General features: G+C 44.5%; 1 protein-coding gene across 1 annotated transcript; it reads left to right on the plus strand.

Annotated features, from left to right (window-relative positions):
- Positions 1-1,671: 1,671 nt before the first annotated feature.
- On the plus strand, positions 1,672-98,913 carry MRL1 (Pentatricopeptide repeat (PPR) superfamily protein). Its single transcript, XM_087402314.1, has 18 exons — positions 1,672-2,671; positions 2,800-3,611; positions 17,038-17,101; positions 17,205-17,349; positions 17,606-17,721; positions 20,304-20,432; positions 20,548-20,721; positions 20,836-21,000; positions 45,015-45,155; positions 45,449-45,548; positions 46,914-47,022; positions 47,176-47,267; positions 47,728-47,821; positions 75,828-76,035; positions 84,743-84,835; positions 97,279-97,327; positions 97,420-97,516; positions 98,012-98,913. The coding sequence occupies exons 1-18, from the start codon at positions 1,955-1,957 to the stop codon at positions 98,469-98,471; spliced, it is 3,765 nt and encodes a 1,254-aa protein (XP_087258440.1). The 5' UTR covers positions 1,672-1,954; the 3' UTR covers positions 98,472-98,913.
- The last annotated feature ends 5,207 nt before the right edge of the window (positions 98,914-104,120 follow it).

The following is a 104,120-nucleotide window of genomic DNA, read 5'->3' on the forward strand; positions in this document are numbered from 1 at the left end:
TTCTATAATCATTATAAGGAGTCTCTAGGTTTTTATAGTATGCTTATTGGCATGTCCAAGTTGTATTGGATTTGCTATGAGCATGGTGGGAATCTGAAGTGGTGAATAAGCTATGCTACACAGAGTAAAACAATTGTTAAGAGGCATTTGATGCTTCGAAAACAACAAATAGCTTCTTGTCAAAAAGAAAAAAGAAAGAAAGAAAACAACAAATAGCTTCAAAAACAAAAAATACAAGTAGGCTTGAAGAGATGAGAGATGAGCACATGAGATGCTTATGATTGCATTCTCGCATGGCGAGGGAGATGCTAGAGGAATTAAGGATTGTAAAATATTAGCACAGTGAGGGAACATTAGATCTTTGAACCCTCTGCGTTGTTATGTCACAGTGGAACTGCTCTATAAGGCTCAATTGAGTTGCAAACAACTTTCAATACCAACAAAAAAATGCGCTCACCCTATAATTGTGGCTAACTTGATTTGGATATGAAGCATAAAGGCAGGAAAGAAATACGAGAATGCCACAATTGAAGCCAAGGGCGCGGGTGTTGTATTTCCCAAGAGTAAGGGGGCTTATACACCAGAGGCTTCCCTGCTTGTCAAGCCAAAACTATAGGGACGAGTTGCCACATGCCAAAAGGTAATTGCTTTACTAATAATCACATTGCTTGGACAAGCATGGGTAGGCAAGGCCAGTTGCCCAAGCATATGGGCAGGCAAGACCTTTACAATGAAAATTAATGGCAATGCGGGAGGTGGGGCTTGAACTTGACGATTTGTGAGTTGACCATTTTTGCAATAACCAGTGTAAACGAACGTTAACAATTGAAATAGAAAAGAAATGAAATAAAAAATGAGAGGAATACTAACCTCTCTAGAACGTATTGTTCCCTGTGCCCATCAACTCAGGTGAACCCTCCCTTGAAGCATCCAAACTATGACGCTCAGCTGTAGCTGACTCTCCAGTACACTCATGCTCAGCCATCACAAAATACAAGAAGATCAACACCACAGATGCCAACACAACTGCAACGTTTGAATGAGATTAGTTTATAACAAAGTAGGCCCAACAGAAGCAGACAAAGCTACATGCAACAGGTCCGTGACACCCATCTCCAACCCACGCTTTGAACAGACTAACAAAAGCACGAACCACTTTGCCCATGGACTAAACAGCCCAAGAAAAGGAGAAACCACTTGCGCGGAAGACGAAATGGAAATTGGAAGCAAGAAGATTGCTCGCACGCACAAGTGGATGCCAAAAATGCTCACACACACACACACGTGGACCAATCAACAAATCCACCTAAAAACAATTCTAATAACCTTCACAAAGGCCTACATAGGGAAAGGCCAAAAAAGGACCCCAATTGTGAGGGAAACCCCTTTTGGACAAGGTGGAGGATTGGGCGACCGGGAGAGCCGGTAGCAATGTGTGGCGGAGGAAGGGGACCCTATCCAGACAACCGGCGAGTGACCGGCGGGGGCGGGTGAGGGTAAGGGGAGGACACGTGGAAGGCAGGCAGTAATTTAAAGATGAAGGGGATTTATTTTTAAAAAAAGTGCATGGGAAAAGGCGTTCAAAAAAAAAAAACGGGTAAATAATAGCGAGAAAACCAAAAAAAAAAATTTGGGGATATAATTTTATCGTCGTCTTCATGATCTATATCTTCTTCATCTTCTTCGTTCTGTGTGAGCTGAGCTTTGAAGCTTTGAAGCTTTTCTGTCCGCCATAGCCAGATTTTGCCCTAGCTCTCCATCTTCTCTTCACAGTTTTGCTTCCCCTTGCCCTTCCTCCTCTTCACAGATTCACGCACCTCAATTTCCTGCTCCCCACGTACCTTTTCGTAGCTCCATGATCGACCCCTTCCCCAATTCGTTCCCCTCCCCCCTCCCTTCTCGCATTCCCTTCCCCTAGAACCCCCCCCCCCCCCCCCCCCTTCCGGTGGCATCCATGGATGCTGCCCGCTTGCAGAGCCCCTCCTTGGCCTCACTCGCACCCGCTTGCTGTAGCTCCTGCTGCTGCAATGCGCCCTCCGCTCACGCGCACTGCCAGATACTTCCCAACGCCCCTTGGCGTCGGAATTCGATTGGACTCGCGGCTCAGCTTCAAAGAGGCGCGTTCCACGGCAAACGTAGAACGATACTGCGCCGAAGAAGCGTCGTCGAGGCTTCCCTTGCGGATGATGTAGCCGTTGTGGCTATGGCGGCTGTTGTAGCTACGGTGCTACCAATGTGCTGGCATTATCTGAGCAAGGCTCGGTCTGAGCAAACAAATGCATCAGCTTCATCTTCGCCAGTATCGAGTAGCGTGACCACTACAGTAGAAGCTGCCGAACGACGCTCGTCTACCATTGTAAGCGATGCAACTCCCACAACATCTTCGAGGCTCCCATTGAGGGATATAGTAAACTGTGTCTCGCCTGTGGCGGAGGTGCAGGCGCACGCTTCTGCCTCAAGAAGCAAGGACGCAGGTATTGAAACAGGGTGCTCGAGCCCGAGTTGTACAGGAATTGCGCTTATTGAAAACGAAACAAGTTGCGCTGGTAGCGGAGGAGACTTGGTAGCTTCATCGTCCAGTCCCCATCAACGCCTGTCGGAATTGGAAGTCGAAGACAAGGAACACAGAACCGTGGATCCAGATTTCGAAATTCCGTTGGGCTATTCAGAAGTTAGTGCTCACTGGCCCTGGAACTTGTACAATCGAAATTTGCCTTGAATCAATTACTAATTATATATTTTTGTCTCTTTGTAGCGAAATTTGCCGTATTTCCCTGAATGCTGCCAGTGTGTCTGTAGCTTGCAGGTGTTGTTCTGGACGTGAGCGTAAATATTCGGAATACAATCGAGTCGCTCAAGGACGAATACAGTCCAACTGTTGCTGCAATTCAGAGGGTGGACAGCGCGAATGGAGTACGGACCACAGATATGGGTACTAGTTGCCACAGGACAATGGAGTCAGATAAGAAAGAAATCGAACTGGACTCTTCGCCCCATGAAAAAGAATCCAGGATCAATGGCGTAAGTGTGATTGGGGAATCTCAACTGGGTAATGTTGCTGTACCAGAGAGAGCGAAGGAAGATTTGCAAACTTCACAACCTTCTAGCAATGGTTCTTTAAGTGCTTCGTTAGATAAGAGATCCTCTTTAGACCTCCGATCCTCACCTCTCGACGTGGAAGATCATGAAGGAAATGGTAGCTTCAGGGACCAAACTGCCCTGCTTGGCCATGCATCACTGCAACGAGATGGAACGGAAACGAGCCTCTCTTCATTGCATGACCTTGACGAGAGAACAAATGGGTCTTCCGTTTTTTCTGCTGACACAGTGGTAGAGCAGGATAGCTCTAAGATTGGAAATGCACTCTCGGCTGAAGGCGTGCATGAAGCGCGTGTTGGACAGAATGGCTCGCTGTTATCTACCACATTATCCACAAGTGCCTCAACTCCAAGTATACGGAAAAGCTTGAAGAGGGGCAGGAGACAAGGAACTGTTTCCCATCTGGCAGATTTGTGGGAAGAGTTCCTCACGGTAAAGGATGGCTCGGTGTCTAAAGTCTGGAATTTCCAAGCCTACGAGACTCTCTATCAACAGCTTTTGCGTGCTGACAGGTATGTAAAACAGCCGTGTTTTGCAGCTTCATTTGCATGATGTATGTGTTGACTTGTCGCAAGTAGCTTGGTGTTGGCAGGTATGTAAAACAGCCGTGTTTTGCAGCTTCATTTGCATGATGTATGTGTTGACTTGTCGCAAGTAGCTTGGTGCTCTTGCATGGTTTGGTACTTGCTCCGGCAATGCCAAAGCTCACAGATCAAATGGATAATTAAAGGTCTGAAGGGTTGCTGAGAACCAGCGCATGGGGGAAATCATAAGAAAACAGTGGGCTGTGGTATGCCCAATATTTGGTTCTTAGAAAGGATAGATGACATGCAGTAAATTGTCTAAATTAATGAGTTTGAACATACCTCATAATGCTCCTCTTTTGACTCGAGCCAAAAATTAGCTGATAATTAGCTGTTCATGAGAGCTCGAGGTCTATCACAGGTCTTAGAAATAAGCAAATCGCTCCTGTATGCACTTCTGTTGGTTGACAGTGATGTGCGAAATCATTTACAGGTAGCTCTGCAAATTTTGTACAGAGGTTCATCGACATGGTCAATGTGCCATTGCTGAAGTTTTAAGTTGGTGTTGTATGGTAATATAGTATTGATTGTAAACAAGTCCACCCTCCAGGGGTCTGGACCACTAATTGCTAAGATGAACTGCTCCAAAGTGTTTTGCTTGGCAAAAGCGATCGCCAAGGAGGGCCAACTGCCCTGCGTGTTGAACTCTAGATTGTTAAAGTCTCCAACAACAATCCAAGAGTCAACATTTCTATAAGTCGCTCCCCCAGAAAGTCAGGTGCTACTATTGACAAGCAGGGGTGTAAACGTTTAGGATCCCCAGCCTGGAGTCTCCCATCTGTAGGCTGATCCAGACCACACGCCCTCCAACTAAACCTCCATGATCAAACACATCCGGGGCCAGCCCCTAGGAACTGAAATCTAAACCCCTCTGCTCCTACCCACTGTAGGGGACCACACCTCAGGGCCTCTCCTTGGGAGGAGACCGTGCCAATGTTTGATGTTTGCTCCTGAAAATCATGTGCTCTTGAATCAAGAGGATATGGATAGATTGTCCCACCATAGCCCTATGCAACTCCTAGTGAAGTATCACCTGTTGTGGCTGCCACTGTGCATGATCAGGAAGTCCGTGCACTTTCCAACTCACCATGATCCAGCTCATGGGGGAGGGGGGTTGGCGAATAAGGCTGTCCAGTGCGTGGAAGCTTGTATAACAACTCTGGACTTTTGAGTTTTCGGATGAGGTTGGATGGTGCGTAGTCCCTGTTTGTGCGGCACATCAAAGGGATGACAGGTTCAATGCCTAGACACCTTTAGTGCCCACTGCATCAAAAAGGAGGTCTACACACCTAGCTGACTGGCGCTTTAGCTCAAAGGCGACTGTGTAACCTACTTGAGCTGCTCCTGCATCCCTAAGTGGAGCACCACGGCTGCAAGGCCCAGGCCTCGCTTGTCAGGAGAGAGAGCCAACTGGAAAGTCCATGTGTGATCAACACCTCCTTCCCCTCCTACCTCAGCCACTCCTCCATGAAGGAGGATCCACTACTACTCCCCTGTGGCACTGAAGCTGAAGCCACGAGACGGACTTCCAACTGCTGCAATCCTTTTTGGGGCTGCAAGATCAGGACTAACACCTCTAGTGGAAGTGGGTAGTTGTCTAGAATGTCTAGATAATTCCAGGACTCTAGCCGCCTAAAACTATGGAAGGGGCCCCAGCTGCCAGAACGCCCATGGAAGGGGCTGTCCTTGACGAGGCTTGTAGTCCGAGGTAAAGGGGAAGGTTCTTCCGCACCTGCTTTGAGGGAGTCACGCCCTGACCCTATGAGGAAGAAGGCTGGGATTGGGACCGTGAAGCTGCACTGTGGCCGGGGGGCTTGAGAAGAGGCGGACGTTAGACATTGAGCGACTAACAATACAGATGAAGAGGGGGGTGGGAGAAGCGGCGGCTCTGCGGGAAGGGATGTGAAGGAAGAGGCTGCGATGACAACAAGAGGGCGGGGGGGGGGGCTTGAAGAAGAAGTGGGGGGGATGGGAGGGAGACAGGTAGTGAGCATGATCTCGGGCCTCACTGCAGTGGCAACGGAGGGGGGGAGGAGGAGGTGGGGACTTAGAGAAGAGCGGGTGGGTGGGGAAGGAGGAGGGGGAGGTAGGGGATAAAGGGGTGAGTGGCACGGATGGGGGGGGGGGTAGGAAGGGCGCCTCCCTTGATCCTATACCAAGAGTGGACTTAAGAACCAGTCGGGAGCCCTATGGAGCGGTTGGGAGAACTGGGTCTACCGGAAAATCGAAGAAGACATCGCCTCAAGTGTCTGAGGTCACCTTGAGGGGGCTCCCTCGGCCTGCTTCTCCTATGGCATGGGGGCTGTGAGGCTCCCACCCCCGCCAGTTGACAGCAACATGCCCGGCATCTACAATTCTTCCTGGCGCTTACCCAGTTTTCGCCGACCCACCATAATCCCAGTCCCATTGCAAGCCTCAGCCTAAGGAGTCTAGGGTCACATGCTGCTGTCTATCGGAGTGCAAAGGTGTGGCTAAATGGCCCTCCTCTTCCTGCCGGGCACACAGGGCAACGGCGCTACTTGTACTACATGCTTTCGCAAGGTGGACCATCTAACGGAGAGAGCCCCCATCCTCCAAGGACTTGAGGAAGATCTCCTCATGTAGAGACTTCAGGCACTCGGCTATCACCTTGAGCCGAGGGACCCCGTCATCTGCCGAAATCAAAGTTTCCATGGGCAGAGACTCTAGCACAATGATAGAAGACAAAATGGAGTGGTACTCCTTTTGAAGGACCGAGAACCTAAGTGTCACTAGAAAGCATGGCACATGGTGTGTCTTTTTTTTTTTTTCAAAGAAAGGAACCTTCTATTAATGCTTGAAAGATTTCATACAAGACAACAGCCCCGAAGGTGCCGAGTATGAAAAAACCGGAAAAGGCTGAAAGAAAAACCGGCCTGTTCCAGAGAAGCCCAGCTCACTGCCTAGGGGATCTCTGGAACTGGGGCTAACAGCCAAGTGGGGGGACTATACAGCCAGCGAATCCCTTGCGGAGTGAAGATGTAGAAAACACCTGCAGGCCAAGCCTTGCAGAAACAAGCACGCCTCTCAATAGTTGCCTTGGAGCGTGGAGTCCCACGCTCCTAGGTGGACTGTAGCGTGTAAATGATATCTTGCCAGATGGCAACCAAGGTAGCCGAGGGTGGAACTGAGTGCTCTCCCATCACAAAACTGCAGCGAGCCACCCAAATGTTCCAAGCTGTGATGCTGGCTACCATTTCCCAAACACTGTCTTCCCTAGAAGGAGGAGGAGCTAGGGTGTCAGGGGGGCTGCCTCATGGAGTGCAATTCTCTGAATGCTCTGACCCTGTATCCGGTAGGCTGGGGAGATCTCATCAATCTGAAACGCGTGTCCTCCCTCTATCAACCAAGACACCATCCCCCATGTGTAGTCTCTGTGAAGACTTTGCGTACGTGTCATGATCCTGAGGGCTCTCATCCAGATCCTCCCTGTGCTACGACAACTCCATAGGCAGTGTGGGATAGTCTCCAGGACACCATCTGAGCAGCAATGGCACTGCCCTCCACTCGCATCTGCTCCAACTACGGGCAAATGGGCAAGCCTTCGTGGGCTGCCAGCCAGAAGAAGTATGAAATCTTCCTCGGCCGCAAGCTGGACCACAACTGCGTCCAAATCCGCGCACGTCTGGAGGGCCCAAAAGTGTGTGTGCTCCACCTTTGCCTCCATCGGCAATCTGATAACTCCTATCGGCTCCTTGTGCGTGAAGCTCAGCTGAAAGTTCACCTTCGCGCCATGGGCATACCAAAGATCTAGTCCCTATGGTCCCACCCACTCGTCCATCATGAGCATAATCTGATTACCCAAAATAGCATCAAACACCTTCGAGGACCACTTCTCCAACCCTGTGGAGGCAAAATATCCAAACGGGGTGTGTCTGAGATCCCACTGCACTCATCAAACTCCCCTTCGGGGCTGAAGGACCATGAGCATGACCTCCAATGGTAGAGGGTATGAGTCCGGGATCTCCAAATAGTTCTAGCTAGGGTCCTAACCTTCATAAGTCCCCCGGTAAGGGATGCCCAGGCTGGAAGTTGGGAGTTGCTGGCCGGGAAGACGAGCTTCGTCCCTCAGGATCCCTCTCTGAGCAGGCTTGCTGCTGCAACGATGAGGAAGCAGAAGGGGGCATCTTCATTCCCTTGTCTGATGGCAAGGGTGTCGAAGCGGAAGAAGCTGCTACTGAAGCAGAGAGCGGGGTGGCGAGAGAGTGAGAGGTAGGGACATGGGGGACGGAGGGCGGGGGGCGGGTGGTGAGAGTGACCATAGAAGGGGGGGGGAGGGGGCGGGGGGAACCCTGGAGGGGGAGGGGGAAGTGAAGAGGAGGAGGGGGAGGGGGAGGGGGGGGGGGCGTCGCAACAGAAGGGGGCATCGTCATTCCCTTGCCTGATGGTAAGGGTGTCGAAGCGGAAGAAGCTGTTACTGAAGCATAGAGGGGGGTGGCGGGAGAGTGAGAGGTAGGGATGCGGGGGACGGAGGGCGGGGGGCGGGTGGTGAGAGTGACCATAGAAGGGGGGGGGGAGGGGGAGGGGGGAACCCTAGAGGGGGAGGGGGAAGTGAAGAGTGTTGGGAAACTGAAAGGAAAGGAAAGAGTGGACACAAACTCAGAATACTTGCATTACTTGCTTGTAGAATGAAGAAGAGTGAGGTCCTTAAGTAGGTACCTCATACATGCTCACTGACATCACTGATGACTTCAGAGCTCCACAATCATCTCCTCAATCTGCTCCTAGATTCTCTCAATCATCCTATGTGGCTTTCCACCACCTAACTGTGCTTGTGGGCACCTAACTGTGCCTCTAGCACTCACACATAGAAACATAAGGTGTGCTTGAGGCATACACCTTGAGATATCCCAACAAACCCCCCCTCAAGGGAATGCCTCAGGCTATGTCAAGGATACATCTAGTCTCATAGTTTCTCACGCCATCTCATGGTGGTCAAGGATAAATCTATGGCTAGGTTCTCATGCTAGCAAGGGTTCCCTTGGGTGTAAGGTAAACAAAAGGGATACAAAAAGACCTTCCAATGGTTATCTCCCCTGCATGTACATGCACACAATGTCTGCAGGAGATACCATGGAGCAAAACATACACATGGCCTACATCATAAGGTGACCAGAGGTGTTTACAAAACACACAAAACACACAAAACACAATAGTTTATTTCATTCATTTTGGAGGACTATCCAGGCTGAGTACCTTGACATAAAAAGAGAGATCTGGAGCATACATAGAGATGTTTTAAAATGCATAATTTTCAAAGGATGCCTCATCTTGTGGAGGCTCATTAACTGAAAGTAGATTTGCATTTTCTGTCTTTGCTTTGGCTCTGCAAAACTTCTCATTATGGTTGTTCTTGCCACAGTGCTTGCATGGATTAATTTTGAAGCAGTCCTTTGAAAGGTGATTTGTCTTTCCACAGTGATTGCAAGGGGTATACTTGCCCTTCTGGACTTTTACAGCATAAACAGTGTCATTGCCTTTCCTGAGCTCCATATGCCTTTCTTCTTCTTGGAGAGCAGAGATAATACCTTCAAGATTAGGATTAGGAAGATTTTCCAAAGTGGTAACTATGTGATCATATTCTTCAGGCATACTCTTAAGTAACACTGCCATAGCATCATCTGGAGTAATAGGAGAATTGATAGAAGCTAATTGAGTCATAAGACTTCGCATATAGTTGACATGAGCTGCTAAAGTAGTACCACTAGCCATCTTCAATTCAAAGAAAGAGATTTTAAGTGATAGTTTAGAGATGTGAGAGCTAGCACCAAAAATCATGTCAAGCTTCTGCCAAGCTTCTGAAGGAGACTCCAAGTCAGAGATATGGTGAATATAATCATCTCCTAAAGCAAGAGCAATGATACCATATGCTTTTTCTTCTCTAGCTGGATCCCTTGCCGGTCGTGTCGGAGTTGAGGATTCTCCAGCATTGGAGGCCGTAGAAGAAGCGGTAGGAGTCGGTTTGACAAGTCCCCATAAGTTCTCCCTCATCAATGCAAATTTCACCTTCATCTGCCATGTGTGGAAGCCCTTTCCATTGAACTTCTCTAGATTCAATAGGGTAGCCATGAGAGGGTCTAACCCAGATATTGGGCAGTGTCTATCTCTCTTACAAGGCAAAAAATAACTGAAAGACTTCCAAAATATGAGCACTTGATGTAGCAAAGACTAGTGACCAATATTCAATCAATGATGCTTCTTCTTACATGCTTCATAGAAGTGGCTAAAATGAATACTTTCCAATCAAAGCCAGGTCTAGCAATTCAAAACAAACTGAAGCCACACTTGTACTAAAGTTATTGAAAGTTAAAAAAAAAACAGAAATGCTAGAGTAGCATTTTATGTAGCATCATCTTCAAAAACTTGTCCAAAACTGTCAAAACCAAAAGGCTGAACTTGGAGGGCTTGTAGCTCACTCTTCAAAGCAAAGGAAAAGGGGGTTTTTAAGGCAAAGGAGAGCTGTTATACCACAGAAGATCCTCTGGGAAGAAGAGGCGCAAAAACGCGTCAGAGCTCCATAGCTTGCCTCTTCGAAGTCGACTGGTTTTTCTCTGTTTTCAGCTTGAATAAGCAACCATTGCTGCTCAGATTTCAGCACAGGATAGCCCAAGGCATGGAGAATCCACCCCTGAAAGGAATTAGAGGAAGATAAGGTGTGCTGAGAGAAAACGCAGAAGGAAGAATCGACGAAAATCGTGTAATGGCGACGAAACGGGCGCGGCTTTCTTCAATTCCTCTCAGCCAGAAGTTCGCCCCTTCAAGGTGGATCTCCAGCAGGAAGGACGTGGGAAATGGCTGAGAACCGGAGGAGAACAAGCTTAAGCAAACTTTGGGAAGAAGAGGGAGAGATGGTGAAGAAGAAGATGAAGAAGAAGATGATGATGTGGCAGAAATGGGCTCAAGGGGGATCAAAGGGCTCTGATACCATGTTGGGAAACTGAAAGGAAAGGAAAGAGTGGACACAAACTCAGAATACTTGCATTACTTGCTTGTAGAATGAAGAAGAGTGAGGTCCTTAAGTAGGCACCTCATACATGCTCACTGACATCACTGATGACTTCAGAGCTCCACAATCATCTCCTCAATCTGCTCCTAGATTCTCTCAATCATCCTATGTGGCTTTCCACCACCTAACTGTGCTTGTGGGCACCTAACTGTGCCTCTAGCACTCACACATAGAAACATAAGGTGTGCCTGAGGCATACACCTTGAGATATCCCAACAAAGAGGAGGAGGGGGAGGGGTCTTTTGGGGGGGGGGGGGGGAGGAGGGAAAAGAGCGACCACAGGCCCCCCCTGCTGATCAGGCTCGCTGGGGCTCTGGATCGACTCCTCCACAGCCCTCGTTGGGCTAGCGTCTGCGGCTTCTGCCATCGCCGCAACTGGAGCTCTTGGGGCTCTCTGCTTCTGCAAGGGTGGGCGCGGAGGCTGAACTTCCGAAGCTGGAGGATCGGTTGGATGGACAGTGGCCTCTATTGCTGGGGGAGGTGGCTCCTGCTGTTACTCTTGCGAGGCCTCTCGGTCAACCCTGTCCCTCTCTCTGTAGTTGGCTCTCTGTCTGCGGCGTTTGCGGGCCTGCTTGCTTGATTTCTTTTTCTTTTTAACCTATGTCTATTTTCCTTCCGAGGGGGTAACCCATGGGGTCTGAGACTCCTACTGCTCCTTCCTGAGAGGGCGCTGAACTCGGGCCTGCTGACTCTGCCTACTCTGTGGAGGAGGGGGGGGAGGCACACGAGGGAGGCCACGGGGGCAATCTCTGGCGAGGTGACTTATTTGTCTGCATCGAAGACATTGGCGTGGTAACCCAGAGATCTCCACCCTTTGGCGAAGTGTGCCCCCTTCCAAGGTCTCGAGAAGGATCAGCTCTGGGAGGGACTCCGGGCTCTCCACCACCAATCTGATCCTGGGGACTCCATCATCTGCTAGAATGGAGGCGGCCGTCTTTGGTGGGGACTCGAGCACTGTGCCAAATGCCCGACCAATGGAAGGGAGGATGGCTCGATACTTCTTGGGGAGCCCTGGGAAGCAGAGTGTAACCGGAAAAAAACCACCTAGGCTTGCAAAAAGCCAGTAGAGGAGGAGATAGAGGGGGATCAAACGCAGCATGGGGCTACCTTAGCAAAGAAGGCCGAAAAGCCTTGCTACCCCCCAGCACTGGGGCTGGCTCAAAGCAGGCCAGCAAAGTAGAAAGGCCTGCAGCAGCTTGAACCACAGGCTGTGTGGCAACCCGTGCCCGCCCCCCCCCCCCCCCCCCAAAAAAAAAAAGGAAGAGCAGAAAACAGCCGAGGTGAGGCAATGTAGAAGAAGGCAGGGCTGATCAGAGAGAGGGTGGGGGAGCAGAATGCGGGGGAGGAAGGGGTAGGTCACATGGGCAGCAGGCACAAAAAAGGGTAGAGAAAAGGGAAGGCAGAGGGGGGTGGATTTCAGAGCGAGTAGAGGGAGGTGGGAGAGGTTAGCAGGGGCGGAGTAGAGGCCTAGGCAAGAATGGACCGGGGGGCGGGGAGCAGCAGAAGCAGCAGTTGACCTATGACTCACCGACTGGACTTCTTGGGATATATGCAATGGTTTAGATGGAAGAGGGGACCGGCCTCCACAATGGCCGTCTAGACAGTCTCCAAAGAGCTGCCCTCGCCCAAGCACCACTTGCATTCAGTACTTCAGTATCTTACAATTTTAAAAACTGAAAATTGCAGCTGTTCGAAGTAAATTGTGATACATTTCATAAACCTTGAAACTGCCTTTGTTACATCTACAATGGATATTGAAAGTATAAGAGTACTGGACGAGGCTTCTCTCTTTTTGGTGTAGAAAAATAGAGGAAGTTGCTTGCTAAAGGCCAACTCCCACGAGAAGAATTACCCACGAGAATGCAAGACACATGTGTGCGACATAACTCAATTCTATGTGCTTTACACAACAGTAATAGAGGACTACTCAGATCTCGAAGAAAACGCAGATGTACAGACAAAACAGAATATATATGAAGGCAGATATCAAGTATAAAAACCGCCAATAAACTGTACCAACGCCTTCAGCAAACGTCGCCAAGGTAAGGCACAAAAAAATGTGGCTCTGTTGCTGCACCCTCTCTCAGGTGTCAACTGTCCCTGTTCTGCCACATGCCTTCATGTAGCCTTCAGTAGCTGCTCAGGGCTCAGCACTCCTGCAAAATCTTCTCATATGCTCTCTGCAGACAACACTCCCTGCGATGCGCCGCCTTATCATAGGTTCCCAGAAATGGTACGGCGTTTTGGATAGGCTTTTTTTCTTCCCCTAATTTTTCCTATGCAGCGCCAGACAGACTGTTTTCCTGTGTCGGCAAATTGCCTCTCTGCTTTGCTTCTCGCCAGACTAGCGCCACGTGGAACTATCCCATGCATGCTTGTATGTCGTGATTCCCATCTTGGCTGAGATTCTTTGAGGCGGTTCATTGCTTGACTTTCCAATGAGAGTCGGAGCCCCAGGCATCCATGAGCAGGCATACATGAGCGGCATCCATGACGTGTGGAAGAGGTAATGCTTGGTTCGAGGCTGCTGGCAATGGTTCTCTACCTCTTTCACGACCCTGTGTGGCTCTCCACGACCTTGAGTACCTCTCCATCAACATCTGTATATTCAGAGTTGTTCTGAGCAGTTTGTGTCGTGTGTGTGAGTGTTGTATACTCGGTGTGTTTGGAGCTTGTGGTGTCATCTTTGTTTCGTTCTTTGTGGCTTGAGTGCTAGAAGTAGGTGCAACAAGCCCCTTTGGGATGTGCCTATGCTAGTTGTGAGGTGAGAGCTAGTGTGTAAGAGCTTTTCTTATTAAAGGTATTCCAACAATATTAGCGGATGAGTTTGGGCATGTTCTTGGACTCATCTAGATATGTGCTTTTGTTGTATTAGCGGACATGCAAATTTCACCTCGTGAAGTTTTTGTCCATGTTGCGGCCTGCTGGTAATGCGATAATTCTTACTATCTTAAGTGGTGTGTTGCCCTATCAGCTAGATTTCATCTGGGAGAGACTAAAATTAAATCGTTTAGTCTTCACAAGCAGTTGTAGCTTGAATGGAGAGATTTTGGACTACCCTTTGATTAGCCTTCGTCATGGCTGAGTCTGCCCTCCACCTCTGGAGTGACGACAGAAACTTAGTACGAAGCTTTGTATAAATGGATGCTCAAGTATGTGTGGGTTTGTAGATTTGTATGTGTAAGAGCATATGTTTATACTATGGTCTAAACCCATTGTTGGGCACTGATGACGCCTCATAGTAGCTAGTCCCTGCTATGCGTGATGGAGTTTATGGTTTTCAGCCTTATGAGTGACTATCATGAGATTCAAAATGCACTATGTCATGTTTTTAGAGGATGAGTGTGGACATGTTCCTGGACTCATTTAGATATATGCCAACAATATATATGTGTGTGTGTGTGTGTGTGTGCTTGCGTGTATGTAGACACACACACACACATACATAGTAAGGAATCGACCTTTTCGTGTTTCCACACACACTCTCAGGTGCTCATTACAGCAGGGATTTGCTATCCATTTCTCCTTGCCTACTTCTCTTCAAGGCTAGTCACCATGCCACCGAAGCATGCCCCTCATGATATATTGCATGATAGTGATGAGGCTGCTTAGTATGAGCAAGTACCTGCCACAGTGGCTGCATCCACTGGTGGTACAAAGGTTCCATCTACTCAGCCTCTCTCTCCTGCATCCCGGGAAGTGCAAGGAACGCAAATAAGGTTTTTGGATGCCCTCTCCTCTATGCTCCAAGGTGCTTTCCGCCAGATAGGGTAGGAGTTCAGCCAGCAGCTTACCACAGCCATGGCTATGCGGGATACCGCTAATGCCCAGATGGGACAGCAAATTGGTCAGCATATCACATCTACCATTGCTATTCAGGGTAAGGGTAAGTAGCCTGCACCCCAGCAAGGGGACCACTCAAACAATGAGGATGTTTTGTTTGCTCCACGCAGGGGTTTTATGGTAGATGCCTGCTGTGCCTATGAGCATCATTCTTTTGGACCGTTGCATGTACCCTAGCATGGATTATCTGGACTTAGATGATGCATTTTCTGTGCCACAGAGCAGCTTCTTGCAGGATGTTAGGCCATCTTTTGGCTCACAGCTTTCTGCATCTATGCAGGCTGAGCCGTCTCTTTTGGGCCGACCTATTGGTGTGCATCCGGTTAGTGCTTCTTTCTCCACACCACCGAGTATGCATGGAGCTGGCTTGGGTTTATATGGCAGCCCTCACCCCCGGGAGAGAGGTCAGTCCTCTTCTCAGCCCTTTGGTATGCCATCATTTCAGAGAGATGCATTTGGTAGAGAGACCTAGCCAGGGGTTCATGCACCTATCGCTCTGCCAGTGAGCACATATAGCCAGACGCAACTAGTGCATTAGATGGCAGCAGCTACTACGCAGCAGGGTGTAAGTGGTGGGCAGCAAGCCACTTTTGATGACATGTTGACAGATTCACCTCCGGAGTGCAGTCTGAAACTAAGTACGAAGCTTTGTATAAATGGATGCTCAAGTATGTGTGGGTGTGTAGATTTATATGTGTGAGAGCATTTGTTTATACTATGGTCTAAACCCACTGTTGGGCACTGATGACGCCTCAAAGTAGCTAGTCCCTGCTATGCGTGATGGAGTTTATGGTTTTCAACCTTATGAGTGACTATCATGAGATTGAAACTGCACTATGTTGTGTTTTTAGAGGATGAGTGTGGGCATGTTTCTGGACTCATTTAGATATATGCCAATAATATATATATATATGTGTGTGTGTGTGTGTGCGCGCGCGCGTGTATGTAGACACACACACACACACATAGTAAGAAAAACACACAAAATTTAATACAAGATGAGTGTGGAGAGTGTGTAAAGTGGCCAATTTCAAAATTCTCAACATGTCTTCAGAAATGTTTCTTTTGATTTCTTGACCTGTCAGTCAGACAATGTAAGCATGTAAAGTTGACGATGAGCAGCCTATGAAGATAAATGAGTACATCAGACCTTGGAAGCATGATGGCTACTGTCAGGAGCAGCACGGAGGCAATCGAACATGAACATGAAGTGGACAGGTCAGAGTACTCCGTAGGACTGTCTATGCATGAAAGGGAGGAGCAGCTGGCTCCTCTTTGAATGTGGGGATCGAGCAGAGTTGTACTTTGCTATATGGGCATAGAGAATAAAGTAAATGCTCTCTTCATACGGGGACAATGCAAGCTGATATGTTGTCTCTATATTTTATGCATTGCATCCCAAGCATTTCAAGCTATGTCATGCCCAAAATGGTAAATATATGGACTCAGAGGTTCCTTGGGCACAATGCACCTCATCTAGGTGCCTGTTGACTTGTGGGGGCAGATGACGGTCTGGTACCCTTTACGCAATATATAGGATTGGTTGATTGATGCATAATCGATAGCTTAAAGCATCCAAGGGCATTCTGACCAGGACATTTATTTGGGTATTCTTGGACGAATTCATGGTGAGGGTGGTGGGGGTTGGGACCATCCACATGCAGCACTACGTCATCTAATCGCCCAAACTCTAAGGTATGATTTTGGAACAAATTGGCATGCTATCTGAGAGTTTAATGTGTTGAAGGGTCGATCCAATGTAATGGTTATGGTAACTTGGATAGTGAATGGCAGCTGCTTCAGATGTGGTAACCCAACAACTGGTAGATGTGAATCGACAAGTTGCTTTTATTCTTGCAAGAGATCCCATTTTTTCTATTAAGAAATACTTCAAAACTTTCTGCACATTTTAGAATGTTTGTTGCTCAACAACATTGTTGGATTTTAAGGATTTTAAGATGGCCAAGGTACAGCCATTTTCTCGATTTTAAAATAAGGTGTGCAAATAGGCTCACTATATGTGTTGTATGGGAAGTGAATGCTTATCCCTCGTGGGCATATGAGGTCTAGACTCTAACGGAGGTCCATTAAATGGAAATATCATGTACAAATGTGGTAGGAATGTACTCTGGGTGGTGCTTGGAATGTGTGGATTTGACCTCGTGATACCTCATAGGTATTGCAGAATTGATTGCCACAACAAACAGATAGGTGAAACCACTGCAGGCACTTTGTCCTTGCTGTATGCAGGGCTTGGAAGTTGGCTTTTGACCCCACACACACTGCTTTCTGGGGCAGTAGCCCGGAATGCAAGCTCGCTGTTGAAATCCTCTTATTTAGATTTTCTGTTTCACACATTCATGGTGCCTCTGTAGTGTTCTTTTCATACTTGATGACCTTTTATCTTTCTCTCTCTCTCGTATTTTTGTCTCTTTGCAACTGTGGACATGCATCAAAGGTTATTAATAGAGTGAATGTAATTCCCAGGATTCAGAATTGTTTGGAGGTTCTGGAAAGTGCAGATAAACTTGGACTTTTAGACATGGACAAGGTGAGCTGACATTGATTAAACTTCTCTCGTCCTCTTGTTTCCTATTGCTTTGAGAATCCAAACTTTTTATTTTGTATAAAGATGCCATATTTGTGGCTGACAGATTTATCATGCCAAGTTCTTCGACGCCTGCAAGAGGCATCAAGCTGTGAAAGACGCCTTCAGATTCACTCAACTGATCAAGAATCCATTGCTCAGTACGTACAATCAGCTTCTTTCTGTGTGTGCAAGGGCGAAGGATGTACAAGGTGAGCCCATTTGCTTACATATTGTTTAGGATGGTGATTTGATGCTATTTATCTTGCATGTGACTTTTGCCTCTTGATCTTTCTTGGACTTCAGTTTACAAATACATATAGAAACTGGATTCAGGAAAAGGTCCATGGTTCTCACTCTTTTTCTTGCCAGTCTGCTTCTTGCACAAGTAACATGATCTGTTTCTACATCCTTCACAGAGATGCTAAAATAATTACTCATCTTGGAATATTTGGTTCATTTGATCAGGGGCTTTTGAAGTGTTTTCTTGCTTGGAAAAGGCAGGGCTAAAGGCTGATTACATTCTTTACACAACGCTGATATCAGTATGTGGCAAAGCTGGAAAAGTGGATCTTGTTTTTCAGGCATGCCAAGTCACACTCTTCTAATAACCATTCCCATGGCTCTCATTTACTTGCAAGGATGCCTTATTTTGTGTACACATTTGTGCCTCCGGAAGAATTCAGTCTGCTTGTGATTGTAATGTACTTGATACATGCAAGGATTTTGTAAAAAATCAGACCTGTTTATCAATGTGGATTTTGATGGAGATAGAGAAGAGTGAGAGAGCAAGAGAGTGCTGAACGTAATTTTGCAATAGATGAAGTGAGGAAAATACAACAAGAGGGAAAGGTTTCGTCTAAGTGACAAAACCTTATCCTTCACTAACCGTAGTTAATGAACTAATTGTGGTTAGGGGAAAAAACCTCTAAATTCAGCAATTGTTCCCTCAAGTCCTGAAGCTTTGTGAGGTGAGAATTCATGGAATCTCCCTCCTCCATATGCGTATGGGAAAGCTCTCGCTTCAGAAAGGAAACCCTGGCATCATTTCTTGCTGCAAACATACTCTCTAGTATCTCCCAAGCTGCCATAGATGTCTTGCATGACCGAATATGAGATATAATGAACCTCTTGACAGAAAGAGAAATTACTGAAAGAGCTTGTGCATCTCTAGAGTCCCATCTTTTCTGCTCTGCTGTGGGAGCTCCTGGAGCGGCTGCTCCAACCACCTGTGCTGCATTTGTACCTCTACCCCTGCCTCCAACTGTAGGAGTGACAGGTGTAGTCGCTGTATCTGGTCTTGCTTCATCTCCATTGACATAATCCCAAAGATGTTTGCCAACCAAGATATTACGAACCATGAAACTCCAAATCTCAAAAAATACAGCAGACTGACCAAGTGAAATCCCTTCCTGGGATATAAAATGCACAATTAAAATCTGCAAAGAAAAATCTGCCCACAGTGACAAATATTGTCACAACTTGTCAAAGGCTCAGAATGCACTTCAATTATCCTACAAATGCTCTCGAAAAGTGCCAAAAAACACTGCAAAATTTGCCAATGTCTGCAATGTCACTCAAAATGAGTCCAAAATTACCTGCAACAGTCCCAAAATGCTTGTACACTGCCAAATTGCATTAGAATGTCAAAAGCCCCAATTTCTTCAGGGAAATTGCATCCAAAAGAGGAAAAATTGCCTAAAAGCCCCAAAGATGCAAGAAATTGCGGTGCAAAACTAAAAGCCCCAAATTTTGAGTTGAAATTGAGCCAAATTTCACCCAAATAGTATCTCCTACAAAAGCCCTAAATTCTTGGACAATCTTTGCAATTTGCTTGCAATGTGTGCCAAAAAGTGGACAAAAGCCCCAAGCTTCAAATTGAAATTGAGCACAACTTGGGGAGTTTGACAAAAGCCCCAAATTTAACAAAATGCCCAATTCACAAAATGTGCTCAAATCTATCCAAAAATCTGCCTAGCCAAACAATGGCTCCTTGCAAGATGTACCTTCAAAGAATCACTTGCAAAAGAACTCAATGCACATGAAGGAACCTGGTACAAACACTTAACAGAGCAGATACAGAACGTACGGCAAAGTAGGTACAGACTGGCGCAGGAGTACCGTACGACGTGTACCAACAGTTGGTTGACCGTACGATGTACGGACACCCACTGTACGGGCAAGTAGCACATGTGGCCTCTGCGCCCCTCTCTCGACGGTACTGTGTCGGCTGCTCATCTCTCATATCGGCTAGCTCCTCTACCTCCACTCCACTGTGTCCGAGGGCTGACTCAAATGTATAGAAGTATGTGACGTGCCGCTATGCCCGATCACCCTCTATGTCCTGTAGTGGTCTGGCCATCCCCTGCTGCACTCTGATCTGTCGTAGAAGCGCCTCCCTATGTCGCCGCATCTCCATCAAATAAAGCCCGATACAGACCTAGTCATGGAAATGGATCAGTCGTGACAAGGACCGAAGCCATGTACCGAACATGATACGGACGTGCAACAGACTTGTATGGATGCGTGCATCACAAGAATTGTACGGAACAACAACTACCCAGTGTGCTTCGGGAGATGGGCGTACGGCAGTACGGACGAAATGCAAGTAGAAGGTACGGACGACCAGCGATGGTACGTGCAGGTACAAAATTCTGTACAGTCCTATGGACTGTATGGTACGTGGGCTTGAGCTTCGGGTTGCGTGACCCCGAATGAGATGGTCCGGGTGTGAGTAGTAGGCAGGGGTAGGAGCTGTTGAGGAGGGACCTAGGCAGAAAGCTAGAAGCAGGGTCTTGTTGCTTTGATACCAAATGATGGAGATAGAGAAGAGTGAGAGAGCAAGAGAGTGCTGAATGTAAGTTTGCAATAGATGAAGTGAGGAAAGTACAACAAGAGGGAAAGGTTTTGTCTAAGTGACAAAACCTTATCCTTCACTAACCGTAGTTAGTGAACTAACTGTGGTTAGGGGGAAAAACCTCTAAAGAGGGAAAAGTGCCCCTAACCTACTTATTACATTACATTGGTCACTGCTAGAATATAATAACAATTCTAACAGATTTTCTGCTTGATTAACAGGTTTAACTCGGGGTTGAGGCTTTTGTCAAGTTCAATGTCTGGATACATATTTCAAAATAAGCTGAACTGTACACGGAGCTTACTGCAGGTATTTCATGAAATGGTGAATGCTGGAGTGGAACCAAGTGTACATACTTATGGTGCTTTGATTGATGCTTGTGCACGAGCTGGTCAAGTGGGAAAGGCCTTTGGTGTTTATGGCATTATGAGGTCCAAGGTCAGCATTTATGTTGTGTATTGTCAGCCTTTAAAGCATTTAATAAACTCATTGTGAAAAATAGCAGATATTGTATGTCTGTTTATTTGTTTTGAATTTGCTTGTATGTGTGTAGAAACTGAAACCAGATCAAGTGATTTTCAATTCTCTGATCACTGCATGTGGACGCTCTGGAGCTATAGAACGAGCTTTTGATGTCTTTTCAGAAATGAGTGCGGAACCTGTCCCTGTAAAACCCAATCATGTGACAATTGGTGCTTTAATCAAAGCTTGTTCACGCGCAGGACAGGTGAAGCTCATTGCAGGTCATTTGAAAGATAGGGTGCCATCCGGCTTTCTAGTCGGTGAATTGGCATTTGTGATTGTTATGTACATATGTAATGTGCATCGAACCTTTTTTTAGGTGAACAGGGCTCTCGAAGTCTATAGAATGATGCAAGATAAAGGCATCCAGGGATCAGCTGAGGCCTACACAGAGGCTGTCCATGCTTGTAGCAGAAGTGGTGATCTCGATACTGCTTATGCCATTTATAATGACATGAAGAGCAAATGTATTCAACCAGATGAGGTATTGTCTGACTTAAATTGCAGAAGGACAGTGTTGCTAAAAGTTTTTCTGTTTAGCAATAGAGTCATACTTGCACAAGGCTTGAACTTAGGGATTTTTTGAAGAGCTAAAGCTCTGAAATTTTGTGTAGAAATGTCACGATCGTTGCAGAAAGGCTTTCTTACTCTCTTTCATTCTAATCAAGAATTGCTTGGTGATGTGATCACATGCAACACATATCAACCCATCAGTAACATCATTGTGGATATAAGATATTATTCTTGCTTCCTCATAACGATGAAGTATATAATGATCTGACTGCCTGTTAAATGCATATGTGAAAATGACTAAATTATATCATGTTTCGATTATTTTTAATTTGCCTCATGGAACTGCCACATCAGCCAAGGTCTGGAAATCCTAAGTTAGAATAAGCCTGGACCTGTGTGTTGTGTGATCTTCTTTTGCACTGTTGTCGGTGTTGCTCGTCTCCTTTTGTGAGAGCTTCCTTTGATAAAAGCTTATTTTTTTCTCTTATGTGGGTCCAAATGCAATCTTACCATGTCATGCATCATCTTCGTGCATGCGTGCATGCATGCAGGGGTCTCTCTCTCTCTCTCTCTCTCTCTCTCTCTCTCTCTCTCTCTCAGAATGAGAAAATATTAGTAAAGAAGAATTTTATTAGCACTGCCCTTCTTTCTAGCGAAAGAACAATCTAGAATTTGATGCAAAAATGCTGTCACTCTAATTTGCTCGATCTCATTATTATGAGTCTGACTATGTGACAGCACAACTCAATAAGGCCTCTCATGTGCTCACATCAACAGCCTTCATATTACTTGGAGGTATGATGTACAACTATAACGCAGAAGTGGACCACGTACGACTCAAAATATTTCCTCCAAGATTCCAAGAGACATTATTATTTAATACACAGACAGCAGGTCTATGGTATGCTCATGGTCTGCCAAAAAGACACGACCACTCTCCTTCAATGGTTGCACTCAAGGCTCCGGTTGCATCTTCTCAGCCTCTTCCCGAATGGATTGAAACAGGACTGTCGACAGATACCGCTCTCCAAAGCTAGGAAAAACCACCTGAGAAACAACAGTGTTATCACCATCTCATCACAGTTGCAGTGGGCATATTTGACGACCGCCAAGCCAGCAGAAGAAGAGCTCTCATCGCCGTCGCCAAGCCACCATCTGTTTGCCTTCTGATCACTCTAACATGGTATCAAAGTTAATGGAGAAAGAAAAGAAAGAAAGAAATTTTATTAGAGTCTTCGGAAGACCGATGGGTCTATGAGACTGAAAGAAAACCTGATACAAATCATAGTAAGGGTGGAGCTACTAAAACGAGCATCATCACCCGTGCTGAATCCTAAGTCTGATCATACATAATCAAATACATCTGGGTATGAGAATGAAAAGAAAAAAGACTGGAGCGGAGCGGAATCCTCCGTATGGCATGTCGCCCTAGCTGGTACATAGCCGGTGATAGGACACTGGCATCCGTCAAGGGGTCCCGTGCATCTCGGTCTCCTGGAGGAGGCTCGACGTAAGACCAGAGCTACCGTGACTCCCGTGGGACGTATCCCGGGTCTAAACAATGATGGGAGGTCCCCCAGAGTGATCTGTGTGTCCCCTTGATGTCTCGTATGTCATGTTGCGATCATCGGGTCTGGGTCTCTGTCACGTTTGCAGCTAGACACTGGACGATCAATGTCACTCGATGGGAAGAACTTTGTGATCCTACTCTGAGAGGTGTCTGATGGTGTGGCCAAGCCCCGTCGCCTGAGTAAGTACTCTCTGTGTCGGACCCCCTCGTGAATGAATGCTGCGAGACATCTCTAATCTGTAGGCGAGGAATGTGAAAAGGAGCCCGGAGCCGTCTCTAAAGAGACAGTGGTAGCGACCTCGGATCTCGTAGTACACTGGGCACCTGAAAATAAATGCTCCTCCGACTCAACCTCCTGACAGTTGCACAATATGCTTATGCGATGCTCCCTGGGGATCCTCTCTGCTCTGCCTATGCGGAGGCGGTGTGATGATACCAGAAACTATCTGATGGAGATCCGTAGTGAGTGAGGCATATGAAGCTCAGTGTACCCTAGTGGTGTGATGAATCCCTCCTCCGAAATACGAAGACAATAATCTCTGTAGAAACTCAGCTTCAGTGGGAGCTCCCCCGGCTCCAACCAGGTCTTGAAGGTGTATAGCTGCAGGAGATCCTCTCGAATGACTTGGTTGGTATGTGGCCCGATTGGGATGGTGGGTGGGAGTACCGGAGGGGCATCTAAACTGTATTGAAAAGGAGGTATCCTATCGATGTGAAACTCTAGTCTCACAAACCATCTGTGAGTCCGTGCATACCAACATCGCTCGTCTTACCATTGTTTGTTGTATCGACTTTGTTCATCTGCTGTCTCTTACCTAAGCAGCAACAACAACTAGGAAAATATTCTTTAAGCGGTATTGTTTGTTAAAGGTATTCAAAAAACTGAAATGCACAGCCGGAGATGCGAAGTGGATGGTTGGAAATTTGCTCAGACCGAGTGGATGAGTGGACAGAGAATCTAGCATAATGTTTACTTGTCCTCATGAATCCTATATAACTGGACTAAGTTGATGAGTGGATAGAGAATGTAGGAGAATGTCATGTTCATGTTTATTCCTCACGAATCATATATGAAGGTCAATCTTGGTAAAATGAATTACAAAATTGTGCCTTGGGGCAAAGGGTTTCAAAAAATTCCAAGAAAGGGTTAAAAGGTGCACGCAAGTTTAGCCTTGACTAATGGACATGTGACATTCCAGGGCCATCTAAGAAAATTGAGGCTTTGCAGGGAAAAGACTCGTGAACCAAAAAAGTATATGATTTTCGATATGCAAGTGCGATTGCAGAGCATAGTTGGGAGGAAGAACAAGTGCAATACTTGGAAAACAATTGTAGTGGAAGTTAAGGAAGAAGTTTCCTGGGCGGATCTCGTAGGATTTGGAATCCGGCTGGCACAACAGGTGTCGCGCCCTATGGCCTATACTTTGACTGGTAGGATTGCATTGTTAGATCATGCCTTAACAACAAATAATGACTCAGCAGTTACAAGCAAATGTAGGGCAATTTGAGTTGAAGAGGTTGGTTCAAAGTTCATCTGCGAGACCATCTAGGGAGGGAAAGGGAAGTCCCTTATTTTACTGAAAGGGAAGTCCATCTGAGAGACCATCTAAGGAGGAGAAAGGGAAATCTCTTATTTTACAGAAACTGGTGTTCATACGGTCAATCTTGTGAAAGCTAAAACACCTAATATTAAAAATTATAGATCGGAAAAGTATTTTGGTCGGATGATAGACCCTAGTTCAGATGTCATTGGCTGGCTGCACAAATAGAACGAAGCATTGGCCATTTGTGAGAGTGGCAATGACATAAAGAAAAACTGTGAGCCAACCTCTATGTTTATAGAGGCAGCGGATAGAGGTGGATCAAACAACAAAAGGATGAAATGGCATTCAATATATGGAAAGGGTTTGAGAAAGAATGTAGATGATTTTATTTATGCGTACGACATCAATAGAGTTGATTGGTGATCCGTTAACTAGCACAAATGCTACCAAAGTTGGAAAAATGGCCAAGTTAGTTGATCAGATCACGGAGTTCTTTGATTGTTTAAGGGATGAGTTGACTCCAGAGCGGAATGCTTAACACAAGATTGAACTAATCTTTGGAGTAGAAAATGTGTAAATAGGCCTCCCTATAGATTAAGCTGTACCGAAGAAGCTGAGGTGCGAAGGCAATTGGAAGAATACTTAAAGTTGGGACAGATTCAGCTCAATTTCGCACCTTTTCTATTGAAAAAGAAAAAAAAAAACCTTTCGTCTCTATATTGATCACAAAGATAATATCATTATTAAGCACTGGTATCTGATGGCTTGGATTGATGATTTGCTAGATGCATTACATGGAGCCATAATTTTCAGCAAGATGATGTGAATAGTTGTTATTATTAAATACAATTTATAATTATTTTCATAAACAAGACTTCTATTAATTATGAATAAAATCTGCAAGAGTAAAGACCAAGGCGGCAATACATCATGCGGTGCATGAGAAAAATCCCCTCAAAAGGAGATAGAATACAACCAAGGTTGAGGTTGAAAATGCCATCTCAACCCTATATTCTCAGAGAAGAAAGGGGCCCTCCCATTCTCAGAAAAATATAGCTCTCCTAGTAGAGGGTGCACGTGAGGACCCCTGCATGGTCGCCTAGATGGCCATCAATGTATTTATAGCGTCTGTTGATATGGTGGCCAAGGTTTAAGAAGGGCAGACTTGGGATCCATCCAAAGCCTCTGTGCATTTGGCTCTCCAAATATGCCACGCTGTAATAAAATATTGATTAGAGTCGAAGATCTGATAAAATGACTTTCAAAAGTAGGCTTGAACATACGAGTAATGCCATTTAGGCTTACCAATGCTTTGGCTACATTCGTCATGCTTATGAATGAATTACTACGCTTGTATATCGAAAAGTTCGTAGTACTCTTTAGCGGCGATGTTCTACTTTACAACAAAAGTATTGTTGAGCATCGTGATCACTTAAGAAAAGTGTCTAATACTTTGAGGAAAGCCAGTCTATTTGGTTAAACTAGAGTATATGGAGTTCACTATTACTCCTGATGGGATTGAAATGGATTCGAAGAAGGTGGTTACAATATTAGGTGTGGACAATTCCTGAGAATATGATCGTGTTGCGATCATTCTTGGAATTTGTCTTGTTTTTATTGAAGGCATATTAAAGAATATTTTGATTTGAGTGAGTTGACTTCAGATAAGTACCTTTCCTGTGGGGATGGGATCAACAAGAGAGTTTTAACGCCATAAAGAAGGAAGTGGTTTCCGGTCTGGTGTTAAAAATTGTTGATCCCCAAAAACCGTTTTTCCTAGCATGGCATTAACGACGGTTCTTCAAGAGTGAAGGTTAGTAGCCTCTGAAAGTAAGAAACTTTCTCCCTCTTAGCGTAGGCCAACTCATGAGCAAGAGTTGTATGCTATTATTCATGCTTTGAAAGCATATAGGTATTACTTGTATGATTCAATGTTTTACGTGAATGTGGACCATGATACTCTGAAATATTTTTCTAAAAAATCTGACTCGTGTGGCTACAAGCTAAGTGGGTAGAGCTCATGCAGGAGTCTAATATGAAAGTTCGGTACCAAAGAGGGAAGGAGAACAAGGTTGCTGATGCATTGTAAGGCATTATGCATGATATGAGTTTCACGATAATTAAAGACTGCTGTAATGACCGAGATTAGGGAAACTCAAAAAGTAAACGAGCTTCTCCAGAGCCTTTGGCCTAAGGCTGATGTGATCAAACCGAGGGAAATATGACTTAGCGTCTAGAAAAGGCCAACTTATGCAAAATATACCATAGCAGATGGTGTGCTAACATGTAATGGCAAGGTAGTTAGAATGATCTCAGGTAGATGGTCATTCGACAGTGCCATGATAGCCCATGTGCGGGACATCTAGGTGTTGAGAAAATGTATGATCTTGTGAAGCAAAAAGCATATTCATGAATATGTGACACTATGTTTCTCATGTCATGTAAGTAAGGTAGAGCGAGTGAAGCCATCTGGCCTTTTATAGCGGTTGGAGGTACCATTAGGCAAATGGGTGAGCATTTCCATGGACTTTATCGTTGATCTACGTTCGACATAATGTCGATCTAATTCTATCCTTCTCGTGGTTAACTCCTTACCAAGATGGCTCACTTTATTCGGACTAGGGAGTCTATTAGTGACCCGCAAGTGACGGATTTGTTAATTAGTCATTATATTTCATCTGCATCAGTTATCCAGTTTCATAGTGTGCGACACAGATAGTAACTTTACTAGTCATTTTTGTTACTACAGTACTAAGGTCTGAATTGGAATCAGTAGTGGGGTGTTCTTGAAATGGATGGTCAGACAAAGAGAGTCAATCAGACCTTAGAAGATATGCTAAGAGCATATGTATCATTAAGGCAATATACATGGATCAAGTGGTTGCCATTGTTGGTTTGAATACAATGATAAAAAACATTCCTCTATAGGAACAAGTCCATTCAAGTTGAACTATGGTTATAGACCAAGAAATCCAACCACGGTTGGGATACCTTAGAAAGTGCTTAGTCGCGAACTATATTGTTTAGATGTGGAGATGCTAGTACTTGCTCTAGCTAACATCCGCCAAGCTATGGATAGAGCTAAGGCTTATGCAGATGAAAATAGATCTTTCAAAGAATTTAAGGAAGAAGAAAAAGTTTTTCTCAGAGTTCCTTCACACTCCAAGTCTTTGATCATAGCACAGTGTCCTAAGTTATCACACCGATATTGTGGGCGGTGGTCAATTCTGAAAATAATTTGCAAGGTAGGCAATAGATTGGAATTAGCTCAGGGTTGTAAGGTGCATGCTGCATGTTTCTCATTTAAAACATTTTTGCCCCTAGGTGACTCACTAATCGAGGATGTTGTTTTGTTTTAAGAGATAGGGGATAATGCAAGACGCAAACCAACAAGAATCCTTTACCGAGAAACAATGCAAGTACGCAATCGAAGATACTCGTGGTGTTGGTTGCATGGCATGGTTTACCTCTATCTGAGGGGATCTGGGAATATGTGCATTAGATATTGAGAGCGTTATCAGACTTCATCATTGAGGATGCTGAGGCTTAAAGAGAGAAGGAATGTTATCCTCAAGCTGAGGAACATGACCACGGAAGGATCAGTTGGCATTCCTCTCTTTAGAGGACCGACGACCGTAAATTATGTGTAATGCGCTTTATGTATATGGTCAAAGGGATTTAATGTCAAGGTTGTGTGTGAGGGTGATTTGCATGACTAGGTGGGTGTAAAGGCCAAAGGCCTAGTGTTTTTAATTATAAAATTGTGTCTAGGGACGAATAAGAATCCCATGAAGGGGCATCTAAGTGGAGCCTTGATAAATGGACACGTGGCATTGTAGGCCCATCAAGGGAGATTGGGGATTTTTAAGAAAAATAACTCGTGGACCAAAAATGTAATATGTGAGTTTGAGTACAGAGAAAGGTTGGGAGGAGAATGTTTGCAAATGCTTATTTGATTTCAGGTTTGGTTTTGGTTGTTGTTAGAATTATCATGCCTATAACATCTACAAAGACCAAAGTGTCTTTAGGCTGAAAAACCCAAATACAATGAAAGCTAAGGGGTGGGGCTAGTAAACGAGCACCCAAGCCCAAGGCTGATGTCTAAGGCAAGAATGCAAATACGTCGTGCTTTCACTTGCGAGAGAAAGAAACCTAGGTGAGGATAAGAGAGAGATCCTTGGCCATTGTTGACCGGGTCAACTATCCATGAATCCTAGTGACAAGGCATGTGGATCTTGTCCACAGGACCAACTCCACCGAGTGGCTGAGTAATGGCAAGATGAGCTTGTCCTAAAGTGACTTTGGATCTAGCGAGAACGCTGTGAATGCCCAGTACGATTGATATGTCTGGGTCCCTCCCTTCTTCTCTCTACTCTCCGTTTGGTAGCTCATCGTCTGACAAGTGCTACTATCACGTCAGTAGTCAATCTCCCCATGTCCAATAGTAGAGAGGAGATGTTTGCGGCATAGTTACGCTGAAACGCGTTCTAGGGCCCAGCCTGTCCTGAAATGCCACTTCAGAGAAGTCCCTGGCCTGAAATGTCATAGTAGCTAGTCCCTGCTATGCATGATGGAGTTTATGGTTTTCAACCTTGTGAGTGACTATCATGAGATTGAAACTGCACTATGTTGTGTTTTTAGAGGATGAGTTTGGAAATGTTTCCTGGATTCATCTAGGTATATGCTTCTGCTGTATTAGCGGACATGCAAATTTCACGTTGTGAAATTTTCGTCCAAGTTGCAGCCTGCTGGTATTGTAATAATTCTTTCTATCTTAAATGGTGCGTTGCCCTACCAGCTAGATTTAGATTTAGATGCTCGTTGGGGAGAGACTAAAAGGAAAATGTTTAGACTTCACAAGCAGTTGTAGCTTGAATGAAGAGATTTTGGACTACCTTTTGATTAGCCTTCTCCTTTAGTGCTAGCCTTCATCATGGCTGAGTCTGCCCTTCACCTTCGGAGTGCCGACAGAAACTCAGTACGAAGACTTTGTATAAATGGATGCTCAAGTATGTGTGGGTGTGTGGATTTGTATGTGTGAGAGCATATTTTTATACTATGGTCTACACCCACTGTTGGGCGCTGATGACGTCAGTGGGGATGTCATAGTAGCTAGTCCCTGCTATGCATGATGGAGTTTATGGTTTTCAACCTTGTGAGTGACTATCATGAGATTGAAACTGCACTATGTTGTGTTTTTAGAGGATGAGTTTGGGAATGTTTCCTGGATTCATCTAGGTATAAAAGACTTCTGAAACGGCTACCTGAAACATTTCAGCCTGGCTGAAACACGTTTTAGAAGTCTTAAACGGGACATTGTAGACAACCACCCCCCACCATCTTCCTTTAGCAGTTTCTACCTGTGTTTTGCTTCTTCAGCCTCATACTTTTGCACTCTTGAGGGTTTTCCAGCCCTCCTTAAGCCCCATTCACTCCTTGAAGTCCTCAGGCTCCTTCAGCCCTCCTTCATCATCCACTCCTCTTTCAAAGCTCAGCCTCCACTCCTTTAGCCCTCTCCTTCAGCCCTCTCTCTCAGCCCTCTCTTTCAGCCCTTTTCTAAACTCCCTTGCTGATGTGGCATTTCCTTGTTTCAGCCCTCTCATAAATCCCGAAACGTTTCCATTTTTTGTTTGCATTTCCCGTTTCCCCTAATTATGGTCTGCAGCCCTCGTGTGAGAGTCCAGTGATGGTCGGGTCTGTCTAGTTGTGCTCTTCGCATCTCAACTTCTTCTTGTCCCCTTTTGCTCCTGACTTTGGTCACCAGAGCAAAATCTGTGATCCTTCTCTGACTAGGCTCTGATGGCCCCCCTTGTGCTCTCCTTTGTGCTCGCAAGAGCTAATCTCTACATCGTTGGGGACTTGAGAAGGAAACTGCCACGCATGGTTGATTAGGATGTGCCAAGAAATCTTTTAGTGAGCCAAAATTGCTCCTTAATAGGTAGTGGTGCTGTCTGTGGATCACATAATAAAAAGGGCATCTGTTATGCTCTAGCCGAGATAGCATGACCTCGGATAGATCGGTGGGCATTTTCTCTTAGATGACCAACTTTTGTAATAGTTAATGTGCGTAATTGAAATGGTCAAGAGAAGTAACTGCCAAGGTCCTAGGTGAGGGTGGAATGGCATTGACTAGGTAGTTCTGAGTGCTAAGGCCTAGGTGCACCTAAATGTGCAATAATGCCAAGGGGCAAGTAGTTTCTAATGTGCCCCAAGAGAGGGGTAAAAAGGTGCATCAAGTGGAGAGGCTAAAATGATGACATTTGGCAAGGAGAACTATCTAGGGAAATGAGGGTCTCATGGATAAGCATGAAAATAACGAAGGAACGAATTAATCTGATGATCTGCGATCCACGAGAGTAGGCTGGGTGGAACAAAAGAAAAGCCATCGCCCGTGATTGTATTAACGCAGGAATAGAGATTCAGGCTAGAGATAGAAGGGTCTGATAGTTGGTATCAGAGCCTTGTGGAGAGGTAAAGGACCAGAGAGGGGTAAACGTGACTAGACTATGTGACGAAACGAGGTGGTCACGGAGATGCTGGCGACGCCTAATCGACTAGAGAAGGGAGGCACGTGAAAATCTTGTTACGGTCTACGAGCAATCTAACAAATACGGTTTGCGAGCCCACCTACAACTACCATGCGCTGAGCTCGTTGCTGGAGCCTAGCTGCACCTAAGAGCCGAGTTGAGCTGCACCTACGAATAGCTAGAGCATGAATGCTTGCTGGAGCATGTAGCCGAGCTTGGGGGATTTCAGAGGAAATGGATTTCTAAGACAAGTGTCTCGCAGCCAAGTGGCCAAACCAAGCAGGTGAAGCCGGTTGAGGGACCAGTAAAAACAAGTACCACCGTTGGGGTGAAAAGGAAAATAACTCCAATGGCAGCCCGGGCTTGGTCAAAGTCCTCGTTGACCCCTGAACAAAAAGAGAAAGCTAGAAAATAAGGATTGTGCTTCGGTTGCCTTCAGCGACATCAGTGGAAGGATTGTCCACTGAATAAAGACCGTCGCACGGCTAATATGATAATATCTGAATGCGACGTGGAAATGCAGGAGAGTCCCAATGCGGAACATATGTAGATGCAATTGGCGGGACCTTCTCAGAGGTTAGTACCTTGTTTGTTATGTGTGTCTGTTGCTAAGCTAGTGACGAGTGCACCTGATAACATCCTATCTAAGCCCGCAGCAACGGGGTATACGGCCTTTAATGATACGGAGTTAATTAAAATGAAAGGGCAAGTGGCCAGTCATGATGTCATTGTGTTGTTTGACTCGGCGTCAACTCACAATGTGATTAACTCCAAGCTCGTGAAGAGGCTGAAATTAAAGACAAGTCCATCTGACTATGCATATACAGTCAGGATGGCAGATGGAAGTTCAACTGAAGTATGGGACCAAAGGGTTACCCAGTTGGAGCTTCGGATTCAGGACTATGCTGAGAAGCTTGATTTTGAAATGACCAAGCTTGCTCATGCAGATATAGCCCTGGGTATGGCGTGGTATTCTAGGAAGAATCCAGCCATTGATTGGAAGAAGCACGTATATCAATTCAAGATGAATGATGTGCTTTATGTCTTGCGAGGTGAAAAAGATATACCTCAGGGACCGTTGGTTTCCGTGATGGAAATCAGAAAGGCTCAAGTAGAGTTTTTATTCCTTTGCATAGCATCGGTAGAGCCGGTTGATGATTCTTCGGCTAGCACTGATGTTACGCAAAGTGGTGAGATGGCCAAGTTGGCTAATCTTATAACAGAGGAGTTCTCTGAATGTTTTAGGGATGAACTACCTTATGGGTTACCTCCAGAGCGGAAAGTTTAACATAAGATTGAACTGATCCCGGGGGCAGAACCTGTAAATAGACCTCCCTATAGAATGAGTTTTGCTAAGGAGGCGGAGGTGCGTAGACAACTGGAAGAATACCTCAAGTTGGGGCAGATTCAACCAAGTTTCTCACCTTTTGCTTCGCCAGTGATATTAAAGAAGAAAAAGGATGATACGTTTCGCCTCTGTATAGATTACAGAGCATTGAATAATATCACTGTTAAGCACAGGTATCAGATGGCTTGGATTGATGATTTGCTAGATGCATTACATGGAGCCGTGATTTTCAGCAAGATAGATCTTAAGTGCGGCTACCATCAAATCCGGATTAGAGCCGAGGATGTGCATAAAACCGCTTTCAGAAGTAGGTTTGGTCATTATGAGTTTTTGGTAATGCCCTTTGGACTTACCAATGCTCCAGCGACCTTCGTCATGTTTATGAACGATTTACTACGTCCGTATATCAGAAAGTTCGTAGTACATTTTATTGACGATATCTTGATATTCAGTAAAAGTGTTACTGAGCATCGTGAACACTTAAGAATAGTGTTCAGTACTTTGAGGAAAGCCAGTCTTTATGTGAATAAGAAGAAAACTATACTATGTATGGTTAGGCTTGAATATTTAGGGTTCATAATTACTCCATAGGGGGTAGAAATTGATCCGAAGAAAGTGGCTGCGATACTAACTTGGCCAATCCCTCAGAGTCTGACCGCGTTGCGATCATTCTTGGGATTTGTCCAGTTTTATAGAAGGCATATCAAAGGATATTCCGGAATAGTATCGCCATTGACTGATCTGACCTCAGATAAAGTACCTTTTATTTGGGGACAGAATCAACAAGAAAGTTTTAACACCATAAAACAAGCTGTGGTCTCAGGACCGGTGTTAAAAATAGTTGATCCCGAGAAACCATTGTTCCTAGAAACCGATGCAAGTGGCATTGCGGTAGGAGCAGTTCTCCTTCAAGAGGGAAGGCCAGTAGCCTTTGAAAGCAAGAAGCTTTCTTCCTCTCAAAGGAATTGGCCAACTCATGAATTAGAGTTGTATGCTGTCATCCATGCTTTGAAAACATGGAGGCATTATTTGTATGGTTCAGAGTTTTATGTGGATGTAGATCATGATACTCTGAAACATTTCTGTAAACAGCCTGACTTGAGGGGCTGCCAAGCTAGGTGGGCAGAGCTCATGCAGGAGTTTAATCTAACGATTCGGTACCGAAGAGGAAAAGATAATAAGGTGGCTGATGCGTTGTCTCGCATTATGCACAACCTGAGTTTCACGGTATTAGAGAGTGCTCTAATGACCGAGATAAAAGAAACTCAAAGAGTGGACGAGTTTATCCAGAGCTTGTGGCCTAAAGCTAATGTATTAAAACCCGGGGAAAGTGAAAAGGATGACCTGGCATCCAGAAAAGGCCAAACTTATGCAAGATATACCATAAGGGATGGTATGCTAGTTAGGAATGGCAAGGTTGTAGTACCTGGTCAGAATGATCTCAGGCAGAGAGAGTCATTCGACAGTGCCATGATAGCCCGTGTGCGGGACATCCAGGAGTCGAGAAGACATATGATCTCGTGAAGCGAGATTTCTTTTGGCCAAAGATGAAAAAGCATATTCATGAATATGTGACACGGTGTTTCTCGTGTCAGGTAAGCAAGGCCGAGCGGGTGAAGCCACCCGGACTTTTACAGCCTTTGGAAATACCACTAAGTAAGTGGGAGAGCATTTCCATGGACTTTATTGTAGGGCTGCCGTAGTGGACTTTATTGTAGGGCTGCCTACGACACAAGGAGGATATAATTCTATCCTTGTGGTGGTTGATCGTCTAACCAAGATGGCTCACTTCATTTCGACTAGAGAGTCTGTTAGTGCCCCGCAAGTGGCGGATTTGTTCATTAGACATATATTTCGTCTGCATGGATTGCCTAGATCCATAGTGTCAGACAGAGATGTCAGATTTACCGGTCATTTTTGGACAGCGGTATTTGAGACACTAAGGACTGAGTTGGGAATGAGTAGTGGGGATCATCCTGAGACAGATGGTCAGACGGAGAGAGTCAACCAGACTTTAGAGGATATGCTGAGGGCATATGTGTCATTGAGGCAACATACGTGGGACAAGTGGTTGCCATTGTTGGAGTTTGCCTACAATGATAGGAAACATTCATCTACCGGATTCAGTCCGTTTTTGAACTGAACTATGGTTATAGACCAGCCAATCCGACTATAGTTGGAGTACCTCAGAAAGTGCCTAGTGCCGCAAACTTTGTAGTTCAGATGCGGGAGATGCTAGCACTTGCGAGAGCTAATATCCGCCAGGCTATGGATAGGGCCAAGATGTATGCGGATGAAAACCGGTCTATAAGAGTATTTAAGGAAGGAGAAAAAGTTTTTGTCAGAGTTCCTTCGCACTCGAAGTCGTTGACTTCAGGAGAGTGTGCTAAGTTATCACCTCGATACTGTGGGCCGTGGTTAATTCTAAAGAGAATAGGCAGTGTAGCCTATAAATTAGAATTGCCACAGGGGTGTAAGGTGCACTCGGATACGAAATCGGAAGATACCCACGGTGTTGGTTGCATGGCATGGTCAGCCTCTATCGGAAGCTACCTGGGAATCCGTATACAAGTTACGGAGAGTGTTCCCAGATTTCATCATCGAGGACGCTGAAGCTTGAAGAGGGAAGGAATGTTATGCTCTAGCCGAGATAGCATGACCTCGGATAGATCGGTGGGCATTTTCTCTTAGATGACCAACTTTTGTAATAGTTAATGTGCGTAATTGAAATGGTCAAGAGAAGTAACTGCCAAGGTCCTAGGTGAGGGTGGAATGGCATTGACTGGGTAGTTCTGAGTGCTAAGGCCTAGGTGCACCTAAATGTGCAATAATGCCAAGGGGCAAGTAGTTTTTAATGTGCCCCAAGAGAGGGGTAAAAAGGTGCATCAAGTGGAGAGGCCAAAATGATGATATTTGGCAAGGAGAACTATCTAGGGAAATGAGGGTCTCATGGATAAGCATGAAAATAACGAAGGAACGAATTAATCTGATGATCTGCGATCCACGAGAGTAGGCTGGGTGGAACAAAAGAAAAGCCATCGCCCGTGATTGTATTAACGCAGGAATAGAGATTCAGGCTAGAGATAGAAGGGTCTGACAGCATCCGAATGCAAAGTGCTCTTCTGTTTTGGTCTCCTGCATATAAGATAAGGTGCAGATCTACCTCTCAGAACTGCCCCAGCGAGATCCTCAGTGCATGCGGGAGATGGATTATAGTGTAGCGCGGTGGTTCAGTAAACCCCTCCTTTGAGATCTGTAAGTAGTGATCTCTGTAGGAGTTCTACTGAAAGCTTTTGCAGTGCAAGTCAAGTCTTGTATGTGTGGAGCTGTAATAAATCCTCTTCGATGACCTGGTTCAGCTCCTGAAAGCTATATTGAAAGGTGGTAGCCTATCCATATAAAGTCCCAAGCCTGCAAACCATCTCTGTGTCTGAGCATACCAGCTCCTCTGATCCCCAGTGCAGTAGAGGAGGTCAAGGCCAGCCATGGCAATCTGTTACATCTGGCTGTCAGGTGACAAAGTCCCTAAGACAGGTGACCACCTGAAAGACTGCATCAAGCTGTATAGGGGTAGCCACAAACTCTGGTAGCACAATATGAGAGCTCATCAAGATTGTCAAGATCATATGTCTAGTTGGGGTGCAACTTTTCGCATCCAGAATCACTATGAATCTTGTAGCCTAGGAATGATTGGTTGAACGATGGAAGAGAGTGCTTTCAGGTCCATTTTTCGGGATGCAAATGAGAAATCACTCCTATGTTACTCTTGTTAGATCAACAGCACTGTATGGGGGCACTTTCTGTGTAGTGGACTTTAGAGGGGATGACTGGTTTGGTTTCGTGAGGTTCTAGGTCATGATGCTCTCATGCCTCATTCGATGTAGGACATGCACTTGGGATGCCTTCTTTCAGATCGTTACCTACTTGATGTGGCTCGATAGTATGGTCAGACTGAGGTGAATAGACAAAGGTTACCTTGGAGGTCTCTCTCCTCATCCATGCAGCTAGCATTAGAAAGAAAGAAAGAAAGAAAGAGAGAAATTTTATTAGAGTCTTTGGAAGACCGATGGGTCTATGAAACTGAAAGAAAACCTGATACAAATCACAGTAAGGGTGGAGCTACTGAAACGAGCATCATCACCCATGCTGAACCCTAAGTCTGATCATACATAATCAAATACATCTGGATGTAACAATGAAAAGAAAAGAAAAGAAAAGGACTGGAGTAGAGCAGAATCCTCTGTATGTCATGTCGCCCTGGCTAGTGCATAGCCGGTGATGGGATGCTGGCGCCCGTCAAGGGGTGCTGTGCATCTCGGTCTCCTGGACGAGGCTCGACTCAAGACCAGAGCCACCGTGACTCCCATGGGACGTATCCTAGGTCTAAACAATGACGAGAGGTCCCCCAGAGTGATCTGTGTCCCCCCTCGATGTCCCGTGTGTTGTGCTGCGATCGTCGGGTCGGGGTCTCTGTCACGCCTGCGGCTAGAGACTGGACGATCAATGTCACTTAATGGGAAGAACTCTATGATCCTGCTCTGAGAGGTGTCTGATGATGTGGCCAAGCCTCGTCGCCTGAGTAAGTACTCTCTGTGTCGGACCCCCTCGTGAATGAAGGCCGCGAGGCATCTCTGATCTGGGTAGGCGAGGAATCTGGAAAGGAGCCCGTAGCCGTCTCTGAAGAGGCAGTGGTAGCAACCTCGGATCTCGTAGTACACTGGGCACCTAAAAATAAAATGCTCCTCCGACTCAACCTCCTGACAATCGCACAATATGCATAAGCGATGCTCCCTAGGAATCCCCTCTGCTCTGCCGCTCTCTATGCGCAGGTGGTGTGATGATACCCGAAACTTTCCGATGGAGATCTGTAGTGAGTGAGGCATATGAAGCTCAGTGTACCCCGGTGGTGTGATGAATCCCTCCTCCGAAATATGAAGACAGTAATCTCTGTAGAAACTCAGCTTCAGTGGGAGCTCCCTCGGCTCCAACCAGGTCCTAAAGGTGTGTATCTGTAGGAGATCCTCTCGAATGACCTGGTTGGTGTGTGGCCCAATCGGGATGGTGGGTGGGAGTACCGGAGGGGCATCTAAACTGTGCTGAAAAGGAGGTATCCTATTGTTTTGGAACCCTAGTCTCACAAACCATCTGTGAGTCTGTGCATGCCAGCATCGCTCGTCTCCCTTTGCTGCCAACCTCATGGAGGAATCGAGAGCCAACCATGGCAACCTCTATCTCCTTGATGTGCAGTCCCCATATGATCTAACCCGGTGTAGATATGTGATGGTCTGAAAGGCTGCATCTAGTTGGAGTGGAGAAGCACCAAACTCGGCCTGAATGATGTGATGTGGTACAAACGGTTTCCCTGGATCATCCGTGAGAGCATGACGATCTGTAGGCGCTCTACCCGTGTCCACTCTATCTCTGACATGTCAGGCCCCCAAACAAGGACTGCCATACATACCGGCTGGTCGGACAAAGGAGTTGAAGAGAAGAGCCTTGGTCCGAGGGTCCTGGCAGTGCGAGAGAAACATTATCTCTCTAGGCGAGCCAGCGAGGCGTATCCCCTGCTCAGTTTGGCCTGCATCGCTGGTCTCATCGTGAAGATCAGGCCGGAGAAGATGACCCCCAAGTAATTGTATGAGGATATGATCTCAATTGGTGACCCACCGAAAGTAAAAGTAACCTGCTTCCGTTGCATGTTTGCTCGAGAGGTGTTAAAGATCATGACCTTGGTCTTACCAAGGTTGACCTTCAAATCATGGGATAAACAAAAAGCCTGCAGTGCATTTAGGTGTCGCTAGAGTCCCTCGGGTGTGGACAACAAGAGTGCCATGTCATCTGCAGAAAGAAGAATCTTGACGATGATCCCGGCAAGTGAGCAACCGGTCCCTCCGAACGCCCCCATGAAAGTCTCAAGCTCATCGATGTAGAGGCCAATCAGGGTCGATGATAAGGGACAACCCTGTTTGACCCCTGTGGTACTCAGGATCTCATTTTTCCAAGCTGCGCCTGTTCGAACTTGGCGTGAGACTCTCTCATACAGTGCCATGACTGCCCAGATGATCTCTTGATCAAATCCCAGTGTCTGTAGGCATGTGATGAGATGAGCACGAGGTACTGTGTCAAAGGCTTTGCGAAAATCCACAAAGCAACAATATACCCTCTCCTTTCGTGATCTAGCCTCCTCAATGACACTCCTGAGTGTGAGTATGTGATCCATAGTCCCATGGTCTCGCCTGAAACCGGCCTGACCCTTTGCTCTGAGCCCTCTCATATCTGCAAACAGGTTGACTGATGCATCCAATAGAGCTACATAGATCTTGGACATCACATGTCCAATCATGATAGTCTCGTAGTTACTCGGGTCCATGGGATCCCCTGCCTTGTGGATGGGGGTGATGGTGTTGAGAGTCCAGGTGCAGGGGAAGCGAAGGCAAACATCGTCATTGAATAGCTTTCCAAGAACTGGGCTAACGTGTCGATCCCATATGCGATAAACTCAGTGCATAGCCCCTTGTGATCCTTCGCTCAGCCATTGTGCAGTTTCAATGTCACGTCCTTGACTCCCCCTTTGGTGAACAACGTGCAAGTGGTGGGGCGAGGTGTGTGTATGAGATCTAGAGTGGGCTGGTGTGGGACATCATAAAGATGATGTGCATATGCGTGCCAGACTCTCGTGTCAGTGAGGGGTGATGGGGACCTACGCTCAAGGAATCTCCGCAAAAAATCCTTAGAGTTGCTGTTGTACAAGATGTGCATCAGCAGCTCCTCATTTCGACGAAGAAATGCCTGCTTCTTCCGACGTATGAGATGTCGGTACTTGCATACCGTGTCTGGTGTGTTTGGGAGGTGACATCTGGTTTCAAATCGGAGCTGTCGGCGATAAGCCTTGCTCTCCGCATCGTACTAATTGTTGCAGGGTATAGAACCAAGAGGTGGTGGTCTAGTGGATCATGTGGTGTGGGGAAAGATTTGGAGGGCAGCCTCGTGGAGTGTGCGACTAATCAGGGCAGCACGGTCCTCTATGAGTGGTATGTGATCGATGTAGGTTAGGAGTCTGTTTAGGCATCCAGAGTAGGCCGGTGAGAGGCTGTGATCAAAGTGTATGTCGTGGTAGGTGTCGTGCTTCCTATGTGGTGTGTGTGGTGTGGCTAAGCGTGGGGTGGCGATAGTGAAGAATAGGTATGTGTGATCAGCTCTTGGAGGGAGTGGTGCTACGGTGAAGTCGGTGATACATGAAGTGAAGGTAGCGGATCCCATGATGTAATCTACTACACTAGTGTCCCCCCGTGTGGAAAGCAAGTAAAACCACCTGAGGAGGGCCATAGGTTGAGCCCATTGTAGATGATGAGATCATGCATCCTGTCCGGATTAAGGAGCGCGTGTCCATATGGTGTAACAGGCCCGTGTCGGTTCGATGAGGTCTTGGTCATACATGCTCCGTCTAGGTCCATGTGTGGTAGCATGATAGAGTCGTCTCGGAAGTCCAGGAGTGGTGCCTGGCGCGTGCTTGTCCTGACGTTGAAGTCCCCAACGAGAACTTCCAAGGTCTCGGATATCCTGATGTAAGGGTGCATATGGCGATGTCTCATCCTTCTCTCGTGCCACTCTGGCAAAGTGGGATGTGTCTGGCGGGAAGTAGCATATTGCTATGAAAAGGTCACGGGTGTCTGTGCGTCGGATCCAGATCCACATGAATCAGGAGTGTGCATCCTTCCTCTCAATGGAGATGGCTCCAATGAGGGAAGACCTGTACAATACCGCGACCCCGTCCGATCCTCGGACTCCTCCTGTATCCCTCTTCTCATCCCTGAAGGCTGACTCCCATGTGTAGCCACTGACTATCGGTAGTGGACTCTCTGGGCTCTGGCGTGTCTTCGTGTAAAAGACTATGGCTCGTCCTGTATAAGACTCCGAGAAGTTCCTTGGGTCTGACCATAAGGTACCATTACAGTTCCAAATGGTGCAGTCTAGGGTCTTGAAAACCTGAGTCTCATAGGCCCCGTCCCCCTAGGAGGTACAGGTGGGAGCCCGACGGGTGCCGGTCAACAACCTACCATCTCGGACCATGGCCCATTTCCCCTCCTTATGGGCAACATCCCGCTGCTGCAGAAGAACTCGTCGCTCCTCAATCTGTAGTGGTGTCAAATCCTCGTCCATGGACAGGGTGGGATGCTCTTGTAGAGAGGCTCGGCGTCAGAGTGTCGCTAGTCAAGCATGTGAATCTCTGAAGCGAATGACTAGGGGCTGCTCTCGGTTGGGATCTCTCCCAACATGCCATGCTCCCTCTATGCCATGGTCGGGGACTCCCATGGTGGTGGTCACAAAGGTGATCGCCTCCTCCATGGGCATCGTAGTGGTGCTGGTGTTGTCTTGCGTGATCCCTCGTACCCGGATGTTGAGGGCCTTCGAAGCCCTCTGCTACTGCTCCTGTATGGCAGCTAAAATGGTTGCCTTGGCGGGCTCCTGTTTTGCCACGTCCACCCATCTAGTCGTCTCTGCTATAGCTCTATCGTGGCTATCTGTGCCTCCATCTCTGTGATTGGGGTCCCTCCAGGCGCTGCTCTGAGGGTCCCGAGCTCCTCTCGGAGCTGTGTGATGTCGTGTCTGAGTCCCTGGATAAGGGTGCCTTGGTCCTGTATAATGCGGGCCTGCTCCTCGGTGTAATGTGTGAGCTCTGCCTGACGGGCCTGAATGCTGTGTATCTCAGCCAATAGGGAGTCCCAAGCATTTGGCGGGGGCCTAAGATGTCCTGGTCCAGGTGGGAACTGGATCTCGAGAGGGGTTGGAATGAAGGTGGGCTGTTGAGGTTGTACTGAGGGTGGGGACAACATGATCTGGGCGGGGGAGTGATATGTAGGAGTAGCGAGGCCAGACGAGGTGATGAAGGGTGGCTGACTGAGAGGTAGAGGTGATACGAGGGGAAAGTATTGTGGAGCCGTGGCTAGTGGGGCCAGTGGTGAGGCTACTGGAGAGGAGACCTGTGATGATGATGCAGGAGAGGGAGAGGAGAGAGGTGGCGTAGATGATGAGGCAGATGATGGTGGTGAAATAGTGGTGGTAACCATAGAGGTCAAGGATGTGGTGAGCGGCATGGGCTTTGGGTGGGCCCCTTTCTTCTAGGCCGTGGTGCTGTCCACTGTGAAGGGCCATTTACTTACAGATTTATGTCTTGCATGTGATTTGAATAGCCATGGCAAGGTTCCTGACATCATCTCCTCAGCTTTAGATTGAGGAAGGCTGTGCAAACAATGCCACAAAATATTTGAATATTGAACTTTGTGCGATTTGCAAGAGGTTGAGACGGAGGACCATGTGCTGATGACATCCCTGAAGTACTATGACATTTAAGGTTGATATCATTGCCTATTTGCTGAGGGGAAGAGATGAGGCAGATTGTGGACTACGCAGACCAGTGCTGCACTGACCTCTTTGTATTACAAATTATGAGCATTCCCAAGGTGGGGTTTGATCCTAAACAAGGCACAACCTACGGATGAGGAGGGCAACATCATCGATATTCCGGAGCAGATCATGGGCTGTAAAGATCACGTTGTTCATAACAAAGATTTAAGTAGAGTATCTCATAAAATAGAAGGGTCTAAGTGAAGATGTAAATCATTGCAGCCTCAAAGCATTGTGCAAGAGCAATGCCTCCTTGGCAAACTATGAGCAGCATTTGCTGACTTCGATGCTTCTTTTGGAACAACCACTGTCTCTAATTTTGAGGGCAAAATTCATTGGGAAGGGATGGCTCTAACAAAGGCCAAAATTGAGCTAAGCGGGGCTTTAGCTTTGTGGATCTCCGCACAGAGGTGCTGGTATGCACGTACAGAGAGATGGTTTGAGCAATTGGGGCTCCACATGGATAGACTACCTCCCTTCTAGTACAGCGTGGATGCTCCGTTTTCTCCCCTCCTATCACACGAGGTCAACCAGGTTATCCATGAGGATCTACTACAACTACACACATTTTGGACCTGGTTGGGACCGAGTGAACTCCCAATGAAGCTTAGCTTCTACAAAGATCACTTCTTACATATCACAGCGGAGGGTTTCATTGACCCACCAAGATACACACAGCTTCACCTACCCCACTCGCTGAGGATCTCTCTTGAGTAGTTCCGGGTCTCTTCACACAGGCTTCGCATCGAGAGTGGCAGAGTAGAGCAACTACCCAGTGAGAGGTGCATATGCACACTGTGTGACATGCAGAAGGTTGAGACAGAGGAGCATTTCATCTTCAGGTGTCCTGTTTACTATGAGATCCGAGGGCGTTTCTACTACCTCTTCAGAGATAGCTATGGGATTTTGGCCCGTTTCCTCTTCTACCCAGACCAATGGTGTTTGACAGGTTTCATTCATGAGGTACTTAGACACCGCGAGAGGATACCCCGAGCATGGAGACAGGAGCAGACTTCTTCCTCGGCTGATTCCTCTCAGAGCTCTATCACTGAGTTCTTTCAGCCAGATCACATGGACTCCCATGAGACAAGGCCTCAACATGACCGTGACCCAAAGCCTGTGATTCAATAGGTCAGATAGAGGGTTGACACACAGATCACACTTGGAGACATCCCCTCCTTGTTTAGAGTCGGAGCCCGACAGATGGGGGTCACAGTAGCCCTGGTTAGACGCAGTGCTACAACCAAGAGACGTGCCAGGACTGCACCTTTGAGTGGCCGACAACACTCTATTGCCGACTTTATGCCTCCGCTGCCTCATCCATCCTGATGTCCTACTACTGATGATGATGATGATGCTGAGATTGATATATAGTCGACCATCGACATGACTATGTTTTACTCAGGACTTAGTACTGCCATTCTGCATTTTGTGCATTTTGCATTGGTATGGATGCTCGTTTAGTAGCTCCACTACCACAGCTCGTTGTATCACGATTTTCACAGTTTCATAGACCCATCGGTCTTCCAAAGACTTTAATAAACTTTCTTTCTTTCTAGGGGCTAATTACCAAGAAAGGGGCTAATGTGGTCCATGAGGGAAGGACTACATAAGCAAGCACAGCCCCGGACAACTAACGTCCCCCACACCCCCCCTCCCCAAAAAAAGAAAAAAAGAAAAAAAGAGAAGAATCGTCTCCCTATCTCACCTTCTACTCTTTCTTTTTCTTCCCTCTCTGCCCTCCTCCCCCTCACATTGCTGACGATCTGTGCTTCTTCTTAAGATCTTAGAAATTGTCATCTAGATTGGCTTGGATATCTTGTGATACTCAGCAGTTTGTGTAGGTCCTGTTTTTTCATAATTGATTGGAGCGTGTGGAGGTTTTGTGTCACATCATCAAAGAGTGGTACTTGCAGCTGAAGGATATGTAGGTGTGCGGACAGGATGTGTTAGAATTGTTTCAGTTTGCTCTCCAACAGGAGCTCTGCTGAAGCATCTCATTCAATGGTGGGTAGCGGGGTTTGAGACAATATGACTGGGGTTTGGGGCTGCTTGAAGGGCGGCCATTGCAGCACCATGGCTGCCGTGTGGGCAGAAGAGAAGGCTGCCACTTGGGGGTAGAGTTGACGCAGGCCTGGGCTGCCATATGGGAAGCAACATGGGCTGCCACATGGGCAGCACAGTTGGCTGAGCAAGCATTGTCCAGCCAGTGGCCCAGAACAGGGGCTGGAATGTGGGCCTCACTTCAAAGCTGACAGTGCTAGAAAGCCCTGGAGAAGACTCGGCCATGGGCTGCAAAGCCGTCTTGGGATTGGGAGTATTGAGGGCTTTGTCGGCTATCGAGGATGGCCGTAAAGGCCTGTACAAGTTGGCAGCTGATAGAGGTGTCAGCCCAATTCATGGGGTTGGCCATATCTTGAGGAATGGCCCCATATTGGGTAGTTTAGGTGATTGGTCGGCCAGCCTTACAGATTAGGTTGGGCTGCAGGGGGGAGGGGCAGACCTGCCGTCCTCGATCTATAATTAGGGCCCATTCCCTTTGGGCTTTTGTCTCCCATCCACTACAAGCCGCAGAAGCCTCTGAGGGTACACACCAAAGAGGTGGGAGTGCAGTGGGTATGGAATCCTTTGGCAGTAAAATTTTGGTCCGGCCACAAGCTAGGCTGTCCACACAGTGTCCATGTAGGACAGTTGTATCTGGTCCTGTCCGCATATTGTGAAGCATCGTAAGGAATACGAGTTGGCAGTTAATATTATTGAGCACTTCTCCCGAGTTGCATGTGTCTCGATCTACTTTGTGCACATGTCTATGAGGAAGATCTAAGGGTAGTGTGATCTGTGGGAGCTTTCTTACTGTGGGGGTAACATTCCCTTCTTATTTCTGACAATATCAGGAGCAATTTTGGCTCTATACACCTTCCACTCAGATGATTGAACGCGTGCAGAAGAGAGGACTTCAGTACCCTCTTCAGTTATGAAGCCATCTGGTTGTAGGCAGGAGCAGGACTTGGCTGCCTTCATGATCTACACCATTCGTACTCGACATTTCACACATTGGGAGCTCTATGAGTATCATGTCTTGGATGCTATTTATTGCAGTATAAATTTCAGATATGAGTGTTCTCTCATTCATCCATTGTGCACTTGGAAGTTGAGTAAATCTTAATTAGCGAGTAGTGATATCTTTAACTCACCAGTTTCTGTTAGCATAGGCTTGCTGCCCTATTCTCTGATATATACGTTATGATTGTGGTTAATTTTCATGAGTAAAGGCCTGAAGATTGGTTTTGGTGTGTGCAACACAGAAGGTCAGCAGACAACAAATATCAATGTAGGAAGAAATTTGTTTCACTTGTGCCCTAAACCTAGAAATTCACTGTATTGAATTGGTGGATCTAGGACTGAAAAACCACTTTCTGGAAAAATTATATTCAAGAGTGCAGATATGAGTCAGATCAATGATTTTTCAAAAGATTGAAGAATTTCTAACCTGGAATAAGGTGTCTCTTATGGGTATTTTGGGATATAATGTTGTGTGCACATAGCTCAGCCTTTTACATGTTTTTTGGCTTTTGCATTGTTTCTATGCAGATATTCTTCAGTGCTTTGATAGATGTTGCAGGACATGCTGGACAGCTTGACACTTGCTTTCACGTTTTGGAGGAGATGAAGCAAATTGGATTAGAGCCAGGGGACACTGTGTACAGCTCCATAATGGGAGCCTGCAGCAATGTGAGATCCCATAATGATGATTTTCAATAAGTGCATATGTTAGGTGTATATATGTACATGTCAACGTGTATATAGCTCTAGTGTAACGAGAAGAATAATTAAGCAATTCAATACTTTCCCAGATCAGGCCCATGCTCTCTAAATACAATTAATGTGTGTGTACATGTTTTCAGAGCTTTTTTTTCTGAAAGTCACTGGGCTAGCTTTGCATGCTGCTGAACTGATATTCCCTTCATGTACAAGTAACAAAAAGATAATTCTGTGATTGATTCAAGATATTATTTACTTTGCAGAGTGGGAGCTGGGAAAGAGGGTTGGCTCTATATAGGGATATGCTTGCGGCTAGCTTGTCTCCCACTGTCTCTACAATGAATGCTCTGGTCACAGCTCTTTGTAAGTCTTAAGTGCTTGAAATCAAATTTCCAATCCAGATTTTAATGCTGTTTTTATTAAACAAGAGCTTACAACTGTTTTCAATGCCAAAATGTTGGATTTTCTAACATATTTTGGCTAATGCAAGCTGTCCCCATGTTCCCTTCTACAAAATATAGTTTTGTGTGAAAGAATGCTATGAAAAGTGTCTTTTATGCTGAGTCAGCAAGAACTGCTGGAAACTGCGTATTGAATCATGAATGCAATGTGTATCTTAGGTATAGCATTAGTGCATGTGATGTATGGCAAAATCTCACGGTTTGAAGAATAACTTCAAAGAGCAAGGGGTAGGAATCTAGCTGTTTTGTGGAAATAGGTTCACACAAATACAAAGATGAGGATAAAGAGAGTCCTCATATGAGTGTGAGAAAGGTAGCAAGGGGCCTTGTGGAAAAAGCAATGGGGGAAAATTCCATGATGGAAAATAGAAAGTTAAATTAAAGCAAGGGCTACAGTGGTCTTGGAAGCTTTGGTGGAAGCTATAGGTGGCTCGTGCCACCTTGAAGAAAGGAGGAAGAATGAGAAGATACTAGCATAAGCTTGGAATATTACACTAGGGGAGGTGAAGTGCCCTGTATTGTTAACTGCTTCATGGAGAGGATCCCCAGTGAGCAAGCAATGTGTGTCTAATTGGATGTCGTCTTCACCATTCAAAATTTTTGGCAGGAAGCTTCATGATTTCACTCTCGTGAAATGAAGATTGCATGATTGGTTTGTGTTTATGATTGCAAGTAGGGCATTAGCTTAGGATTTTTATAATTCAAGAATGTTATCGGATATGGAGGCCACTTTGTGGTGTGGCTATCAGCCAGTCCCCAGCTCCAAGAAGTTTCATTGAGCTTGCATGATGAAGTGACTACAATATGTCTTGCTAACATTGTTGTTTGTGAACTTGTAAGTGGGATATTTTCCCCGGGGCTTATTTGCTAGTGATATTGTTCAACACAAAAGTGGACATCTTCCAAAACATTTTCCTGCATTCTTGTGCGTGTAGTCCATGTTTAACATAGCGTGCATGCGAATATTTCTTGTTTGACTTTTGTGAGTGGATCTGGTAAAGTCACTGCTTCAAATGGAATGCTAAGTTTAAAAATAGAACTTGGGCATGCTAATTTCCTTGTCTATTTATGGTTTTTGAATGCACAGTTTTAAAGTCATATCTGAAATCTTTAAATTTGTAACAGACTGATTCTCCTAAAGATCTAGATACCGTGACTTTCAAACCCTCTTTGTGATTCGGCCTGACCATATTATTGTATGTATAGCAGTCTATGATTTTTTTTTCCATCCCAGAATAAACCAGGATCATGAATGAGTTATAATCAGGTGACGCTGGACAACTGAAGGAGGCTATAAATATTTTACAAGAGATGAGATGTACTGGCTTGGCTCCAGATTACATTACATATACTGTTCTACTGGAGGCTTCTGAAAAGTAAGACTTCAATGTAATAGCTGAAATATGTTTCTTTTCCACACTTTGCATCTTGGCCTTGTCCTGCCATCCAAAAAAAAGTGCTATTCATCATGCTCTAGACGTATCTCATGGGTATTCTTGCCCTATTCTCACCATTGTCACTTTTTTCAGGGCAGGTGATATTGAACTTGCTTTTGATCTGTATAAAAAAGCAGCTTCAGAAGGCATTGTTCCGACGAGTGCAATGTGTGAAAGTGTCACGGGTATGTGAAGCATGCTGGTCTACATAATTTAAAGAAGTAAAAGAAGAAGAAAAAAAAAAGCATAATACTGGATTTCAGACTTGGATTATGCACAGTCTTCTGTTAACTGGTATTAGTCCCACCTTTATGCGTTTGCACACAAGAGTCTAGTGGCTGCCAGTCACTCAGCAATCGTGATGAGCCAATTTGCAGAAAAACAATTTGTTTTTCTGTTTGCTAGTATTATTTGTGCATTCATTATCTACATAGTTTGTCTTTAAAAAATGAAGGTATTGAGCCAATGTCAAAGGAAAGCAGCAGGTATCAACAAAGTAGCCGTTATCTTACGTTGTCAAATCAATTGATGTTGCCCTTTGATTTATGTTTTAGTCATTTTATCTTCCCCTTGTTTCCTTTGGGGGGACCTTGATCTTGCAAGCTAAAGTCGGATTGTTGGAATTGGGGAATGGAATCAATGCAGGTTTATGTCTCCAACATATCTGGAAGCTGACCTCTGGTTCAAATCCAACATTATCTGTTAGCTCCATTGCAAGCATGCCTTTCTGTGAAAAATGGTATGACTCTACGAAAAGCCTGGGCTTTTCCTTATGTTAACTCTTTGATTTGGCCAACATGGCATCCCTTTTGGCCTTGGTTCTGTTATGTAAGTGCTCTGTTTGCATGTCCTGTTTCAATTTGGACACAGAGAGAGAGAGAGAGAGAGAGAGAGAGAGAGAGATGATATGATATGATTGTATTAAAGTTTCTTGAGGCCCTTCAGGATCTATGGGACTTGTGATCACTATCAATGAATAGTGGACATTCACATTCGGTGAAAGAAAAGTACTGTAGACTTGCTATGTAGCTAGTACTTCTTGAGCTAGCGCATATGCTAGTCCAAGTACCTGTTGCTAGCGTTCCAAAACTTCTTTTATATAGTTTCGTCACTTTGTAGATGGCTGCTCTAATAGAATTTTCAGGTTGCGCCTGTTTTCATCATATCTTTCTCTGATGTGTGCATGGAACTGATACCTTAGGACTACGTGCTGCTCATTTTCGACCTCCCCTGTGGCACAGATTTTCCATATTCTTTCTTTTCTTGGTACCCTAGTTCTTGCCCACCTTCCCTTCTCCACTTCTAGGTCATGTGAGCTGGTTTTCATTTTGCATATTAGATGCCTTTTAAACATTGGTATGTCTTTCCCAAGGTATTTTTTCATCCCTTGGCTGTCCATTGGATTAATTTCCTATTTGTAGAACTGCCTTTTTTCCCCTGGTTTTGCCATAATTTTTGTAGCATCTTCTGTGTCACTACCCCCTGATCTCACATGCATCTTCTGGTATATCAGCAGCTGTTATACCCCATAATTCTATCCATTTCATCCCATCTTGGTACCATCGAGTGGTTTGTGTAGCTTCCAATGCCCTGTGAGGTATCTTTCTGGCATCCATCTTCTAACCTTTGTTGAGGTAGGCCACGAATTGGCGAAGTGCCTCGCCTTCAAGGGGTATCATACCTGTTTCAGCCAATAGGATGAGGTTGGGTGTCTAAGCCTTAACCCCCAATTCCCATATGAGAAAACTCTTATATAGAGTTTGTATTCTTTTTCAGTAGGCCCTGTAGAGCCTGGGAGCCCATGTTGGACACCCATTAACGATCAGTATTTGTACAAGCATAGTGTATAGAAACTGTACAAGCATAGTGTATAGAAACTTTCTCATTTCCCAATTCCACAGATTTGCCTTCCTGCACTTATCTTGAAAGCTGAATAAATCTTTCAAACCCACCAGGATTCTTCTTTCGACACATGTATTCCACTTGTAGGTAATTCTGTTTATTGCGAGTGTTGATCACCATGACTTTTCTCTTGGCTATGTTGACCTGCTAGTCAGACATAGTTTGGGACATGATGGGTGGTGTAGGCCATGGTATAGATGGAAGTTGATGTTGTGCTTGAAATGAAGGAGCATTACACTGGAGGAAACTCTACCAACCTTTTGGTATTTATACACACTATGTGGTTATATGAATGACTGCTTCTTGTTGAGGCAATTTGAGAAATCCTACAAGAGCATATTATTGTCTGCGCTTTCCTTCTGCGTAGCTTGTTAGTAGCTAGGTCTGTTTCATTTAACTCCAGTTCAAGATAAACGAGAGAGAGAGAGAGAGAGAGAGAGAGAGAGATTATTAAAAGTCTTTGAAAGACCAAAGGGTCTATCAGACTGAAAGAAGCATGATACAATGAGCCAAGAGGATAGAGCCTCTAACGGGGCATCATCACCCATGATGAATATAACATATTCATACATATCAAATCTAGTACATGAGAAAGAAAGAAAGAAAGGTGTGTTAACGTCTTCAGGAGACCTCGCGGGTCTATGAGACAAGATACAAGATATATGTAACCCATACAAGTCATTGTGGGCTGAAGCAAGGGGCTCACTAAGGCCCGTGCTGAGTACTAAGTGATGGGATATCTCAAGGTGTATGCCCCAGGCACACCTTGGGTTCTATGTGTGTGTGCTAGAGGCACAGTTAGGTGCCTATAAGCACTGCTAGGTGGTGGTAGATGCCACATAGGATGATTGAGAGATTCTAGGAGTTAATTGAGGAGATGATTGTGGAGCTTGGTGGCTCATGTAAGAGGTGCCTACATATGGACCTCACCTTTCTTCATTCCATAAGCAAGCCAGCGTTCTCTCATTTCGTGTTCAGCCTGATGCTTTCCTTTCACTTCTTCAACATGGTATCAGAGCACTATGATCCTCCTTGAGCCCATTTATGCCATGTCATCCTCTTCATCTTCTTCTTCTTCTTCACCTTCCTCTCCATTTTGCCCCTTTCTGCCCAACCACTTGGAGGGCTGAGTTCTCTACCTACAAGCAACCATTCCCAGGGTCCTTTTGGCTGGAGAGACCCTTCATATGGGCGAACTTCCATGTCAGAGGAATTAGACAATGGTGCCCACGAAACCGCGCAACAGTCGTCTTCTTCTTGACGCCATTTCGTTCAATTCAACTTGTTGGAGCAGCCATTCCAAAATTCCTCTGAGCCAAGCTTGCACAACAGTATGAGCTAGCTCCTGTCCAGATTTGAAGGGAAATGGTCCACCAGGGAGGGAGAAACAGCCGAAAAACCAGTCGACTTTCAAGCTGCTGGCTATGGCGACGTGACGCGGCATTTCGCCTCTCTTCTCTAGTGGCTCTTCTCTGGTATACCAGCTTTATTTCTACCTAGAAAGCCCTCTTTTCTTTGCTTTGAAGGGTGAGATACAAGCCCTCCAAGTTCAAGCCTCTATTTTGGACAGTTTTGACAATGTTGTGAGTTTGATGCTACTTTAGCATTTCTGATGTTTTAAAGTGTTGAATAACATTAGTACAATTGTGGTTACAACTTTCCTTTAGGTTGCTATACCTGGATTTGCTTGGAATACTTTCATTTAGCCACCTCTATGAAGCATGCGAGTTGGAGCATCTTTTCCATTATGATTTGTAGTATGGAATTTGGTTACAAGTCTTTGCTACACTAAATGCTTGTACTTTGAAGCTTTTCAACTCTTTCTAGCCTTGTAAGAGAGTAGACACTACCCATTTTGGGTTAGACCCTCTCATGGCTACCTTCTTGATTATGGATAAGTTCGATGGCAAAGGCTTTCACACATGGCAGATGAAAGTTAAGTTTGCATTGATGAGGGAAAACCTCTGGGGGCTTGTCAAACCTGCTTTAACTTCTTCTTCAACAGCCTCTAATGCTGGAGAATCCTCAGCTCCTACACACCGGGCACGAGATCTTGCTAGAGAGGAGAAAGCCTATGGCATTATAGCTCTTGGCTCAGGAGATGACTATATTCATCACATTTCTGATTTGGAGTCTCCTTCTGAAGCTTGGTAGAAGCTTGATATTATTTTTGGTACTAGCTCTCACATCTCAAAATTGTCACTTAAGATTGCTTTCTTTGAATTGAAGATGGCTAGTGGCACTCCTGTGGCTGCCCATGTCAATCACATGTGGAGTCTCATGACTCAACTTGCTTCTATCAACTCTCCAATCACTACAGATGATGCAATGGCAGTATTGCTCTAAAGTATGCTTGAAGATTATGATCATGTTGTTACCACATTGAAAAATCTTCCTAATTCTCTCTTGAAGGTCTTATTACTGCTCTTCAAGTAGAAGAAAGGCACATGGAACTCCAGAGAGGCAATGACACAGCCTATGCCATAAAAACTCAAAAGGGCAAGTTTTCACTTTGCAAACATTGTGGGAAGACTAATCACCTCTCAAAAGATTGCTTCAAGATAAATCCTTGCAAACATTGTGGCAAAAACAATCACCATGAAAAGTATTATAAGGCAAAAAAGGAAGCAACTACAAAACCAGAAGCTGCCAATTTACTTTCTATTGATGTGCCTCTACAAGATGAGGCTTCCTTTGAAGATTATGCTTTTTGAACCATCTCCATATATGCTCCAGATCTCTCTTTTATGGTGAGTCAAGGTACTCAGCCTGGATAGTCCTCCAAAATGAATGGAATAAACTATTGTATTCTTTGTAAACACCTCTGGTCACCATATGATGTAGGCCATGTGTATGTGTTTTGCTCCATGGTACCTCCTGCAGACATTGTGTGCATGTACATGCAGGGGAGATAACCATTGGAAGGTCTTGTGTATCCCTTTTGTTTACTTCACACCCTTAGGAACCCTTGCTAGCATGAGATCCTAGCCATAGATTTATCCTTGACCACCATGAGATAGCATGAGAAACTATGAGACTAGATGTATTCTTGACATAGCCTGAGGCATTCCCTTGAGGGGGGGTATGATGGGATATCTCAAGGTGTATGCCCCATGTACACCTTGGGTTCTTTGTGTGTGTGCTAGAGGCACAGTTAGGTGCCCATAAGCACTGTTAGGTGGTGGTAGATGCCACATAGGATGATTGAGAGATTCTAGGAGCTGATTGAGGAGATGATTGTGGAGCTTGGTGGGTCATGTAAGAGGTGCCTACATATGGACCTCACATTTCTTCATTCCATAAGCAAGCAAGCATTCTCTCATTTCGTGTTCAGCCTCATGCTTTCCTTTCACTTCTTTAACACTAAGTGCTAAAAATTTAAAAAGCTAGTACAAAATATGTAGTAGGGAAAAAAAAGGAGAAATCAACTGCTAAGAAACATAGCTCCAAGTACATGTGGAGGCTCTATATAACCCGGCTCCCTGATGGTCCTTTGATGTGATGCAAAGAGCTCACATATCTGTGTCTGTTGGGCTGTCTCCCGCGGTGGCGGTGGACGCGCTCTCCTGGATCTCTGTATTCGATGGACTACATCTAGAGTAATGCCTAGTCTCTAGCGGTCTCCTCTGAGGAGGGCTAGGTAGGTCGAACCTCAATCGTGCGTGCTCTAGTCGCCCCATGTGTCATGTGTGGTCTATGTGTCTCTCGTCAAGCCACATCATGGTGACGGGCCTCATGTCGTCTCCTTGAGCTTCTCTCCCTCTATCTCATCATCGGATGCATAAAAATCAGTGACGCGTGTCTATGCTTGGTCTAGCTCGGTGTCCCGAGGCATCGACTGTAGCTAATCTTTAGCCTGCCATACAAGGGAATCTTTGTGTCTCCACATCTCAATCAGGTAGAGCCCAATGCAAACGTGGTTGAGAGAGATTGGGGACCTATGGCCAGGGTGGAAGTTCAAGGGGAGTCTAGTGGGGAATGAGGCCGCCCCGACATGAAGCCTATGCTAGAGCGTTGACGGTGGGTTATGTGTGTGTAAGAAATCCTAGATTTACTATATTTAGAAATGTACTAAGGAACAGAAAGGAGATTGAAATAGCAGAGAACGAGGAATAATTGTATTGCTTGAGTGTCTGTAGTATGTATAGTGTGTCATCCATACAGTTGGACCTCTCTTATATAGAGAGTGAAGATTCACACATGAAAAGGTGTGTACTCCAAAGTGTATGTGCATGAAGAGGTGTGTACCCCTTGTGAAGGGTGTGACCCTTGATGAGAGGGTACATTACAATAGGAGTGTCTCTTCAATAGAATGTCTCTTGTGAAGGGTTGTGCCTCATAGGAAGTATCCCGTCGAAAGGGCATACCCTTCCACAAGTGTCCATTCATCATCAAACCATCCATAAGTCTAGATATAGAGAAAGGAATACGTCACAGATCGTGACATCCCCTCCCACTCAAAATAAGACCCTGGTGGAGATAATGAACTGATGTAGAAAAATATCACGGTAAATTCTGAAAATACTGCTGTAAAATGTCAGAGTACTGCTGTAAGTCTTCATCAGATTGCCAAGTAGCGTCGGAGTTGTCCAGATCTCGCCAAAGAACAAGGAATTTTGTGATAAGTCGATGTCGAGTCTCTCACTGTCGATGGTCCAGAATACGCTCAGGACATAATCGTCTTCGATTTCTAGGACATAATCACCTGCAGGAGGAACTGCTTCATCGCCTGGAATGTACGTCTTAAGCCAAGAAATATGAAATGTCGGATGGATTTTACCCCATGATGGTGGTAATTCCAATTTGTAACTTAAAGGTGAATTTTTCTTAATGATCTGGAAAGGTCTATAGTATCTAGGTCGCAACTTAGAAAACACAGACTTAACCGTCTTATAGCAATGTGGGGCTACAAATAATAGCACCATGTCACCAGTGTCAAATTCCAGGTGACGTCTATGTTTGTTGGCAGACCGTTGATACCGCTCTTGCGCTTTTTGCATATGATCCCTGACTTGGAGTAGAATGTCTTGCATTTCTTGAACCAGTTGATCGGCTAGGGCCACTCGATGTTGAAGTACAAAATTCGTTGGTACAATCGGAGTGTGTCCATAAGCTGCTTGAAATGGAGTCATGCTGATGGCACTATGGAAAGAGTTATTATAAGCAAACTCAAGGAGTGGTAGATACTCTTCCTAAACTGCTAGGCGTGACTGAATATAATGTCGAAGCATTTCTTCCAGAACTTGGTTGACTCTTTCAGTTTGGCCATCTGATTTTGGGTGATAGGCTGAACTGAACAGTAGAGTTCTACGCAAAGATTCGAATAGTGAAATCCAAAAGTGACTGGTAAACTTAGGATCTCTGTCGGATATGATATTCTTAGGTAATCCATGGTGTCTGAAGATGTGTTGTATGAAGAGTTTGGCTATGTCCGGAGCATGTGCACTGCTTTTGCAAGCAACAAAGTGTGCCATTTTGGACAATTGATCAACAATTACCATAATCTGAGTGTTACCTCTGGAGGATCATGGTAGTGTTGTAATGAAATCCATGGAAATAGTTTCCCATCTTTTAGTTGGAACTGGAAGAGGCTGAAGAAGTCCCGTTGGAAGTCGTCGGCTTGCTTTCATTTGTTGACAAGATAAGCAAGATGTAACCATTTTGATGACGTCGCTTTTCATTTGAGGCCAGTAGTATGTTGCACTGAGTAACCTATAAGTCTTGTTGATGCCTGGATGGGCAGCATAAGGAACTACATGATGCTCTTTTAACAAAAGACGTCGAACATCCTTGTCATGTGGTACACAGACGCGATCTTGATAATACAGAAGGTCGTCCGTATAAGAATAGGATGAGAAAATCTTCTATTCGGAAGTCGAAGGTTGATCTTTTGAAAGAACTTGTACTGCTGTGCCGAAGTCTTTATCATTGAAATACTTCCCTTTGAATGAATTCGGAACATCCACAGATAATGTAGAGATTACCATAGCTGATGCTAGAGTTAACCTGCTGAGAGCATTGTAACTACATTGCGTAGTCCTCGAATGTACTTAATGGTCATGTGAAAGTTGGCCAGAAACTCAACCCAGCGTGCTTGTCGAGCCTTCATGATTGGCTGAGTAAAGATATACTTTAGAGAGTGATGGTCTGTCTTGACCACCGAGTCAGCTCCCATGAGATAATGTTTCCAAGAGCGATAAGCATGTACAACGGCAAGAAACTCTTTATCATAAACCGGGTATCGGGTTTGGATATCAGAATGTTTATGGCTGTCAAAAGCAATAACTTTGCCTTCTTGCATCAAGACTGCTCCTGTAGCGATGTCGGAAGCATCGGTCATGACCTCAAATGGGAGGTTTGGGTCAGCAATAGCCATAACTGGTGTGGTAGTGAGTGCTTGCTTGAGTTGTTGGAAACTATACTCTGTTTCGGGAAGCCATTGAAAAATTGCTGTGCTTTTCAATAATTCGGACATAGGAGCTGCGATTTCGGAAAACTAATAGACCTTTGTATGGTAGAAGTTTGCCAATCCGAGAAAAGAGTGGACATCATGAACATTCTTAGGAGTAGGCCAGTTTCGGATTACCTTGACCTTCTTGGGATCCACAGAGATGCCTTGAGCTGAAATAACATGTCCCAAATAAGAAGCGAGTTCAATCTGATAGTCCATGAGACTAGGACTGGTGGTCAACCGAAGTTTGTCGACCATAGAACTAGCTAAGAAGTTATGAGAGCAGCCACTGTCGATGAGGATAGTGACCGTTGTTCCACGAATCGATCCTTGAACACAAAGTACTTGAGTGGCCAGGGAAGGTTCGGGGTTGTTGGCAAGGCTCAAGTGGATGGTATTTGCCATTCAAACAGCTTTGCCTTTCTTGTCTTGTGCTTGGATAGCATCTTCTGCTTGGGAAGTGCTAGGTTCTATATTGGAGTTTTGCTTTGGTCGCTTGGGACAATCGAACCATCTATGGTCGCCTGTACAGATGGTACAAAGTCCTTTTGTGCTGAGTTGTTCTTCTTGTCAGTGGCCGCACCTTTATGTTGGGGATGACGGTGATGACTTTGTGAAGAAGAAGAGGCACGATCCTTGGAGGAGTGCTTCTGTTGGAATCCAGTGTACGACTTTTGAGACTTCTGGGGATCTTGAGACTGTCGCTGACCTTGATTACCTGAGTTTTTTCTAAACCTGGGGTTATCTTGAGAGCGAGCACCTTTGGCCATAGTAGAGTTCTGTGTTCGATTAGCACTTTGCTTCCCGGTGTTTTGGAAATCTGTAATGCGCTCTGCGTACACAATAGCGCCAGCTGTGGTGGTGATGTTTGCTTTGAGGACATCAATGCGTAACGAGGGATTTAGGCCTGAGATGAAAGAATGAAGGCGATCATCCTCAGTTAAACCATCAATCTCCAGCACCAATGTGGTGAACTGAGAGATGTAGGAAGACAGGGAGCCTATTTGCTCAACCTGTCAGAGTTTTGAACGTGCTTGGAAGTCCGCATTGGCAGGTATGAACTGCTTACGGAGCACATGTTCAAAACGTTTCCAAGTTAACACACTTTTGCCATCCTTTAAGCGTCTTTGCCACCATAGGAAAGTTGTATCCTTAAGGAGGGAGGCTGCCAAGGCAATCTTTTTGCCTTCAGTGAGGTCAATAGTATCAAAGTACATGTGCAATTTTGCGAGCCATTGGTCAACTATTCGGTGATTTCGTTGACCAGTGTAGGCTTCCGGAAGTTTAATGTCAAGTCTTTTAGTTTTGGAAGCTTGGAGTAAACGGTAGAGGGCACGGAGTTCAGTGTTTTCTAACTCTGGTGGTAATGAGTCCACATAGTCGTCTGGTTGTGTCACGTCATCCTATGTATGTGTGGTACTGCGAGAATCTTGGAGTTGTTGGACTTTCTGGATCAAGTCGGAGATGCTATCCTGAAGCTGGGAAATTTGAAGTTGAAGTAGTGCTTCACCTTGTAAGTTGATTTCAGGGGTCTTTTTTGGACTTGAGTCGCTTATCTCCGGAGAGGCTGCACGTGAGCGTTGCGACATATCGGAGATCCTTGTGAGAAAAGCACGAACCTACGCTCTAGTTTGTACCATTCTTGGAAGAAGATTCGGGCTGCTCCCTGAGGTTGCTCATGTTGGAGGGGGCAGGAGAAGCAGGATGGAACCAGCCGTGGAAATTTGGTAAAGGAGGTCCTGTTTGAGGTAACATTGGTGATGCCGAAGTGGGTGTTATTGCTCGTGAGAGTACAGGGGTAGGTTGCAGAGTTCACAGATCTGAGAAAGGATAAGGAGCTGCTGTCGGAAGTGGAGGATATCCAGGAGAAGGAGTGCCTTCAGAGTGTAAATACTTCCTTGGGGAAGGTACAACCTATATAGGAGGATATCTGGGAGGTGAAGGAGGTGGAGAGTACCTTGGAGATGCTGAAGCTGAGGGGTAAAAGTCTCTCCAAAGATGGACAGCAAACTCGTGAGGAATATCGGGTTTTGGGTATCTTCGTGTCTCGTGGAACACAACCTGGATTGTGCTAAGGAAATAATGTAACTGAGGTGCCTCACGCAGAAGGTATAGGATGTGGTCCAAATCACTAGAAAGGCACGTGACACAGAAGACCCACGATGCCAAAGCTCTGAAATGGGCTGGTTGTGCAATCTGAACACGATATTATGTGGTAGATGATGCCTGAGGTGTCCTTGAAAGGACGGGTGAATTACCAGGGGTTTCCATACTTTAAGGAGGAGGCTTTCATTCGCTGTAATTTGATAATGAGCGTCAAATAACAATATGAAAGAGAATCTTTAGGAATAGAATGGAAAGAATTCACCTGGCATAGATTAGATTTGCCAATTTGTTGCATAGAATGGCCTGAAAATCTCTGTCCGGAGGTCCATTTACTATCTTTGCAGGTTCATGTTGAAGTGTGAGCAAGAAAAAGGTGCCTGGCGAGACTTTCAAGGCTAATAGGGGCGTTGGCAGAGGTGTGGTGCAGAAAAGGGCAGATTGTGTGGAACCAAACACGCGTTTCCTGCATTGATTTCAGAGGAAAAATGCCTGTGGGGTGCGAGGAGCAGATCTGGGCCTGGCTGGTCGGAATTGGAAGGCAGCAAAAGGGCGCTTTTCACAGGCTAAGGTGGCGAGATAAGCCAGCAGGATTCAGGCTGGTCTGAAATGCGATAGAGGGGCAGAAAAACTGCTGGGCACAGGCAGGTATGGTGGCGAAAAAGGGGCAGCCTGCTTGCTTGGGGTGATGCTTGCTGCGTTCTTCCAAGGCTGATTCACGGCAGCATGGGCAGGGATCTAGCGCTGAGAGACTGACAGGAACCCAAGGCAGCAAACCGGCTGATGGAGGGCTGCATATGGCGTGGAAAGAGGGCTGCGTAGGGAGGCGAGCCTGCGTGACGAATTTTTGTACGGGCTTTAAATGGGAATCGTCATTTCTTGTGTGGCTGCCTAGGTTGGGTAGTTGCTAAAAATTAAAGCGTGGGTTTAGTTAACCCATGGGTAGTCTAGGGTTAGGCCTAAGGTATGGGGCTGGGTTTTCCTTTTTAGCCCCTCTAGGTACCCTTTTATAAGGTGCTTGGTGCCAAAAGGTGTGCCTATTTGAAGGGGTGTGAGCCTTGGAATAGGTGTACCTTTTAATGAAGGGGTGTGACCCTGTTTTCAAAAGGGGTGTCCCCACACGAAGAGGTGTGTCCTTTTTTCCACGATGGGGTGTGTCCCTTGGGTGAGGAGTCAAAACTCTTCATCAAAAGGTGTGTCCGATGGTGGAAAAGGTGCGTCCCTTGGTTTTGGGACAGCCCAAGCACATGAAAAGACACGATTTTTGTCGTGTCCATTCACATCAACTCGTGATGTGTGGGAGATGGAGAGGCCATTGATGACTTTAGACAGAGTTGGCGCTAAAAATTTTTACGCTCATTCTCTCCATCTCTTCCATGCACAATGTGCACGAATATCCTTCTAGTGGAAAGAGATGTATGAGATAGGCGCTAGAAGGTGGGGGGCATTTCCTACAGGCAGGAGCGAAATTTGCTCTGATACCACTGTAAGAAATCCTAGATTTACTATATTTAGAAATGTACTAAGGAATAGAAAGGAGACTGAAATAGCAGAGAACAAGGAATAATTGTATTGCTTGAGTGTTTGTAGTATCTGTAGTGTGTCATCCATATAATTGGGCCTCTCTTATATAGAGAGTGAAGAGTCACACATGAAAAGGTGTGTACTCCAAAGTGTATGTGCATGAAGAGGTGTGTATCCCTTGTGAAGGGTGTGACCCTTGATGAGAGGGTACGTTACAATAGGAGTGTCTCTTCAATAGAATGTCTCTTGTGAAGGGTTGTGCCTCATAGGAAGTATCCCGTCGAAAGGGCATACCCTTCCACAAGTGTCCATTCATCAAACCATCTATTAGTCTAGATATAGAGAAAGGAATACGTCACAGATCGTGATAGTGTGTGACCCATTGTGGTCTCCTAGTAGCGGTAACCCTCGTCAGTTGTGCCCCTGACTTAGTGAACATGTAGGGGAGAGGGGACGAGCATTTTCCGAGCGAAATCTTCCGAGCGTCCGAGCGAAGGAAAAAAAAAGCTTCCAACTATGCAAAAATATGACAAAAATGGATCAGAAGAAAACATAGTTTCACTTAGAAATATGAAAAGTATTATAGGAATGCCTATTTTATACACGAATATTTATGTGAATCTTTGGGAATGGTGAGAACATAATGGGATGGCTTTTGAAGAAACCCACATGTAGAGTAGACTTCTCTATGAAAATTCCCTTATGATCCTTCTTACAACTTTTTACTTAATAGGGGGTGACATTGAAAAACCTCTCTCAACCTATCTTCATGAAAGGGTTTCTCCAAAGAAAACTCATTGAAGTAAGCCATCAAGGTAGTTTCGCCAGCGAAACCCCTTTGAACAAGGTCTTTCAAGGTAGTTTCGCTGGCGAAACTACCTTGGACAGCACTTTTAAAAGTGACATAACTTTCACATCCAATGTCCAAATATAGTCATTCAGCCACTCAAATTGATCGGAAAACCCCATTTGAGCACATCTATGGGGTTATATTTTGGAAAACCTTGCATATATAGTATTAAATATTACATGTATTTTATGAGAGTGATATATGAGCCCAAGTTAATACTTATTTACAGTAATTTAAACTTCTGTAAAAACATGTCCATAAATATCTTGTTATTAATACTATAAAAACACTTGAAAGATATTGCCATATGATATATTTAATAAGTAATTATTTATGTATAATATTATTATATTGAGAGTGATTATGAGGGACGTTTCTTAAATGAATTATTTTTCAATACTTTTTTAAGGTAATAACAATGATACAAAGGCATGTCTATGAATAAGAAGATTTATGTTATGTAAAAATGAATGAGTGACTAGTCTGTATAATTTTATGATAAAGGGATCTAGTTTTAATGAAAATAAAAGTGTAAAAGCCATGTTTCCTAAAGAAATACTATTTTTAAAATCTCTTGAAAAACACGCTCGTATAAACCTGCTCATAGGTTTTTGCTCGTAAAATTGACGCATCCTAGGGGAGATCTTGAAGCATGATTCATGGATCTACCCGTTGACGGGTTTGTCGTGTCACCGGTTTTGGATCTCGGCCTCGTCGACCACCCGTGATCCATTGGTCCATGTGACCTAGCTGGAAAACCTCCATGATCATGCTTTGATTAGAGTCTGGCTGTGTGTATTGACCCTGCATATGTAGCCGGAGCAAGTACTATGTGCTAAACAGCCTCCTAAATAAAGACAGTGAGACGTCTCTGATCTGGATAGGAGAGGAAGCTAGAGAAGAGTGTGAAACCACCTCCGAGGAGACATTGATAACAACCTCGAATCTCATAATACACAAGGCACCTGAAAGTAGAAGTGTTCCCTCGACTCGATCTCCTACTGATCACATAAGTTGGAGATGCGGCTCTTCATCTAGTCCACTCTAACTACGGAGTTGGTGCAATGAGGCATGGAACTGCCTGATTGATATCCTCAATGAATATAGTAGATGGATCCGGATGGATCAATGAAGCCCTCCTTTGAAATTTGTAAGTCGTGGTTTCCTATAGAAGCGGAGCTTCAATGTAAGCTCGTTGGACACCAACCAAGTTTTGAAAGTGTGTAGCTATAGAAGGGCCTCTCGAGTAACCTAGTTGACCTCGTGATATGTGAGTGGGACTGAAGGGGCCTCGATCCCTATACTGGAAAGGGGGTAATCTATCCATGTGAAGGCCCAAACTCTCAAGCCACATGCATGTATATGCATATCAACAACTCCGATCACCCTTAGTTGTTGCTAGGAGGAAGATAGTGCTAGCCGCGATATTTTGTGCCATCCTAAGGTACAAGAGCCATACTCCCTAACTCAGTGGAGGTATGTGTTGACCTGAAATGCCATATCAAGGTCCAGTGGAGATGCATTGAGCTCAATTAGAACAATTTGATGGCTTGTTGTGGATTATCCGTGATAGCAAGCGAACCTAGAGAGCCACTTACTAGAGCGCAATCTACGTGTAATAAATTAGACCCCCACAACAAGGGCCACCATACATGCCTATTGGGCGGACAAAGGAATCAAAGAGAAGAGACTTGGTGAGAGAGAGAGAGAGAGAGAGAGAGAGAGAGAGAGAGAGAGATTTAATGTCTTCGAAGGCCTCACGGTCTTATGAGGCAAAGTACAAAATCAAAGTGACACATACTCATACAAGCCACAAAGGGCTGAGGAAAAGGGCTCACTAAGACCCTTTGTTGAGTACTATATAGTGACACATGCTCATGCAAGCCACAAAGGGCTAAGGCAAAGGGCTCACTACAATCCTTTGCTGAGTACTATATAGTGACACATGCTCATACAAGCCACAAAGGGCTCACTAAGACCCTTTTTTGGCAGAGAGGCAGAGATATAGAGAGAAAGAAAGAGGGAAAGAAAGATATATTAACGTCCGCGGGAGGCCTCGCGGGCCTATGGGACATCCATTCCAACATGGGAGAAGTGTAGGTTGAAATAGGACCCTAGGCTAGTTACACGTTCCACTACGCCGAGATGCGGAGGGTGCTGGTCGTGATAATCACCCCGCGGGGTATGCGCGTGCGCTCTTGACGGGCGCTCGAGGACCCCCCCAACACATTCTCGTTTCTGAGAAACCTTGGCGGTTGGTTTGTAAGGTTACCGAAGTAGGGGACTAAGGTTCTCCCTACCATTTCTCCCTGTTTGGACCTCTAATATAGATAACGAGGCCACCTTCACGACCTTCTCCCTTCCTTCCCTTAGGCGGTTCGCCTCACTTGAGTTGCTTGACAACCCTTTGCCAAGTGCTTATGACGTCGAAGTTGCCTCCACGCGCCACCTATGCCAGGGAACAAGTAGGGCGTCGCTGGCGATATGGGATATGCCGACTCGGCGTCAGCGGCTTCGTGCCGCACTAGAGTGATCCAATGTGCGGTTCTGCACGTCCTACCACTTCTCCATTCATTTCTGATGCTAATCATGAAACACCATAAGCAGCGAGGTGTTAAAGTCGAAGATTTGAAGTGAAATTCTTGATTTGTTTGTTAGACGTTGTATTGAATCTTTCTTGTTTTCCCCACCATCCTATGACTGGACTTGAACCGGTTGCCATTTCCTAGTACATGGGAATGCTCTACCCAAGGAGCTACGTGAGCCAAAATAGCGGCACGAGGGTCTGCCCATCTGCCCCTTGCTAGAGGAGATGTGGGTAGAGGGCAGATACACTGGCTGTGCAAATGGAGTTTTGGAGACCCCTCACTGCTTATGGGGTTGCCCCCGTCGCATAGTGGATATGACCAGCGTCCTTCAGGATTGTGGCTAGTACACAGAGGATGAGCAAGGATTTCACTTAGGGGATAGCAGCCTTGCTCACAAAGGGAGGACACGCCTTTGCGATTGACCTTGTCTCTCCGGCTTACAGGAATACATAGACAGCAGGTCTCCCGGATTGAGATTCATGATGCAGTTCAGCCCTCCCGATCAGGCCCACCACCTTTACCGAAGGATGGTGTGTGGGAGACAGTTTCCAGCATCACTCCCTAGAACATCTGGGTCGCTCGATGTAATTGAGGGATGGGAGGCCAGACGATTTCCCCGACGGCTACTCTAGTAGCCATCTTGTAGGATATCATCTTCATGTTGCGAGCCATTTTGGAGCGTGGTACTCCGGGCTCAAGAGCTATTGCCAAAAGACAGGAGTGTTTCTGCCAGGCATGCCTGGCACGAATCTTCTACAGCCTTTCCGTGAAGGGTATTCGTTGGATGTATAGACCACCACCTTGGTTGCGAGCTCCTATTTCAGAATCTCTTTAGGCTGTGAGCCAAGAGATTTGAAAACGTGTGGCTTTCTTACAGTTGGCAACCTATTTCTCTTTTGTATTTGCATCGACAGCTCCTTTTGGAAGCTGTTTGTATGGTTGTTTTTCAAAGCATTAATAGAGTTTACCTTTTTCTGGAAAAAATAAATCAGGCGGGATAATAGGACCCTTAAGTATGATAAGTGTAAGAGGCTCATTTAGCTTTTTATGTTTTAAATAATTATTTCATTCTGTAAATTATTTCTTTCATTCCTACATGAGAGAGAGAGAGAGAGAAAGAAAGATGTATTCACATCTTTAGGAGGCCTTGCGGGCCTATGAGACAAAGTACAATCACAAGAAGTAACCTCTGTGGGCTGAAACAAAGGGCTCACAAGGCCCCTTAACAAAATAACATGAATCTAGTACTTAGGCTCAAGGTCGAAATACATAGCCTGTGCTGTGGCTCTCCTATGAGCCGTGAGCCCGATCGTGTCTCTTGGCGATAAGAGGCGTGGTCTCCGTGATCTCTATATCAGGCGGCCATATTGATGGTGACCTCTTTGGTCGGACGATCTCCCCTGAGTATAGCTGTGATGGGTGAGACCTCCATCGTCCATGCCCTAGTCCGTCTCTGCCTCTCCACGTCGCCGTCTCGTCTCGCTAGTCCACTCAGCCCTGTCATCTTTCTCCTTCTCCAAGGGCAGACTCAAAAGTGTAAAAATCTGTAACTTGTCATTGGACTCTATCTATCTCAATCTCGCAGGGGCGGCTGTCTCATCCTGCTCTCTAATGCGGCGCGTCAGGGTCTCTCTATGTTGTCGCATCTTCATCAAAATAGAGACCGATGCAATCCTGGTCCTGGAAACAGATCAATTGGGAGAGACGCCCAAACTCGTGTCCCTCTTGGAATAAGAAATGGTATCATCCTTGGATCTCATAGTATACCCCCTTGCCCTCGTGTAAGTTGTGCCCTGGTTGAGAGAGAGAGAGAGAGAGAGAGAGAGAGAGAGAGATTTTATTCTTGTTTTTTGGTCAATTTTTGTTTCTTGATTTGTTAGTTTATTTTTGCTTAATCACCTTCTTCCTTTCTTCTTTATTTCTTGTTACCTTTTTCTTTTGTTTATTTGATGTATTTTAGTAAGCATTGGGTTTGCCCCAAAGACTCCATGGGTCTTTAGAAATTCAGTATAGCTGCTTATGCTCGGGCACGGATGACGACATAAATGTTGCTTTGCTTGCTAATATGTCTACCTTTTGTTTTTCATTTTTCTTTTGAAAAATCTCATTTGTCTTCTCTTTCGTTTTCTCTTTTATTTTCTTTGTAGAATTTTGGACTTTAGAACAACAAAAAACTAAATTTATACAATTGGATATATTCTAGTCTTACAAAGTGCGGTGTGTGTGTGTGTGTAAAAGGATCCGGCTAGAGAGCAACCAGTCCATCCTAGGGTCCCGATAAAGGTCTAAGCTCAACTATGTAGAGGCCAACCTTGTTTGACCCGAATAGTGCTCATGATCTCGTCTGTCCATCCTGCACCTCTGATAAAGTGCTACGACTGCCTAGATGATCTCCTGAAAGTAAATATTACAAAACTTGCTAAATATTACAAAACTTGCTATGTAGTAGCTTTCTAGTTTTTGGGCTAGCTGCTCCAGCAGAATTTTCAAGTTATTTCTTCTGTCCCCATAACCTTCCCTGATATGTACGTAGGCTCTACATTTTAGGAGTACATGCTGCTCAATTTCTACATCCCTTGTGGGGCAGATTTGCCCATCTCTACCTCTGGATCATATGGACTGGTTTTAATTTTGCAGATTAGATGCCTTTTAAATATAGATATGTCGTCCCGAGGTATTTCTGCATCCCATAGCTGTCCATTGGGTTAATTTCTTGCTTGTAGAACTGCATTTTTGTCCCCATATTTTGCCATAGTTTTCGTGGCATTTTCTGCATCACTATCTTCACATGCGTCTTCTACAAGCATGTTCTGGTGTCTCAGCAGCATATTCTGGTGTATCAGTAGCTGTTATACCCCATGATTCCATCCACTTCATCCCCTCCCTGGCTGTGACATCCCATGCTTTGCATGTTCTGGTGTATCAGCAGCTGTTATACCCCATGATTCCATCCACTTCATCTCCTCCCTGTGACATCCCATGCTTTGCATAGCTTCCATCACTTTGTGTGGTATCCTACTGGAGTCCATGTTCTCAACCTTGTTGAGGAAGCCATGAATCCTCCCCTTCTAGAGGTATCATACTTGCTTCAGCCAGTAGGATGGTGTAGGGCGTATTAACATCTACTCCCCTATTAGGAAATGTTTATTAAAATGTTCTATTCTTTCCTTGTAGACCCTAGAGAGTCGAGGTGCCCAAGCTGGGCAGCCGTAAAGGATTAGTGTCCGCAAAAGCATAGTGTATATAATTTTTTTCATCTCCCAATTCCAAAGATGCGACTTCCTACTTTTATTCTGGAACCTATTCCTGCATTTATTAGAGAGAAAGAAAGAAAGATATATTAACGTCTGTAGAAGGCCTCGCAGGCCTATGGGACATGGTACGGAATCAAGTAACTCATACAGACCAATGTGGGTCGGGGCAAAGGGCTCACTAAGCCCTTGCTGAGTACTAAAATGCTATACTAGTACAAAATAGCAAAAAAGTAGCAAAATAGCATGAGGGTGGCATGAAAATATCAAGCGCTCAGAGCTAGAGTCCCAAGTGCATGAACCGGCTCCACGTATCCAGGCTCCATGGTGGCTCTCTGATGAGATGTAAAGAGCTCACGTATCTACATCTGTCGAGCTGTCTCTCGTGGTGGTGGAGGGCGTGGTCTCCTCAATCTCTGGATCCGATGGGCTATGTCAAGGGTGATGCCTCGCCTTGGTCGATCTCCCATGAGGAGAGCTGAAATAGGTCGAACCTCAATCATGTGTGCTCTGGTCGCCGTCGTGTGCATGCATGTATGTGTGTGTGTGTGTGTGTGTGTGTGAGAGAGAGAGAGAGAGAGAGAGAGAGAGAGAGAGAGAGATGATTATCGTCGTCTTAACTTTCATAGAAGGCTGAATAGGACCTATGGGGCCCAAAAAAAGCATAGAAACGACGATGTTGCTAGTGTGAGAGAAACCATGTGGTTGCTGCTGCTAGCGAATGTGGGGGGGGGTGTGTGTGTGTGTGTGTGAGAGAGAGAGAGAGAGAGAGAGAGAGAGAGAGAGAGAGATGATCATTGTCATGTTAACTTTCATAGGAGGCTGAATAGGACCTGTGGGGCCCAAAAAAAGCATCAGAAAGACGACGACGTTGCTAGTGTGAGAGAAACCATAGTGGTTGCTGCTGCTAGCGAATGTGGGGTGTGTGTGTGTGTGTGTGTGTGTGTGTGTGTGTGTGTGTGTGATACACTCTATTCCTTTTCCTTTCAACAAGCTCGTTGATTCACAGGCACAATTCACCGGCGATGGCATCGTATTTTTCCTCCCAGCCTCTCTCATGGATTGCATGCACGTCAAAGATACGTAACTTTTATTCCTTCATGCCTATCCACAAGCCCACAATTTCCTAGATGGTTCCCTCCTACCACATGTCATCATTTTAGACCTTTAGCTTGGCACACCATTTACCCCTCTCTTGGGGCGCAATTAAAACGTTTGCCCCTTGGCATTCTTACACATTTAGGTGCACCTAGGCCTGAGCACTTAGAACCACCTAGTCGATGCCATTACACCCTCACCTAGGACCTTGGCAGTTACTTCCCTTGACCATTTAATTTACGCACATAAAATATTACAGAAGTCGGTCATCTAAGAGAAAATGCCCACCGATCTTTCTGAGGTCATGCTATCTCGGCTAGAGCATAACATTCCTTCCCTCTTCAAGCATCAACGTCCTCGATGATGAAATTTGGGAACACTCTCCGTAACTGGTATACGGATTCCCAGGTAGCTTCTGATAGAGCATAACATTCCTTCCCTCTTCAAGCATCAACGTCCTCGATGATGAAATATGGAAACACTCTCCGTAACTGGTATACGGATTCCCAGGTAGCTTCTGATAGAGGTAGACCATGCCATGCAACCAACACCGTGGGTATCTTCTGATTTCGCACTTGCATTGTTCCTCGGTCCAGGATTCTTGTTGGTTTGCGTCTTGCATTATCCTCTATCTCCTGAAACAAAACAACACCTTCGATTAGTGAGTCACCAGTATGCAAATTTTTCTTTAAACGAGAAACATGAAACACTGGGTGTACCTTACACCCCTGTGGAAATTCTAATTTATAGGCTACCTTGCCTATTCTTTTTAGAATTAACCATGGCCGACAATATCGAGGTGATAACTTAGCACACTCTCCTGCAGTCAAAGACTGAGTGCGAAGGAACTCTGAGAAAAACCTTTTCTCCTTCCTTAAATTCTCTAGCGGATCGGTTTTCATCCGCATACGTCTTAGCTCTATCCATAGCTTGGCGGATGTTAGCTCTCTCAAGTGCTAGCATCTCCCGCATCTGAACCACAAAGTTCGCGGCACTTGGCACTTTCTGAGGTACTTCAACTATAGTTGGATTGACTGGTCTATAACCATAGTTCAACTCAAACGGACTGAACCCTATAGAGGAATGTTTTCTATCATTTGGTTGATTCTTTCTGTTTGACGATCCGTTTCTGGATGATCCCCACTACTCATTCCCAACTTAGTCCTTAGCGTCTCAAATACCGCAGTCCAAAAATGACCGGTAAATTTGACATCTCTGTCTGACACTATGGATTTGGGTAATCCATGCAGGCGAAATATATGTCTAATGAACAAATCCGCCACTTGCGGGGCACTAACAGATTCTCTAGTTGAAATGAAGTGAGCCATCTTGGTAAGACGATCAACCACCACAAGGATAGAATCATATCCACCTTGTGTCGTAAGCAGACCTACAATAAAGTCCATGGAAATGCTCTCCGACTTACCTAGTGGTATCTCGAAGGGCTGTAAAAGTTCGGGTGGCTTCACTCGTTCTGCCTTACTTACCTGACACGAAAAACGTGTCACATATTCATGAATATGCTTTTTCATCTTTGGCCAAAAGAAATCTCGCTTTACAAGATCATATGTCTTCTCGACTCCTGGATGTCCCGCACATGGGCTATTATGGCATTGTTGAATGACTCTCTGCCTGAGATCATTCTGATTAGGTACTACTACCTTGCCATTTCTTTTCAGCATACCATCCCTTATGGCATATCTTGCATAAGTTTGGCCTTTTCTGGATGCCAGGTCATCCTTTTCCCCGGGTTTTAACACATGAGCCTTAGGCCATAGGCTCTGGACAAACTCGTCCACCCTTTGAGTTTCTCTTATCTCGGCCATTAGAGCACTCTTTAACACCGTGAAACTCATGTTATGCATAATGCATGACAACGCATCATCAACTTTATTATCCTTCCCTCTTCGATACCGAATCGTGAAATTAAACTCCTGCATGAGTTCTGCCTACCTAGCTTGGCGGCCTCTCAAGTCAGGTTGTTTATAAAAATGTTTGAAAGTATCATGATCAACATCCATATAAAACTCCGATCCATACAAATAATGTCGCCATGTTTTCAAAGCATGGACAACAGAATAGAACTCTAATTCATGAGTTGGCCAATTTCTTTGAGAGGGAGAAAGCTTCTTGCTTTCAAAGGCTACTGGCTTTCCCTCTTGGAAGAGAATTGCTCCTACCGCAATGCCACTTGCATCGGTTTCGAGGAACAACGGTTTCTGGGGATCAACTATTTTTAACACCGGTCTTGTGACCACAGCTTGTTTTATGGTGTTAAAACTTTCATGTTGATTCTGTCTACATATAAAAGGTACTTTATCTGAGGTCAGATTAGTCAATGGCGATACTATTTCGGAATATCCTTTGATATGCCTTCGATAAAATTGGACAAATCCCAAGAATGATCGCTAAAGCGGTCAAACTCTGAGGGATTGGCCAAGTCAGTATCGCAGCCACTTTCTTTAGATCCATTTCTACCCAGTCTAACCATACACAGTATAGTTTTCTTCTTATTCACATAAAGACTGGCTTTCCTCAAAGTACTGAACACTATTCTTAAGTGTTCGTGATGCTCAGTAATACTTTTACTGAATACCAGAATATCATCAATAAAATGTACTACAAACTTTCCGATATACGGACGTAGTAAATCGTTCATAAGCATGACGAATGTTGCTGGAGCATTGGTAAGTCCAAAGGGCATTACCAAAAACTCATAATGTCCAAACCTGCTTCTAAAAGCGGTTTTATGCACATCCTCGGCTCTAATACGGATCTGATGGTAGCCACACTTAAGATCTATCTTACTGAAAATTACGGCCCCATGTAATGCATCTAGCAAATCATCGATCGGAGCCATCGGATACCTGTGCTTAATAGTGATATTATTCAATGCTCTATACAGAGACGAAAAGTATCATCTTTCTTCTTCTTTAATATCATTGGCGAAGCAAAAGGTAAAAAACTTGGTTGAATTTGCCCCAGCTTGAGGTATTCTTCCAGTTGTCTTCGCACCTCAGCTTCGTCTGTAAAGCTTAATCTATAGGGAGGTCTATTTACAGGTTCTGCCCCCCGAGATAAGCTCAATTTTATGCTGAACATTCCGCTCCGGAGGTAACCCATAAGGTAACTCATCCCTAAAAGAATCAGAGAACTTCTCCGATATCTCTTTAGCCAACTCGGCCATTTTCCCATCTTGGGTAGCCTCAGTGCTAGTCGACGCATCATCAATCGACTCTACCGATGCTATACACAGATACAGAAACTCTTTCGGAGTCTTCCGAATTTCCATGGCTGAAATCAATGGTCCTCGAGGTAAATCCTTCTCACCTTGCAAAACATATTCTACCCCGTTCATCTTGAACTAGTAAATATGCTTTTTCCAATCAATGGCTGGATTTTTTCAAAAATGCCAAGCCATGCCTAGGGCTATATCTGCATGAGCAAGCCTGGTCAACTCAAAGTCCAGCTTCTCAACATAGTCCTGAATTCAAAGTCCAACTGGGTAACCCTCTGGTTCCATACTTCAGTTGAACTTCTGTCCGCCATCCTGACTGTATAAGCATAGTCAGACGGACTAGTTTTCAACTTGAGCCTCCTAATAAGCTTCGAGTTAATTACATTGTGCGTTGACGCTGAGTCAAACAACACAATCACATCATGATTGGCTACTTGCACTTTCATTTTAATCAACTCGGGTTCATTTTAATCAACTCGGGCTCATCGAAAACCGTATACCCCGTTGCTGCGGGCTTTGAAAGGATGTTATCAGGTGCACCGCTTACTAACTTAGTAACAGATACACTTAACAACACAGGTACTAACCTCTGAAAAGGTCCCGCCAATTGCATCTGCATATGTTCCGCATTGGGACTCTCCTGCATCTCCGCGTCGCATTCAGATATTATCATATTGGCCATGCGGCGGTCTTTGTTTGGTGGAGAATCTTTCCACTTATGTTGCTGAAGGCAGCCGAAGCACAATCCTTCTTTTCTAGCTTTTTCTTTTTGCTCAGGGGTCAATGAGGACTTTGACCAAGCCCGGGCTGCCATTGGAGTTACTTTCCTTTTCACCCCAACGGTGGTACTTGTCTTTGCTTGCCCCTCAACCGGCTTCACCTGCTTGGTTTGGCCACTTGGCTGTGAGACACTTGTCTTTGAAGTCCATTTCCTATGAAATCCCCCTTTTCTCGAGTACTCATGCTGAGTCCCTGCCTGCACAAATCCACTAGATTTTCCTCTGGCATCCTCGTAGTTCAGGGCTACTGCAATAGATTCATCTAATGTAGTCACATATTTAGCCTGAACTTCCATTTTAATCTTGTCGTTCAGTCCATAGATATAGTCTTTCAACTCAACCGACATAGGGAGAGGGCCTGTTATTTTCATAACACATTCCCTGAACTTGTCAGTGTACTCTGCCACCGACAAATTCCTCTGGTGAAGGTTTCTGTAAGCATCCCAAGCTTGGGACTCTTCGTCAGGTGGAAGAAAGTGTTTCTTAAATTCAGCATTAAACCCTTCCCAGGTGATAGGGGCAACTTGATCTTTCTATTGCTTTATCCACCACCTATCCGCTGCCTCAATAAACAGGTGAGTGGTCTCGCGGATTTTCTTTAGATCATATCTGATTTCACAAATGGCGAAGGCTTCTTCCCACTTGTGTAACCAAACCTCAATCACAAGAGAGCTGCGCTTGGTCATCCGACCAATGTACTTTTCCGATTATAGTTGGCAATATTAGGTACCTACACCTTCGCACGTTCCGACGAGTGTATACTGGGCTCTTGCTCTGTTGGAGCTTTGCCCTTTTCATTTCTAGATGGTCTAGCCGACAAGGCTTGCACCATTTCTCTAATTTCATTTTGACCAGCATTTACTTGAAGTTGCTGGTTCATGATCTGTTGTAAGGCATCTTCTAGTACAGAAATCCTACCCACCAGAGTAGGTGTTGTGTGATGGGACATTTCTTGCGTAGATCGCGCTCTAGATTCACCAGGATTTACCCTGGAATCTTGTCCCTCTGTCTCCATTCTTTCAAAAGGGAAAATATATATATTTTTTAATATATATATTTTTTCACCGCACGCCAAAACTCCAAAAGTATCACACTTCAAATTTCCCTTTTTTTGCTGTACAAGAGTAAATGGACTGCGAACTGAAAACGGAAAATTTGTATAGAAGAATGGAAAAAAACGCCCCTTGGAAGCTCCACGTAGTCTTGAGAAGATACTCCCCTTCAACCAGTCCAATAATTGCAGATAGGTGAGAGTCTGAAGGATTCGTCCAAGAAAGGCCTCAGGTGCTGTGAGCTAGTTGGGACGAGATGTGAAGTTAAGCAAGGCCTCAAAAATCTGCGCCACTCCCGTGTTTCTCAGACTTCGTAGAGGTTATTTGAACCCATGTAGTTGACGGAAAATTTTTTTCAAGGTAATCCTGTAAGTAACCTGCGCACGTGAACCCTGCGCTACCCTGATTTACTGCCTTGAGGAGCTGCTAGATGACCCGTCAACCATGCATCGGCGTCGAGTCACCCACATAGCTATGACGCTGTCCGTGCATCGTCCATCACTGCGCCTCAATTCGCTCTCTGATTCGGAATCAGCCTCAACCCACGTCGTTCATCGTCACACGCTCTCTAGGCACTTGTTCAAGCCTTTGCTAAGATGTGGGTGATCCATCAATAGAATGTCATTTGCGAGGGACAGAATTGAGTCTCCTGCATTTGGGTGGCAGACTTTGTTGTTTGTTGCTGCATCATCGGAGGCAGGCTGATCAGAGTTGGTGCGGAAGACCTACACAGAGCACCTTCACGGTACTGAGGAGTATAGCTTGTCCTGTATAGAGGATTGTGGAAGCCAAGAGCCCGTTAGAGCCCATCGCCGCCCATCGTCAGCCTACCCCGCTGATTTCCGTCGTCGCCCATAACACCCTGCGCTTCCTTCATACGCAATTCGTATGAATCCCTTCGTCGAACCTGAGCGCTCTGATACCAAATGATACACTCTATTCCTTTTCCTTTCAACAAGCTCGTCGATTCACGGGCACAATTCACCGGCGATGGCATCGTATTTTTCCTCCTAGCCTCTCTCATGGATTGCATGCACGCCAAAGATACGTAACTTTTATTCCTTCATGCCTATCCACAAGCCCACAATTCCCTAGATGGTTCCCTCCTGCCACATGTCATCATTTTAGACCTTTAGCTTGGTACACCATTTACCCCTCTCTTGGGGCACAATTAAAACATTTGCCCCTTGGCATTCTTACACATTTAGGTGCACCTAGGCTTGAGCACTCAGAACCACCTAGTCGATGCCAATACTCACCTAGGACCTTGGCAGTTACTTCCCTTGACCATTTAATTTACGCACATAAAATATTACAGAAGTCAGTCATCTAAGAGAAAATGCCCACCGATCTTTCCAAGGTCATGCTATCTCGGCTAGAGCATAACTGTGTGTGTGTGTGTGTGCGCGCGCGTGTGTGTGTGTGTGTGTGTGAGAGAGAGAGAGAGAGAGAGAGAGAGAGAGAGAGAGAGAGATGATACTATATGATATGGTCGTATTAAAGTCCTCCGTGAGACCCTTTAGGATCTATGGGACTGGCGATCACTATTAGTTGCGTGTGTGAGAGAGAGATGTCTGTGAGTGGCAAAGATGTCTCGGATCTGCGTCTGTCTAGCCGTCTCAAGCTGTGGTGGCCGAGGAGGGCATGGTCTCCTCGATCTCTTAACCCACTGAGCTATGTTCATAGTGACCCTCGTCTCGAGCGGTCTTCTTTGAGGAAAGCTGTGATAGGTCGGACCTCAATCAAGTGTGCTTTAGTCGCTCTCCATGTCACGGGTAGCCTCTGCAATCCTCTCTAAGAAATCCATACCGCCCACATGTCAACTAGCTCCTCCTCCTCCATTCCACTGTGTCTTGGAGCTGACTCAGATGCATAGAAATTTGTGACATGCCGCTGTGTCTGGTCAGCCTCCGTATCCTGTGGTCTAGTCCCTTCCTGCTGCTCCCTGATCAGTCATAGCAAGGTCTCCCTGTGGCGGCACATCTCAAGTAGATAGAGCCCAATGCAAACCTAGTCATGGAAGTGGATTAGTCGTGACAGTGGGCCGAACCCACTCCCATCTTGGTAAAGATAGTGGTATTGCCCCTAGATCTCATAGTAGGCTGGGCAGGTGTAGAGAAAGTGCTCCTCTGTCTCAATCTCTCAAAGTGTGCATAACATATAGGTCCTTTGCTCTCTGGATATACGTGCTGCTATCCTTGTCTCAATTCTCAGCTGATGGGATGAAACCCGCATCTGCCCAATGGCGATCCTCAATGCGTGTGAGACTCCCTTGTCCTCGAGATACTGGGGTTTGATGATGAATCCCTCCTCCGAGACTCTCAAGAAATGGTCGCGGTGATAAGAAAAAAAAGAAAGACAACCAAGAATTATGTACTTCACCACGTCAGATAGCTGAGACTTCATAGGGATCAGCTGCAATGTGGGCTCGTAGATGATGAGCTTATGAACCAGATTCCAGAGTATGTATCTTTGTAATAGGCACCGAGACAAACCCCCACAAAAAAAACTGACTGAACATGGATCATAGAGACTCAAAGAGAGCCAAAAGACTACACAGCCCGAAACAGATAAACTTAGAACTGAACTTCCCCCCAAAACTCAGAGAACAGTCAGCCTCAGAATACTATGAACCCACAGCCCACACTCCTAACTCTCCATCAAGAACAACAGCTGGTAACTCCCACAAAGCTGCAACAGCGCCACCAACAGTCCTTCTCTATCAGTACCCAAAAATCTCCCACGATCAAATCAGCATAAGATCACAACCATGTCAAAGAGGCTTCCAATTCCTTTAGGATAGCTTCTCTTCCCTCACAAAGCAGAAGATCAGTGATTGACGAACATCTGCAGCAAGCATCGATCTCACGTTCCACGAAGAGTGCCCAGCTCCTTTAGGACAACCATCATCGATGAAGGTCACGTTCCATTGCCCTAAGCCTGCAATTTCTTCGTCCCTCTATCTCTTGCATACGGAATTCATGGAGTCTCTGTCGCTAAGGATACTCCATGCTGCATAGTAGCGCTATTAAAGCTTGCATGCAACCCCGTACACACACATGAAAAGCCCTTTGACATGGACACCATAACATATCAAATTCCTGTAACATGCAAGTGCACATTGACTCAGGAAAATATTAAAAAAACCCTTCATGACTTTACTTTACATGACCCTAAAAACATTTCGCTTAATCACACACTGGACACCCTTGCTCTGGAAGTCTGGTACAACCACATTGCATTTCATCATTTCCCATGAAGTCCCTGCAAAACATACTTTATTATCTTAAAAAACTATACATCAGTCCAAAAATCCACAAATGCCAAAAGCCCACACCTACCCTAGATGTGTACAGCTATGTGCCTACCCACAACTATATACAGTACTCAAAAACTTGATACAGATTTTGTCCTATCAGCGGTAGAACTGGGTCTTGGTGGGAAGTTCCTAATCTCCCCCCCAAGCCCGAGATGTGTGGAGCTGGAGGAGGTCTAACCGTATGATATGGTTAATCTCATCTCATGGAATCGATCAAGGGGTGCATCCATACTGTACTGAAAGGGAGAGAGCCTGTCCATCTGAATCCCTTGTGTGGCAAACCATGTGGATATACGTGCATACCATGTGTCCGTCCCACTCTTAGCTAGTCGTTTGGATGACTCTAGAGCAAGCCTCAGTAGTCTCAGGGTGTCTCCCTATCTGGAGAACTCCGTGATGCCCTCCTAAATTGTCTCATATGGGCTGTGTCCGTCTATAGTGACCTCTTGTGCATAGGATGACGTGTCTGGAGGGAAGTAACACACTGCAATGAAGAAGAGAGAGAGAGAGAGAGAGAGAGGTATTTTATGATAAGTCTATAAAGTCCTTAACCTAACTATAACAACTTCTTACTTCATTCTTTCGTGCAGTACCTCATGGGCCCTCTCCGTTTATCGAGAGACGTTAGCATCGGGTGTCGTTCCAACAACCAAGACGTTCTCGCAGCTGTTAGGGTGCCTACGTCTCCCAAGGATAGTTGAAGAGAACTTTTCTTATAATTATGGAAAGCCTCCACTTAACAACCACGAGCAGTCAGGTTTTGGAGTTTATGATCCTCGTGCCTTGGCATTGTTTGAGGTTAGAGCTACAAACTCATAGCCTGTGGATTGGTAATGGTAGAATTTCTGTTATTCTTGCACTTACGTTTTGGCTGAAATATGCATGAAAGCTACCAGTTTCTGTTTCTTTGAAGCTGAAGCAATCACTTCTCTTTTGTGAATTTATGTGCTTAACTTTAAGATTTGCGTACTAGAGATTGGCACTATTTATCTAACAGGTTTTCCTTGGGCTGTGTGGCACCTGTTATTTTATATATGTTATACGGCTAGGTTTGATCTTTTTGTATTAGGAAAAAAGGAGTGTACTTTTGCTTCAGTCTATGCCAATCCACAATGACAGTGTTTTACCTCAAAAGGCTTCAGTCATTTTGTTTTCAGCCCTGATCTTGTTTTGTCATTATTCCTTTTTTCAAGCGTAGAAGTGCTAGAACATCTTTTTGGAACGTAGTTTAGATCTCGTTCAGGGAGGAAAGTGTTCATTTTCAGCCATTTCTTTGAGGAAAGTTGGAAGGGATGCCTCAAGCAATACATTCATGTGAGCTTATAGCTTTGGATTGGAGACATGGAAAGCATAATTGGAAGTTGGATAGAACATCTTTTGGTATGTAGTTTAGATCTTGTTCAGGCTAAAATGCCATTTTTCTTGCAAATACGAGGAAAGTTTGAAGGGATGTCTCGAGTAATGTGTTCAAGTAAGCTTATAGCTTTGAATTGGAGACATGGAAGGCATAATTGGAGATTGCACTTTTTATTGTCCATTTGAACTACTTGACTTGTGAAGCCTAGTTATATGCATTGTCTTCCAATTGCGTATAAGGGTAAAGGATCTTGCAATCATCGCTTGTTTGATAAAATCAGAAGTAATCTTCCAATCTATGAACCATTCTTGCTCCTCTTGCTGCTAATTAGGGACTTAAGTCTAAGCTTTAAACCTGTGGGGGCTATGAACATGTCTTTCTTATGCCGAGGTACTTGTCCAAACGATGGTCGGGCCATAACATGGTTCATAAGAAAACTACATTTATTTGAGAGAAAAATGACCCAAGACATTACTTTATGGGGCCATTCTCACATGTGAGACAGCTTGAAGAGTGGGCAAGGCTGAGACATAGGCAAGGCCACTAGTGATGAGACTCTGGATAATAGTGATGGACAAGTCCACCCTCATGAGCATGAGTACAACTCTGAAAGTGACTAAGATTTACATAAATGATGATGATCTCACACTCCTACAATAGGAGCACCAGAGGCAGGGTATGGTAGACATGATGGACTGCATACAAAGGTGGAAAGTGATCATCCGAGATGGGGAATGGACTGCATACAGAGATGGGAAAGTGATCTTCCGAGAGAGGGCAGATAGGGAAGAAAGGGAAGAAGGGGAAGTGGGCAGCATATGACGGTGTCTGACTCATGAGATGAGAACACAAAATAGGCTGAAGATGGCAGTGCGGAATTGCAATGGCAATCTTTGGTCTGACCCAAGGGGTTTCTCAAAGACCTACACCGACAGAGACTTGATTATCTACATTGAGACACATGAGAGTCCAAAGAGAGGCCTGCCTACATGATACACAGGGGAGTTATACTGTAGGGGAGAGATGAGGAGAGAGAGCGGGATATGGGCTTCTAGAGTAGCAGCAGTTCTTGTCAGATCACATTTGAGACCGCTCATATCGGTAGTACCGAGATAGGAGCACAACGAGATATGTGGATACGAATCTAGCTACTAGATGCATGACCGATCTTCATTGCGGTGTGCTTTCCCCCCCTAGATACATCATCCTATGCAGATGAGGTGACTGCAGAGGGACACAACGATATGAGACAATATATGATGACATCATGGAGTTCTCCAGGCAGGGAGACACTCTCCTTCTTGGTGACTTCAATGCACGCACAGGAGAAGACATGTGGGCTTGCTAGATTTTGCAACTGATTCCCTCATAGTACCGGAGCTAGATCCAGCAAAGCTTGGGATAGTCTGGAACTTGATGGAGGCACCATATGTGACCAGATATGGCGACATCTACTTGAGTTGGGGGCTTTCCATGACCTAATGATGGCAGTCATCTTGCGGGCTTACTCCTTTCCCACATGGCGGGGAGACAAGGACAGCGGATTATTTGATAGGTCCCCTAGTCTTTGTATCATGGATACACGGCTTTATTGTGCCTCCACCCACTGGGCGTTGACCACTCGTATCTAGCTTTTAGTGTCTTGGTCACTACACTAGCCACTAGGAGAGCTCCTCCCAGCTCGTCTCACGGCCAGATTCATTTTGTGTGAGTCACTTGGCCTGTGAGCTTCGGGCTTCACTTGGAGATGATGCAGATCTCGCCCATGCCTTGGCCACCGTTGTCTCAGTGGTACAGGACGCTGCTACTAGATCCCTCCCCACGACTAGATCTGCAACACATGTGTCAGCTGGGAAGATGCCTGAAACCTTGGTTCGATGACAAGTGCAGTGAGATGAGACCTCACCTTACATGTGAGCGAGCCTTGGGCCATCTGACAATACTTGAGGGGTAGCGGATCTCACGGCGATTGACACATCGTAAGAGGTGGCCTTTCCTCACACACATGATGGATAAGATGATTGGATTATTTTGAGGGGGAGATCCTATGATTGGGTGGGGGCTTCTATCCGAGGGGAAGCTGCCTATCCCCATCACAGATCCAAATGTTTGGCACACATATGCGAGCTCACTTTATGATGTCCCGATGCAGGCACCACATGACAACAAGCTTAAGCAAATGGATAATGAGAAAGTACAAAGGGGTGGCCTATAGGGCCCTGAAGGAGACAGCCTCCCACGCTAGACCACATCTTCACCTTGTGGGCTATCATTGAGGAAGCGAAGTCAAGATCCTAGAAAGTCTACACTTGCTTTATAGACTTCTGGAGGGCCTTCGACATTGTCCCATGATCTCATATAATGAGGAGACTCCAGGAGATGTAGATTCCAGAGGTCATGATATGGGGGGTGATGAGGCTATATGAGTCCATGAGAGAGAGAGTTCATGCCCTAGGAGGCCTATTGGGTTGGGTTGAGATCACGATCAATTTAAGTAGCAATTCCCGCTTTGACCGACTCTCTTGGGGCTCTACATTGATGAGATCACATCCTTTATTGACCGCCTAGGAGGCATGGGATTACTATTGGCTGATTTGATGGTACAAATACTACTATATGCGGACGGCATAGTCCGCATTTCATCTTCAACAGAGGGACTACAAAGACATCCAGAGGCCCTAGAGGTGTTTTGCAGAGAGAGAGAGACTTCTTGGGAAGACCAAGGTTATGATCTTCACACACGCAATGCTTCACTGACATAGCTTTACTTATCGAGGTGAGCTAGTGGAGATAGTGCAATCCTATACATACTTAGGGAAAGTCTTCACAGGGCCAGTTTTCACGATGAACCATGCAACCAAGGCACGACTCACACGAAGACAGGGAGTTTTGGACCTACTAGAGAGGCAGTGCTTTCAGGCGCACTTTTAGGATCCACCAACGAGGGACTGGCTTTAGTAAGGCTGACTGCCATGTATACGACACCTTTTTGGCACACAGCTGCCTCATCACTACAATGCTTCACATGCACACCTCTTACTAAGCACAGTGCCACATCATCACTGTGCATTTTCACTCTTTTTTGCCCCTCCACCTAGATCAAGCCGTATCTCTTGATCCAGGAGGAATTTGAGGGAGCTACAAAAAGGTGAAAACGATCAATTTTTTGTGCTCTACGTGCTCGTTACGTCATGCGCACATTTCGGCGCAAGTTACACTCACTTTTGAGCCTCGCCGACAAATCCACTTTCTACATGCACATCAGCCTCTACATCGAAGCACATAAAAAGAACCAAAGAAAAGAAATTATTTGTTGTTCTTTCATCGATCAACGGTTGGTATAGATCTAGATCAGAGTAGACTAGATCGCCATAGAAGTCCTTAGTCCCCCATGAGATAGTAAAGGCAGAGTTTACCGTGACACCTCTCTAGGTTGATGCCATTTTTCAGACAATCACATTTTTCTCTTCAAAGGTTGGGCCTTATCCCAATAGAGATTGCTGAGGTTGGCACTAAAGTCATCCAGATTGCTAGCAGAGAATGGGGTTGGTACACTATAGTATGCACGCGTATCCACATGGTTTGCCAGTCACGGTATCCAGATGGACCGCCCCCCCTCCCCCTTTTAGTACAACATGGATGTACGATCCAAGTTGATCCCACGAGACAAGATGAATTGTATCATATGGCTAGATCTCCTCCACCTCTTGCAGGGGGACTAGGAGTTCCCCACCAAGATCCAGTTCTATCACGACCACTTCTTGTGAGTATTGGAGAGTGGATTATCATCAGACCCCTAGTACCTCGAGAACAGAGAAGTCTCAACATGCACTGAGGGTGGCCATTGCACAGATGCGGGTATCGTCCCATCAGCAGCTGAGGATTGAGGTAGGGAGAGCCGCATGCATACCCAAAGAGCCACATATTTGCAGGTTATGCACGTTGGGGGAGATTCGAGGAGCATATCTTATGTGTTCGCCCAGCCTAGTATGAGATTCGGGGATGATACCACTACCTTTCTTAGGAGGGGCACAGCTTTGGTCCACTCTCACGGTTGATCCACTTCCACAATTAGGTCTGTATTGGGCTCTATGTGTTGACTAACCATAGCGACATGTCACGGGCTTCTATGCAAATAAGTAAGCTCCAGGATATAGTGGCATAGCTGATATGAGGACAGTGTGGATCTGTGGGGGGAGACGATGAGACGCTGCTGAGCATGGGATGTAGAGATCCCACACGACACAGAGAGGGGCCAGGTCCGGTCTATCTTGCCATAGATTAGGCGTCACCCTTGACATAGCCCATGGGATACAGAGATCGAGGAGACCACATACTCCACGACAACTAGTGACAGCTCGACAGATGCAGATTCGAGATATCTTTACAGCCCACCGGGGAGTCACCACGGTGCCTGGTTTCGGCGTTCGAGTTTTAGTCTTCTGCTTTCATTTGAGTTTTGTTTTAGCTCTTGAGCTCCTTAGCTTCATGGTTCAATGAAACATGTCAGAAGGTTGAAACGTGAAACGTTTCAAAAAAACATGTGGAGTTTCAAAAAATCACTTCGTATTTTTTGGTCTTGAAAGTACAAATTTTATGCCCTGCATACATTTAGTATGCTAAAACTGTGCAAAACTAGCTAAAAACGAAAAAAATGACTTCACAAAATGCCTATAATGGTCAATGCTAGAGCCTAGAATTGAATCCAGATTAGCCTTACACTTACAATTCCAGATTTTAGTTGAGTAGACAGGTCACGAAAATCAGATTTCAGGTCACAAATCTCAAGCCTTAAACTTAAAAAATCATATCACTTTTCAGAACGATGGAAATCAAGTTTTCAGTTTCACTCTTTGTAGACAGTATGCCAGTCTCTAGAGTCTAGACTAGAATCTAGATTACAAAAATCAAGCGTGCAGCCTTAAACTTTAATTTCAAACAAAACTAAAGTTCAAACTTTATTGAAATCTGAAATTTCAAATATTAAGTAGCAAGCAAGTTTGAAGCATCAAGGTTCTTAGCAATGACTCATGGCTAATTATTAATGATTGAAATAAAAAATTTAATCAGCAAGATCTATAGGTGCTTGGGCATCTTCCCCCTGGCCCTCAGCCCCCTCCTCTTCATGCACATCAGGATCATCACTATTAGAATCTTTAGAAGAGGGTGAATCCTCTTCCGATGATGATGAGGTCTGCTGCTCTTCTGGAGCAGCTGCTATTAAAGCTGGTGCTGTTCTTCCTGCTCGTCTGCGTGCCTGAGATGGTGTGGCACGTGCCAACAATGCCCGCTCCTCAGCAATGAATGCATGTGCATCATCATCCTCATGCACAGGATGAAGCATTTCATCCTCAGGGACCTGCACACATATCTTATCAGGATCCACCTCCTGTGGACCTTCTATGGTCTTCATCCGTTGAATAAGTCGTAGATTGGCGTGAACATATACAAGCCTACCATACACCAAATGAATTAACAGTAAATTACATGTAGGTTGTAGCATAACCATAATTCAAATTCCAATAATGAACTTTGTGTTCTGAGTGCATATGGTTAAGTGTAACAGATATAATCATTTCTTCTCATAGGTCAAAGTGTCAGGACTCAGAGGGGACTCTAATAACCTGTGACTAGTTGCAAGGACAATACAACAACCAACTACTTAGAGATGGGCCGTGCAAAGGACGTTGTTTGGGAGCAAGTGCACGTGGAGCAACAATATGGTGCTTCAGGTTCCAAGCAATGAAAGTGTAAGCACTGTGGTGGCTCATTTTGTGGTAGTGCACCTCGAGTGAGGGCACATCTTCTTGGCATCTCTGGAAAAGGAGAAGTTCCAGATGATGTAATTCTCAAGTGAACGTGGGTTACGGGATAGCATAGGGCCCGTTGGCTATTTTTAGCCGAGGTTGCTATATATAGAGATTGCTTCATATATAGTGCTCGTTTTACTAATGGATGGGGCTTGGATCCAGGTCTACATGGTGGATCATAGGTGGTGTATCGAAGGTCCTTGGACGAGCTCAGGTGGTATGGGATGCTTGGATTAGATACGGGCCTATGGATGAGTCGAGGTGTAGCCCACGTGCTCAGGGGTGGTTGGGAGGATCAAGGCACATGTTGGAACGAGGACGAGATTTCAGGTCAGTGATAGGGTTAGATCATGTAGGGTCCTGTCAATAAAAGATGTGCAAATAGCATATGATAAAAAGCCAAGGAAGGATATGTTTGCCTTCGTGCAAATAATCAGGTTTTCAGGTTGACAAGAGAAAACAAAAGGCACAAAAGACTGCAATATGTGAAGAAAGAGGCTTTTTTAAAGAAAATACAACTAGTTTAAAATGCCCTTAGTGAAGTTGCAAGTGCAGTGTTAGATGAGATTAGAAGCAGGTTCCCATGAAATGACTTAATGGAAGCATTTACGATCATATTTCCACATTTTTGGGTCAATGCCTCATAGCTAGTGCAAATAAACCTGTCCCAAGCTTGATCGATTTCTGAAAATCCTCCCTGTAATGTATCCGGAAAAGGTTGCAGCTCCAGTTTTGTGCATACCTGAGAATTATCTGCTTGGGATCGTTCCTGTTATGTTGCCGAGACTCCATTTGAAAAGGCTTGAAGAAAGGAAAAAACAGATTAGCAAAAGGGGGGGCATAAAGCAAAAGGGCGACATGGATAGGAAAAGGTAAAGCAAAAAAGATTATATGCGGATTGTAAGGAGGGAAAGGGAGGGCTAATTAGGTCGGAACTGAGAGGAGAATCTTAGAAGGGCTGAAAGCAAGCTATGAACAGCTGAAGGCAAGGAGCAAGGCAAAGCGAGCAAGCAACAGAAAGATTGTGATTTCAAAGACACAAAAAAACAGCTTGAAAACCCCTAGAACATCCACTCATACTACCTGTGGGAAACAACAAGTGCTCAGAAATTAGGGCAGCAAAAGAAGGAGAAAAGGTGCAAGAGACAGGACAGAAGCACCCATAAAAGGCCTGCACACAGCTCAGGATCGCAGGGTTGGCGGCCCAACTAATAGAGCCTTGTTATTAGTACGAGCAGCACCATGCGCACATATATAATTGCCCCCCCCCCCCCCCCCCCCCAACCATGCTTCTCTCTCTCTCTCTCTCACACACACACACACACACACTTTTTTTTTTGGGTGAAATCTTATATTTTTGTGTGGGAAACCCCAAAAAAGAGGAAAAAACGCACCAATAAGTACAAAGAAAAAATTTAGAAGTAAAGCCTCAGAGCAAAAGTCATGAGGCAGCCAAGTAAAAAGTTACATATCAAGTTGGAAGAGGATCAAACACAACATCCTCCAGCTTCAGATTATTGCTTTGTAAAAATTGATGCAGTGTAGAATCCACACCACCAATAAAAACAAGCTGTTTTTTGCCCTTGTGATTCTTTTTAATATAGGCGGGCACCCGAAATTTCTGAATCACAGGGTCAAAAACCTGTTGTAACATGGGATGAAAAGAATCCAGTGAAAATGGCACATCTGCATCCCGAACAAAAGAAGACTCTGGCACAGACTTCAGAGGCAAAGGAGCTAGATCAACATCTGTATCCTCCGACGAAAGAGCTGCATCTGATAAAGCAGGACTTAGCATTTCAGCTTCACTCTGAGGATCAACCTGAGAAGGAGCATGTGCAACATCCTGTATGATCCCCTCTCCAAGGGGCACATCCATAGCCTGAGGAGAAGGAGGCTGATGATGCTCAATAGGAGTCGGATCCTGAACTTCTTTAGCAAGAGAAAGATTGGCCTGTGATTTTTCTACCTTCCTCCAGTAATGCTTCGGAGCAGTAAAAGAAGACTTATCCAGTAAAGTCTTAGCAGAAACCGGAGGAGGAGGAGGAGGAGGAGTAACCTTCACAGCTGAAGAAGGAGCAGGAGGAGTGGTCATGGAAGCAAAAGGGCAAGCACGTGCAAAATGACCAACGTGACAACACCGATAACAAGCTGTAGGAAAAGAAGCAAAATGCAGCCTAATGCGCCTCTCTCTCTCTCTCTCTCTCTCTCACACACACACACACACACACACACGTGTTCCTTGCTTGCTTGTATTATTAGTTTGTGTCTCTAGCCTTGATACTAAACCATTAGTTTCATGAACGGTGTTTTTACCTGGTTTCCCCTTGTTTTGCAGGAAGCTGCAGGCCTTGGTATTGTCCCTTCGTTTTCATACACAGAGGGTCTAATAAGTGTTGATGTGGGGCCAATGCCTGTCTTTATTGCAGAGGTATATATCGCTATCTATGCACTCCAAACTCTTGAAAGATCCATAGTTTTTCAAAAGGAGCCACATGCACTTGCAAAATTTCGAATTTTTGTAGCAACCTCTTTGTCTATTGTTTGTGCATGTCTATATTTACTCTTTCAATTCTTATTTGTGAAGAACGTTTGAATGTCCTTGCTTCTTTTTCTCTCAATAAAAGGTTGAAATACACAACTACAGATCAAAGGGTAGGGTGGGGTATCACTTTCCCCAAGCAACTCAACACCAAATTTTGTTTAAGGAAATCTGTAATAGAGAATTCTAAAGATAGAAATGACAATCCTATCCTACATGCCATTACATATATTTCTCAATATCTTAATGCTAAGGTTTCATGATATATGAACACAATATTTTTATGTGTGATGCCTTAAGAGCAGACTTGAAAACGACAATCCAAAACTTTACCATTGTTGCAAAAATGTCTAATTAGTTTTGACAACTTATTGTGGGCTCTATTTCCCACCCTCAGTCTTCACCATATTTCCTCTCCCTTTCTCTCTACCTTAAGCTGATATCAAAACTCTTTTCCATATTATCTAATCTCTACCCTTGTAGTCTAACCGTCTTTTGGTCTTTGCCCATTTATAAAACTATTTTTTGCTCCATGTGGCCTGTCTGAGCTCTTGGGGAACTTGGAGCTTTTCCAGTATTTCCTATAGCTTCTTGCGTGGAACCATATCGAAGGCTTTCTTGAAATCCAAAAGCAACAATAGACAGCCTCTTTCTTATGCTTGGCCCCCTCTGATGCAGCCCTATGGCGACCAAGTGATCTACCTTCGAGTGTTTGGGGCGAAACCTTGCTTGAGATGGTGTCCTTACTCCTTGTTCCTCTGCCCATTTGCTGATTTTTTTCTCAAGGATAGTGGCATACAGCGTGGCTATTAGGTTTCTCACCATGATTATCCGATAATTCTTTGTCTCTATTTCCTTCTTATAAAGATGAGAGTTTTTGTAGTCCATTCTCAGCCTAGGAAGTGTGATACTTTTCTGTTTTTTCACGGAGTTACTTGTCCCTATTATGACTAGTGAGATTTCTTTGTGGTCAAACTCAAGATACTCCTCCTCAATCATGTGCTCATGATCTCCTCTATCCTTTCGGTCGATGTCCTAAATCTTTGTGATAGCCGCTCATATAATGCCCGGACTGCCTAGATGATGTCCTGATTGTACCGTAGATCAGCTAGTCTTTTGTAATCGGGCTTGCGGCACAATGTCAAATCCTTTGCGGGAATCCACAAAGCAACAATAAACTCGCTCAATGACAACTCTTAGTGTGAAGATGTGGTTTGTTGTAGCATTGCCTGCTTGAAACCCCATCGTTCTGAATCCCTCACATTCCGCAAATCATGGTGTCAAGTACTGATACATGATGGTCCTTTAGTTTTCCAAATTCATGGCATCCCCTACCTTGTGGATTGGCATTATGGTGTTAAGGGTCCAGGTGTGGGGTGTATCGGTGCAAACAGTTTCATTGAATAGCTTTGCCAAGATTGGGGCTAGGGTACCAATCCATGTGCAATGTACTCAATACAAAGGTCCATTTTCCCCCTTCTTTAATTCCTAGCCCCTCACGATCTTTGGCTCGGTCATTGTGTTGCTTTGAGAGTTGCTTGTTTGATATCACGGGTGGTGAGAATTGAGCAAGAGGTAGGGTGAGGTAGATGTGGGAGGTATGTGCAGGCTGATGGAGGATGTCATAAAGGGGATGCCAAATGATTGGATCAGGGAGAGGTGATGTAAACTTCCGCTCAAGAAAAATACGCCAAAGATTCTTGGAATTATTACTAAATAAAATGTTTAGTAGTTCTTCGTCATTCTAATAGATAAGTCTCTCTTGTTCCGATGGACCTGATAGTGATACTCTCGTTTGGTCTTTGCAGAGAGAGAGAGAGAGAGAGAAAGAAAGTTTATTAAAGTCTTCGGAAGACCGATGGGTCTATGAGACTGTGAAAAACCTGATACAATGAGCTGTGATAGTGGAGCTACTAAACGAGCATCCACACCAATGCAGAATGCAAAAAATGCAAAATGGTAGTACTAAGCCCTAAGTACAACATAGTCATGTCAATAGTCGACTATATATCAATCTCAGCATCATCATCATCATCATCATCAACACCATCATCATCATCATCAGCAGCATTGGAAATTCTAGTGATGGTCTTGTCTCTTTGGTAGGTGATTTAGTTGGGTCTAGCTCGGTAAATCAAAACAAAAAAGTTAGAAGAAACATATATAGAGAAAGGTATAACTTTTTAGCTAGGTCAAACATGAATAATCTTCATGATTTTGGCTTTTACAAGGCTGCTCGTCCTTGTGAATTGTTTTGCATGAGAACTTGACACACTTTCTGCCCAAGAGGTTTTAATTTGGAAGGAAAATCAACTCTTTGTAAAAATAAAAGAACCCTTTGATGTGGAGAACTCATATCAAGCCCTTTAACATTCCTCATTACCAACATAGTCATAGACCTAACATCGTATGGAAACCTAAAGTTATGTTACGAGGTTGTCCTAGCTCTCCTGCAATCTCACATGTAGTTCGTGAGTCGCCTCCCTCACTTCCTCTTCCTCCACTTCCTCCTCCCTTAGTTCCTTTAACTTCCTTAGTTCCAAGAGTATTTGCTTCTCGAGACTATAAAAGAAGACTACTCTACCTAGATAGATTAATGTCACTAGGTCTTTTTTCAATAGAAGTTTTTGAAAAATATAATGTCAAAGTTCTTTTTAAACTTCAATACACCTTGGAAAACTTCTCTTTTGAGGATTGGAATCTAAATAAGCTCCATTACATACAACTTAAAACTTCGTTGGATCGCTTCTTAAAAGTAATAGCTTCCTTTCAAAGCAAAGAAGTCTATCTAAATAAGGAACTCTTGATTTGTATTTTTACTTCTCCCTCACTTGACAAGATAGGCTTAAACTCCATTTTGAAGTTTCGTGAAGTAATGGATTCTCTCCCTCATTTTGTGAGAAGAATTTGGAAGCATCCAATAGTAGCTTGGAAGTATGTAAAAACTTTAGGACAAAAGGCTGTCAACTATGGAGAGATAGGTAAAAGGCTTTCAAAGCATTCAAAATCTTCTATTCTTAAAGAACCTTGTTGTTGTAAAAGTAAGAGATTCCAAAGCTTTATTGATGCTGATTTAGGACATGTAGTCATAGCTGATACCTCAATTTTGCTTTCTAGTAACCTAAGAGACCTTTTCATGAAAGGCATGAAATTTCGATTGTACTCTTTTAAAGAGTCTTGCCTTTTAAAAGCTATCGATAAGGGAATCTCAAAGTTTGTTTTGCAATTAGAAGAATGTTTAGGAGTTAAAAATATCTTATCAGAATGGGAAGGGAAGATTTTGAAGAAAGTTGCTTTGAAACTAGAAGAAGTCCCTTCGGTTAATTGCTCAAAGAAAAGTAACCATCTTTCTAAAGAAGATGAAACTCTTCTTTGAAAATTCCATAGGAATTTTGTCATTTCTTATGTGGACAAATGTTCCAATAACTTTCTTTTTATTTGCAAAAAGTTTTACTTAGAATGTCTTTTGAGAGAAGTGAACTTGTTCGTCAAAACTTACGTCCCTGCCTTAGTTTCTCAAAAGGATTTAATCTCAAAACATCAGAGTTTTTGCAAGTCTTCTTGGTTTGTTTGTAATCCAAGCATACCTTTTCTTTGTGCTACTTGGAAGTTTCACAAAACTCCAAAAAAGCCAAGATTTATTGCAGCTGCTTGTGAGACTACGTTGACGGGATGTCTCTAAATGGCTAAGCTACTGCTTCAAAGCCATGTTGCCTAGTGTCCATGAACTTTGGAGGGACTTATTAAAAGAGGCAGATGTCCCCCTCTGCACTTAAGCTGGATTTTAAATGACTTTGTAGGAGTGATTCCTGTTGTTAAATTTTTTAATTCCTCTCGAAGCATTTAGGAAAAAGAGTCTCCTATTCTCCTTCGAACCTATGATTTTACCACGATTTACACAAAGATCGAGCTAGAAGACCTGAAGTTTAGAATTAAAAAGCTAGTGGCTGAAGTTTTCAAGCTGAGATTTGACGAAGATAGATGCAAAGTGCTAAAAGTTGAGAAAACAGCCTTATGCTTTGACTTTTTGTGGCTAACAAATAAAGATCATGACATAGGTTCTAATAAGAAAAGATACACAAAGGTAGTAAGTGTGGAAGATGTTTGCTCTTGGATAGATTTTCTTTTAGATAATCTTTACATCACAATAGGTGATTCTTTGTTTCAACAAGTTATAGGAATCCCCATGGGCACTAATTGTGCCATCTTTTTAGCAAACTTTTATCTTTTTACTTATGAATTTGAGTGTATGCAACGTCTTATTTCTATCAATACCTGCCCTATTATTTTACATAAGCTTAGTCAAGTTAGGCGTTTTATAGATGATTTATTTGTGCTAGATGTTCCTAACTTTCAAGACTTTATGTACAAAGACGCTAGAGCTTGTGGAGAAGGAATCTATCCTCGTGACTCTTGTGAACTGAACTGCACTTCAAGAGGGGATTCTTGTGGGTTTTCTTAGATCTTAGACTTTCTCAATCTACCATAGGATTAGAGGTTGGTATATACGATAAACGTGAACAACCTGAATATAGTGGTTTACACATTATAAAAATGCCTCACATTGACTCAAACATTTCTGATTTGGCAAAATATGGAGTCATTTCTTCCCAATTCCATAGATCTTCTCGCCTTTGTACAACTAAGGAGTCTTTTATCACTCTATGTAGTAATTTGATCACTTTACTATTACACAAGAGGTATAATCCAAGGAAAATAATGAAAAAAGTTCACACATTCTTAGATATGAAGTCGTTTATCTATGGTGTATCGGCCTTACGTATGTTTAGAATGATTGAACATAAGCTGAAAACAAAAAGCGGGGAGGTGAATAGCTTGTTTTTCTTTTAGTTTCAAAAGAGAGTTTGTTTGAGTATGCTTGTGCTTTCCAAGTTAGAAATGTATTTTTGCCTCTTTGTAGAACGATACATAAGTGTAAAGGGCCATTTAGCTTTTTATGTTTTAAATAAGAGAGAGAGAGAGAGAGAGAGAGAGAGAGAGAGAGAGAGTTTTTTGGAAGATTTTGTTTCTTGACTTGCTTGTTTATTTTTGCTTAGTCACCTGCTTCGTTCCTTCTTTATTTCTTGTTTTCATTCTCTTTTGTTTATTTGACGTATTTTAGTAAGCATTGGGTTTACCCAAGAGACTCCGCGGGTCTTTAGAAACCCATTATAGCTGCTTATGCTTGGGCACTGATGACGACATAAGTGTTGCTTTGCTTGCTAAGTATGTCTTCCTTTTGTTTTTCATAAAAGTTTTTGTTTACCTCCTTTTTCTTCTCTTTCATTTTCTCTTTTATATTCTTTGTAGATTTTTGATCTTTAGAACAACAAAAAATCTAAATTTGTATGATTGGACTTATTCTAGTCTTACAAAGGTATATTAGCAGCAGCAGGACATGAGGATGGATGAGGCAGTGGAGGCATGAGGTCAGCAATAGAGCGTTGTCGACCCATCAAGGATGCAGTCCTGGTCTGTCTCCTGGTCGTATCTCTGTGGAGGAACATCGCTGTTTTAAAGATGGCATCCACCTCGAGAGGGGTCATGGTGAACTCTTCCTGTATAATCTAATGGGGGATTGAGGACTTACTCTGAATCATCGTGGATCCCATTCTTGGATCCCATAATCGCGTGTAGCCTCTCAAATCTCCTCCACTCTGTTGCTGAAATATCACTCCTTCAGAAAGTTGCTGCATACGTGGCAGTTGGCCTCACCAACGTGTCAAAAAGCCAACCCTTCGTCGGAGGATCCTGGAAGTGTGCCTGGGTCAGAGCAGCCCACCCTCGTGTGAGTCGTGCCGTACCTGCATGGGTCATCGTGGAACCTGGTCAGGTGAACACTACCCCCAAATATGTGTAAGATTGCACTATCTCCACATGCTCGTCACGGTATGTGAAGCTATGGCGACGGGACATTGCTCATGAGGTGTTGAAGATCATAACCTTAGTTTTCCCAAGGTTAACTATCAAGTCTCTCTCTCTATAGAACATGTCCAGAGCCTCTAGATGTTTCTGTAATCCCTCTGCTGAGGATGATATGAGGACTATGTCATCTGCGTACAACAATATCTGCACCATCAGTTCAGCTAGTAGCGAACCCTCTCCACCGAGGCGATCGACAAAAGAAGTGATCTCGTTCAATATAGAGCCTGAAAAAGAGTTCCTGAGAGGGGGCAGCCTTGTTTCACGCCGATAGTGCTCTCAACCCAATCTGATAGGCCCCCTGGGGCATGTACCTTCCCTCTGACGGACTCATATAGACTCATGACCCCGCAAATCATGATCTCAAAGAGCTGCAACTCCTGTAACCTCCTGATCAGGCGAGAACTTGGGACAGTATCAAATGCCTTATGAAAGTCTACGAAGCAAGTGTAGACTTTTTGATGCCTCGACTTCGCCTCCTCAATAATAGACCTCAAGGTGAAAATGTGGTCTGGGGTGGAATTTTGTCTCCGAAAACCTGCATGCCCAAAAGCTTGTTGGCCGTGACCCTCTTGTGGTTGCTGATCTCCCTCTCTAGTACCAACCCATATATCCTAGCCAAAGTGTGGCCAGTCATAAGAGTGATGTAGTTGCTAGTGTCCATAAGATCACGTGCCTTGTGTTTTGGTACTATGGTGGTGGTGCTCCAAGTAGGCGAGAAGCCATGACATACAGCATGGTTGAACTACTGTGCTAGAATCGAGGTCAAGATCTTGTGTTCATGTGCAAAGTGCTTAGTGTGTAGTCCCTCATGATCTGGTGATCTCTGGTTGTGAAGTCGGAGAAGGGCAGCCTGTACATGAGAGAGAGAGAGAGAGAGAGAGAGAGAGAGAGAGAGAGAGACATATTAATGTCCTCGGAAGACCTTGCGGGTCTATGGGACAGAGTGATACAACATCAAAAAAGATCTCATACAAGCCTCTGTGGGCTAGGGCAAGGGGGTGAGCTAAAGCCCCTGCCAAGTATTAATCTAGTGTCTAAATAGAATAGAATAGAGACAAAATCAGAATCTGAATCAAGTGTTAGGAGTGTCCAGATCAAGTCAGGTCAGGTCTTTCTGCTGGGCCATGAAGATGTCGCGTATCTGTAACTGTCGGGCTGTCTCGCATCTAGGTGGTGGCCGCGGTCGCCTTGATCTCAGAACCCGTCAGGCTACGTCGATTGTGATCCCTCGTTTTTTGGCTTTGGCGGTCCCCTACAAGTAGTGCTGTGATGGGACGAACCTCAATGGTGTGCGCTCTAGTAGTCCAAAGAGTCTGGTGTGACCGACTGCTGATCCAGGCTGCTCTCATGTCGACAATCTCCTCATCCTCAACTCCAATGTATCCAGGAGCCGTCTCGAAGGCATAGAAGTTTGTAACCTATCTCTGAGCTAGGTCCGGCTCTGTATCTTGTAGTCTGTCCGGTGCTGATAGTGCTTTGGCCTGTCTCAGTAGTGCCTCTCGGTGTTGGCGCATCTCCATCTAGTACAACCCTACACAGACTCGGTCCTAGAAGTGTATCAACTGAGAGAGCGGGCCAAAGCCAGTCCTCTCCTCATAAAGGCAGTGATATCGCCCTCGTACTCATAGTAAACCAGGCACATAGGAAGTGCTCCTCAGTCTCAATGGTATCCATGTCGCATAGTGTGCAGATCCTGTGTTCCTTGGGTAGACCTGCAGCTTGGCCCGCCGCCTCAATCCTAAGCTAATGGGAGGAAATTCACATCTGGCCAATGGCAATCCGGAGTGCATGTGAGACTCCTCTATTTTCTAGATAAGGAGGTCGGATAATGAAATCGTCAACAAAGACTCTGAGGAAGTGATCACGATAGAACTGCATCTTGGTGGGGAGCGGCTGGTCCCTCAACCAAGTCTGGGATGTGGTGAGCTGGAGGAGGTCTAACCGTATGATACGGTTAATCTCATCGCGCGGAAGTCGCTCCGGAGGGGCATCCATGCTATACTGAAATGGGGGTACTCTGTACATCTAAATGCCATGGCTAGTCAGCCAGGTGTCTGTGCGTGCATACTAGGTGGCTGCTTCCTCACCTGCTAGGCATCGGGATGATTCCAAAGCTACCCTCGGTAGTCTCCAATGAGGCAGAGCCCTTACCCTGTGAATGAAAGTCACTGTTTGGAAGATAGCATCGACATATAGTGGCGTCATGGCAAACTCTGCCTGTATGATCTCATGTGGAACTGAGGGCTTACTCCGTATCATCCTGGATCCCATTGAGACTTGTAGCCTCTCAAACTTCATCCAATCTATTGTTGGAGAGAGAGAGAGAGAGAGAGAGAGAGAGAGAGAGAGAGAGAGAGAGCTGGGCCATCTTAGTGAGACCAAGGCTAGGTGTTGTTTGGGCTTATAGACACTAAAATGAATATAGGCAGGGGGATTATATGAGTCCACCTTCTATTCATTCTATTTATATCTACCCCCTCATCTACCTAGTGTCATTTGTGCATCCTTTTTACGGCAACTGGGCCATCTTAGTGAGACCAAGGGTAGGTGTTGTTTGGGCCTATAGACACTAAAATGAATATCTATAAGGGATTATATGAGTCCACCTTCTACTCATTCTATTAATATCTACCCCCTCATCTACCTGGTGTCATTTGTGCATCCATCCTATGTATTTATGGCAGCTCTCTCTCTCTCTCCTCCTACTAGAACATAGAGCCACTCGGATCACCTCTCCCTTCATGATGCTGCTTCTAGTCTTTTTTCCACACCACCAAGTCCACCTGAGCGACTTTTGACGCATCTCCTCCTCCAGAAGCATCGCGCTGAAATCCTCAAAGTTGAGGGGCGGATTTTTGTTTTGCATATTCAGCACCGTAACAAGACCGTCGTACTTTGGTGGGAGAATCCGTATGCACCTTCTTGCTAGATTCTTGCTGGTGATGGTGATGCCAATCGCAGTCATCTGATCGCGCAGATTCTTCACCCTGGTGATGAACTTCTCTGCTGTTTCAGACTCAGACAGTTTCTTGTTCGCGAGTTGAGTCTCCAGATTCTGGTCTCGTACTGATTTTTCAAGACCGTCCATGCCTCCTCCGGTGTGGTGACATGTTGAATTAACGCCATGACAAAATCACTTACATTGTAGACAATAGAGCACATTGCATCTGCATTTCTTCTTGTCCACGCGAGAATCTCATCCGCAGTTGGTACTATCTGTTGTCCTGCATTAGCGAGATTCGGTCTCGAATCCGGCTTCACATCCACCCAAGTAGCAGTATCCCAAAGCTCGTATGCGCTTAGTATGGTCTTCATCTTGAACTTCCAGAGTGGATAGTTAGTGCCGTCCAACTTTCTGCTTTCACCGAACGGTGGGATTCGCAGTCTTTCGGGCTGGGCCATCTCTCACAATCTGGGTTCAAGTATGAGGGAAATTGGTGCAAACCGCTTTGTTAAATAAATTTGTTTAGAGTGCTAAGTCCATGTGCAATATACTAAGTGCATTGCTCCTCATGATCTTTGGCTCAACATTTTGTAGCTTGAGGGTTGCATCTTTGATATCACCATTGGTGAAAAATGAACAAGAGGTAGGGTATGTAAGGTGTAGCATCAATTGGTGCGAGATGTAATAGAGGGTGCATCCATGTGTGCCAGATGGTTGGGTCCATGAGGGGGGACTCTAGAAACTTTTGCGAAAAGTTCTTGGAGTTATTGCTAAACATAATGTTTAGTAATTTCTCTTGATTTTGGCAGATTAAGTCCGTCTTCTTCTGATGGACTACATCATGATATTCTTATTATTCCCATCCATAAGGCAAAGGATCTCATGAGTCTGAACAAAGTGAATGATATATCTTTCATTCATTAGGCCTGCCCCAACGTGAGTGAAATGGCCGGAGAATGCATAAAATGGGAGGCCCCATGGTGAAAAGGAAGAAGGAGATGAAGAGTGTGCAAAGAGGAGTAAATGAGAATGGCCTAAAAGTCATAAAAGGGGACCCCAAATCATCAATACTCTCTTCCAAGGTTGGGAGCAGCCAATGGGAATTTCGAACACCCAAAATAACATTGAATGCACCCAACACTTGCACCGACCACAAATTAACATGTAATAGAGCATAAATAATAACAAAATTTTTATTTTTCTCATCTCAAAACGGCAACCTTCACTAAGGCCTACCCATGGTAGGCCAAAAACTGCAACGCCATTATGATCGGGCATGTCATGGCCAAGATTTATGCCTCATCACTTGACACTTATGTTAGTCAGTTTTCGGAGCATGATGAATTTAGAGCTGTTGGGTAGGAAGGTTTTCGAGTCAACCACGCGAGACGATGGACCACATTTTCTGATTGAGAGTCATTGGGCACGGAAGCGGAGGGTCTACTATTGATTGTGGATTCCCGTAAAGGTTTTGACACGCCACCATGGACCAACCTATGTAGGCGACTAGGACCTGGCTAGCAACCCATGAGCTTTTGGTAAGAGTGAGTTTGTACGGAGATTCTGCCTGCAGATCTTGGAGGAGGGATTTTTCTATCCCCCTAGCTGTGGTCGGATCCATTTCCCACCCGCCTTGAGGTTGGGCAGTTCCAAGTATCCTCTCAATGGCTACGTATTGAGACAAGACGAGCTGAGGCACCTTACACGAGAGACTGATTTGCACTCTGCAACATGCAGGAGGTTGAGATAGGGGAGCAATTTGCATTTAGGTGCCTTGTGTATTATTGGATCTATAGATGGCATCATCGTCTATCTAGGAGCGGATTTGGACAAATCAGGGATTTTATTTGCCTGTCTTGATAAACAATGCATGGTGACTTTCCTCCTCGAGGCTCAACGACAAAGAGATTGACTCCTTCAAGTACAGAGGGGGGACCAAGAGGGCCCATCAAACTATAGTGAGAGGAGGATCATAGACTTCTTATTCGGTGACTCAAGCCAGAGGCAGCAAGAGACATGACGCAGCTAGGACCCATTAGACCATGATACGACCCTTGAGTTGACCCACACGTGAGGACCATGTGTATCTCCTCTTTACTATTTGACTTGGAGTGATGGTAGCATTGGTCGAATGACGAGCTACCTCTAGAAGACCACCGAGGAGGAGAGAGGGCCTAGACAGAGTGAGCAGACTGAACACCAATGGTGCTGCATTATTGATCCCTTCTTTGAACGGGTAGCCTCCACTAGAGCCAAAGCCACAATATCATCTCTTCTATCCTTAGTCAACCAACAAAGTCAGTCCCCTAGATGGATAGATGTGTACTCTTACGCGGAGATAGTGTTGTGTATCTCTCTATTGATACTCCCTCAGATATCAGCCTTTGTTGTGGATGATCACTTTTGTGGCTCCACACCTTAGCTTCTATTGTATTTGGGTTTTTTCAAGTTTCATTGGACCTTCGGTCTTTTGAAGATGTTAATAAACTTTCTTTGTTTCTTTCTTTCTCTCTCAAGGTGCAGCTTGGAGCGGGAGAATAGAATAACGAAAGTGGAGATATGGTATGGGAAGGGGTAGGTAGGGGAGAAAGAGAGAGAGAGAGAGAGAGAGAGAGAGAGAGAGAGAGAGAGAGTCCAAGTCTGTTAAAGTCTTTGAAATATCAAAGGGTCTATGAGACTGAAGAAAAAGCTAAAGGCTGGAGCCACTAAGGTGGGCATCCACTCCCAAGGTTGATGTTTGAGATTAGAAGAATGGGTAGATAGGTGCAATGTGATGTCTCTACGGGCGGGCACACGGGGCCTAGCACAACTGTCCGCGTGAGAGCCATTGACCATTGGGGATCCCTGTAGGGAGACCAATTGGTCAGTTGTCCACGAAGCTGTGTAGAGGACCAGATCCATTGGCCGAATGAGAATAAAATAGATAATCTTGGCCGAGGGATCTGGTGTAGGCTGGCGTACAGATAGTGCATTGATTGTTCCATAGGCCACAAGGCTTAGTTAGTGAAAGGGGAAGGGATGTCTGAATTTGAATGAGCTGGCTATTTGCCTGCTCAGTGAGCTTCTTGTGGCTTAGTCAGTGAAAGGGGAAGGGATGTCTGAATTTGAATGAACTGGCTATTTGCCTGCTATCCATTCTCAGTCTGGGTCTTTTCAATCCTCAGTTCTGATGCACAAATTGATTGTCTGCTTGTGGGCTGGTTATATCTGCATTAATCCCAGCCACATTGATGTTGAGGATCTTGTTGTGCCTTCATCTCTCCTCTTCAAGTCTCTTGGACGACCTTCTCGTGTTTATGTTTGTTCACTGGGGTTTTTTAACATCAAGGCACAAGCCAGGAGCCACATATGACTTATGAGCACGTGCGCGCGCGCGAGCGAGAGAGAGAGAGAGAGAGAGAGAGAGAGAGAGAGAGAGAGTCCAAATCAGAAGCTATGAGACTAAATATTAAGGGTCCACCAGGTTTGCCTACTGACCTTACTCAAGGGATTCAAGCATCACCATGCTGCAGGTATCACTTGTTAACAATCAGGAATATTTCTTGTTGAACTTTGTATTCTGGTCATCCAGAGGTATTGATTTTCTCCTTTCCATGATGTCCAGGAGCAAGGCTACCCCCTATGACCATCCTCCTAGCAGTGCAGGATAAGGAGGTGGTGAGCCCCAAGTTTGGTTCAAAGAGGGTTACTATAACAAGCAGGTATCATTCTTTGAATCCGTCTAACACCTTGATCCATTGCACTCCACATTGTGATTATAGTACTTGCTGCACTCTTTTCTGCTTCCTGTTTGCTGCAACCCAACCTTATGGGAAATGGAGTAAATTTAAATAATCCTTTGGTAGAGAAAGCAGTGTTCCCATGTGTTGTCTTTATTTTTTGTAGAAGTCAGAAACTCCCAAAGCCAGACGTTTTGGAACAGACATGTTCCAGTTGACCCTTATTCAAATTGGATCTGTGTACCTCACATGTGATGAAAGATGTTTGTAGGATCATGCTTCTAACTTGAAACTTGGTTATAGTCTCTTGAAGAAAATTTACAAGATTTATAATTTGACACTCATCTTCATTTACTATCTCAGAAAATATATGTTTTACTCTCTTCTTTGACCTCATAAATAATAGCATTGTTTCTGTATGTTCCATTTGAAGGAACACGCTGAGATTTTTTCCTGATGTTTACTTGTTATTCTCAGGACTAGCCAAGCAATTGCAGCTCTCTTGAGACGGTTAAAGCTTAATTTTCATGGCCATGAAAGCTCAGGAAAGTTGAAGATCTCTCCTAGAGCTATCAGACATTGGTTACAGCCTAGGCCCACAAAACAATCTCACAAGCTGCCAATGTTGCAACTGAATTCAGGACCAGAACATTTGTCACTCGGGAAAAAAATTGCTGAGCAACAGCGAACGATACGCAATCTAGAGTCTTCCAGGTTGTCCTCACATTCACCTCGTCCACCAAATGGCACAAGTACTCAGCACCGACCAATAACAAATGGTGCATCTCTAGAATCATTCAAGCCAGATCGATGGGGATATCAGGATACCTTTCAGAAAGGACAGGATTCTCAGGATATCAAATTTACTGAGCCACAAATGCGTGGGCTCACAATAGAATATTCTGCTCAAAAGATTGTAAGCCAGATAAGGCCCTGATAGGCAGGCGGAATCTTTTGACTGGTCCTCATACATCTTCCAGCATAAATTCTGAGGGAGCCCTCCGTGTAGAACAGGGCTATTCTCATGGTTCTCGCCAGATTGTGCGAGTCTAACCTCTGTATTTTGATCTCACGTAGCCTGTATCATGAGTTCCTAAGTCTGAGAATTCAGCATTTGATATGAGAGCTCTTGAGGTTGAGTTATATCATGGAATCATATTCCCAGTCATTCTTTATCTATTGTACTTTGACGATTTTAATAATTATTTACAAAAGCACACCTTTAAGGTGTAAAGTGCCCTTGAAATAATCATAGAATCGACCTCTTGTATGGTGCACACCTTTTGAATTAGGGGCTCACCTGTGTAAGTTGAACAGTTTGAGCATCATTATTCTCTGATAAGGAACCATTAATCATTTAACAGCTTTCAAGTCAGCAGTTTAAGGCCTCAGAACCTATGTATCTACATTTCCATGTTCTTTGTGCATTATGTTTCTATATCCTTCAAGTAATATTCTTCCTTGCTAATATGGTAGAGAATGTTACAAATGTGAATCCTGTATCATCCTTCATGTATAATAACATTGAAAGAGTCTCAAATTTAGTTATTCCAACTCACTGTGGGTCATATTTTACTGAACAAGGAAGACTCTTCGGATAGGATGTATACAAATTATATGCATACAAATGAAAGTAGAAATATGATGTGGATAAAGAAATATTTGAGCATGTGTGTGCACGTTTAGATACATGCATTCGTGGCATGCACTTGCGAACTCTTGAGCAAACACATGTAAATGTTGTACATGTGCATGCACATGGACTTGCAGTTGCACTTGCACTTGCACTAGGACCCTCATTAGCACATACATGCGTACGCTGGTGCAATTGCACATGCAAGCGGGCATGTACAAAACAATAGCAAGTCGTTAGTAGCAAAGTTGGATGCCAGGTACAACAATCAGAACGCATGCATTGCAATAGATAGGGTCCACAATCATGCCTAGCATATGCCAAAATTATTGCTAATTATGCTTCGATGATGTTTGCATCACCCAACTTTGATTATTTATTGGTTCAACTCATAAGTTTTGTGGGCATCGCTATCTCGCAACATCCACATGCATATGGATGTGCCTCACATTTTCAACAAAGCCATCTCCAATAGGATGCCACTTTAGACTATGTAGTAGAAGTGGCTAAACTTCTAGGCTTTGTTTGAACTTGATCAATTGTATGTCAAAAGCAAGAGAGTTGAGATAGTTTAACCCAACAAGCTACTCTCAAAGAAGGGCAAAATGGAGAAGAGTTTGAGAGGCCTAAGCTACAAAATTACTCATCAAAGTATGGAATTTCAATTTGGAAGCTTGTGTAGTGGGAAGAGTTTATATGGTAGTCTCACCAAAGTATGGAATTTTAATTTGGAAGCTTGTGTAGTGGGAAGAGTTTATATGGCAGTCATAATTGGGACAATGTTATGTTGAAATGGTGACTCCTTTTTTCGGGGGGGGGGGGGAGGGGGGGGGGGGGTTGAAGAAGATATCTTTTTGTTTTTTTGCTCTTTGCTTTCTAAATTCTTTTAGTTGAAATGGATCATTGGCCAATAGCTCTAGGAGCTTGTGAAAGTGTGAAACAACACTCTATAAATAAGTCCAATGTTGCAAGACGTATTTTATTACACGAGGTAATCTGAGGCCATAAACATTTATTCCAGCAAACAAGATTGGTAAGAGCAAGCCAAAGAAAATAGAGTTGTAATGTACTCGTGCACATGGCAAGTAGCCATGTGACAAGTGGTCAACCAATGCTATTTAATAGAATGATTGCAAAGTGTCACACTTTTCATATATCCTTGATAAAATTTGGAAAAATGCTAGTGTAGATGTTGCGTTATGCCAATGTCGCGCAAAGACCAAAACCACAAATCTCACAAGAGATCTCAGGAACTCAACTAGATATCCTAAAGCTCCCATAACCTCAATGTAGAAGCCTTTTGAGCAATAACCATGGCCTTTCGATTCACCATACAATAAAGTTCTCTTTTTAATGTAGATTGAATTCTTCCTTGGGATGAAATCCTCACTAGAACCCTCTATTCCATTAACTCTGTCTGGTTCATACATGTTATCACCTGTGTGTTCGTCCTCTAGCAATGGTCTATTGATAGGCCACCTCAACAAATTGACACAATTTAGATCATCACTCAGAGTTGATGATGCATTGAAATTGTATGTCCTATCCACCACTACACCCACATCAAGGTCTAGAGCTTTAAGAACCTCACAGCTCTAGAGCATCTCTCATTGTACTCTTGTTGTTCATCCCTTATTCATTAGAATTCCTCTTCGTAGTTGAGCAACTCACTCCCCTTCATCTACGCCTCGATCAATTGGAATTCCAACAAAGAGAGCAAGAGCCCCCCTCATGATGGGATATGCCCAAGTCTTCCCTTCTATTCAAAATTAATCACAGTTAATTTATAGACCAACCTTAACTATGTTAAACACTTTTGTATTCTTTATGCAAGTGTTGTTCAAATTACAAATATAAAAGATGAGATGGATATTTTATAGATCTAGGAATTTCAAATGTCTAGGCGACTTAAGAGTTTGTAGCTTGTTTTTCTCCAAATGTGTTAAAAACCTTGCCTTGCCTACAATTGACCTTATAAAGGACGCTACAGTATTAGGAACAATATATTCTAGGAATTTCTACAGACTTTCTACTTGGTAGGATGCATGCAATCTTGCTAGTTCTTCCCTTGTGTACATTTGACTTAAGAACCACTCACAATACACTCATGAAGATTTGTTAAATGAATATGTGCCTTCTATGTTTACAAATGAGTTCCTTTAGTGATTTCTCCTTGCTCTTCTCATATCTAGACATTGTTCTAGTAATGTTCAAAGGATGCATACCTTGTTTTTCTCTAAATGCATTAAAAAAATCCCTTGCATACATTTAACATTTGAAAAAATCTTGCAATATTAGAACTCTAGATTTTAGGAATCTTTACAAAAAGGGGGGGGGGGGTTGAAGAAGATATCTTTTTGTTTTTTTGCTCTTTGCTTTCTAAATTCTTTTAGTTGAAATGGATCATTGGCCAATAGCTCTAGGAGCTTGTGAAAGTGTGAAACAACACTCTATAAATAAGTCCAATGTTGCAAGACGTATTTTATTACACGAGGTAATCTGAGGCCATAAACATTTATTCCAGCAAACAAGATTGGTAAGAGCAAGCCAAAGAAAATAGAGTTGTAATGTACTCGTGCACATGGCAAGTAGCCATGTGACAAGTGGTCAACCAATGCTATTTAATAGAATGATTGCAAAGTGTCACACTTTTCATATATCCTTGATAAAATTTGGAAAAATGCTAGTGTAGATGTTGCGTTATGCCAATGTCGCGCAAAGACCAAAACCACAAATCTCACAAGAGATCTCAGGAACTCAACTAGATATCCTAAAGCTCCCATAACCTCAATGTAGAAGCCTTTTGAGCAATAACCATGGCCTTTCGATTCACCATACAATAAAGTTCTCTTTTTAATGTAGATTGAATTCTTCCTTGGGATGAAATCCTCACTAGAACCCTCTATTCCATTAACTCTGTCTGGTTCATACATGTTATCACCTGTGTGTTCGTCCTCTAGCAATGGTCTTTCATCCTCAAATGAGAGTCTATTGATAGGCCACCTCAACAAATTGACACAATTTAGATCATCACTCAGAGTTGATGATGCATTGAAATTGTATGTCCTATCCACCACTACACCCACATCAAGGTCTAGAGCTTTAAGAACCTCACAGCTCTAGAGCATCTCTCATTGTACTCTTGTTGTTCATCCCTTATTCATTAGAATTCCTCTTCGTAGTTGAGCAACTCACTCCCCTTCATCTACGCCTCGATCAATTGGAATTCCAACAAAGAGAGCAAGAGCCCCCCTCATGATGGGATATGCCCAAGTCTTCCCTTCTATTCAAAATTAATCACAGTTAATTTATAGACCAACCTTAACTATGTTAAACACTTTTGTATTCTTTATGCAAGTGTTGTTCAAATTACAAATATAAAAGATGAGATGGATATTTTATAGATCTAGGAATTTCAAATGTCTAGGCGACTTAAGAGTTTGTAGCTTGTTTTTCTCCAAATGTGTTAAAAACCTTGCCTTGCCTACAATTGACCTTATAAAGGACGCTACAGTATTAGGAACAATATATTCTAGGAATTTCTACAGACTTTCTACTTGGTAGGATGCATGCAATCTTGCTAGTTCTTCCCTTGTGTACATTTGACTTACGAACCACTCACAATACACTCATGAAGATTTGTTAAATGAATATGTGCCTTCTATGTTTACAAATGAGTTCCTTTAGTGATTTCTCCTTGCTCTTCTCATATCTAGACATTGTTCTAGTAATGTTCAAAGGATGCATACCTTGTTTTTCTCTAAATGCATTAAAAAAATCCCTTGCATACATTTAACATTTGAAAAAATCTTGCAATATTAGAACTCTAGATTTTAGGAATCTTTACAATATTCTACTTGGTAGTGTGCATGTATTCTTGCTATATTTCCTTCTGCATACATCTAACTCAAAAGACTCCTTGCTATATAAGAAACTCTATATTCTAGGAATTTCTACGAGGTAGTATGTACTCTATGAATTATCTACGAGGAAGTATGTACTCATGATTCTTTAGAGATTTGATACTAGTGTGTGTGCACTCATGATGTAGTTGTGAACACATGGTATCTGTTAACACAATTCTCTTAGTCATTGAGACATTGTTCATCCTAGTTTTGCTCCAAATTTGTTAAAATGTACATCAATGTGATAGGTAGGCCTTGGATCTTTATGTGATACTAGTGATTTCATAAGCCTATGCCAATAATGCATATGATGTTTTCTACTAATTGTGGACTTTGCATGTTCTTCTTACCAAAGAGATTAATGAAGCGGACCAAGGTAACGTAAAAGTTGGCACTACCCATGAGGACTATAATCATCCAGTTAAGCACTAGGATTGACAAAGCGAGTTACATTAAAAGCCATAAAAAGTGATGGAAATGTTGAGCTCTACAATGGAATCCCAAAACTTGGAGTCGAGCAACAAAGATACTAAAGAAATCATTGAGCTACTATTTGGATGCTAGCAACTTTGAGTCACAAAAGCCCAAGTCGAGAAAAAGGAAGACAACCACTCAATGAGCCTAAATTGTTATTCACCCATGTAGATATAATACTATATAGTATAAGTGAGGAGGAGAGAGGATGAGAGGAAGCGAGACAACCTTGAAATCTTGAAAGAAGCTCAAGGAGGTAGAAATCACACTCAATTTGAGATATCTTTTGAAAATGGCAACTAGGGAGGTTCTTTCATGAGGCTCGATTCTATCTGGGCATCCGTGATACATAGAAAAGCTCTACTCAGCAACACTGACTTTACCAGAGCCTGCTTCTTGCTTATCTTCATCTTTCCAAGGCATGTTTTTTGCATCGTTTGGGTATTATTACTATGGCAGACGAGGTAGATGATTGGGGATGCCAACTTTCTTTCCCTTAGCATAGAGAGACAATATTGTTTAGGCTACATCACAAGATTATTTACCGTTATTCTTCAATCGAGATCTCTTTAGC

The sequence above is a fragment of the Dipteris shenzhenensis genome, chromosome 31 (genome assembly GCF_047967505.1).
Source record: "Dipteris shenzhenensis isolate YYH24624 ecotype China chromosome 31, Dip_SZ_1.0, whole genome shotgun sequence".
Lineage (NCBI taxonomy): Eukaryota > Viridiplantae > Streptophyta > Polypodiopsida > Gleicheniales > Dipteridaceae > Dipteris > Dipteris shenzhenensis.

Coding starts and splice junctions, on each gene's coding strand:
- MRL1 (XM_087402314.1), top strand. CDS start 1,955: ATGGATGCTGCCCGCTTGCAGAGCCCCTCCTTGGCCTCACTCGCACCC. Junction 21,001..45,014: donor AATGTATTCAACCAGATGAG/GTATTGTCTGAC, acceptor GTTTCTATGCAG/ATATTCTTCAGTGCTTTGAT. Junction 97,328..97,419: donor CAAGCATCACCATGCTGCAG/GTATCACTTGTT, acceptor CATGATGTCCAG/GAGCAAGGCTACCCCCTATG.